The 144,179-nt window shown below is 45.6% G+C and overlaps 1 protein-coding gene across 1 annotated transcript; it reads right to left on the reverse strand.

Moving 5' to 3' along the window:
- Positions 1-12,887: 12,887 nt before the first annotated feature.
- On the reverse strand, positions 12,888-97,360 carry Clnk (cytokine dependent hematopoietic cell linker). Its single transcript, XM_040292136.2, has 18 exons — positions 97,168-97,360; positions 96,325-96,396; positions 86,254-86,282; positions 75,374-75,411; positions 70,293-70,434; positions 68,528-68,634; positions 63,635-63,680; positions 50,925-50,950; positions 50,691-50,710; positions 49,523-49,630; positions 43,714-43,741; positions 40,025-40,043; positions 37,951-38,032; positions 34,813-34,853; positions 27,146-27,279; positions 23,753-23,830; positions 20,063-20,218; positions 12,888-15,376 (listed from the first exon to the last, which is right to left on the reverse strand). Exons 1-18 carry the CDS (start codon positions 97,170-97,172, stop codon positions 15,230-15,232), a joined length of 1,278 nt encoding a protein of 425 aa, XP_040148070.2. The 5' UTR covers positions 97,173-97,360; the 3' UTR covers positions 12,888-15,229.
- Positions 97,361-144,179: the final 46,819 nt, after the last annotated feature.

A 144,179-nucleotide genomic window follows, 5' to 3' on the forward strand; every position in this document is an offset into this window, starting at 1 on the left:
ACACAGAAGTGGAGTTCAGGAAGAAAGTGCCCTCCAAGAGGCCAAGACCTTGTACCCTGAAACACAGAAGCCTGGCAGAAAGAATGTTGATCCTAGAGCTGGTGCTCCCCTCCCCTGAGAAGCATCCTCTTGAACTGCTCTCATCGGGGAGCTACTAGACTCCTATGCTGTGTCTCCTAGAGCTTAAAGAAGCAAATGGACCCCTTCTTAGACAAATACATTGAGGTGTAGAGTTCAGAGTCTCCCCCAAGAGGAGGATAGGTTAAGAAGGACATTGAGAATAACAACTATCCACTGTCTAAGAAGCTCAGCTGTCAGAAGGAGGCAAATTAGAAAAACTAGTTAGTTCTATGGATTGCAGAATCAATCAGAAGTCTTAAGATTTAGAGAAAAAAATTCCTTAACTGTTAGCCCAAATTGTCTGTCCTTGTAACTTCCATTCTGTTCTCTTTAGTCACATGGAATTGATGAAAGGTCACCTGTGGTTTCCTCCACGTTTCTCTGGAGTCAGAGCTGTTATAAAGCCCAGCTTAGGTGGTTGGAAGCTGCAAGTCTGCTCCCTAACCTGGCTGAACCTCAGTTTCTCAGTCAACAGCAGACCTTCCTATAGTAGGGTTGAACAGCTGGACCTTCCTCACACCAGGTTGCCAATGTTTAGTGAGAGAGAAGGCAGGTAAGGACTCATCACAGTCTCCTGCAGATAAGATGTGACTAGAAACTAACATATTTTTCAGAAGCCCAGATATAGTGAGATAAAATGGTTTGCAAAGGGTCTGGAAACTGGATGTTCACAGCCTGTAAACCAAGCAGGAAAGAAACCACTCCTGCAGAAACCATTAAGGTTGACGTGTCGTGCCCCAAAAGTCTTTTGATGGAAAGGCAGTTCATCCAGAAATGTGAACCTCTGCACACTGCCCTCCTTCCCCATTCTCTAGTATAGTTTGCCTAAGTTCTTTTTCAGTGTTCTCTGGTCATTTCTGACATAGATTGAATAATGTTCCCCAGAAAAATATGTTAAAGTCCTGAGCCCATGAATATGACTTGTTGTGGGGAGAGTGTTGGGGGAGAAAGAAAGAAAACAACTATATTTGCGGATGTAATCAAGTTAAGGGGCCATTAGGGTGGGGTCCTTACTCAATATAAACAGGGTCCTTATAAAAAGAGAAGAGATGGAGGAGACTGCCACATGAAGACAGAGAGGAAGGACAGCACTGAAGACAGAGGTGGACACTGGAGTTGCACAGCCACAGAGCAAGAAACACAGAGGTGATTAGAAGCTGGGCAACCAATCTGGATTCGCCCATGACTTTTGGAGGGCGTATGACCATGTTGACTCCTCAATTTCAGCTTTCTGGCCTTGGAAATGCAGGACGATAGATATCTGTTAATTATGACAAGACTAAGAATCCTCCTAGTTACAACTGCCTAAGATGCAGGAGAAAAGAGAGAAGATGTGAAAGCAACCAGTCATGTAGTGGAAGGACTGGGAGCTGCCATTCATTTTCTTGTGCATCTACACTCATTGCTTTTGAGCACCTATGCAGTCAGGCACAGGCTGCGGATTAAGGGTGGAGTGAGGAACAGGATAATGCCAGCCCTCAGGGAGCATTCATTTTATTCTAGAGTTTTTAGATCACAAACCTGTGAAGGGATATGATCGATATTCAGGAGTGCTACATGCCAGGGAGAAGATAAAATGGGGTAATGCGATGTGGAAGGGAGAGAAACATAGATGGTGGAAGGCTCCCTCAAGGAGCCTTGGAGATGAGATCACACAGATGGAAAGGAGCTTTCTGCAAGGGGTGGGGCAAGTCCACAGGCCGAGAGACCTGCAGAATTTGGCATGCTGTCAGGGGAGAAGGAAGAGCTGGATTTTAGGTCACCCTAATCACTTAAGCACTGTGTGATCCTTAGGAGTCCTTTGTTGAATTCTGCTAGAAGAAACTTGTGGCTTGGAGGAAGGTCTCCATGAATCTTCTAAGATGGTCCTTTCTCTGCACCTCCCTCCACACCACACCACCCTGTTTTGTTTTTCCTATTGGCCTCAAGCACTGACCAACATTAATTGTATTACTTGACCAGAATCCTACCGGCTCTTGGAAAAGGGTCAGGTCTCTTATACCAGGCCAGGATTCTTGCACTAGCATTGGGAGGTTCAGACTGTAATTCTCATTTTATTTATGCACAGAAGACCCCAGAAAGTGACATTTTTTTCTTTAAAAATTTTTCAGAAATTTCCAGTAACTTCCTCGAGCCTCAATTTACTCATCTGTGTAAGAGGGATTACCGCCCCTTTGCCCAGGGTCCCCAAAGTGGTATACAACGGTCTGGATACTCAAACCGCCCTCCTTGAAGTACTAGGGCGCAGGGAGTGAAGGCTGTAGAGTCCGAATTTCCTTACTCATCTTGCCCAGCTGTGTGACCTTTAGCAAGTTACTGCCTTCTCTGAGATGCTTTTCTCAAGTGTAAAACAAGAGTAACCAGAGCAGCCTTTCGGGGAGGTTGCCAGGGCGCAGGTGCATGGACCATTCCCCAGGACACACGCTCCCCGGACTGCGCGGTCTCTTTGATGGTGCCTTTCTGCGGGCGCCCTGCACCACACTGCAAAGAGCTTGGTGGGGCTGGTTCCAAGCTACAAACCATTCACTGGGCATGCGCGGCTGGTAGAGCCTCGAATGCAAGAGCGCTGCGGTGCTCCAGGCGGCCGGTGGCGTCGCTACGGGCGGGGCCTCTGCAGAGTGTGTAGATCTCTACCGGCTCCGACCACGGGGCGCCGGCTCCTGGGGCGCCTGCTCGTCTGGCCGCTGGCCGCCACTGTCGCCGCCCCTAGCCACCCGCTTTCGTTTCGCTTATGCATGGGGAGCGAAGCATCCGTCAGGGACTAGACCCTGGGCTTGCAAAATAACCTAGGACTCCTCCGCAGGGTGCTGTGCACGCCTGGTGAGCGCCCTGATGCTCTCCTGACCTAGATTGCCCTGGAGCTGAAGGGCTCCAGGCGAGATCACAATCCTCCCACCCTCCAGTTTCTCAGACACAAATAAACACTCTTTGCTGCCTCTGGGGTGCAAGCTACACCAAGGGTCTGTTTTGTTCATCTTGGAGGCCTCGGGGGTCTAGCGCAGTCCCTAGTACCGAAAGGGCCAGCTCCCAGCCCACTCTTGGGCCGCCGCAGAGCCGCCAGCATCCCTGCCTAGACCCGGGCTATGCAAAGTGTGGTGGGAACTGCAGCCATTCCTAGACTGACTCAGGAGGGGAGGGCACACAAAGGCTGAGTGCGCATTTAGAAACTCACAGTAGAGGAATTCGGCGGGGCAGAGTCCAATTCGGGGTGGCAGCTTCTGGCTAGGGTCGCACAGATGCATGTAGGGCCAAAAATGACTGGAGTTGGGGGAAAACCTGGTCCTTCCTTAGGTGGCTCTAGGATGCACCTCCGCCCCCCCCCCCCAACCTGTGGTCTTCTCTTGCTGCACTATTCTCCTCTCACCTTCTATTCTCCTCTCATCCATACAACTGAAGCCAGATTTAAAGATAGGTTGTTAGTGTAGTTAGGTAAATCGGGTCTAGTATAGAGTAAGATAAAGGAAATGGAGGCCATTATAGAGAATGGAGTCCAGGAAACCAGAGCAGCACTTGGGGAAATTGGAACGTTAATATATGCAAGGCCAGGAACCAATCCTAAGAAACTGTTATAGAAGCAGCTCCCAGCAAACTGTGACGTGCTAATCAAAAACTGCCCCAGGCCCTTCCTGCCCAGATTACCCCTCCAGCCCACCTGTCTCCCACCCTTTGGCCTTCCCACCTGTATTCTATCACTGCAAGATAAAAGGAAACAAAGGACATGAATGTGGGAAGACTAAAAGAAGACTTTAGCTATAAAAAAGGGAAGACCTCCCCTTTCCACGGATTCCTTCTTTCTGTCCTCTTCTTCCTCCTGGGAGAAGTCTTTTCTGCTGTCTTTTAATAAAGCTTCTACTTTCCACTCTTCACTTGTGCTTCTCTGATGCTATACTTCAGCATCAGGGAAGCAAGGTCTAGTCACCGGTAAACAGCAGTAACACTACAGCACCCAGGGCAGACCCTCCACAGAGCGAATGGGATGCCAATTCCCTGCTTGCCAGTCCTCTAGGATCCTCCAGTTCCACCAGCTAATATGTCACCAGCTGCCAAGGCAGAGGGGAGAAGAGCTTGGCTTTCAATTTGAAGCCATGGATAACTTCCGCTCACACTTAATTGGCCAAAGCCAGTCACATGATCATGCCAAACTGAAAGAGGCAGAGTAGCACCATCTTACCCTTTCCCTGGAGAACTGGAACTGTTTCCTAGACTATAACAGATATTGTTATTCATTTTCAGTTTCCTTTCTAGTATACTGTGAGGTCTCTCCTCCCACGAATGACAAAACTCCAGGAAGGCATAAACATTCAGCAGGATTTTTGTTCTTGCTCTTGGCTACATCCCAACACTTGCTGTACTTCCAAGGGATGCATTGGCAACTGTTCTCTTGGGGTTGACTTGTTCTCTCTTCACAAAATCTAGATGAAACTAGAAAGTGCATGGTAATGAACTAGATGTTCCTGAGAACAAAAATTGAGTTTCTCTTGCTCAACTATTGTATTCTGAGCTCCTGATACAGTGGCTGACACGTTGCTTATTGAATCATTGATGATCTGGCAAATATTTTTTTATAGTATTAGTATAGGAACAATAGCCCACAGAAACTCTTTCCTGTTTGTTCAGGAACTCTGTAAAGACAAAATTGGAAAACTCATTTATTTAATCAAGTAAGTTAAGCAAGATGGGAACATTGTTACTTTAACAATGGTCAGGAAAATTATCCCCTCCCCCCAGAGAAAAACTGTCATATTTAAGGAAAATGAAATTCCAGACTTTGACTTGGGGACCTCACTTTACATACCTAAGCAGAGAGTCAACTCCTTGTGCAGAAGAGCTGAGTTCCCCAAAATGTGAGATTTGGAAAACTTGAGAGAAAAGGTTAGAGGGAGGGGTGGAGCTTGGGGAATGCACCTTGAGGTGAAAGATGTTCTGGGATCAATTGCCAGAGGTTGAGAGTTTCAGACTTTTAACTCAGCTATTCTTAAGGAAAAAGTCACTGGGACTTAGTGTTTTATGTTAGAAGCTGCCAGGTCTCCTCCACTTCCTACTCTCCCCTTCTTCCTTAGAAGTACCCCCTCTCCCCACCCCTCTAGTAGTTGGCATTGAACCCAGGGCATCCCACATGCTAAACAAGTGCCCGAACTCTGAGCGGTGCCTCCAGCCCCACGGAATTCTCTGGTGAGTTCATCTTCTCACACAGTGCCAGAGTATGTTTTATTTGTGTGTGATCTTTTCCCTTTTTATCTATCTCAAATGTGTCCCCATACCACCTCTAACAAATATTAACACGCTAGTATGTTGTTTTTTTAAATTACATACATTTGAGGTTTACAACATGATGTTATTATATATATATATATATATGTAGTAAAATCGTCACTATAGTGAAACAGATTAGCATTTATCATTTTACAAACTTTTTTGTTATAAGAACAACTAAAATAATCTTATTCAACAAAAATTCCTAATACAATTTAACTGTGATCCTTACACTGTGTATTCAATCTCTAGATTTTTCCTTTGACCTACCTGCTACTTTGTATCCTTTGACTTATTTCTTCTACCATGATGTCCACAGTAACCATTATTTTGTTTTCTATCTCTTCTGCATATTTGACTTTTTAAAATATTTATACATATGAGTGGGATTGTGCAATTGTATAGATTTTTCTTTCTGTGTCTGGTTTATTGTACTTAGCATAATGTCCTCCAGCTCAGACATGTTCTGACTAAAGGCAAAATTTGAATAATATTCTGGTGTGTGTGTGTGTGTGTGTGTGTGTGTGTGTGTGTGTGTGTGTCCACTGATGAGCAGTTGGGGATTTCCATATTTTGGCTATTGTAAGTAATGCTGTAATGAACGTTGACGGCACACATCTTTATGAAGTTACCCCAAAGAGGGCTTTCTGGGCCATGTGGTAGTTCTATTTTTAATTTCTTTCCACATTGGTGGCCCCAGTCTGTGTTCTCATCATCCGAGTACTAGGCTTCCCTTTTCCCACCCACTCCATCACTGACATTTGCTATCTCTTATGTTTGTAATAATACCCATTCTAGGGAGTATGAGGTTATATCTCAGTGCGGTTTGAGTTTGCATTTCCCTGATGATGGGAAGTAGTGGTACCTCTTCATCATTCCTGATGGAATCTTGGATGTCTTCTTTGGAGAAATGTGTTGGGTTATTTGTTGTTGTTGTTGTTTGTTTGTTTTGTTACTGAACTGCATGAGTTCTTTATACCCTTTATTAGGTATATGTTTTTCAAATATTTTTTTCCCAGTCCATCCATTTCCTGTTTGTTTTGCTAATTGTTTCCTTTTCTATGCAGAAGCTTGATATATCCCTGATTATTTATTTTTGCTTTGGTAGCATGAGATTTTGGTATGGTATTAAATATATATATATATCGTCAAGGCCAATGTCAGGGAGCTTTTACCCTGTGTTATCTTCTAAGAGTTTTGTGACTTCAGTTCTTTTTTTTTTATTGTTGGTTGTTCAAAACATTACATAGTTCTTGATATATCATATTTCACACTTTGATTCAAGTGGGTTATGAACTCCCATTTTTACCCCATATACAGATTGCAGAATCACATCAGTTACACTTCCATTAATTTACATATTGACATACTCATGTCTGTTGTATTCTGCTGCCTTGACTTCAGTTCTTATATTTGGTTGTCTTAACCATTTTGAGTTGACTTTTTTGTGAATGCTCATCTAGTATATTCTTATGTAACTCTGCTGTAAAAAAAATTAGCCAAATGCACATTCAGCTCTTTTTATATACAGAATAATTCTACACTCATTTGTCCTAAGGTGATTTTTTTCACTGAACATAATAATCCCAGTGGGAAAATTGGTGCAGTGCTGAAGCATCGAATAATATCATAAAGCATGACATTCCACAGTAGGGACATATATGAGTAAATTTAACCATCCTTTTATTAATACATTTTCTTTTGAGTTTTTGTCTTTTCACTTGGCAGACAATGCTTCCATAAACACCCTTTACCTGTATCCTTTCTCTTTTAGTAAATAAGTTTTAAATTTTATAGGAATTCATTCTACAGGATAAATTGCAGAGCTAGAAATGATGAGTAAATGAAACATATATGCTAATGTTAACAGTTTGCCAGATTAATTTCGTAACTATCGCAGTAATTCCAGTGTCTACTGTTGTGCAAACCCTATGGGGTCACCCATCCCACCTGCCCCTCACCCTCCTCTTGCATTGGGTGTGAGGACTCTGAACTTTCCTTCGCCTGTTGGGTGAACCACGGTACCTGTGGTCACTTTAGTTGGTGCTCCCCTGGTAATCGTGAGGTGGAGCTTCTCTCATGTTCTATGAGCATCAGGATTTCCTCTCATATAAAATGACTATTTTTATCCTTTAAGGATTTCTCAACTGGACTCTTTGTTCTTATTGTATCAGTTTACAGAAATCACTTTTGTGTCCTATAAAAGAGCCGTTTATCTGACATTCAAATTTCAAATACTTTCCACAGCTCCTTTTTTATCTTCCGACTTTGCTTATTGTGTGACTTTGCTTATTGTGTTACATGTTGAATTTTCAGTGTTTACATAATCCAGTGTTCTTCACTTCCCTTGGTTTCTGAGTTTCCTGTCTGGTTCAGAAGTCTGCAGCACGCCCATCACTGCTACGAGTGCCAGAGGCATCCAACATTTTCCTGGGTTTTCTTCTGTGTTGCTCATGTTGTATTTTACCTTTAAATGTGTAATTTTTTTCATGTAAATGACTTTTGAATGGGAGAAAGGAACACTCCCTTCCTTCTCACACCTTTGATATTCAGTTGTTCTGAAAATGTTTAGTTAAATAAACTACCCTTCTCTCGTTAACTTGTATCATTATCTTTATTAGATCTTCAATTTTATATTTGTGGATTTTCTAGTATTTTTTTTAGTTACAATGGCTCCCCTGCTCACACATTTTTTAATTGGTGCAGTATAGTTGTACATTCTGATGGGATTTGTTGTTACATATTCTAACTGTGCACAATACACAATGTGACAATTTGGCCTAATCACTCCCAGCACTTCCCTTCCTCCAACCTTCTGCCCCTTGGTCTTTCTGTGTCTCCTGGCTCAGACTTCGCTTGTTTGGTCTGACACTGACAGTTTTGAGGAAGAATGATCAGGCATTTTGGGGAACATCCCTGACCCTCCCTTTGCATCTGTCTGATGTCGTTCTCATGACCAGAGGGTGGTCGTGGGTGTTTGGGGAAGGCCCCGTGGTAGGGTGTCCTGCTCACGTGTTGTATCAAGGGTGCATGCCCTCAAGATGACTTGCTGCCAGGGATCTACGCTCTATCACCTGGTTCAGGTGCTGTCTGCTAGGTGCTGTCTGGGGCATCATTGCTTCTAACCTTTCCAAATGCACAGAGCTTTGGAATGTGTGCCAACTAATGTGTATACACACTGCTGGGGTTTGGATGCTTCCTCCAAAATTCAGGGGTTGCCAATGAGAGAGTATTAAGAGGAGGGGTGATTAGGCCTCTAGGACTCCTCCATGAGAATGGGATTGTAGCTCTTATAAAAGAGGGTGCACACATCTTCAGGCCTTCTGCCACTCTGCCTTCTGCCAACTAAGTACACAGCGTTCCACCCTCCAGAGGCCACAACAGTTAAGGAGAAAAGTTGGAAGCAGAACTGACCAGACAATAAAACTGCCAGTGCCTTGATCTTGGACTTCTTAGCCTCCAGAAAGGGAGAAATAAATTGTGTCATTTTTACATGACTCTATGTCTGGTGTTTTGTTATAGCACCACAAAGGTAAACGTGAATTCATCCTGATGTTTCCAACTCTAATGCAGTGTCGTGTGGACCATTCTGGTCTCATCTCCTTGCTTGTCTATACTATCCTGTTCCAATAGCAAAAGCCAGCTCTTGCCACCAGCCATCCACCTACCCCTTTGTTCAGCCCGAGTGTACAGGTACACGGAAGCCCCCACGAAGGGTGGTTTCACCAATTGGAGTAGAATGCTTGGTTCCATTCTTTTTGTCTTTAATCTTATAGTCTATACTCAATTCCAAAGTTAGCATCTTTTCTTCCCATGAATTCACTAATATTTTGTTAAGCATTTTTGTATGTTTGTCAGTCATATTAATCTATAATTGTATTTTTTTATATTTTATCATACTTGTTTATTTATTTATAATTGGTATTAAAACCAATCTTATAAGAAGAGTTGGGAAGTGTTCCTTCTTTCTCTAGTTTCTCCCTTTGAGTTCTTTTACCTTTTTCTGGTTGTAGTTTTTATTTGATGCTGTTCATATTAGTAGTTTCCTCCAAGGTTTTGACTGTTCCTATTTAAGATTGAGGTACCAAGATGTGGGATTAAATGTGTGTGTGTGTGTGTGTGTGTGTGTGTGTGTGTGTGTGTGTGTGACTCTCCTGTGGCCTGATGAGGCGGGTCTGGCTCTTTTTAAAAAAAAAAAAATTTTTTTTTTTAGTTGTCAATGGACCTTAACTTTACTTATTTATATATGGTGCTGTGAATTGAACCCAGTGTCTCACACATGCTTGGCAAGCACTGAGCTACAACCACAGCCCTCTGAAAAAGGTTTTTACATTTAGTATGATTCTTTAAAAAAAAAAATGTTGAGAGGATCCTTCTTGGTCTAGAGCTTTCCTTTTGTAGGAAAAATTCTAATTTATTTTAAAGATAAGGGGCTATTCAGATGTTCTATTTCTTCTTGTATCTGTGAAAGTATGTTCTGACTCATTGGAATAAAGGTACTTCTGATATTCCTTCAGTATCTCATCGGTGCCTGTGGGATCTGTTGTGTTGTCCCTTCTTTTACTCTATGTTGGTAGTTTCTGTGTTGTTTGCTTATATTTTTGACTGCTGTAGCCAGTTTATTGATATTCTTAATCTTTTTCAAGTATTGGCTTTTGACTTTCTTGGTTTTCCTTATTGTTTATTTTTTATTTCTGCTCTCTTTTTATGATTTGCTTCTCAATTTTATGATTTTACTTCCTTTGAGCTTAATTTATTCTTTCTTTATGGCTGTAGAAACTAAGATACTTAATTTTAAGCCTTCCTTTCCCAATACAAGCATTTAAATCTATCAAACTATAAATGCTTACATTAAGTATTTATTATTTAATATTACTGCATTCCTCAGATTTTGGAATGTGGCATTTAATTATCCATTGGGACATTTTTAAACTTCCCTTTTGCTTTCTTGACTGAGTTGAGTCATTTAGAAATGTGTTGTTTAATTTCCAAAAATTTGAAGGTTTTTGTAGACATTTTGCTGTTTATGATTTAATTTTCTTTCTTTTTTTGTTGTTGTTCAAAAGATGTAATCTACATTTTTTTTTCAGTTCTTTAAAATTTGCTGAGAGTTGTTTTATGTCTTGGGAGGTGGTGCTTCTTAGTGAATGTACTATGTGGACTAGGAAAAAATGTTTATTTTATATTTGTTTTGAAAACTGGCCTGTAAGTGAATGAGGTCTGATAGGCTATTTGTTTTCTTCCCTTATCAGTTCCTGCCAGTTGTGTGTTAAAATTTCCAACATTCATATGGTTCTGTCCTCTTTTTCCACTGGTGTTCTCACATTTTTAAAAATTTAAATATTGATTTAAATAGCATTCTATTCCCATTTCATGGATTCCACATCCCATGTCTCGGAGGATACTAAGTACACTTCGAAGTTCTCTTCATCCTATACTTTATCTCTCCCTTTGAGTTCTTTTGCCTCTTTCTGGTTGTAGTTTTTATTTGATGCTATTCATATTAGCAGTTTCCTCCAAGGTTTTGACTGTTTCTATTTAAGATTGAGGTACCAAGATGTGGGATTAAATGTGTGTGTGTGTGGGTGGGACTCTCCTGTAGCCTGATGAGGCGGGTCTGGCTCTTGTGTTGGGGACCAGAGCAGTGTTAGCATCTGCAGCACAATTGCTCTATTCTCTTGGTTTATGGTGATCCTTCTATTGCTCTTCCTGGAAGTCTTTTCTCTCAATGGCCACAAAAGGTAGCCTGGTTGACTAAACCCCAGTTTCTGGGGGAGGGATGTGTTGATTGTAATGGATTTTTATCATGACTGTCAATAAAAGCTCCTTTTTGTACTACAGTTCCTTTACCAGTCTTCAAGGGTAAATAGTGATGCTAAATCCCAATCCTTTCCAGATTTTTGTATTGGAATTCAGCTTGTTTCTTGTCAAATTTCCTCCTACACAGCTGACATTGATAACTCCATCTGTCCAGTTTTGATAGATACATGGATACCAAGGCTGATGTCTTAACTTGAAGAGTTGGGAGTTCTCTGACTCAGTTTGTGAATTACTTGCTAATGCCTTTGTTCATAATGTTAGGTTAATTGCTTTTTGATTTGGCCAAACTTTTGTAAACGTTTACAGTTTTAATGTAATTAATCTACCTTTCCCTTTGTGATGTAGGTTTTCATCTTGTTTAAGAATTCTTTCCTTATCCCAAAGTCATAAAATTTATTAGATGAAAATACAAGACTCAATTTCAACTTTGCTTTTGGCCTTTTGATTCACACAGAACATATTTTTGTTGATGATTTAAAGTCGAGACGTGATGGTGGTTTATTCTGGATGGTGAGCCACTGACGGCATCGTCTGCCTTTCCCCTAGGATGCGGTCTACCGTCTTCACTAACCTCTTCTACAGGTGGTCACAACTTGATTCCAAGGACCTGGAACCATGCCTCTGACACAGGAGTACTCAACATTAGCCTGTCAAGGGACTTCTGAAGTCATGGTCTAGGGTACCCTCCAAGTCCCTTTGGGAACATTTCTGGGAGCCCTTCCCTGACCACATTCTCCATGAGTCATGTTCCTGCTGACCAATGCCCTGGTGGTGCAGGAGAAGAGAACAGAGCTGCCACATCTGTTATTATGTACTAGATGATTTTCGTAACACATGTGTCTTTAAAAAACAGCTTTATTGAGGTATAATTGATATAGAGAAAACTGGTATCTTTTGTATTTTGATAATGGACAACAGGTATATAAAATGATGCTCAATGTTACTAATTATCAGGGAAATACAAATCAGAGTCACAATGAGATATCATCTCACACCTGTTAAGGTGTTCCTTACGCGTGAAGCTCCTGCCTGGCTGTAACTCTCAGAGGAACTGTCTCTTTTTTCATTTTTATCCCCCAAATCCAGCATAGTGCTCATATGTCAATAATTGTTCTAGAAGTTTTTTTTTCCTAAATCTGTCTTAAATATAATTTCAAAAGGGCTCTAGGGGTAATGAGAAATGAAACAAAGAAAATTAAAGTCCCTTTTTCCATACTCAGTTCCAGAGAATAATAGAATATTTAATTACATATTTGCTTTCACTTAAGTTAGCTCAGCTATATATCACAGCTGCTCAAAAGAAGTAAATATGCTTAGCTAGAACAAATATTACCAAGGATAAAAAGAGATAAACAAATATAATGCTAATCATATACAACCTAGGCTATCATAAAATGTGCACTGCATGATACACATATGTATGATATGGGCTCTATTTGCCACTGAGGAAATTTGATTATTCTATAGTAATTAGCCCAGATTTAATTAATTACAACTATGATGCAGTTATTCTCTCCTTTATACCCACACCAAGTAGGGAAGTTTTCTATGAAATAAATTGAGGGAAATTTATAAATTTATAAAATTTTTCAAAGCCGTTGGGAGATTCATTAAAATATTTAATGTTGGCCTTACCACACAAACTCTCAGTGGTAATTGTTACAATGGAAACACACAGAGTCATAGGAAACCGGTTTAGATTTGACTTATTTATTTACACACTTGTTGCCTGGGATCACTTATTCACACCTTTGTTTCCAGCTCCACAGTAGTGCCTCCCAAAGAACACACATGTGGTATGCAAATCAGTGCTGTGACAGTTCTTCACCAAGGTGACAGAGAGAAAGGTTCAGAATGGGGATTATTTAGTCTGAAAGAAACAGCAACTGCACCGATGCTATACTAAGACACAGCCTCAATCCTACTGCTTTCCTGAGGCTGAGTATCAAGTGGCTCTTCACACTGAAAATGAGTCAGGGTTGAAGAGGGTTAAATACTGGAATGTGGACATGCCAAGCCCATATATTGAATTTCCAATAACCAATAAAGCAGGCAAAATGAACAGAATCACCTATGAGAACCTTGGCTCCAGTCACAACTATATCACTGTTAAGATTTTGGCCAAGGAAGGACAATTTCCTCAATTATAAAACGTGTTAGGAATATCTGCCCCGTCTTCCTTAGAGAACTGTCTGTTGTCAGAATTAAATACAGTTACAACTCGACAGCCTCCCTGAGTGGCCCCTCTGGGTCTGCCACAGGACCTGGAGGTATGTTTTCTTCCAGGGAACTGGGCAAAGACGGCATGCATGGGGAGGCACCGAGCCCCGGCCACTTCTGCCCATGTGATGCTCTGCCTTATAGGCAGCCTTTGGCATGGGTCGCGCCATGGCTGGCCAAGAGTCCCTGAGCGGCTGCTCAGTCTTGCTCTGCTTCTCCTGCTCTGGCTCTCTCCCTCTCTGCCTCCTCAGCAGCAGCCACAGGGGTCTCCCTGTCTCTCTGTTCTGCGCTTCACGGACCTCCCCAGGGAGCTTCCTCATTGCAGGTTCCTGATGGAGCTTGGACACATCACTTCCAGGCCCTCATAAGGGTGAGCACCTGAGGTGGTGTCTGGGTGGATGCCGAGCTCTTCCCAGAGAGCTCTTTGCCTACTGTTTAGGGAAGGGCCTTCCCTGGACATTTCTTTCACAAGATTCTATGGCCTTTGAGTCCCATTTGGTTTTACTTCTGCATTAGAGCTCCCGTCACATAAACACCCCATGAAGTTTACATTTACACTTTGAGGTCATGGTGTTCCCTTGATTTCAAAGTACCTTTTTAAAAACTTACTTCACTTCAAGAATTTATTTGTTTTAAGGTAACTCTGTATTTAAAATTTTTTCCCTTTTATGGACTAATTTTATTTATTTATTTATTTTTTTGTACCAGGGATTGAGCCCTGAGCTACATCCCCAGGGTCTTTTTAAATTTTTGAGACAGGGTCTCACTAAGTTGCTTAGGACTTTGCTAAATTGCTAAGGCTGGTTTTTGAACTTGTGATCCACCTGCCTCAGCCTCTGGAGCCACTGGGATTACAGGTGTGCTCCACTACACTCCACTGGCTCATTCTTATATTGAGGAAGATCAATAACTTCTTTGAACCTTCACTCCCTCATCTGTATTGCAAAACAGGAATCACTTTAAATCCTGTTTGTCTTGAGAGGAGACAATGTCTTGATATGCAGTGTCACTGCAAGAATCAGCACTAATTTGAGGACAGTAATTCCGTATCTTTGAACCATTATTGGATTTGTTTAAAAACTTTCTTTTTTTTTTTTTTTTACTCAGATATATGCTCACCTTAAGGTTGGAATGGGATGTGGTCTGAACTCCTTACTATGAATTTACTAGTTCTGTTTGTCTCAGAGTTACGGTAAACAGGGCCTGCTAGGCACTGGCCCTGTGGACATTTCACACCATAGTCAAAATGTTTGCAGTTTCTGTCCTTCAGCTGATCACAAGTGCTCTTGTTTCTCATAGCACATTTTATCCCTATAAAAGAATTTCTGGATTAATAATAAAGTAGAACTCACATTCCCCAACGTTTTTAGCATAAAGAATTGTCCAAACATTGTAAATGTGCAAACCCCAAACAATTCTGAGACAAAAGCCAGCTCAGCGCCTTGTGGAGAGGCAGGTTTGGGAACCTCATTTCATCTAGTCATGCTCCGGCCAACTGCAAGTCTTTAAGGAATACCTTCTTGCAGCCTTTGCTGCAACATGAGCATAATACCCTGTTGATAGTTTTTTATTGTTGTTTAGAAAATACTTGTAAGAGCCTGGTTTTTATCCTTGCATGTTATACATATTTCTGTTTCAACTTTCAAAATCATGTTTGATCTTTCCAATTTCCATCCATCACAGAACATTTACTTTTTTTTTTTTTACAAAGTCAAAAAAGTCATCTCTAAATACACAAAAAAATAATCTTTTGAGATAAATGCAAAACGACACACACACATTGACTTCAATGAACAAGAAAGAAGCAAGGACCAGGCTAGCCAGGCGGGAAGTGTCCAGGGAGGGTTAGTGGCTGGGTGAGGTAGCATTGCTCCCTGTGGACTCCGGTTTTATCTTTGCCATCGATGAGTGTAATAGGAAAATACTGGTAGTATTCAATGATGTCTTCCACGGAATCGAACTTCTGCAACACACAAAGGAGAGGTAATGGTTTTTAACATTTTTGTGTCTGGTTACACTGTAGCTAAGGTGCTCTCTTTTATTCAGGGACAAGGGTACCTCGTCTCACAATTTTCATATCTAAAGAGAGGTTGGAGTGATTTTTTTTTTTTTTTAAGGATTTGGCAAAGAAGGTCTTGAAGGGTGATTGGTAAGGATGAGCAGGTTAGAGGAGGTGACAAAGGTGTTCGCAGGGACCCCAGTGAGCCCAAACAGCTCTTCATATCTCCTCCCACAGAGCCTTTCCTGGACTCAGACCCGCCGACCAAGAACCACCCTCCTGTCCCAGCCTTCCCAGGCGGAAGGACTCAGGTGGGCTGATGATGTAGCAAGTATCGTGGCGCCTCTGCTGCCTCCTAGCCTGGCCCCTACCTGGGCCCAGCCAGAGGGAGGACATGGCTGGAGCCCAGGAAAGGATGGGAAGTGCTTCTGGTGCTTTCCTTCCTGCCAGCCCTCTTGTCCTCGGGAGTTGTAGTTAGCACAGATGAGTGGTGACAACTACGGGGCCACTGGTCCTTGGCCAGTCTGGCTGTCCTCCCTGGGCTTCTTATGAAACAGGGAGGTGACTGCAGAGTCCAGTTTCCAGAGATACAACGCGCTGTAGCAGTGCAATGGGAAGTAAGGTTATTTCACGTTTTGGGGAACCAGGAGGTGTTCTGTTCAGAGTACAGACTTGAAAGGGGCTTTGTGTGATCAGTGATCCTAAATAAGTCACAGCGAAGGTATTGAGACATGAAAAACAGGCATCAGAGCCCAGTCAAGGCCGGGTGCTGGGAAGACTTGTGCAGAACTATGCAGACATTCTGACAGGTGGGTTTGGACGAGTTCCTGAGGGCAACATTTGAAGGTAGTGGGGAAGACTTGTTCTCTCTGCCTCCACCCAATCGTCCTCTGCAAGCCCCTGAGGTGAGCAGAGCAGGTGGAATGATCTTTCCTGAAGAGCTAAGGGGATTACAGCTCGGAGAATACACTGACTTCCTTATACAGAATATATTGACTTATATACAGAATATATTGACTTCCTCAGAGTCACACAGCTGGGGGGCCAGGGCAGGAATGGAGCTTCATTCTTCTGGGAACAGGACAGAACTCATATGTTGAAATCCTCACCCCCAACGTCATGGTATTAAGAAGTGAGGCTTTGGGGAAGTGATTAGGTCATGAGTATGGCACCCTCATGAATGGGGTTCATGTCCTTACTATAGAGATCCCAGAGAGACCTTTCCATCATGTGAGATCAGAGTGAAAAGGCACCATCTATGAACTAGGAAGTAAGTCCTCGGCAGACACTGAATCTACCTTGATCTTAGACTTCCCAGACTCTGGAACGGGGAGAAAGAAGTTTCTGTTGTTTGTAAGTTACCAGTTCTATAGGATTTTATTATAGCATCCCAAACAGACTGAGACAAGCTGAGACATAGGTTGCCTGGTTGAAAACCCTGCCTCAGACACTGTCAAAGGCTGAGAGGGTGCAAGACACTTAGACTTAATTTCTGTTTTCTCTTTTCCTTAGGCTTGCCCTCAAATAATGAACTCAGTAATAATCATTTTAATGATCTACTAAATGGATAATATTTTATATGGCTTCATAATTATAATAAGTAGCAGGAAGCAAGGCAGGTACAGTTAATCAGGTTGTCATTTATTATTGACTTCTAGTGACATGCCCACAACTGAAACGTTGCCCTCAAAGAGATTTTTAGAAAATGTTATAATTATTACTTTTATATGAAATCATTATTTTTTTCAGTGGGACAGTAAATGACATCTTAATATTAGATATTGTTTCTTTTTTTTTTTTACTAGTTGAGGATCAGGGTGATTTACCACTGAGCAACATCCCCAGCACTTTTTAGATTTTAAATATTTTTTTTTAATATTTGTGTTTTAGTTTTAGGTGGACACAATATCTTCCTTCTATTTTTATGTGGTGCTGAGACTGACCTCAATCTTGTGATCCTCCTGCCTCTGCCTCCTGATTTGTTGGGATCACAGGCACATGCCTGTAATATTTATTCAGCCAAGCATGGTTTAATATTGGACCTTAAAGTTTAGCTCTGTTGTGTTTATCTTTTGTATTGTGTTTATCATACATGATTCATTGTTTTCTTGCTAAAAAAGTCAGGTACTTACATGGAAGTAAAAGGAGGAGGGTGTCAGTGGTGGGGGAAAGGCCAAGAGAGATGAGGTGAAATAAAATGATAGGAGTAGTGAGAAATAAACCCATGGTTCATTGTTCATCTTAGTCTTTAAAATTTGATTTATCAAGTAAACATTGAATTTTCAGAAACTTGTAATCACTTGCCGAGGGACCAGTAATTGAAATCGCTGTCTTCTTCATCTTTCCCAGAATGCTGACTAACAGGACTTTTAAAGCTTAGATAAGGGTTGGCATTCAGCAGCAGGTAAAGCTCCACAGGTTGCTTAGGGCAGGTGCCTCCCTGGCTGGCCGGGACAGGTACTGAGCCAGTCTCACTGTTGCTTAGGTGCCTGCATAGGTAGGCACAGGTGAACACGGTGTCCCCGGGTGGCAGGGACTCTACCTTTCTCTAGTCTGTTCCCAGGATGGAGCACTGAGTCTAGCAAGGTGCAGGCATAAAATTAATGTTTGGCCAATAGATAAGAAAATGGGCAGAGTGGGCCAAGTGGCGCCACCCTTCCCGTGTCCATGTCCTTGTCCCAGAATCGGTGGCGATCACCTTTCATGTTCACAGGGCTAATCTAATTTTATTGGATAACACCAGTATTAAATTAAGAATCTTTTGAAGAGGAGCTCATCCTAGGTTGTCTGGGACCCCGGATGCAAACCTGTGTTTCCTGAAGTGGTGGGAGACTTTAGCGGGAGCAGAGCCGTCAGTGTGAACACAGGCAGAGACTGGGAGGGCGGGGCCACAAGCCACGGAAGCCGACGATGGCACAGTAGCCAGCAGTTGCAGGGCTGAGGAAGGAGCCCACTGGAGCCTCTGGAGGGATCACCTCCCCATTGATGCCTTGATTTTCTCTAGCCTCCAGAATGGAGAGAGATTTCTCTTGTTTCAAGCCACCCGGATTGTGATAATTTACAGTAGTACCCTTGGAAAACCAATACCACAGATGATCACGAAATCTGAATTCAGGAATGAATTTATAGGCATCCGGGTAATTACATGACCCATGTTTCTTAATACATAACAAAGTGGAGTGGCTCAGGAGTTTGAATTGGGTACCTATGGGATTTGCACGCCCTTCGTGCTGTTGAGGGGTGCCGACGGACAGAGCCTTTCTGGGGCCTGATCAGACTTCTCCTGCAGCCCTTATGGTCCTTGCCTACACCCAGGGCACACAGCCCTAAGGAAATGCTTTCAGGGATCACACAAGGTGGACTGGATGATGCTTATTATACACCTGCCTCTACATGCCTGACATGAGTTTGGTTCTGCTGGAGCTTGGGGACAGTTACAAAGCATGTGAACTAGTAACTGTCTTGAATACCCTTTTCTCGTTATGCATTTCCTGCAGAAGTGGTGACAGTGCCATCTGAACACAGATGCAGGAACCTGCAGATGTCTTGCACTTAGCAGAGCCTTGCTACACCACCTTCCTCCATCTATCTTTCCTTGAAGATGTGAGCTTCTTCTCTAGCAAGGCCAAGGCTCAGATTGAAAGGGCCAGGGGACAGCTTCTCTCAAGGGGATAATTGCAGTTCTCACCCAACGTCCAGCACACGGTGAGCGCCAGGTAAGTGTTAACTATCGTTAACTTACTTGTTCTGGGCTGTTTTCAAATGGTTAGGTCTTGATGTCATCTGTGACCTTATGAGGAAGCCATTTTTTTTTCCCAATTATATTGACTCCCATTGTTACTGTTTATTAGCCATGACCTTGAACCAGTTACTTAACATTTCTGTGCTTTGGTTTCACCATCTGTTAAATGGAGCACCTGGATCGAAGGGTGCTCTAAAGACTCTGTGGATCAAGTTAGTTAATGGTTATTCACTGCTCAGAGTGGTGCCAATGCAGAGCAAATGCAAGGAGGAGGTCAGCAAATACATGAAAAGGAAACCCATGTTTAGAGGACACAAAGGAGAGAAAATTATGGGTTCATCAAAAAGGGTTTTTTTAAAATAGGCATTGGGTTCCTAAGGGTCCTTGGTGGCCATAATTGGAGTAGCTCCATGGCATCCACATGACATCCACATCCTGTATTCTCTAAGGAAGAGGAGCCTTTTAGCCCAAGCATTTATAAATCATAGAATGCTTTTCTTAAAAAGGAGAAATTTCTATGGGCTGGAAGAGATGTAGAAGGATAAAGAGAATCGGAGCTGGCAAGTCCATGCACAATCAGTGTTCATCAGAGAGGGGTGATATTCTAGTTATTAAAAGAACTCATTAAAAATAATGAACATATAGTAACTAACATTCGTGGTGAGTCCCTGCACTGTTGGGTGTTTGGCCTTCATCCACTGGCCAGTCCTCACCACACGGTGAGAACCAGCCTCTCGTCTCCTGGTTTTGAAGCAGGCGTTCTCACCCTGGCTGGGTGTGGCGGGCAGTGCACTGGTCTGCTCACTCACCATGCGCTCACTCAGGGCGCCGGGATGCAGCATCCTCCAGACTCTACCTGTATTTGCTGCTGCCAGCCTGGGCAAGGGCCCCAGGTCGGTTGCACGCACCTCATCTCCTCGGAGCCCGGTCCCCAGTGCGAACTGCTGACTCTTCTCCAGGAAGCGGATTTTCACATTGTAGACTTTGTTCCCATAAAACACCACCAGAACATAGGGCTCTGCCTTGGATTTTGTGGAATGGTCTCGGACCAAGAAAGTACCATCCTGAAGCAAAAGGAATAATGGTCATCTCTCCAGGTACACCAGTGTCCTGCCCGTGTAATGACAACAAGGAATGTTCCTGAGGGTTAGATTCCCATATGGGTTTAGTTTGGGGCAAAACCGTTGTTTATGGAGTTTAATGCAGTAAGTTTTTGTTGAGCAGACAGCCCTCCCGGCCCTCCCACATGCTGTCCTTGCCCCTGTCACCAACCTCCTGTTTCCGGTTCTGCCTGCTGCTTGGGGCTGAGAGGGGAAGATTTTAACCTAAGTAATCAGCCTTGGAGATGGCAATGAGGACCAGGGCCCCCCATAGAAGCAGGGGGCTTTGAGCAGCTGAATACAAAATGAGTGGAGAGACCTGTGAGAGGATGGGATCCACCTGGGGTGAGGCGGAGGCAAAGTCAGGGCAAGGAAGGAAATCTGCCCAGAGAAGAAGGAAAACCAGGAGCTTTGGGGTCCCCCAAGCGTGGTAGAAAGAGAGGGTTTCCAGAAGGTGAACAGGATCAAGGGGTCCAAGGGCTGAGACCCGGCCACGGGTCACAGTGGTCAGGCACACTCCAGGGACGAGCTCAGGAAGATGGCCCGGGGGTGAAAGGCTGAGGAAGGGAGCTGTGGTCCTGAACCAGGCCCCCTTGACGGTCATCTTGCATCATTTACGTGGTGGGAAGGCTGCAGCTGATTGTATGGATGACTGTGTGGAGGGGTATAAATGACTGAAGATAAATATTGTAGATATAGGTTTTTATATACAATAATTACTTTATGTGTCTCTCTATAAGATATATAGACAGGGGTTATATATAGTATTGTGTCTTCCTATAGGTTATATATAATATCTCTATAGGTATGGATTGTACGTAGTATTTTGTCTATATAGGCTGCATATGATATCTGTAACAGCTATATAATATCTCTTCATAGGCCTGTGTTGTATATAGTATTTATATATGATTATCTCTAATTGAAATTCATAGTTACAGATGTTAATATATGTAATAATGGTAAAAGTACTGTACAGTGCTCTACATGCCACAAATACATTAAATTTATAGAGGCCTATTACGCTACACGGCAGGCAGCTAAAGTTTACTGAGTAGCTCTTGAGGTGCCCAGCCCTTCACATACACTTCTTCATCTTTACATGAACTTTGAGGGACAGGTATTTTAACGTCACTTTAGAAGGTAAAGGGAATTGAGGCCTAAGAGCTTAAGTGAACTTCCTAAAGCATCAGTCAGTCAATAGAAAACCTAAAAGTCTAACCCAGATTCTTGCTCTTTACGTACTCCAGGCTCCAAGCACATAAAGTGTGATTGAGGAATTTTTCTGGAACTTGTTCTGCATAAAGCACTCATCCATAATTGAAACCTTAATACTCCAGCACAGAGCATTGCCAAAGATCAGACAGGGAGAGGGGGCCAAGGCTCCCGGCCAAGTTATGGGCTTATCATCTTAAACTCTACATTGAATTTGTCAAAAGAAATCTGGGCAATCCCTCAGCTTAAATTAAATTATCTTCCATAAATCGGAAACACATTTTGACACGACTGAAACAAACAGAAAAGGAGCTATGCTAAGGAAATCATGCAGTCATTCATCTCAGATTGTTTCTTCCCTCCATGCTTCTTGGGATGAAGCAGAGGCAGGTGCAAAGGGGACGGGTGGCTGTTTATTGCGCGTCCAAGTGAAACATTGTCAGAGGGGCATCTGGTGACGTGCACGTTGCTTTTCTAGCATGGTCCACACCTGGGCTCCACGTGCAGGTCCTCCAAGGGCATTTGGCACTGACCAGCCAAGGAGGGAGTCCATGCTGGAGTCTACCTTCCTGGACCTTGCCACTCTACCCAGCAGAGGCCAGCACAGCCTGTTTAGTGGAAGGGGAGGTCCTTGAGGTGGGCGTCACCCGGGCACTGTGGCTCCCCATCCAGCTGTGAAGACTGCAGTGCCTCCCAGAGGCATGGGAGGATTAGTGAGAAGGACACTGATCTTGAAAACAGGTTCTGCCACTTCTTCCTTTGTGACACAGCCCTGGGCTTAGCCTCTGTCTACTCATCCAGGAAACGGGATAGTTCCATTTAATCCTGATATGCTCAGAATACTTTACTGGCACCTGTGTTAAAACACAAGTATGTTCTCTAACAGCTCTGGAAGTCTGGAGTCTAACGTGGATCTCTGTGGCTTGAAGCAATAGGGAAAATCCTATTCCACGACCTTTTCAGTTTCTAAAGGCAGCTAGGATTCCCAGCTCACGTCTCCCCATCAGTGCGACCTAGACTTCTATCACCAGATCTCCTCTCTGACACTGACACCCTGCTCCCTCTTATAAAGACCCTGGTGATGATTCTGGGCCCAGTTAGTTAGCCCAGGATGACCACTTCACATCAAGATCCCCAACTTAATCTCATCTGCAAAATCCTGTTTTCCATATAAAGTGACATTCACAGGTTCTAGAGATTAGGAGGTGAACATCTTGGGGTGGGCCATGACTGTGTTTATCATAGAAATATATATAACTTATTGATTGATTTACCAATTCTGAGAATGGTGTTTTATTAAAATTTATTGGAGACCCGTCATATTTATTCAGTGATTAACTGACTCATATTTTTTTTTCTTACTCAATAATGACCACTGAACCGGTTAGTTGAGGATAGGTTTTGATGTTGAATTAGTCTTGATAAACTTTATATCACTTTTAAGCCACCTACTATGTTCTCTGCACATAGTAGTTGCATGATAACTATTTGCTTTGTGAGGGTGGTTATGGTAGTCATTTGATCTGATTGCAGATATTCTAGTTCTTTTCTTTTTGCCTCATGGTAGGTTTGTACTTCCCCATCCTCTTTGAGGTTAGGTTTGATCATGTGAATTTGGTCAATGATATGTGAGCAGAGGTAAAGTCATTACTTCGGAGAGGAAGTGCAAAGATCTAGAATGTAAAGGTGGAGGCACACTATGGAGTCAGCACGGCCAGTAGCCGGATCTACCTGAACAGACCTGTCTTAAATGTGGAGTGCAAAGGAGAAATGATATTTGGTTATGTTAAATGACTGAGACCCCGGGAAAGTGTGTTACTGCAGCCTAACCTGTCACGGGCTGACATGCAGCATTCATGGTCCCTGTTCCTTTCCGGAAGAAGTGAAACATAAAGACCTGATGTGCCTTAGGCAGACCTTGAGCAAGGAAATGGGACTTGAGGAATCCAGGAGGAAGCTTCCAGTGTTTCCACATTTGATCTCCAAACTTCCTTGGGGTTGATTTTTTTATTTTTCAGTTTATGAATTAAAAAAAAAAAAAACACCCAAATCTACAGGTAAGGCTATTTAGGGACTCAAGAAAGTCACATAGCTGGAAAGTGGCAAAACCGAATTGTAGATCAGAAACTGTCCCCTTTTAAATCCCCTTTCCAATGGCCACCTCCCAACACTGAGACGTGCAGGGTGATGCAGGAACGGTGCTGCTTGTCACAGCCTGTGACCTAGAGCAGAAAAGCATAAGGCCACTGTGTCACCAGTGACGGCCCCTGCAGAACGTGTTACCTTGTTCTCCTTCATTAACGCCTCTTCTACGGCCTGGCGACTGTACCGTCCAACGTACCACTCGTAGTGCCGGACTTCCTATAGGACAGGTTCCAGGAAGGACATGTTAGGGAGCACCAAAGGGGGGTTCTACCTACCAGTGAGTTCACTCTAATTGTATTTTGTTCTACCAGTGCCCAGTTACAGGTGATTGTGTAGTAGAAATCCAGCACATGAAATCCTGTCCTTGAACCTGGAGATGCCTACAGCTGCTTGGAGAAAAAAGACGCAGAAAAAAATAACCTCAGCTGGGGATTCTGAGGTTGACAGGAGGCAGAGATGCTTGTCTTTGGGAGTCAGTGGAAAGAGTCTCTGGCTCTGCCCTCAGTGTGGATAATAGACCCTCCGTCTCTCAGGCTTCGAGACCCTGCTGAAGCTGATTGAGGGGGGACGGATATGGTTTGAGGAGCCCAGCTCTCCTGGCCATCACGAAGGCAGCAAGGCGGGAGAGGGGTGTGGATGGAGTGTCTTACGCCACTTGCCTGCAGCCATAGGGTGGGGCTGAGATTTTCTCCCTATCCCACACTGCTTAATTTACATCACTGATAAGTGGTTTTAGATTCTTTTGATGATGAAATCCCCCCACAACAAGGTGAAGGAAGGACAATTGGAAAGACAAACCAGGGACCTGCAATTCTGTCAGAGAATGCCAAGGATCAAAAAATTGGGTGACCCCTCTACAAGGCCCTTCTTATTTAGGGTCCCAGGCCATCCCCACACTATTCCTGTTGGCGTTAGTAGAGGGCCGGTGGAGGCTCAGGAAGTCAAAACCTGCCACGTGGCTGGTAAGACTTAAGGACACAACCCTGGGTCTTTGGTGACTTGGTTGGAGTCTGGCCCTCCCAGTAAACCCAATCCAGCGACGGTGAGCACACCTGGAGGGCATCAGCAGGCCTGCGCAAGCGCCCACCTGCCGCTTCCTTTCCTGCCACCATCTCAGGATGTGTGTCTGGCAGCCAGATGAGCTTACTGCTCCTAGAAACCCAGCTTTAGACCTGTGCCCAGAACCTCTCCTGTTCTCACTTGCTGTTACCCAGCTTGTCCGTTCTCTTCCATCAAGATTGGGACCCACAGTCACCTCTTATTTGAGGCCTCCTTTGTATTACATAACTTCACCTTGTCCACAGCCCCAGGGAGAGTAGGTGCTGGGAGAGTCCAGAAGAGAACCCAGTCTGCTCTCTCTCTCAAAACCATGTGATAGGATCCCGGCACGAGGCGGCTTGGGACCCTACCTCCTGCTGCAGTGTGAGCTGTCTGAAGTCTGGGGTGCTCTTGGCCAGCCTGGGGCTTGGCAGGGCTCCTTCATGGTGCACTTTTATTTGTGCTGATTTATTTGTTCAAGTTGGAGGATGTGTAGAATTTTCTAGGCCTGTGTGCCTCCAGGTGTGGTCGGGAGGGGCCTGAGGTGCGGGCATTGCTCCACTTGGCATTAGGTGGCTCTGAGCCGCCTGGGGTAGCAGCAGTGTTGCCCTTCAGTTCTCTTTCTAGACTTCTTAGTAATTCAAGAGCAATATTTCATTTTTGTGCATTTCTTTAATATCTGCAACATTTTTAATCTCTCCTTTAACACAAGAGAAACTCTTTTGCTGATAGCCACTGGCAGGCTGAGAGACCCTGCTATGAGTTCATTGCCCGCTTTTGTTTCTGTTGCAATGAATTTTTAAAATAAGTTGTGGTAAAATAATGTAAGAATTTGCCATTTAAGTGACAATTCAAAGGCATTAACTACACTTGCTTCCAAACCATTGTCACGTTATGCATCTCCAAGACTCTTTCATTCTCTGCAAGTGAAACTGCACCCATTAACAACAACTATGACCCTTACTTCTCCAGTCCTTTGGCCTCTATGAGTTTGATTTCTCTAGGTCCCTCGTATAGAGGAAGCACACTTTGTCCTTCTGTGTCTGTCGAATTTCACTCACACACTGTTTTCAGAGTTGATTCACGTTGTACCATGTGTCAGAACTTCATTCCTTATTGGAGGTGAATAATTTGCGTGTGTGTATGTGTGTGTGTGTGTGTGTGTTTGTGTATGTGCACACAACATTTTGCTTATCCATTCATCTGTCAATGGACATTTAGGTTCTTTACATCTGCTAGCTATTATCAATAGTTTCATTATGAACATGAGTGTACGCATATCTATATGACTGCTTTCAATCCTTTTGGGGGAAATACTGGGGAGTAGAATTAGTTTTAAGATTGCTTTCTATCCATGGCATGGAATACAATTTTTTAAAAAAATTTGCTTAGAGTAGTGATTCCAAAGGAAAACAGTCCACTTAAAGTAGATTATTAAGTAAATACCATGGTTGGCAGTAAATAATTGAAAGCAGGGAACATCCTGTTCTAGTCTGAGCCTCTCTTCTGCCCATAAGGAACCCCGATGGGCTTGCCCTTGGGTGAGATCCAGTTAGAACCCAGGATCCCATGCTTACAGGGATGGCAGAGTGAAAGGCGTCCAGGTACAGGGGAAGGATCAATAGAAGATGTGAGGGCAGTGATTTCCCTGAGTCTAAATTAAGAGTAAAAGACAACTTTTAGAGTCAGGTTGGAATTAATGTTAAGTATAAGGACAACAAAGGCCTTTGAGATGGTGCAGGGATTATGAGGAGTGAACCAGAGGTGCCTGCATGCTCTGCTTCTGCCTACCATCCTTGGCAAATTGGTGAATGATACAGAGGCATGGGATGCACACCAGACAAAGTGCATCCGTCCATGCTGCATGGACAGCCTGTGATGAGTGACATCACAGGTGAGGAGGGAAGGGCACATGGCTATAAAGCAAGCTCTTCCTCCACACAGCTGAGTGCAGAGTGGTCCCAGAGGGAGTAGATCGAATGAGTGGAGCTGGTTTTACAGCCAGAACAGGAAAGAGATGAAAGACAGAACTTTGCCATCTCTCCCCTCTGTAGGTCTCTTCTGGGACAGGGACCATAGCCTCCAGCACACTGCTTGGCACATAAGTGCCCAGGAAATGTTCATTGGACTGGTCAGTGAAGTGAGTGTGTGATATGTGAATATTTTGTTGGAGAAAGAATTGCCATATGCAAATCCTAGTTAAATCCCCACAAGATTATTTAACCTTCACGAGTCCAATCATCTCTATTTTATGGATTAATGAAAAAAAATAGTTGAGAATCTGGAAACACACAGCTTGAAGAAACTTGAAGAAACTGATGAAACAACAGTACAAGAAATACTTTTGTAAATGTTATTGAACCAACAATATGTAGCCATAAAGGAAACAAATCAACACTAATCACAATAACCCCCTCGTGGCCTTTGCCCGCTGAAGCTCTCTTCAGATGCAACTGACACCCAGAGGACAAGGTGAAGAAGTGTCTGGCTTACCTTTTCATCAGATGGGGCTGGAAAAGATTCTCTCCAGCTTGTGTCTGGATGGGGCAGTGTGTTTCCAGGAGGGCCGTGGCTGGCAGGGGACTGGCACCTCTGGGCAGAGCAGGCCTGCATGCTGCCCTCACCATCTGGGAAGAGAGAAGTCACCGTTGAGTGTGATGGCATCACCAGCTCAGCCTGCCTCCCCTGCACGAGGCAAGGACCCTCCCGCTGCCCATCTGTGGCCACAGTCCTGGCTGCACCCACCTCCTCTCCTCGAGGGCTGCCCCCTCTGCACTTTCTCTTGCTTCAGCTTTTACCTCTTTCCCTCTCTCCACAGGGCACCCGGAGTAATCTTTTAAAAATGTCATTCTGACTTTGCCACTTCCTGTCTCAAAATCCTCCCATGATTCCCTTCCTCCCTGGAACCACAGCAAAACTTCTTCCTTGTGTTCTAAAGCTCTCTCCATCCTCACCCTCGTCCACATCGCCCGCTCTGTTCTGGCTGTAATGAACTCTGTTCAGTTTCTTAAACATGCCAAGCTCATTCCCAACTCAGGAAATACCATTTAAAAAAATTAAAATAATAACTTTTCAAAAAAAATGAAACACCACTTTTTAAACTCGAACGAATGACTGATAGGCACACCTTGGCTATCCAAACTTAAGTAGTTGGCAAGTACGTTTTTAAAAATGAAGAAAGTGAACTTATCACTTCATGGGAAGAAGGGGCAGCATTTGTTGCAAATCATAAAGTTAGACTTTGCAAGTGCAGATTGGAATCAGGGAAAGCTTGCTTCTGCCTCTGTGACGTAAGAGCATCCCAACAGACTTTTCTGGTGAGATGGGTAATGTCACTTGCAAAAGTGTAACTTTGAAAGTATTATCACATGTTGTTATGGTTTGGGTCTTAAATGTCTTCCAAAGCCCAGGTGTTGGAGGCTTGGTCCCTCAGGCATGAGGCAATTGGGAGGTAGTTGAAACTTGGGGAGCTGCAGCCTAATTGGAGGAAGTTGGGTCATTGGGGGTGCCTTGAAGGGAGTGCTGGGACCCAGATCCTTCCTCTCTCTCAGCTCCCTGACCACTGTGAGCTGAGAAGCCTGCTCTACCACACACACTCCTCATGACATTCTGCCTGACCACAGGCCCAAAGTGTTGGGGCCAAGTGACTGTGGACTGAGATCTCTGAAACCATAAATCAAAACAAATCTTTTCCATGTATGAAGTGGTTTATCTTGGGTATTTGTCACAGTCACAGAAATGAAACACACATACTGCTAACACTGGAAGATTTCTTGTTATCTGCGATCTATTATTTTTCAAGTACCAATGTATGGATGCTGTGAAATCACTCCTAGGTGAAGGTTAATTCAAACGCTCAATAGACAAGTACATTTTAAAGTAGTCAATAGAAAAAAAGATCATTGATATAGTAGGCTATCCCCTGGAACTTAAATTTAAGATACTACCACTCTTGCCAAGTTTTGATATGCCATTTTCTCTATATACTTCAACCAAAATAATATTTCCATTGTATGTCCTTCCAGTAAACACAAATTAAAGACGAAATTCCTTGAATTGAGATCACAAGGATGGTGTGAGGTACAAGGAGGAATAACCAGACATTTGTAACTGCTAGTAATTCTAAGTGAGGAATATCTGTTCAGAAATCACGAGACTTTGAAAGTTTTAAAAATATGTGAATAAAATATGTATGTAAAATACTGGACCAAATAACATACAATTGAAGAAAGGCAATCAATGCAAGAACAATTACAAGCATTACAGTCTTAATATGGTCTAAAAATATAACCAAAATTACAGTCCTGGTTAATAGATTAATAAGAACTTTGAAAGAATGGGCTACTTTCAACCCAATTAATTTTTGAGATGAAATACTAAATAAAACATCAGCAAATGTTTATAAGCCAGTTACCATAACATTTAGGATGTATCTGTATTAACTCTGCTTCTTGAACCAACTGAGCATGTATTTGGCTACAAGTAAGCCAACTTTCCTTCCAAGATGTCTAAGAAGAGCAAATACTACTCCTGATATCTGGACAGTTCCATCTTGGGGGTACCATTGACTGTGGCTTTTAATGTTGAGGCTAGGAGTGTTAGTTATATGGAATTATATTATCAAAATATTTGTAATAGACAACTAATCTAAATTTAATTCAATTAAATTTATAGAAAATTATTTTCACCTACCAATTTATGACCTTAAAAACAGGAATACGGCTAAAGAAACCCTCTCCTTCTAAATTTTTATAAGGAGTAAAGCTTTTATAAATAATAAAGCTTTGAAATGATGCAGAATCCATATTCTTAAATGCTTTCAGTTATTCGTATTATTTGAGAAGAGAATACCAGCTTCAGTTTTTAAAAACTCAAACATACTTTAACTTAAAATGTTAAAGGTAACCAATGGAAGAATAATTTGGAATATACAACTTTAAAAAAAGAGAAAGAAAAGGAGGGTATAAAGAAGAGATGGGTCCAATATATCATAGGGAAAAAAAAACAAACTAAAAAGTCAATAAAAATAGGCTAAATAGGCACAAAATGCTATAAAATAGATCCAGAATATTCACAATCAAAATAAATACCAGAGATGGAAATTTAGCCTTTAAAAATCAGATGCGATTTGGTTTAAAAATTCCATGATGTGCTAACTGCACATGGAGTGCAACGAAACAGAGAAATCCTAAGTAAAATCACGGAGAACTAGACACCAGGCAAATCCCGACCAAGAGAATGCTAACAGCTGTGCTGGCGTAGAGTAGATCAGCTCCAAACTTTATTTTAGATTGTAGTGCAGCAGTATGCAGAGACTCGCTATTTAAATGACCATAACTGCTTTTTCAGCATGGGTTGAAGCAGTAAGAACATTCTTGAAGGTAAAATAGTCATTAACAGCATTTCCTGCCACATAGTTTGTGTTTCATTCATAACAGTTTCAGTGATTTTGAATATTTCATGATTTTGTGGCAACTGATTTATTATTTTTCAACCCTGCAAGCCTTGCTTGAATATTTAAAGAGTCTTGCTTAACAAAGAGTGTTTGGAAACAGTTATGCACTTGTAGTCTGTTCAGAGAATGAGTTCAACAAAACAACTTTGCTGCAGAATTTTCTCCAGAAGCTCTGCTTGAGTCTTTGTTGAATGAATGAAATTCTGAGCATGTATTCAGCTACAAGTAAGGAGTCAATTTTGTTATAAAATCAGGGAAGCAGTTAAGCTTTGGAAGGTTCTTCTCACATACAGGGAACACTGCATTTGCATTTTACAACCCTATGACATAGGACTCTTAGAAAAGGAGGGTCACAGTAATGAAGAGATTGACACAATGTAAATGCAAGAATGACCTCGCAGGTGGTCAGTAACAGGCAAGGCAGGGTAGCCTATTGCAAAATCATACTGATATCAGTAATCACTAATGCATTCTTTCCTTCCTTTTTTTTTTTGTTTCTTTTCTTTCATTCCTTTCTTCCTTCCCTCCCTCCCTCCCTCCCTCTTTCCTTTCTTTCTATTGGAGATAGAACCCAGGGGCGCTTAACTACTGAGCTACATCCCCAGCCTTGTTTTATATTTTATTTAGAGACAGGGTCTTGCTGAGTTGCTTAGGGCTTGCTAAGTTGCTGGGGTTGGCTTTGAACCTATGATCCTCATGCCTCAGCCTCAGATCCTTCCAAGCCACTGGGATTACAGGCATGCGCCACTGTGCCTGGCTTATTTTAAAATTCTTATGCCACTTAGTCTGTCAAAACTTATAAATCATTTTAATCAAGTACTTCACTGCCATTTACTAGAAGACTTTTAAATTTTTTTTAAAGAGAGAGTGAGAGAGGAGAGAGAGAGAGAATTTTCTTTTTTTTAATATTTATTTTTTAGTTCTCGGCAGACACAACATCTTTGTTGGTATGTGGTGCTGAGGATCGAACCCGGGCCGCACGCATACCAGGCGAGTGCGCTACCGCTTGAGCCACATTCCCAGCCCAAGACTTTTTAATTTAATGTTGCGCTTTAAATTGATTTTATAACCCTATATATTTTTTAAAATTTTTAATTTGTTTTAATTAGTTATACATGACAGTAGAATGCATTTATGCACTTTGATATATATAGATGGAATATAATTTCTCATTTTTCTGAGTGTACATGCTGCAGAATCATATTGGTCATGCAGTCACATATATACATACAGTAATAATGTCTGTTCCATTGTACTATCTTTCCTATTCCGAAATCTCTTCCCTTCCCCTCCCATCACTTCCCTCTACCTAATCTAAGGTAAAGCTATTCTTCCATAGTGCCGCCCCCAACACCTTATTGTGAATTAGCTTTGGCATATTAGAGAAAACATTTGGCATTTAGTTTTGTGGGATTGGCTTATTTCACTTAGCATGACAGTCTCCAACTCCATCCATTTACTGGCAAATGCCATAATTTTACTCTTCTTTAAAGCTGAATAATATTCCATTGAGTATAGACTCCTAAAGCTCAAGAAGTAAAATCAAACATTAATAAATGGGATGGATTCAAATTAAAAAGATTTTTCTCAGCAAAGAAAACAATAAAGTGAGGAGAGAGCCTACAGATTGGGAGAAAACCTTTACCACATCCACCTCTGATAAAGCATTAATCTCTAGGATATATAAAGAACTGAAAAACTTAACACCACAAAAACAAATAAACCAACCAATAAATAGGTGAAGAAACTAAATAGACACTTCATGGAAGAAGAGATACAATTGATCAACAAATATATGAAAAAGTGTTCAACATCTCTAGCAATTAGAGAAATGTAAATCAAAACTACTCTAAGGTTTCATCTCACTCCTGTAGAATGGCAATTATCAAGAATACAGGCAACAATAAATATTGGTGAGGATGTGTTGAAAAGGCACACTCATACATTGTTGGTGGAACTACAAATTGGTACAACCACTATGGAAAGCAGTATGGAGATTCCTCATAAAATTAGGAATGAAACCAGCGTTTGACCCAGTTATCCCACTCCTCAGTTATACCTAAAGGACTTAAAATCAGCATACTACAGTGATGCAGCCACATTAATGTTTATAGCAACTTAATTCACAATAGCGAGACTAAGGAACCATCCTAGGTGTCCCTCAATAGATGAATGGATAAAGAAAATGTGGTATTTATACTCAATGGAATATTAATCAGCTTTAAAGAAGAGTAAAATAATATTTTTTAAAAATTAGTAAACGAAAGTGATAAACAAGCTGGGTGCGGTGGCACATGCCTGTATTCCCAGCGTCTTGAAAGGCTGAGGCAGGAGGATTGTGAGTTCAAAGCCATCCTCAGCAATAGTGAGGCGCTAAGCAACTCAGTGAGAGTTGTGTCTCTGTGTCTAAATAAAAAAAAAAAAGGCCTGGGAATGTGGTTCAGTGGTCGAGTGGCCCTGAGTTCAATCCATGATACCCCCACTCCCCACAAAGTGATAAACAAAAGGGAAAACAAATCTTCCACAATTCCATCTTCAGAGAATAATACTGATACTATTTGGGGGTATACACAGGCATTCCTAGACCCTCATCCAACATGTCAAATCATGTTTTTTTTTTTTTATTCTGCACACTGTTGGATGGTGGGTGGATCACTCTCTATGAAGTTTGGCTTGAACTCATTGATGAGAACAAGCATGTTTACCAGTGACTGAACTAAACTTTCCCAAATTCTTGTCCCAGGTGTAAGACAAGGATGACAACCTCATGTCCACAGAGATGTAGATTTCACTGGTGTCTGTGAATGTCCACCCTTGAGATGTGTAAGCTGAAGCCGCGTGCTTGAGAGGCCCTGCTAGGCGGGGTGGGGAGTGTTTTCTGCACATCCAACCTTGCCAAGGACTGGTGACCCAGATGGGGTTTTTCCTCAGCAGAATGAACACACAGCGAGTTGGTGGAGGAGTTTCACATGCACTCACAGGTCAGCAGGTGGGCCTCTATTCTGCCTCCCTAGGACCTACCCCAAAATTGGATATGAATCCAGGTCTGTTGACTGAAAGAGGAAACAGTGGAGGCTAAAGCATTTCCCCTGCTCAGCCCAGACTTCTTTAAAGAACCTTGCTTCCTCTGAGATGAGATGAGAACTAGCTACAAGATCCCAGTCCAATGATCTACCCACAGCTGGAGAAGGCCAGTCCCCTCTCTAAAACTACCTTTTCATTCTTGTATTGGTTTTTACTTTGTATTATGCATGATTTTATTTTATTAATTAAATTATTATTTTGGTGCTGGGGATGAACTCAGGGGTGCTCTATCACTGAGACACATCTTCAGTCCTTTCTGTTTTCTTTTGAGACAGCTAGGTTGCTGAGGCTGGCTTTGAAATTGCAATCCTCCTGCCTCAGCATCCCAAGTTGTTGGGATCATGGGCATGTGCCACCAAACCTGGCATGGTTTTTCAAGCTAAGACTCTGGATTCCTCTCTAAGTCGTGGTTCTGCTTCATATCACTGCAACCCCCGTTAGGGATGCCCTTCCTGGGCCTGCTCAGTCCCTGGACTTTCCCCCGAGACGTGCCAATATATTCATCTTATGCTGTTCCTGACAGTCAATCCCTGAGATTCCCAGGGACGACTCCATTGTGTGAATCACAGTTTTCTGTAGAGTAGGGGAAATGAGTTCATCTTGATCTTAGAATGGGAAAACGGAAGCCCAGATGGCGTAGAGCAGAAGTGAAAGGAGGAGACCAGAGAGGAAGCGGGAAGTCTACTGAGGTCAGTGGTAGAGAGAAAGAAGGGAATGCAGAAAAGCAGGCAGGGTCTAGAGAGGGCTGAGGGCTGTGTGTGTGTGTGTGTGTGTGTGTGTGTGTGAGTGTGTGTGTGTGTGTACATCACATCCACAGGAATACAAATTACTTGAACTTTATGGAGGGGGAGGGTGAACTTGCTCAAAGGTGGCCCACTATAGGGAGAGAGGCAGAACTGGACCAAGGTCAGCAGTGCCCCTCAGCTCCCCACTGTACCCTTGGGGTGAGCTTCCTGCAGCATAACGCTGTTGTTGGAAGCGAAGAAAGAAAGGCAGAGGCACATGGAAGTTCTAGTTTGGGAAAAAGAATACTCATAATGTCAAAGCCCACCTCCAACTGTCACGGCTGCTGTGTCTGCGTGCTGTTCTGAACTTGTGCACAGGCCCTTGTGAGTTTTCTCTATACAGTTGATCTGTCAGAGGGGTCAGTTGCATTTTTTCCATTTTCTAATTGCTTTTAGGTAAATGACTATCACACCCAAAGGACTGGGACAATTATTCATCAAAATCAACTGTTGGAGAGGATGGGGGACTGTTGCTTTGATCCATCTGCCATGGACAATAATACATTGGAGGAAATTAAAGAGACACATGTTTGAAGGACCAGCAAGTTCTCTTTAAAAAAAGAGAAATGATTCATCAATGAAGACATTTACAATAATGTTCATAACATAATGTTCATAAAAGGAAAACACTGGAAATGACTTCAGTGATTATACTTAATTATGAATTTAAATAGTTGTATTCACCCAATGGAATATTATCAGTCACTGAAAAGGAGCTGATCACATCTGTGCACATGAGTTCAGTGGCTGTGAGGTTCACAAAAGTTAATTCATGTGCAGGAATATCATAGTGTGATGCCTTACCTGCTTATTTCACAATCTTAAAGTGCGCTTACCTCTGTCTTGCAGATTGTCGTGGCTTCGCACAAATGAAGAGCTGGAGAAAATGATAGCATGTTAGACTTTCCTGTGGTATTCACACTCCATCCAGGGGCAAGGTCAATGGTAATGGCTGAAACTGCATTGAAGCACTTCATATTTTACTTAATAGGCTAGAAGAATTGTTGGTTTTCTATGGCAACCAGAGGCTGGCTCTTCCCCTCCTCGTCCAAGGCCAGCAAATATTAGATATGAAATGCAAACACTGACCTGCAGAAGTTCTTCCCAGGTCACTGCAGTGAGCACACATCAGAATTTTTTTACTTTTTGAAGTCGTGAGTTTGACTTGCCTTGTACTTAGTCATAGAAATTAATACTTGACTGGTTGGGGCTCCTATTCTATAGAAACTGCTCACCCACTGAGACTCAGCTCTAGCCGGGAAGAAGAGTACAGAGGTCTCATTCCATCTTGAAATGTGAGCCGGGTGAGAAAACGATATTGACTATTATTGGGAGTTCCATAAAGAAAAAGGGATTAGAAGGCTGTGAGACCATCACAATAGCAATATGCATTTCTAAACACAAGACGGAGGCTCTAAGGCAGCAGTTAACGGTTTCCTTAGCACCTTGCTCGAATTTTCTGGTTCATTTTGTATTGTGGTCAGCATCTGTGGACAGGAGCTCCAGGTGCTAAGACAGTTAAATCTGATTTCATGGTTTGCGCTCTGTTCCAGGGAGTGTGCTATTGACTGAAAGAGCCTCTGGGTTAATTATCTGGAACTTGACCCTTTCCTAGCACTGACTGAAATCACCTGGGTATGGATCTGGGTTTTGTTACCCCCAGGGAAGCCCGCGGGGCCTCCCAGCTTGCTTTGTACAAGAAAATGCCAGCAGACCCTTCGGCCACCACAGTGTGCTGTACCAAGGGTCAGACTTCTGCCATCCAGGCTCTCCACTGTTGAAACCAGGGTCCCTCTCTGGGGAGCCAGTGGACACTTCCGTTAAATGTCTGGGGAAATAACAAGCAGCCAGATGGTTCTAATTTTCCAGAATTTTTAGGAAATATTGAAAGAGGAGGAATATCCTCTGAGGATACTCTGGGTCTTAAGTACAGACTTTATAAGGACAGAAGAAAAAAAATCCCAAAATAACACAACTAAAACTAAGATAAAAGTCGCGATTCTTTCATTTAGCAAATACACGTTGAGCACTTTCTAGAGGTGGGATGTGTTTGGCGACAGTAACACGAATGGACATGCTCTCTGCCCTGGAGGAGCTTACCTCTTGCAGGGGAGACACACTTGCATCGCAATCAGAGCACACCTGGTGCACACTGTGGAGAAGGTGTGCCCAGCACACGTCCCTGAGCAGTGAAAGGTCACTAACGGACAGCATTGCCCTGGAAGAGGGCCTGGGGATTCTCGGAGCCATCAGAAGCCTATCACAACAATGCAGAGGGGAGCTGGTGGCCCTGGTCTGCCTTCGAGAGCTGGGGAGGAAGGGGAGACATAGGGAGACTCAAGACACATGGTGGAGTAGGATTTTGGGAGTTAGGAATGGATTGGATGGGAAAAGAGACAATGGGAAGAAAGTTCACCAGGACTGAGGCGAGAAAGTCTGCAGGAAGACCTTGTTGGTTGGGACTGGGAGTAGAAATGAAGAGCTAATTCCCAACAGAATCAGCTGTGATGCTTGCGAACTATGTGCAGGTCTGAAGCCAGGAGAGGAGGTGTGGTCAGAAGCTGGAGGGAGGGGGATTATCAACATGGCTTGACATTGGGCACTGAGACGTCCTCTAGGGACAGAAAAGGGAGCCTCAGATAAACTGAGTAACACCAACATTTAGAGTCAGTTTGGGAAATAACTCTAAGAAAGGCAATTATGCCAGAATCAGGAGACTTTGTGAAATAAATTAAATAAGCAAATAAAGTAAGCCAAAACCTATCAACCAACTACAACAGGTGTAAGTCTGAATGCAAGCTCATTATCCTTTCACCATAATGATACATTTTTCTCTTAGAAAGTTATGTGAAGGGAAGGTGTTCTGTTTGATGTTGTGTCACATCAGGGGGTCGAACAGCAAATGCCCTGGGAAGGGGGATAGAGCAACAGTCCCAGCACCCACGAGCTAAGGGGCGAGAACATGTTGGTAAAGGCACAAAGTTGGACAAGGCGAGGACGTGGCAGGGAGAAGGGAAGGGGCGTGTGGCGTCATGGCGTGTGGTGCCATGTGCAGGCCTGTCCACAGAACTGAGAGCTGGTGTTGACCAGGCTCTTGATTCATGCCTGGCTCTGCTCGGAGCTTCCCAAGTGGAAAAGATGCTGGCCAAGTCACGCCGCTCACTGGTATGGCGGCACGGGTCTCACTCCTGTAGGTCCTGCTCAACAGAGTTCTACTTGGCCCTGCTGAATGAAGATAGCAAAAGGCTAGCCCCAGGGAGCTCCCGATTCAGTCTGGTTCTAAGCTGGGGTGTGATGGGTGAAAGAGAGCTCCCATGTGGGAGAGGGTGGAGGGGGGCAGTGTGGGCAGCAAGCAGGTGGCTTCCAGGCATCCCGGAGCTGTGAGCAGCGTGTGCAGGGAGTGGCGGGAACCGAGGTCGGTCCCTGGCCAGGGTGGGATGGGGAAGTGGGCTCCCAGCAGCGACTTTGTGGAAGTCTTGGTTTTTGAACAAGCCACTATTAAGTTAAAGTGACTTGGTAATGAGTCATTCGCCAGAGGCTGTGTGTCTTCAGCTCTTCAGTGGAATTGACAGCTGCCACAATAACCTGATCAGGTGATTATCTAATTGGAAATGCATTTTTAACACTATGAAGTTCTGTTCCAAAGAGACTATTATTAGCTCTGATGTGAACGCCAATTGAGAATAACTAGAAATGACCAACTTTTCCTCCAAGAGTGATTAGCATCCATTCCAGGTAATCTGATCTAGTTAATATTCAATTCTTTCCCCTGCCCTTCACTAACACATGGGTCAGTCAAAAATTAGAGAAAGAACAACATCATTAGATTCAATGATAGTTGGAGTTCACAGGTTCCCCTCATGCCTCAACACTGCCGTCAAAATCAAAAGCCAAGGAGCCTTGGTAGTCATTGTCCAAGAGAGCACCTTGCTACTCCCAAGCTGCAACCTGAGGGGGACTTTGTGACTCCTCACCTGGTCAGGGCAAGAGGAATCTTCCGCGTGATTCGGCTTTGCGATGGCTGGGATGATGCTGGCCTCATCTTGTCATGGGAAACTGTAAAGTTGTGACATAATTTGGTCAGATTGCATGTTGAAAGTGATCAAGGACTGTTAGAAGCCAACTCGAACGTCCATAATTTCATGCAAATAATTTCTGATTCTTATTACTGGGATGTAGATGTCACTGGAAACTCTACAACCCTCCCAGATCCTGGGGGTATCTTTTCTCTGAGACTATAAAAATTACATTGAGCATTTACAATTGGGAACACACATTACCAAGCTTCCTGGAAACACAGAGTACTGCCTTGGGAGATATTACAGGGATTATGTTACACCAGTTAGTTTAGAAGACTTCTAACTTGATTCTCATTCATTCACATCACTCTGCAAATATTTACTGAACAGCTTCTATAAGATAGGTCTTCTTCCAGAATCTGGGGTCACAGTGAGAAGGGAGAAGTGGTTATTACATTCTAAGGAAAGGAGACAGGAACCAGGCATGCAATGCCTCAATGCTCGCATTTCACACAGTGTGAGTGACAGGAAGTAAGTAGAGCTCTACTTTGGATCCAGAGTGATGGTGGGGCCCAAGCAGACCTTCTGAGAGATGAGCTCTGAGCTGAGCTCTTAGTGAGAAGAAAGTTAAACCAGAGGACTGCTCTGGGTGATGCAGGGGACAGGCAGCCCAGTGCCAGCACAAGACACCTGTGTTCTCAGACCCTTCCTGCAAAAGGGAGGGGAGCTTCCAGGACTCTGGTGTCGACTGGCAGTTCCCAGGTGGTCACCACCAGGGCTATATTTTCTCATTAATCATCAACTTTTGAAAAGCTCTACATACTCATTGGAGTTAGTTAGTAATTACATATGCCATTGGTGTGGCTGCTAATGATTTCCTTTTTATCATGGATGGAGTTAACTGGCCATCCAGAATTACCAAGAGCACAGACTCCTCCTGAATATGAAATTCCGTGAACCCTCTCCCAGTTGTGACCGTAGGTAATAAAGCCAGGGAAGCCTGCAGACACTGGTGGCACTGTTTTAGGATGTTACTCTGTTCTGTGTCCAAGGTTGGTCACAAACTTGATTGAATGACTGTGATTACTTGAAATGTGATTGGAGCTACTGACTGGTCCTTTAATAACACATCCCAGAAATTCATTCTGTGCCATCAACAGCCACCCAGAGCTTCTGGCCCTCTTGAGCTGAACCATGTCACGTTTTGTGCGGATGACCACTGGAGCCTGGTGCAACGACACCTGAGTTTGCATGTTGAAATTTACTGTGGGGAAGGACATGTTTTCATTAAGTTTTAAAATTATTTGAAATTGTCCATGAAACCCCCATTGCTCCATCGGGGATCTGTGGGATGTCACAAAATCAGGTAGGCCCCTCTTTGGGTTTAACTTCCTCATTATATACTGAAGAGCAGACTTGAGACCCCCAGAGGATAGGCACTTGTCTCTGGTTCCCTCTTTGGGCCAGAACATATTTTGCCTCTGAACATATTTTATCATTCAAAATGGATGGCATTTCAAACAAAGGTGGACATCAGGCACTGCCTGCTGCATATCCTGCCACTTAGTGGGTGTCAGACTGCATGCTTCTCTGAAAATGTTGAAAGTGATCAAGGACTGTTAGAAGCTAACTCAAATGACCATATTTTCATGCAAATAATTTATGATTATTATTACTGGGATGTAGATGTCATTGGAAACTCTAATGTGTGTGTGTGAGTGTGTGTGTGTGTGTGTTGTGGCAGGGACACCAAGGTCTCTTTGGCCAGTGGCAGGGGTGGCAGTGTGACTCCTTTTGGTAATACCTGGGCTGAAGAAAGACCTCTGATTTAACCCAGATATAAATTTCCTTGCTTAGACCAGAGGACGCTGAGTGGACTGTGAGGTCCTACACCCCTCTGATCCCTTCACCACGTGCACGTATCTTACATCCTGGGCTTCGGTTACAATGCTTGTAAATTATGACTAGAGATCTAGAAACAGCACATCCTAATGGCAGTAGGGAAAGAAAGTTAAGGTAAAGAATTTACCTTCTTCTGCTTCAAGGACCTGTATTAAAAAAAAAAAAAAAACAACCATTGAGTGACTTTCTGTGTTACAGAATTTAATAGAATACTATATGTGCTTTTGAAAAATTTGGTTATAGTAGAATTTCAGGAAGAATTTTGTTAGCATAGATTTTTTAAAAAATAGTAGAATTTTGAAAAAGATTTTGTTAGTATAGAGTTTTAAAAAATCCATAATTCTCCAAAAGACTGAACAAAAACCAATTGGAAAGTAATTTAACTGAACAAAAACCAATTTAATTTCAAGGGTCTTAGACATGCTTTATTCCTATTGCAACAATTGCCTCAATGAGACTATTTCCAAGAAACAACCTGAACTCTGGACCAAGCTCAGGTACAAGGTGTTCAGCCTCATGACTCACAGTGTCATACAGCTGGTGTGTTCCTTGCTTATTGAACTCTGATGAAGGCATTTGTAGTAGTGATGTAGGCTGGACTCGGGGGGGCACTGGGAGCAGGCCTCGGCGGAGCACTGGAGTCCAGGATAAAAGCTAGGCCCCTCATGCATTTACATGCTAGTATGTCTTCATCGTACATGTGTGTGTAGGCAAAAAACAGTTCAAAGAGATATAAAATACCAACAGAGATTGTGTTTCGGTGATAAGGCTATGACTAATCTTTTCTGTATACTTCTGTTCTGAAATGTTTTTTTAAAAAAATAAGCAGAAGATACTTGCATTATTCTTTTTAAACACAGCCATTTATCTTCCCAAACATTTCTTTTCTCTTTCTTTCCTTAAAAGTGGCAGAGTTCCTGACTGTCCTTTGTTATGAAAATGTCCACATTTATTGGACTGGTATCCCTCACCACAGTGAGCTCTTGAAGAGGCAAGAATCTTTACAGTAGAATCTGTGTGATATTTGCTGAAGGGCATGTTTGATCACGAATAATTATGTGAAGTTTGATTCGTGCATTGAGTCACCTGGAGACGACCTCAGGTGTCCGTTTCATAGGAACTTGTTTAACCTATGGGATGAGAAGGCCATTGGTGCTCTAATGAGGTTTGTGAAACTTTTGAAATAAAAGTGGTTTTTCTCTATAAATATGTGCATACATTTTTGGTGGAATGAGGAAGGTATATAACTCAGCATCAAATTATTAAAGGAATAATTTAATATCCTTGAATTAGAAAACATGTAAAATGTCCTTGGCTTAACAGAGGAGATCCAAAGAGGTGATGCCATCTGCCCATGTTCCCACAGCCATCCTGCAGCTAAGCTGGCCCGAGCCCAGCTCTGCCAACTCACATTTGCTCCACAGATAGATAAGAAACCTGCAGCAACAGTTTGCTCACAGGGGCATCCTGTGTCTTGTCTGAAGCCAGCAAACAGAACTTTTGTTTTAAAGACCATGGTACCCCTAGGGTTCTGGAAGGAGGACAAACTGTTCATTAGGAGAGCAAATCAAAGCAAATCCATGGCCAAGAACAAAGGGCCACGAAGGCATGCTAACCAGTGGTTTTAGAAGGCTCCCTGGTGAGGCCTCCCCAGGACTTTGAACCTGGCAGTTCCCAGTGCTCACTCAGAGGCAGGAGCTCTCCGCTGTCAGAGGAGAGGGAGGCAGAAGGTAAGAGCAGAGGAGGAGCTTCCTCTGGGGGAGCAGTTGTTTTATCTCACTGAGACCCAGCCAACTTTTTGCTTGAGGGCTCTGAATTTAAAATCAATGCAGTTAGACAAGTGCAGTATCTCTTGTTTTTCTACTTTAACTTTTTTTGTTGTTAGAAAATCAACATATTCAAGTGAGAGAGAAATGTCACCTCCTGCTGTCCGTCCTCCTTCCCTCTAGCTCCCTCCTCTCCTTTCCCTCCCTCCCTCCCTCCCTCCCTCCCTCCCTCCCTCCCTTCCTTCCTTCCTCCCTTCCTTCCTTCTTTTCTTTCTTCCTTCCTTAGTATCTCCTTCCTCTCTTTTCTTTTTTACTTTAGCTCAGGCTGTCCCTCTAATTTTTAAGGCAGAGAGTCAGGACTCTGGGGAGCAGACCTGGGCTTGGCGATTTCAGGGACTGGCCTGTCTTCTGCCAGCTGTGGACATTGGCAGTTTGTCACCCCTCTGTCTTCATGTTTTCTTTCAGGGCTTTGTAGGGATGAGGTGAGACTCTGATTCTCTATTCACTTTGAAAACTACAGAGGGCTGTGTGCATCTGAGTCAGCACATCATTTCTGCTGAAATATATTTTACTTTGCAAGACATAATTAAGCAATCACTCCATGTGCACACACACATGGCATTTGCCTCCTGGATGGGCTTTTGCAATGGAGAAATGACCTTGAATCTCAGCCTAGACAAACAATGCAGAAGCAGGTTGGCAAAACTTATGCAAGAATGAGTATTTCTATTAGATCCTGTTCTTCAGAGGACACTGTCTTCCAACAGAAGCCAGCCAAAGAGGCAAGGAGGACCAACAGCTCTGCACGATTCCTGCTGCCTCCCCATTTCCTTCTTGCTCGCTGGTGATTGGAGGGGGGCACATGTCCTGTCAGACTGATCTTTGTGTTGTAGACTTGAAGTCATCTCGAGTGGCAGCCAGCCTCTACTTGAGGCACAGAAACCCAATCTAGAGGCAGAGTTCTGGGTTCAGGAACCTTAGATGTGCAGGGTCCCCCAGCAAGAGCACAGTGACCTACTGCTCCTTCTCAGGGGTGCTGAGGAACTCCTGTGACTCCCAGAAGGGCATGGAGAAGTCCTCTATGGTACCAGGGCGCTCATCTCATCCAGCACTGATACATGTGATCCTTCTTGACATGGTTCCTTTGTGGATTTTAGGGACTAAAGGTACTAAATGTCTTGTTTGAGTGACAAACTGGACGTGTGACTAATGATGTTTGCATTCTCAAAAAAGCAACAAATACAAAGAAAAGAAGGAAGTAAACGGACCTCTATGGTCTAGCGGAGGTATAGGGCAAATACCAGGCAAGAACTCAGCCCCTTAGGAGTCCAATGTGAGCAAGCTAAGGCCATTCCTGCCGGGGGATGGAAGTTTTTCATCAGTCCCAGGGCCCATCGCCTTCTTAAGGAACTTCTTCTTTGGGAACTTAAGGACGTGAGCCTTGGAGGGCTCTGTGATTGTGCTATCCTGCCTCATGTCCTTGCTACTTGTTGAGCCTCTACTGGCCCCTTGGCCATTTGTGTATTTACTTTGACTTTATCACAACTTTGCACAGAAATGTGTCCCTCTCTTCCTGGTGTGTGGGGCGTTTGCCAAATTTCATAAACCCTCGTAGAGGGCAGAGCAGGGTTCACACCTAGATTGGTAAGGCTCTGAATCTCATCTGTCTGCCACTCTGCAGTCCTGTTTTCCCTGTGAAGATCAAGCAGCGTAGAGCCTACAGCTGCCAACACCTCATTTCTGTGCGGTGGAGGTTGGAATCCAGGAGGGAGGTTTAGTGTTTTTCCTGTGTGAAGCGGGCATGTTCCCACTGCATCCGTCAACACTGAATGACCATGGGGTGGAGGAGGGTCTGCGTCTACCCTCTGGATCATAACCTGTTTGACTTAGGTTTCTCATCTTTAAAGCAGGGGCCAGGGGATCATTCATTCTGAGCATGGCTACCACAAGAACCAAGTATGATAAGGTACCCAGAGAGAATCTTGCTCATTGTGGACACCTCATGCACACAAATTCCCTTTTTGTTTCCGAGGACAAAATTGCTACTTACCCCACGTAAGTCCTTTAAGCTTATCTGTCTGTATGAAGAAGAAAAATGGTGTTAATAAAAAAGCAATTCATAATGGCCAAGATAGAGTCATCCTGAGCCCTTATAAAACTCTGTCATTGCCAAATTAACAGCCCGTAGTCCAGTGTGATATTTATCACTCTTCTATAAATCTAAAGCAGGTTATTTTTTTCTCATAATTTTCTGAGGAATAAAAAGAAGCCAATATAAAAGGCGGTGACTGCAAGGACACAAATATACTTGCTTCTCATTTTAGGAGAATTTAAATAACGTTGTCATTTCTCCTGACATTTGATTCCCATGTCAGATTTCATGAGCACAGTCAGACCTATTGTTAGGTAGATTTTTAAAGCTCTCACTTTTTTTCTCCTCTGAGAAAATGTAAAAGGTTTAAATATGAAGCTGTCAGGTAGAGTGGCAGCCCAGGAAGGTGTGTGTAAAGAAAGATTACTGACAATGAAAGGGAGCCTGATACAGGAAAAGAATCATGAGACTGAGAGGAAAAGGGAAAGGATCCAACAAAGAATTCTACTCTGTGGACACTGGCCGAGTCTCAGCATCATCTCCCAGATGTTCATTACATTGGAAAGTCAACTTCTCCAAACCTCATTTTCTCGTGTGCAAAATGTCAACAAGTGTCCTCATCTTGGAGGGTTATTGTGAGAACTGCTAGAGATAATAAGAAAAATGGGGCATTCAGTGGGCAAGGTGTTCAAATGTGGCCAAACTCCCCATGGGAACTAAGGATGTGGGCTGCGGGTGCCCGTCCCAGCTACCATGTCCATCAGTGAAAGGCCAGGAACTGAAGGATGCTGGGGGTTAAAGACTGCCACGCCAACCTCACGGGCGCTGTGGATCCAAAGCTTTCCGGGTCTCTCTGTCTTGGGCAAAATGGCCCCAGAGCACATGGATCTCAGATACTTTCTGGTCTTGAATTTCCAAGCTAGGGCAACTGTCCTTGGGTTCCACAGCTTTTAACGATCATCTCAGCCCATCGGAGACAGATAGCACCTCTGCACCTCCCTTGCCTTTTAGTTAGCAGGTAAGAAGTAAGAGATATAGTCAGAAGCAACCAAGTAGAACAAACACCTGTACTATTAATTATTTTGCAGTTAAATTGAGACTAATCTCAGTATTCTTAATGTTTAAGAGACTCTGGCATAGTAGGGGTGTTGATGGACTGACTATGTGGCTTCAATTTAAACATGTGTAATTGATTTTGGACTTTCAATTTTAAGTTACAATAGTCAAGACACATTTTGACTCCATTTGAAAAGCATTTGAATCAACTGCATTTGTAAAGCATTTAAACTGTGCACGAGAAATTGATTTTTTTCTGTATTTATCTCTCTCTATACATTTACTTTATGTGATTTACAAAAATTGTTAAAGTTTCTTTGCTAGAATTTAAAACTACCCTGTCAGTAATAGAAGTACTTAAAAATCAGGTATGCTCAATTTATAAAGACATTTCAAATATTTAAGTAGATTTAACTGAGTTTGTAAGTACTTACTATCTAAGATGCCTTAAACTATCTTGGTTGAGTTAGTTCACATTTGTAGAACAAGCAGAGTGACTGTGTTTCTCTTCCCATAAAATAACTCAATTTATAAATAGAGCAATGAGTTTTACAGATTGAAACTTGAGGCTTCAGGAAAGGTAGGTTTTGGAATGTGTCATTTTAACAAGCTGAATTTTAAGACAATGTGGGGACTCTAAGAAGCCTCTTCTTTGCATAGCAGGGTGAGGCCCTCTGGCCTCTGCACATTTGATCCTTCCCAGGCCCACGTGGAGCCAGAGGGAGCCTCTCTGACCTCCTTGGTTTGTCCATGGAGATGGCCAAGAACACATGGCCATTGACTACTTGGAAAAAGAGTTCTCACATTATTTCCTTTGCATAATGTGTGCTTAGTATAAACTTAAGGATATTATCATTTACTACAATTGTGGACCGTCTTGAACATCTTTCAGTTTAAAATGAATTGGATTTGAATCCTTTCTTTGTCATCTATGGGCTCTGTCACCCCTGATAAGTTCAGTTCCCTCTCTGAAACTTAGTTTTCCCATCTACGAAATGGACAAATCCAGCCAGCCATGGAGCAGCCGGGCTAATACAGACAAAAGACTCCTGATGGGCAGGTAGATGCTGGAAATGTTGTTGGTTGATCTCATTATCACTCCAGATGAGTTTATGCAGTGCATGGCCATGGTGTTAAAATTGCGGTGGATCCATAGTTGTGAAGTCCCTCCCTTTTTAATTCCCTTTCAGAGGACTTCAGGGAATTCTGAAATTCCCTTTCAGAAGGACTTCTCTTTCCAGGAGTGGAGTTCCACTGGAATCTTACCCAGTGGAAAGATTTCCTAAGCACCAATCTAACATTTGCGTCTCATTTCTTGTAATAGAAATTTCCCCAGGCTGGGCCGCAATTATGTATGGTCAAAAGTCTCTGTTTGAATTAAATTTACTTAAGTGAAGAAAAAATGAACTAGGGAAAGAAATATTAAATAGGTAGATATTGTAACAATGATAATCGTGGTGCAGAAGTGGTTGAGGACATCCCACCCGTGTTCTCCAAACTTCAAAGACCTCAAGTTAGTTGCCAATGAATGATCTAAATGACATTTCTGTGAACTGAAGTGCTTCCATTCAGCTATTGTTTAGTGAAGCTAAGACTTAGCTTTAAAAAAGAGAATGGCAGAGCTGGTGGGGACAAACAGGGGCTGAAAGACAATAGCTGGAACCACAGCCGCCATTCAGGGCAGCGTGGCAATCATGGGCTGCAGCTGCCACAGCCAGGCTGTCCACAATCCATGCCGCTGAGGGCCAGCTGCACATCACAGTCCCTGCCTGGGGGGGCGACACATCCCCAGTGCCTGACAGAGCAGCTGCTGGGAAGGGGAGGGGTGCATTTTCCCAGCCTCACTGGGTTGTTTACAAGTGACCTGGGTCACCACTAAGGCTGCCTGACCACCCATGTGGACCCTGCTGGAGTGCAGTGGAAATCCCAGCTCTCCTCCTCAGCACATGCTCCTCTGCCGGTGGCAGACGCTGCATGCCTCTGTCCCTCAGAAGCCACTTGCCATCCTGTGGCTTTGACTGAGTTACCTCACCTCTCTGACACCTGGTGACATGATGGGCACCATTACTGAGCACCTACGTACCATCGTAGCCTTGGGATACCGTACTTTACAGGGCGGCTGGAGGAGGTGACAGGACAAAATGCCATCCCTCCCTGGAGCCGTTTGTAGCAGAGAGATCCAGCCCAGTTCTCAACACACCTAAAAATGATCGGATGCATGCGAACTGCAACTACCCAGAGACACAAGTGCCAACCTCCCGAGAGACCAACACCACTTCAATGGTGGCATTGTTGTGTGGTTGCAGGGGGACACTTCAGTGAGGGAGGGAGCCTGATGTCAGATATTGGAAACCTGAGCATAGACAAGCCTCAGAGGTCTTAAAGAACGTTCTGGATTTATGCAGCCAGAAGTGGCTCAGGTGAAATCCAAACTCGGTTCTTCTGGGGCCCAAGATCCTGTTCTTTCCAGCACAAAGAAGCAGAAAAAAAGATCAAAGCCCCTTCTTCACATCAAATAACCTCAGCACATAGGGTATTTATCAGTCGCATTTCCTGTGTCCTGACTTCTCTGTGGTCTGACCAGTCCTTAACATTTTGACCAAGAGTTTTTGGACGGTTCATTTTGTATTTCCAATTCTGATGACACCATGCATAGGTCTGAGGGTCTACTGCCTCTCTGTCGCTGCCTCTCTGCCTCTCACTCTGAAAGTGAAAATCCAAATGGAGCAACTTTGTCAATTCCTGTTCTGGTTAGGTGCCCTTGGAAGCTGCAGCAGGAGATACATGTTTGTCAGACACTCAAGGCAATGTGTCAGTCACTGCCAGGAAGCGTGAATACCTAAATGAGCTAGCCTTTCCCTTTGGAGTGGAGGGCTAGGTTAGAATCTCTGGGCATTACAAGGGGTGAGAAGGGCATGCACAGAAAGGGGCTCAAGGTCCTAAGCGTGCAGTAACTGTCACAGATATGTGCTGTCGATGGGGTGTAGTTAGGTAAATCGGGTCTAATACCGAGTGATATCTAAAATGGAGGCCATGCTGACAATGATTCTGGGAAACACAGGACAACTCATGGAATGGAAAGGCCCTAGGCCAAAGTCCACCCTAGAGAAATGTTAATGGAACCCAGGAAACAGCCCCCAACAGACTGGGAGATAGCCCATCCCAAAGAAGTGTTAATGAAGTCCTTCCTGCCCAGATTACTTGTACATTCCATCACCAAAACTATAAAAAGGGGAGACAACCGCACTTCATGGATTCCACCTTCTTCCTCCGGGAGAAGTCTTTTCTGCTGTCCTTTAATAAACTTCTAATTTCTACTCTGACCTTGCCTCGGTGTGCTCTCTGGTGTTACTCTTCAACACTGGGGAAGCAAGGACTCGTCACCAGTCAACAGCGGTAACACCACTGGATCCTCACGTTAGCTCACAAGGCAGGAGGTGGACATTGATACCTTTCTTTCTTCCTGAGAAAAGCCTTGGCTTAAAAAAGTCTATACCTTATTTTTCAGGTTTTCAGGGTGTCCTGAGGCAGGGTCTCTTCGGCAGTGCACAGAACTTCCCTAGCTTCATGCTCCTGTTCAGGGCTCCCCGGCACACAGTGGGGTGCTCAGCAGTCACTCTGCTCTTCTCATTGCATGCCAGCACCATCCCTCCACCCACCCACCCACCAGCCAACCAACCATCCAGACAACCAAACAACCAACCAACCAAGTCTTCACAGCCCCACATTCTCCAGACTGTCCCCAGGGGGGAGGAGGGACAAAGCTGCCTCCAGCTGAGAACTGCTCCCCACAGGCGCCAGTGCATAAACAGCACAACCTCAATGTCAACGCCGCAGTTTGACTGCAGATGTGAACCCCCATGCCATTTCCCACAGACCAGAAGGACATGCCTTGGAACAGAGAGTGTTTCTTGGAAGAAGTCTGTTACGTGGGACTGTAAAGGATGCAAAGACGAGACCTTCACCAGACAGCTGGGGGGCAATGGCATTGGCCATTTGTGTCCCCATCAGAACCCGTGCTGCATGGGATCCCCACAGAAGCTCAGAATGGGCCTGGTGTCCTCAATTCCCGGGACTATTCCTGAGATACGTTTCCTGGGGAAGTCATCTAGAGAAGTCATGCCCTGGGCCTCAACCTGCTACTGTAGTCTGCAGTCACAAAGCAGAGAGAAGGGAGGGAGGGGCGCAGCCTCAGCGCTAACTTCCCAAGGAAGGCAATTTTGGCCTTCTCTGTTTGTTGGTTTAGCCACATTTTATGATCAGCATCAGCTGCCAAGTGCCCCGCATGTTTGGGACTGTAGATCATCATTGCCCTTAATTCCAGAGATTTGGCTTTTATATATTTGTCAAAAATGGCAGGAGTGTTTTTGACAGGAGGGGTTTAAATCATGGTGCTATTTCCCCAGCCTGAGTCTTTGGTCCTGGATAGTCAGAACCCCCTTTTGGTTTTTACATACAGTGCCCTGAATTCCTCCTGGCATTGTAACATTTTCTTTAGCAAATTCAGGCCTCAAGGGAGCAATTCTTTCAATAGCTGATTTGATTACAGAGAGGCTGTGCTTTCTGTGAACAATCAAACCACAGGCTTCTATGACCCTTCCCTCTGGGTGTCCTTGGCCCCCTCACCCTGGGACAATGCCTTTAGAGCAGACCCCTACCCTCCCACCACTCTTCCGGGTCACTCCACCTGCAGCAAGAATAAGGCTCTCACCTGGGCCCTCCCTGGGCTTCTGGAGAGGTGTGTCTCTGAGGGAGAGGTGCACTGCTCTCTGGTGCCGGGGGCAGAGGCTGGTGCTGCTTCGGGAGAGTGGTGGGAGGCCTGGGTGAAGATCACAGGGTGAAGACCACAGTGGGCCTGAGCTGCCTGCAGCTCCGGACGCTCCTCACCCTGCCTCCTGCATCCTGAGCTCTCCACAGCAGCCCGACCCATTCCACATTCCACGTTGCTCCAAATGTCAGGGCAATCATTCTTCTAAAGAGTCTAAATCTACTTCCCGGAACCTGCCCTTTGATCGGTTGCTGTTTCCTACAGCATGTGATGTGATTTTCTCCAGGGCATCATGTACTTCTCAAAATGAAATGCTGCCTGTTTAGTGTGAGGAATCCTGGGGAAAGAAGAACAGAGGCCTCCATCCCTCCCAGACTGGAAGACCTGAGTTAACAGGGTCTTAAGGTCGATGAATGCCCCCTCACCCAGTTTATGTACTCATTGATTCATAGTGTGTCGAGCCCTTTGGTAGATGCTGGAAATGCAGAGAGGAAAAGACACAGCGTTGACTGCAAGATGCTTCCCTCTGGGAGGGAGGAGAGGGAGGTAGAGAAACCATGGCCAGAGCCGGCCACCAATGCTGCAGAGCCGCACAGGCCCAGGGAGGCAACGCGAGGGGCCGACATCCTCGGCGCCTCAGCAGCCAGGGCTTCAGCTCTTGCCTCTGTGTACATGGAGAAATAGCCTAGCGCCTGTGTTTCTCTGGAGAATGCTCTTCCTTAAACATATGTTTCCATATTGTAAGCCCTTCACCCAAATTCCAAGTCCATCCACCTATCGACTTATGATTGAGGTGTGTGGAGTGGGCGTGGGCTGCTGCCTGTGCACTTGGGCATGAGAGGCATACGCTGATTTGATCTGGTGATTTCTGTACTAAGAGAACGGAGGGAAAGAGGAAGGGATAGGCAGAAAGACACTCATGGAGAAACAGTAAGGGAAGGGACACTGGGCAGGTAACTGTGAATGAAGGCAGGACTGAATGGACCACTGGAGACTGGGTCAGCCCTGTCCATTGTGTCAGGTTTCTGGGGTCAATTGTCTCTCCCTTCAGGCACCAGCACAAACCATTTAAGTATTAAAGCAAAACAAAAAACGATTTTCAATGTCTTACCGAGGAGGCGGCAAAGGAGTCTGTGAAATGAAGGAGAATTGGAAATTACATTTGTTGTTCTTTGTGAAGCTCCAAGGGGTGAATTTATTTTTTGTGTTTATGATTAGAAATTACAAATAATGACCAAACTCCTAGAACATATTTTTCAAGTAATATCTTAAGCTTCTATATGGTCCATATTTCTATACTTAAAAAAAAAAAAAGAAACGAATATATTTTAATGACTTGACTTACCATGTTTCCCTTTATGGATCTGTTCTCTAAAACACAAGAAGAAAATGCAGTGAATTTATACAAAACATTGTCAAGTGCTATTCTTACATAGGCTTAAGCGGAAATCATTCCTGTTTTAAATACTGTTGATGATAACGTTGATTAATAGTTGCTGAGATCTTAGTAGGTACCTGGCATGATGCTAAGTGCTATACTTCTGTGGTCTTATTAAATCTCACCTTCACTGAAGAAAATGAGATGTTGGGAAGTTAACCATCCCATCCACAGTCACCCACTCACCCAGCTAATATATGGCAGAATGATCGTGGGGTGACTCAGAACCTCCTATTCCTGGTTGGAGTTACCATTCCTTACATTTACATCTATACTGTGTGTGTGTGAGTGTGTGTGTGAGTGTGTGTGTGTGTGTGTGTGTGTGTGTGTGTGTGTGTGTGTGTGTGTGTAGTTTTACACATGTGTGTATAATTAATTTGAGTTTCTTTCTTGTAACTTCATGGAGCTTTTTCCAAGCAGAAGAAAAATAGAAGGGTTTTGAAGTCCCCCAGAATCTAGCTCCCGTATTTAATGGATAACAAAAGTAGGAACCAATTAGGCAGGAAAATTTCTCAAGATCAACTAACTACAGAAACAGCCTGACCGGGGCCTGGAACAGATTTTTCTGACTTCTCTGCAGTTTTATTTCCACGATTCAATTGAATTCAAAGGAAATTATTGAGCTGCTATTCTGAGCTAAACCTAGCATCAGGCACGAGTGGGGGGGGGGACAGAAGCAATCTTTAGAAACCTCCAGGAGCTGGGGCTGGGGACAGGTTTGAACTCCCCACCCCATGTCACTGGGGGCTTCACTTCACTTTGCTTTCTATCAACTTTGTCTTCACATTTTTTTTTCTAATTTTGTAAAAGGTCCAGCTGGCCCTAAACAACCCAATACAAACTGGTCTGGAAGATTTTAATACATCTTCCAGGTCAAAAGTAATTACTTCATTGAATAAATTGTCCTTCTCCCTATTTCATTTCCATTTTTGGAAGACATTTTTAAAATGAGTGGAATCGACCTCTTCATCTAATTCCAAATGCTCACCGAGTACAAACAAGTAAGAGGATCCTGGCGTCGTAAAAATGCAAACCATGACCTGGGATACACCTCGCCAGCAGCCGCTGTCCAGGTGGTGCCACATCTTTGACTATTAAAGAAAAATCAGGCCACACAACAATTGCTCCAGCCACCAAATTATCAAACCTGAACTTAATTTCCCTTCACGTCATTTCTTATTGGTGTCCCTGAGGAGCTTCGTGGGCCGCTGCGGGGCTTGCACTAACTTGCCCTGTGGAAGCAGGAGTCGGCTCTGCAACAGGAATGATTCCAGAGCCACCACTGCTTCTGTTGGGGACCAATTCAATTCACTGGAAAGAAAATTCAATGAGATTCAGGTTCTAATGCAGCAGGAACAGTCCACTCATCCTTTTAGAGATGCCTATTCATTTTGCTTCAGTGTCCGAGAGTTTAGAAAAGGACGGGAGTGTTTCTTTTGTTCATTAACTTATTGATCACCTAGATCGGGTGTGGATTTCTTTTTAATGTATTTATTGATGTAGGTGTGAGGGAATATAATACCCAAAAAACCAGAGTTACCATTGCCTTGCTACTTACATTCCCATGGCAGGGCCTGGAAATTCATATAAAAAGTATAAACAGGTAATGACAGGCAAAGACAAAGAAGCAGGTCACGGGACAGCAGGGACGTGGAGAGAAGACGAGGGAGGTGCTGGGGCTGTTTTTCAGACAGGTCTGAGGAGGCATCTCTGCGTAGGTGAGGAACCAGAGGCCTGAAGAGGGTGACGGAGCATGTCCTGTAGGTGTCTGGGGAAGAAGATTCCAGGCAGAGGGGACAGTGAGTGCAAAGGATTCAAGGTGGGAAAGAGCAGGTAGAGAGGTCGGAGAGGAGATGGTGGCGCTGGAGGAACTCGGGGATCACACAGGGTCTTGCACACTGTGGTAAGAAGGTTGCCTTGACCACAGTCAATCTTTTTACCACTTTGCTGACGTCCAAGGACATCTCAGTGAGTTTGGTGAGGTCACTGCCACCACCAGCAGGATAAACACATCCATCACCTCCCGAGGGTTCCTCCTGCTCTATTTATTACTGTTCTTTGAATTGGCATTTTTGGTTGAGAACATTTAATAAAAGATTTACCCTTTTGGCAAATTTAAAGCAGTTTTGTTAGTAACAGGCATTATGCTACACAGGTCTGCAGAACTTTTTCATTTTGTGTCACTCAGACTTGGTACCAGTTAAGCCTCACCTCATCACCTGCTCCTCGTTGCTCCTGGCGACCACCATTCTGCTCGTAGTTTTTATGAGTTTGACCATTTTAGATTCCACAGAAGTGACATCAGACAGTATTTCATCAATGTCTGGCTTGTTTCTCCTAACAGAACACTGCCCTCCAGGTCCGACCACACTGTTGCAAATGGATTGAGAGGATCGGCTTCCTTTTAAGGTGGAAAAACACTCCATTCTTTATCCATTCATCGTCTGTGACACCCAGGTTGCTTCCACATCTTTGCTATGGTGAATTATGCTGCAAGGGACATGGGTGGACCTGTCTTCAAAATCCCAATTTCAGTTCTTCTGATGCAAATCAGAAGTGGAATTCCTGAATTACATGCTGATTCTACTTTTAATTGTTGGAGGAACCCCCACACTGATTTCCATGATGACAAACCGATGCACACTCTCATCCACGGGGTGCAAGGGCTCCCCTTTCTCCACATCATGGTGGACACTTGCCATCTTGTTGTTTTAAATGATAGTTATCTTAACAGGTGTGAGGTGCACTGTGGCTCTGGTTTGCATTTCACTAATGCCCAGAGATTCTGAGCTTTCCCTTGTATATGCCTATTGGCTAACCCTCTGTTATCCTGGGAGAAGAAAAGTCCACCCTTGCCCATCTTTAATCGGGTCACTCTTCCTTCCCCCTGCTATTGAATTCTTGTGTATTTTGGATATTAACCCTTTATCAGATGCATGTTTTGCAAATATTTGCTCCCATTTTATAGTTTGCTTTTCATTCATTGATTGTTTGCAGGACAGAAGCATTTTCATTGGATGAAATCTTGCTTATTTTTGCTTTTGTTGCCTGTGCTTTTGGTTTCATATCCAAAAGTTATTGTCTTGGCCAATGTCATGAGGCATTTCCCTGGTTTTTCTTATAGGAATTCCATGGTTTTGGATCCTGAAGTTTAACCTTTATTCCATCCCAAGTTGGATTCCTTGCATGATGTGTCACGAAGATCCAACTCTTTACTCTTTTGCATAATGTGGATATCAGTCCGCCCAACAGCTTTTATTGAAGAGGCCAAATCTTCCCACCCCAAATAATTGTGTATTCTTGATGCTTTCATAGAAAATCAGGACTGTGCATCTGTAGGTTTATCTCTGGGCTACTCATTCTGCTCCATTGGTCTACAAGTGCATTTTATCCTACGCTGCCCTGACCACTACACCCAGTAAGAAAACTTGAAATCAGGTAGCACCATGCCTCCAGCCTTGTTCCTCTTACTCAAGGTTGCTGCTCAGTCTTTCCAGGTGAACATGGTGAATCTTTCTGGTGCCCTGTCCATGTGTCCTCTGTCTTCACTATGTTGTTTTTCTAGCCAGCTGGTATTTCTCTGTCACTTTTTAAATTTTGTACAAATACTATCAACAACAGCACCAAGGCCTCGAGGAGGATTGAAGCCACATCAGATATGCCCACTGCTGAGCACTGAGGCTGGGAGCTTCACTTACTCCTTGCTTAGATCATCAGTATTCTATAAAGTGGAAGGGCCAGGTGACCTTGAGGGGGTTCACAGGTGAGAAAACTAGATCAGACATGAAAGTAGCTTGCAAATAGCTGTCCTACAGCTTTGGTAGCAATTCAGAAAAATTTGACAAATTTTTTAAACTTGGAGGTCTTGTTTAATAAAGTAATAGCAAATTAGGCATTTTCAATAATGAAAAGGTAAGATTTGGAGTTGAATTTCTTGAGATTGAATCTTGATTTTGCTACTAACTTGGGCAGGATGGTGGCAAGTACTTGATAAATGTTTATGAAACAAATGCATTGAGGAATGAGTGAGCATCCTCATCCAGGAAAGTGGAGGGTGATACTTGTACTTCATGGGAATTTATATGTGAAATAAATGAGTTAATGTTCTTCAAGCTATTGTTCTTATTGTATGCCTGTGTTACTATTATAATCATGTAATGGAAAATTAGAGGGGAGATGGGAATTTGTTTCTTGGATAAGTACACAGATATTCTCAAATGCTAAGTTTCTTGTCAAATAAAAGGAGCCAACTGGTTGTTCTTCAAGGTCCTTCCTGTCTCAAAACGTGAACAGTTTTCACTTGAAGAAGGCTGTCACCCAGGACGCCATCTGGTGGCCAGTGGTGTTACTAGCATCGTCTGCCCAGAGTGCTTTTCATTCTTGAAAGAGGTCAGCCGCCCCAGGTTCCTCTGGGGAGTAAGGCAGGACGTTGGTCTATTTCCTCTGCAACCCACTAGGGAGAAACCATGAAGAAGTGAATTGCACGGTGTTCCTGGAGGTGAAAGCCAGGCTTCCTGGCGAGGGAAGAAGTCCTAAGAGACCTGTTCATGATGTGTTGTTGTTAAAGTTTCAAGACTTTTGTCACCTGGTGTTAAATACTGCCATTATTAAAAGATTGATCAAAACAAAGGTAATCGCTGTGGCAGTGCACCCCTGCTGGTGGACCAACAAAGCAGCTTATGAGCCAAGCGGCTAGTCAGGTCATTGACCTCCATTGCAGCTATGGTTGGAAGCCAGAATCTCATCTCTTCTGCGCCCTCCCCCACTCCAGGTTCACAGTCACATCTGCAGCCTGAAACCTGGCCTGCGGGAGAATTCACACCAGGAGAACCAAGGTACAGATCAGGGTCTGACTTCCTGTTTGGTTCCTTGTCAAGATTTAAGAAAGCGATAGAGAAGAGGTTAATGAGGCAGACTCATTTCAAAAGTGTCCTGTCTGCAGCTGTTACTTAGTGAAGAGTGAAAACTGAAGAAATACAACTTGACTCTTTCACCAAGAGATTCAGGTTAGAAAGTGTCCAAGTCCTTATATGAATTGCAGCCTCGGTTTGGCTGCAGATACAATAGCTTGGAAAATCTTCAAAAGTCTACTGTAAGGACCGACTGACTATGGAATTGTGATAAAAGTGCTGTGCCATTTACTGTTATTTCAAAATAGTGTATAATACACATCCTTTTATCAGTAAAATGTAAAGTGACTTCAAATACATATGCACTTTTCTTTTTTCCCTCTAGAGATCTAGTGTGGGTGAATGATTTAATACAAATTACTTGGCCTGAGTTTTATATCCTTATTTGTGATTTTAAAGGGCTGGCAAAGAAGATATGGAGGAGCCAAGATTCTGCCTCTTGGTGCAAGAGACAATGATGCAATCGAGTGGTCACAAATGACATCTGTGAAGCCTTCAAGCTAGGTTCAAAGCCCACTTTAGTCACTTACTGACCTTGGACAAGTTATTTCAATGTTCTGGGTTTCAATGCCCATGTTTTTACTGTAGAATGCAGATAATGACATCTAGTTCCTTAGATTGTGATGATTAAATATAATAATATTTGGCTTTCACTAAGCTTTTCATCCAGTTTGTGTTGAATACATGCAGTTCCCTTCCTTTATCTACAGAATGCAATTGTACAAACCCACACTTTCAGAAATAGACCATCAGTGTGATATTCTGTAGTTAGAGAAATGGACTTGGGGGAAAATTGCATAGATCTTGGCCTCACTCAGAACATTTAATATGTCTAAAAGTCTTATGAGGAAGTGAACTGTCAGGATACTGTCCTGGGCATTAACTTTGTGAGCGTCCAAAAAAAGCAGCTTATGAGCCAAGTGGCTAGTCATGTACGTTTGGCAAGGCCTGTTTGAGAAGCATCTCCAAGGCTATCCACACTTTCTCAAGTTAATGGCAGCAATAAATGACTGAACCTGGTCTTTGGGCTGCGGTGGGGAGTGGTCAAGTTAGGCAAAGCCAAGGATGTCTAAAGGCCCTTCACACAAGGTCAGCTGGTGCCAGTTTTAGGCACAGGTGCTTGGACAGTCTTTAAGCTGGGCTTGGTGAGGGTGATTTACCTCCACTGTACCTGTGTCGAGAACATTAGGAAAGGCACCTAGATCGAGCCTGGGGAGGTCTTTGTTCTGCTGACCCAGGAGGGCCAGGGAGCGGAAAGGGCACAGGTGGGAGAAGTGATGGTTTGAGGCTGGAGGAGCAAGGACCAGAGGAGTGCAGTGGATGCATTTGTCCATATGAACCCTACGCGTGGATTCACAAAACGCTGGTGACCACGGAGTTCTGCTGTTCCCACAGATGGGCTAGTAAGGCCCAGGGAAGGAAAATGGCTAATTTAGAAGGTTGAAATGCAGATGGAGCCAGAAGCAACCCAGGCCTCTTCTCGCACCCCGCCAGAAGCCCCACCTAGAAGGAATGTGGGACTGAGGCCCCGGGTGCATTCCTAGGTGCCCTGTGACAGGGGGCAGAGGTGCAGTGATCCCCTGATGCACTGTTCAAATGGGCTCCATTATGGAAGTAATGTACCCGCCATTTATCAATTGAGTCTGCTGTGGGGGAATGAAGGTTCCCAAACGTGGCCTCTGAGATTGCGGCAATCTAGATGATTTTTAAAATAAATTTGTCTATAACAGATTTATTTTCTAGGCTACACTGCAAACTAGGTAGAGCGTGAGACGCATCAGCCTGCAGAGAGGGTGAGGAGGATGTCATGGTGCTGGAGAAGGGAAGGAGGTGAACCAGGGGGTCTTTAGTTCAGTGCTACACGCCTCAGTTGAGGCCCCTCCTTTGTGGTGGGTTTTGTGCCTTGAAAGCAGAGAAATGCCTTATGAGGTGCTGCTCTCTCCTCCAGCTGATAGAGGTGCCTCTCAACTGGGAGAGGTTCACCGTGTGGTAGGTCACACTAAAGCTGGGATTGAACCAGGTGACTAGTCCCTGAGCCTGGCACTCAACCACATTGTAACTGCAAAAGTGCAGTAGGACATCCCCTGAGGTCCTTGCCTCAACTCTTGGGTTCAATGTCCCTGGCTGGATGAGGCCCTCTGGGGAGACACAGGCCTCCCAGCTGTCATTCTGCATGCACTTGATGGAGTCCCCCGTACTTAGTGGAGAACTCCGCACACTGATCTCCAACTTGCCCGAGGTCACCTGTGACCACACGTGGCTCAGGATGCTGGGGCAAAGCAACTGTAGACCAGGGGACCTGCAGTGAGGCAAGCGTGCCGTGCCCCCGCCTTCCAGGAGCCCACTCCCTGGTAGGGGATGGACACAGAAGCAGTGCCTGCCATGGGGCCTGGAACAGGCAAGAAGCTGGCCTGCTGTGGAGCATACAGATGGTGTCAAATACTACTGTCTGCATTATGACGAAATCAGATATATTTCACCTTTTGAGCTTCCTATATTTCTCTGGCTTTAAAATCCTCTTCCCCACCGTTCCTTAGAATCCTTGGATCCGATATCTGAGGATGCACAAGTCCCTTCGGTTAAATGGCACAGGAGTTTCAGATAACTGCTGCACACTCTCCTATAGACTCTAAGTCATCTCTAGATTCCTCTTAGTGCCTAAGCCAACTGAGCCCTGTGGATAGTGGCTACACTGGATTGTTTAGGTAATAATGATAATGAAAAATATTTGCTACATATTCAGTATGGACACAAATTTTTGGAATATTTTCAATCATTGGCTGGTTGGCTCCTAGCGTGGAACCCACAGCTCTGGAGGCTGACGGTTTGAAGAATTTTTCCTTTGCCAATTTAATGTTTACCTTTCATGGTCTTTTCTTCAAGTTGTGATGGACAATATGGAATTAGGAAATAATACTAGGAAGGAGAGAGGGTGAGCTTGCCATTCTCCACCAATTCCTGGGGGCTGCCAGGGAGAGCAGGAAGGATGGAGAGGGTTGTGTCCACAAGGCCTCTGTGCATGGGGCTTTCGTGGGTCAAGGAATGACTGTGTCGTGACATCATTCCCAGAGCCAAGGTGCAGAACCACCCTAGGGGCCCATCTGTGGAGGAATAAAGAAAAATACGGTATGTCCGCATAGTGAATATTATTTAGCCACAAAAGAAGAATGGAATTCTATGACACATAGCGAAATGGGTGGAGCTGGGGGACCTGATGTTAACTGAAATGAGCAGATCCAGAAAGACAGCTACTGCATGTTCTCTCTCATGTGTGGAAACTAAAAAAGGGAGAGAGGGAGAGAGAGAGAGAGGAAAAAAAGTTGACCTGCTGTTGAATACTGATTAGAGTTTGAGAAGCAGGTGGATAAAGGGAGGTTGATTTGCTCAATGCACACTGGATACATGTACCATAAATCACACTGAGCCCCACATTAATAAAAAATGTATGTAACCCCCAAGGAATCATTCCGAATGGGGGATGTACAGGGAACCTCAGCAGGAAGGAACATCGGGCTCAGTGTCAGCCTGATTGAAGTGCCTCCTAAGGAGCCTGTGCTCAGGAATCTGACCCGGGGAACAAGCCCACGAATGCTGAAGTTGGCGGCTCTCCATGCCGAATCCCCTCCTGGAGACCCACAGTGCTCTGAGAGCGGGGCTGTAGAGAGCTCTGCTGTTCCTGCTTCTTCCAGTGGTTGCCAGGACAATGCATGCAGAGGCCCTTATATAACGTGACTCTTAGCCTCTCATGACTTCTAGCATCTGTGTGGAACGGGCTCCAACAGGAGGAGGCTGTAGGAAGACACAGCTGTCCCTTATGCTGGGCTGAAAGTAAACAGTTGGTGCTGTTAATGGAGGAGTCTCCTGGGAAGGTGGAGGCCCTCTTTTTTGTTCAGGAGTCTGTGACGGATGCTGCACCCCACTTCCGAGAGGGGCTGGGTGATGGAGGTTCTGCCATTAGAAACCCAATGGCCCTTCCTTACACTGGAGCTGACTCGTCAGACAAGCAGATTTAGAGGTCACACCCGGGGTGAGCGGCTGGGCCCAGGTGGCCTGGGACTCCTCTGTTTAGTCCTGAAGTCCTGCTTCTCAGGATCCCCTCAGCCCGGAGCAGACAGGTCTTCTCCCAAATTTGCAAAGAAAAAAAGAGTGTTTTTCATTCTTCATAAATATTAAGTGATGTTGAAATGGTTTTGAGTGGAAGAGCATATTTCAAGTTTGTAAAGATAGTTATTGAACATTCAAATTCTACTAGGAAATAGAGTTTTCATCAGGGAATTGTTACTGGGAGATACAGATTTTCTTGAGCTTCTTTTATGGAGAAGCTTGTTTTCCAGTTCTGTTCATGATGGCTTGTCTACTGGGAAATGCATTTGCTGCATCAAGCAGTTATTGGATGCCTTTCCTTTAGTCTAAACCTCATTATTTTCCCTGTGTGGTGATGAGACAAGATACTGCTCTGTATTCCTATTAATGAGCGACCTCACAAAGTTTGTAACATTAACTTTGATCCAAGTATTTGTAACAGTGCCTGCGTTGCTTTTGAGCTGTGGCTTGTGGCTGAAATAAACTTAAACTTAAAATGATAGGGGAATAATCTTAAATTTATTTCTGATCAACTCTGCAACTTAAGCCTTGTTATTTCAGTAAAAGTGAGGTGTACAGGATACTAAACTCCACTCTTACTGTGTGTGTGTGTGTGTGTGTGTGTGTGTGTGTGAGAGAGAGAGAGAGAACACGTCCTGCCACTAGGGGGCAGTATCCCCGAGACCAGTGCACGTCTTCACAGCTGTGTGGTTAGGATGGGTGGGACTTGGAGATCCAGGAGTTTGCAAAGTATTATGCCCTGAAGGTTTGGAAGCGTCCCTGCAGGGAGTGAGCCTGCCTCTGGACTGCTTGTCAGCCTTAAGGGAGTCTCTTTCCTGGCTAAGCCTCTTCATGTGAAACCAGGGAGTTGAACAAGATTAACTCCAAACTCATTTCTGATTCTAATTTCTGCAGAACCCAACCTTGTCTAAAAGCAGCTTGGGATAAAGGTCTTTTGAGGGCGTGGGGTAGAATCCCATTTTGCTTCTTTCCAGCCAAGCTCATGTTTCAGTTGCCTCAGCATAATTCTCTTTCCTTGCTTGGGTGGTTGATTGTGTTTCCTACAAACTCATTCCTGAGTTAGAAGCTTGTTACTTCCGAGGGCATGGTCTAGAGTCCTGCCTGGTTCACACCTAGGGCCCAGGGGAATGCCTGGCAGCTGCTTTCATTCTCTGCTGTTGGTTTTTCTAAGAAGCTCAGCTGTGTCACATTTAAAAATCACAGCTGTCCTCCTCTGGAAGGGAAGGGCTTTTCTCTGGGTGCTGGCAGTTCATCACCACAACTCATACTCTAAGCACTCTGTCTCTGAATAAACTTTCACCCATTTTTAGGAATGAAAAAAAAAAAGTCAAGCGTCAGAGAAGATAAGTTCTTGAAAACTGATGGCTTCCAGATAATGTCAGATGTGATTGCAAGAAAAATGGTATAAAATGTAGATTAACATAAATCTATAACTGCTCAACTTGATGAAAATTATCACCACAAGATCCTTCCATTACTGAACCAACTGATATGGCTTTTCCCCCCTATGACATTTTGTGAGAATGAATAAATTATCTGAGAATGTGTTTGCATCAGAAATATAGAATTTTTTTAATAAACACATAAATCATCCAAACATTTTTCCAGTAAGATGCCAGATCCTAAAAATGGGAAGTATCCTGTTAACTTCTCCCCCTCCAGCTTCCTCCTTGTGTAGCAGCTTAGAGCTCCAGGCAGGAGTGCAGAACCATCCACTACATAAAGACTAGGATTCCCCCTGAAGGAGGCTGCTGGTGGCCTCCTCTCAGGCCCAGCAAGCCTCGGCTGCCTGAGCCTGGTTTGTGCTGAGGTCCTCTCTGTAGTTATGACCTCATGTTACACAGGGGTTTACTTTAATAAACAATTTTTTTTTTGTAGCTGTGATCTACACCAGCACGCTGTACACAGTAGGCAGCATTAATATAATCCTGAGAGATACGTCCTGTTGCTTTCCCTAAGGAACTGGTTTGCTTTTTGTTACAGGAAATTAATAACACATAAAGGAGCTTGATTTCCTTTTTGCTCATGCTACCAGGAAGCTTACAAGCCAACTAGCAATTTGATTTTCATGGAATTTAGCAGTGGGTATCTAACAATCCTACGTTTTATGTTAATCATATCATCTAAGTAGATTTCCCCTAAGATTCTAATGCTCCTCTCTCTTATTGTTCAAGTTTTTATTAACTACTCCAATACTTTTGTGAACTCAAGTGAAGTGTAGATAAGCACCTAGATGGAGAAATAAGGAGTCATGTGGATATGTGAATAATGGCTGAATAAACTTTTGAGCTGAAGAAGCAAGGACATCGTCCTCAGAGAATTATAAGAAGATAGCACAATCATGCAGTCCTTTCTCATTGGTTTCTCCCAAGACCCTTTTCTCATTGAAAGCCTACAAGCATACCGTTACGACCCTGGACATTATTGTGACCCTCTGGGCTCCTGGTCCCTTTCTCTGACAAGAGGAGTGAAAATACCTTTTCTGAGAAGGAAAATGCATCAGTCAATGGAGCTGAGTCCTAACTCTGTGTGCATGGAAGCTAAAGCTGTGTGCATGGAAGTCCTTTTAAGGACTAGAGACGTACAGGGGGATCCCACCTCCTCAGGGAGGTCCCTGCAGCGGGCTGTCAGCAGGCCCTGCCCAAGGCACAGATGGAGAGGAGGAAAGCCTGGCTCAGAGAGGCTGGTGTCTAATTAGGGCCCCACAGTGGGGAGCAGCAGAGCCTGGGTTCTTTCCTTGCTTGTGCACCCTGCTCCCTGCTGTGAGCATCCCCCACTTCCCCTTGCAGGACCCCTCTGCCTCCACCCTGCTCTCTGCCCGGACACTGACCATCAGGGACACACAGGCTGTGCCACCCTCTCATTCTGGTTGAGTTCAGCCATTGGGAAGCTCCCACAGGACCGTCCCTTCATTCCTTTGGGTCTGGGTGGTGACAGGAAGTAGCTCCTTTGTACTCTGACCTGACTGAGTGTGCGTCTCCTGCTGGGACCCTAACTGTGACATGGTCTCATTAAAGAAAAGGTGGCACCAGCAAGACACCACAGAACACAGGATCAGACACAAGAGGAGAGGGATAGGTTTCAGTACTGGGGAGTGCGCGGGAGGGTGAGAGAGGCTCTGTGATGGCCCCGTCCCAGCAGCCCTGCCCAGCCAGACTTCACTGGTGCTTCCTGCACGGGTGAAATGGATCATGTCCTTTCAGGCTGGGACCTGCATTTTCATCTTCAAATTGAACTGTTTGTCCTGAATATTTAAAATCTGCTTCATGTTAATTTATCAACATTTTACATAGATTTCTATTTTGTGATTTTGCTGGGTATGTGGCTATAGAAACCACAGAGTTATGTATTTAAATGTAATCCATGTGTTTGAAAACAATCCGTCTCTCATTAGGCAGCAAAATATGGATTTTGTCAATTTCTCTGTCCATAGGCAACACAATGAAGAGGCACAAGCCTGCCTGACTCTACACGAGGTATTTCCTGAAGGGTAATTCGGTAGATCACCTTGTGAAAGGTTCCCCACTGCCACCACCAACAACAAAAGATCTTAGAAATAAAGTAGACGTTCTCACACTTGGATCTTCTGTGCCATGACTTTACCTCTGGTGTGGAGTCTTCTCATGTCCTTGGAAACGGCTCTGTCTACCTGTAGAAGACAATATGACACCATTATCACTCCGATGTCACCTAGCATCCCCTGCTCTCTGTGAGTGGAACCCAGAGACAAATGCGCAAGTCCCAATGCACTGGGTGCAGGATGCCTGTGGCAGCCAGGGAGGGACATGCAGAATGTGCACTGCCACGGGGAAGGGCGCAGTGGCTCCAATGGTACTTGTCATTAACTCTTGGGTTTGGATTCCTTGGAAAATTGGGAATGGAACCACCATTTGACCCAGCTATCCCACTCCTTGGTCTATACCCAAAGGGCTTAAAAAGAGGTTAGAAGTGGTGGTGGAATGTGATGAACATTACTATCCAAAGTACATGTGTGAAGAGACGAATTGGTGTGAATATACTATGTATACAACTGGAGATATGAAAAATTGTGCTCTGTATGTGTAAAAAGAATTGTAATGCATTCCGCTGTCATATATAAATAAAAATAAAAGGAAAAAAAAGACTCTGAGGCCGGTTTGCACCATGGCATTAATATGAAGATCCGGCCACCTATCAGCACGGGGAAGCCATGGAGCAGGGGATGAAACCGTGGCCCGTAAGCTCTGGCTGGTCTCGGATGCTGCCTCCACCAGTGCTGACTGTGACAACACAGGTCACTCCCCCTGCGGAGCCTGTTTCCTCATCTGTGAAATGGAGGTAACAGGAGGATAGCGTCCTTGTGAGGACCGGAGGGGATGTGGCACCATGTGCAATGTGCCTGGAGGGTAAGGTGTCGCCGTCACACTGCACTCCACCAGCGTCCTTAGTCCTTATTGACGTCACAGACTGTTGCGCAGGAGCCCTGGCCGCAGGGAGTGGCAGGTGAGGATGCTGTCCTTAGGCGCCAGCTCTCTGCCTGCCTTGGCCCAGACCAGCAGTGCACCGGGTTGAGGTGGTCACAGTGGATGCTGTGCTGCTGGTCAGTCTGACCCGGCTGAGCGCTGGCTGGAAGTTCTTGTGACTCGGCCTCCTATGCCGGCCAGCAGCCTCGGCTCCGCTGGAGTCACCCGTGGGGACCCGCGTGCTGGAGGGTCAGTAGTGTTCTTGGTGCACCTCACTCCTGGGTGCCTGCCCCACGGGGAGGGTCTGCCCAGTGTCCTCAGCCCACCCCTTCCTGGCCTGCTGTGGACGCAGGGAGGTGCTCTGATGTCCCATTGCAGACCGGGCTCAGGATGCCAGGGGCTCAGCAGGGGCTTCCTCAGGCCCCCCAGGGCTCCTGCTCTTTGGCCTCAGAGCTAAATTCTGCTTGGTGTCTTCGGTGGACCTTCTGTAGGAGTTTCTCGTGTCTCCCCCAGGACAGGTGCCTCTGGTGGTATCAGCACCCAGGAAAGCTTCCCATTGGACTTCTGGCATTTTCCATCAACTCCGGGTTTCCTGGTGCCTCCTGTGTGCCCGCAACAGTGCTGGGTCTTGAGGGCACACGTCCCCACGGGTTTACAGGTTCCTCAGCCTCAGCTCTGTTGAGATGTGGGGCTTGGTAACTCTTTGCGCTCTCTCTCTCTCTCTCTCTGTGTGTGTGTGTGTGTGTGTGTGTGTCTCCTGTGTCCTGGCCAAGGCTTAGCAGCCCCTCATCCTCACCCACTAGACGTCAGAACAACACTGGAACAACCCAGAAGTCTGCTCTTTGCCAAAGACCCTAGAAGGCAGCGCCTCCAGCCAGAGGCACTGATGACCTTGCCTTAGAGGGTGTGGGACTGCTCTGCTCGGCCAGGGCCTATGTAGAGGCCACTGCCAGCAGCTCAGCCAGGCAGCTGGGTGCTCTCTGCCTCCGGTGCTGGCCTCGATCCTAGCCCTTCCCATGGCATGGAGACTGCCCACGGGGCTGGCTGCCTCCTTTGCTAGATGGAGGGCACTAGCTCATCTTGATCCTCCCACCACCAAGCACAGTGCTTGGTTCACAGTAAGTGCCCCCCAGACAGCAGCAGTCTGGGACAAGACTGTCGCAGCCACCCCAGGAGTGGAGACAAGAACTGGCCTCTGTAGGAGCTATCGATGATGATCCGTTTCACAGATAGTTTAATCTCAACATGAAAGTACAAAAGAAGACTCAGCCCCTGGAAATGAGGTGGTAATGAAAAGATAATCTGCTTATCATGAGAACTTTGATGAGTCAAACAGTAATTATAGAAGTAAAACTCTCTCTTTATCTGAATGGAGGTTGAGACCTTGTTTAACTTAGAAGACAGCCTCCCTCCTGGCCTCGTTTTCCCCCCTTCCTCTCCAGCCCTTTTCTCCTTCTCCCACCATCTCCCTTGACTTCATGGAGTGAGACTGTGGCTCCACCTGCAAAGTGACCTTGCTAGAGGAAGAGGTTTGTTGGAATTGGAAGCTACGAAGATGACAGGAAGGAACGTAAAGTATTGAGAACAGAGTCTTAAATTTTGACAGTTGTTTTAGAAAGTCAAGTGAGGATTATTCTTCCTAAGCAGCAACAACAAAAATTCCACCCGCCGAGGGCTCACCTTTGTGTACACGGGATGGTCAAGGGCTTAGGTAAGGAAACTGAGCGCGTCCACTCCTGCACAGCGGGGCCAGGACTGTGGTCAGCCACGGGTCCCACCACTGTGGAGCTCTTTCTTCCCCAGACATGGGCTGTGCTTTACCAGAGTGTCCTGACGCCCTCCTGCCTGTCAACCTCCCCCCTCCCCCCCGTGGACCTGCCCCAGGTTCAGATCCTGCTGATGGTTGAGAACAGGGGTAGAAAAGTGGGGAACCTTGAAGACCAGACTGAGAAAATGCTCTTGGGAACAGACAGCAATATGGGCAGAGACTGGACTCTTCCTCCCGTGGAACAGCCTCCATTCTCCAAGATTCGGTTCAGATGAGGACTGCTCATTTTCATCCACTTAGCCAGGATCTATGGAGAACCACTCACAGTGTGGCAACCTGCCAGGGGCTGGGCCAAAAGTGGCCCTGACCGTGATACCTCAGAGAAGGTGAGCAGCTGTCCAGAAGGCATGCAGCTTGTAAGATCGCCACTGTTCAATGATAATGTTCGTTTGCAAGGTTATTTTAAGGATTATGCATCATTCATTCATGTAATCTGATCTCTATTGAGGAAGGCTTTCCTTGAGGTCCTTTATCCTGCCTCAGTGATGTTTTCAAAGCATGCTGCCCTTGCCACAGAGCCTATCCATCACTCATTTCTTATGACGCCCCCTCCCCCTGGCATGTAAGTTTCATGAGCGCAGGATCCGGTGTTCACTGTCCCTGGTCTGTGATCACAGGTGCCCCCAGCAGGCTGAAGAGCTCTGGAGTGGACATGTCCAGGGAAGGCGTGTCTTTGCTGCTGCTGTGCAGAACCGGGAGCAGGCCCCTCATGTCTCTTGCTGTCTCATTGGATAGGTTCTGAGAAGTGGCATGGTTTGGCACAATGTGTACCTTCCTTTTCTTCTCTGTCGAGATTTGAATGTTTGTCCCTCTGAAGCTTGGGGTGGAATTGAATTGCCATAAGAGTAGTCTTTAAGAGATCATTAGGAGGTGATTGAGCTGTGTGGGCTCCGCCCTCCTGGGTGGACTCAGGCCTTGTCTTGGGAGTGGGTTTGTCATCATGGGGTGAGGTCATTACAGAAAGGGGACTGTGGCCCCCTTCTCTTTCTCCCTCCACTGCACCCCCCTTTTGCCCTTCCGCCATGGCATGATACAGAATGAAAGCCCCTGCCAGATGCTAGCACCTTGACCTCCACTTCCCAGCTCCCAGATGGTGAGAAACAAGAAATATCCAGTCTCAGATATTTTGCTACAGGTAAACAGATGGAGACATTGTTGGTATTAACAGAAGTCCTCAAGTCATAAACAATGTAAACATACAGTACACAAACTAAGAAAAAGTTATCAGTGAAATCCTTTCTATTATTAAAAAAAGATGATTAAAAAAGTAATATCCCATTTTGGTGTGAGGTCAGGAAATTGGACATTCCTGTACAGGGCTTCTAGGGAGGTAAACTGAAACAAATTTTCAGGAAGGAAATTTAAAAAATTATGTCACAGAAACTGTTAAAATATTTTCACTCAATGGTTAAGAAGAAAAATTAAAAATTTTATAATGGGTATGATAGATCTATACTACTTCTGAGCCCTTGTTTATCAAATGGAAAATTTTCTCAATGTGAAAGGAAGAGAAAACCAGGTATATATCATATACAACAAGCATTCTTTTGCATGAAATATAGCTGCATAGAAAATACTGACATGATATGCATCAAAATATTGTGGTCAATAACGCTGCAGCCCCAGGGATGTAGGCGATGAGTAATCTATTTTATGCATTTCTTCATTAAGAAAATTAAATGTTAGCAAGCTTCTTATTAAAAATAAAAATCCATTTACAAATACTTTCCATTTACAAAATACTTCCATAAAGTTATCTGTTGTAGTTTTCCAAACGGCCCTTGGAAGCAAGCTTGGCAGGGATGTTCATTCCTGCTTTGCACATGAGGTCAGAGAGGCTTGGAGAGGAGGTTGGACCACCCAGTGAGCAGTTCAGGATACTGGGTGGAGACTCTGGGAAAAATGATGCGATGATTGGAAAGTTCTGATTGTTAAGTCCTGGCTCCAAAGAAAGCAGGAGGATCAGATGAGATGTACGGGTAAGTCGTGGCCTGATGCCTGGCTCATGGCAAACCTTCAACAAAAGCTAGTTCTTCCTTCCAGATGCTTCCATAGCACCAGGACCCTACCAGTCATGTGTCAGCTCCTTAACCCCTTGAACCTGTCCTGCTTGTTACCTAGAGAGATGCCTTGGGGACTTGGCTGGGGCCACTCTTCCCCTGGGGTCCCACCAGTTAGGAAGTTCCCTGCTTAGGTTGGGGGTCCCATGGTCCAGCCTTTACTCACTTCTTCCAGCCTCGTCCACATGTTCCAGGATGGCCCCAGAGAGGGCAAAGAGGCCTTGGAGTGAAGCGGAGGAGAAGTGTCCATCACACGCTTGAAGCAGCGCTTATCTGTGCAAAGAGGAAAAACAGCAAAGTCAGACCCTCCAGCTTACAGAATCTGAACACCTCTACAAACTCAGAATCATCACAACACAGGGATGAAGCGTCCACCCGCCTTGACTTATCCCTTGAGGAGAGAGGTGCCAACAGGAGAAATTGCTCCTGGGGTTCACACAAATCCATGCTGTAGTCTGGGCTGGCTGTCCTTCATATTCTCATCCACCTGAGCCAGGCTGCTGATCCTTCAATGGAACCGCCATTTGACCCAGCTATCTCATTCCTCAGCATGTAAGCAAAGGACTTAAAATGAGCATACCACAGTGACGTGGCCACATCGAAGTTTATAGCAGCCAAATTCACAATAGCTAAGCTATGGAACCAATCTAGGTGCCCTTCAACAGATGAGTAGATAAAGAAAATGTGGCACATATTCACAATGAAATATTACTCAGCCTTAAAGAAGAATGAAATTATGGCATTTGCCAGTAAATGAATGGACCTGAAACTATCATGCTATCCCCCCAAAACCCAAAGTCTGAATGTTCTCTCTGATATCCAGATGCTGACACACAAGAGGTGGGAGCAGGGAAGAACAGAGATTCACTGGATTAGACAAAGGGGAATGAAGGGAAGGAAGGGGGGATGGGAATAAGACGGTAGAATGCATCGGACATAACTTGCCTACGAGCATATTTGAATACATGACCAGCGAAACTCCACAAGATGTACAACCACAAAACAGGGAGTTGTACCCCATAAATGTATAATATGTCAAAATGCATTCTACTGTCATGTATTTAAAAAAACAAAACAAAAAACAAAAACCTGTGCTCTGCCGCCCCCTCCCTAGGTCCTCCCCCCAGCCCAGGCCCTCAGGGTGTCCCATATTCCTCTGTTCATCGTTTCTGCCACTAGATGGAGACCTTCAGGAGGGGATGGCTACCCTTTCTTTGCCCCTGTGACCAGATCAGATCTAAAATGGTAGCTGGAGCAATGCGGTTACTCAGTGAATGCCTTTTCAGTAAGTGAACAAAAGGTCATCATCATTATTTGCAAGATGATTCTTTCCTAAAAACGGCCATAGATTCATTTCTGGGAGCCAGGCCCTCAGGAACCCATGGGCCCCCTTTCCTTTCCCAGGTGCGTTTTGCTAAGGTTGGAGAACCCTGGATGCTGCCCTGCGTGCCCCAGGGGGAGGAGGCCAAGGCAAGGGAAGCTGGTCTTCCTCCTGGCGGGTGTGCCTTCTCGGCCGTGCCCTGGAGGTCCTCCGAGGCTGCTCAGCCAAGCTAAAATCCCAGCTTTGACTCCTCCCCTTCGCCATGCCACCCCCATCTCCCCTGCGTGGCCCACGCCCTGCCTGTCCACCTTCTGCCGTGCTCCCAGGGCTCAGGAAGGGCCTCATCGTGAGAGTGACAGCAGACAGTTGGGGGCGTTGTCTCGGCGCCAGGTCCTCTAGTGCAAGCTCAATGTCTCATTCATGAGATCTTCTACAAAACTGTCCTATTATTACAAAACCCGTGTTTGACAGAGAAAGGGACTTCCAGGTACGTGCTCAAGGTCACACAGCCGGGAAGCCAGGGAGGCAGGATCTTAACTGAGGGTTGTTTACTTCAGAACCTGCCCCCTTATCCCTGCGGGGTACAGCAGCGCAGACAGCCCCGCGTTACCTGCGTACTCGGACTCCTTGATAGGCCTGGCGGGCAGAATTTTCAACGATGGCCACACGTCCACCATCTGGAGCTCGGGGTCCTCATACTCATCCTCGCTGTGGTATTCTGTCACATCCGGGGCTGCAGCGAATTTCCTTTCCTAGGTGGGCAGCAACATTCCAGGGAGTCAAAGGAAGGGACAAGGCTGGAAGGGGGCAGAGGCTGCAGAGCTGGCTGGGAGGGACAGGGATCCTTAGCTGCAACTTCACTGATACAAAGGCCTGGGGTCTTAGGTAGGAATTTAATTCTTGTGACAGGCAGAATTCTAAAGACGTCCCTCAAATATTCTTATCTCTGACTATTCAATCAAATACCTACCTGGGTACTTTCGTGAAGGGACAGAACAGATTAGTTAGCTGACTTTAAAACCAGGAGTTGATCCTGGGTTACTTGGGTGAGCCCCACGTCATTATGTGAGCACTTAAACGCAATGAGGACTCCGAATCCCTGATGTGATGATTTTCTATATATTAAAAAAATCCAAAAGGATTTACTAAAAATTATTGGAACTAATAAAGCATTCAGAAAGTTATCAGACTAAATGACCAATTGGATATAAAATCCCATGTATGTGTATAAATTAGCAATGACAATTTTTATCTCTATGAACTAGCAATAATGATTTAAAAATCAGAATTAATAAAAATGACCTTAACGATACCATCAAAAAGAATAAAATGCTTAAGAATAAATTTAGCAAAAGAAGTATAAAGCGTGTGCACTAAAATTTGCAAAAATGTTGTTGGAAGTTGGAAAGACACAGGACTTAATATTGCTAAGATAGGAAGACTGACATACAGATTCATCAAAGTCCCCACCAAAACCTCAGTGGCTTTCTCATGCACCAAGGGAGGGGCACGTGAGTCCACAGCAAGAGGGCAGCCATCTTCGACTCAATGGGAGAGCACACCAGTCCTTTGGCGCTTTGATTTTGGACTTCTGTTTTCCAGGACTGTGTGAAAATAACTTGTTCAAGCCACCAGTCTGTGGGATTTTGTTATGGAGGTCCAAGCAGACTAACATAGGCACATATCAAGGGCTCTGGGGCTGACAGCTGGCAATGGCAGGAATGGGTACCAGTCCTCAGTAGATGTCCTCACATGTAACGGTCATCATAGTAGCTATGCACTGGGGTCTGGAGCCAGCATGGTACCCTGTGTGAGCAGGGTCATGAATAAATTCTTGATTTCTTCCACCACCACAGAGTGACCCAGGGATCATTCATCCTCCCTGGATCTCAGAATGATCAACATTTCCCTAAAACCAGTTTTAGTCTTTATTTGTGCCTGAGAGAAGTTCAAGTGCCAAAGATGGGATTGAGCCCATCAATGCTGAAGTTTTGAAAGATCTAAACAGCATCAAACAAAGTCAAAAACACAGGAAGACAGAAACATCTAGTTTCATGCACATCCCCCAATTTGGTCCTCAGAATAAAGAAATTTTATCTTTCTTTTAAAACTATGGAACCTGGCGTTGGGGACTTGCTAAAGCTGCACAGGTCATAGGTGCCATTGCCGGGTAGAAACAGAACTTTTTTTTTTTTTTACCATATCCATACTGGAACCCAGCACCAGAAATTTAAAATTGTTCTCTACCCCAAAAATGAAGAGCAGAGCATCCAGGACATTCCTTGGGTGGACTGCTACCCAGTTAGGGCAGTGGGGACAGTGTAAGCCCAGGATGAGACTGATGGTTCTGCAGGGAGAGTCATTTCTTCCCAGTCCCAGCCTCGCACCTCCACGTGGGCCTCTGATGTCTCTGGACTCGGTGTTTTTACTCTCAAGGGCTGAACATGTAAAGCTAAGTCGTTGCTTTATAGACTTAACTGTATTTGGGTTCCCCCCCTTTTTTTCTTTTACACACAGTAGATTCTTTATATAAGATTGTTAAATAAGTGCCTAAAGTAATAGATTTTAACAAGGCTTAGAGTATAATTATTCCTATGTGTGTGATTTCAAAATTTTATTTATGCCTTAATGTGTCTAGTTATAAAGGTATTTTTACTGGGATCCACTTCAAACCTATTTTTGAATCAGATGGCCACACACACACACACACACACACACACACACACACACACACACATACTCACACGCAATTCAGTCACACAACATTGTAGAATAACTTTGCAATCAGAAGTGCCTTAAGAACCCTTGAGACTGACAATAGATAAAAATGGATAGATAGGACTCATCCCCAATAAATCTCTCCTCTCTCTCTCTCTCTCTCTTTCTACAAACAGACCAAAATATTATATCCATCACTGGGGACAGAAGTCTGGAGAGTCTGGTACATACTCTCTCAGTTGTGGTTCTTGATGGCTTCCTGCCACCTCCTGCCCCATGGAGTCTAGCCAAAGGGTCGGATGAAAAGCAGGTTCTTCTAATAGGCCCCAGATTTCCCCAAAGAGGCCACACCCACGGTCCTAACAGTGCACCTAGTGTCCTTCCAACAAAGTCCATCTGTGGGCTCCCGAAGGGGTCCCCTGCGTGCTCCAGTGCAGAACTCAGTTCTATGTGCAGTTCCAGAACCAAGGCAAAGTCGCGATGGTGGATGCCCAGTGGGGTCCCCAGGCCCCTGTGCTGTGAGAGCAGGGAGGAGCCAGCCTGCCAACCACCTCCCTCTCTCCTCTTGGAGCCTTCAGCCCTTGCTAACTACTATGTGCTTGGGTTTCGTGTGCCTTCTAACACGGGGAGTTTACTGCAGGGAAGGACCTGGGATGAGACAGACTAGTGGAAGTTCCAGCTCTGCCTCCCTCCAGGGAGTTCCCCAAGCTCCTCAGGTGGGTTACTAAAGAGTCTCAGGGCTCAACGTCTATGCCTTTCCTGTCATCCCCATCACAGAGTTTGGTAAAGATGAGTTACGGATGAGTCCTGTCTCCAGGTGAGCCGGGCTGCAGGAGGGGCTCCCCAGGTCCCCAGGTGGGAGGCCCCCCGGGCTGCCTTGGCTCCGAGCATTTTTGAGGTAAGGATGCAGAGGGCAGCCTGAGCTCATGCTCTCCATGGGACACCATAAGAAGTGGGCTGAGGCGTCTGTGGACCACCATCTTGACTTCCAGTTGCTGGCTCTTGTCTCCCACCACCTGCTCCCAGCGGAAGGCCGGCCTCGAGTCTTCCCTGAAGAGAGGACTCGGTCAACTTGTCAAGTTTAACAGAACAAAGCACCCAGTGACAAGGGGCCCTGCAGTGACCCCCCAGCAGGAACGGGGTAGAAGAGAAGAGTCTGGCACCTGAAGGACGGGGGTAAGCCACGGGACACAGAGATGGAGCAGGACCATTTTCACGGCAGCCTTGGGGCTGTGTCTCAGAGACTGGGCGTTGTCCCGCCTCAGTCTGTCTCCTCGCCTGGCGTCGGAGGGAAGGAGGGCTAGGAGTAGGAAGTTCTTGGATGTGAAACCAGGTAAGAAGCTGGGTGACAGCATGGCTCAGTGGTCGCTCTGTCGTAGATCTAAACTGTGGTTTGCTTTCTGACTGTGGAGGCTACTTGACCTCCTCACTCAGATGCCCAGTCGGTAAACTGGAGATGACTTAGCCTACTTTACTTGGTCCTTGGTTGTCAAAGGTTAACTGAGGAGATGCCTATGAAGGCTCCACTTGGCATCTGCCCTGTAAGGTGAGCTCAGTATATATTAGGAGGCTTCCCTCTCACTGATGTCTGGACTGGGCAGAGCCAGGGCCCAGGGCTGGGCAAGGCTTCTGGAAAGTGAAATTCTACAGACATGGCAGAGGGACACGGAGCTGGGCTCTGGAACTGCATGGAAACTGAGTTCTTTGCTGGAAGACAGCAGGGGACCCCTTCGGGAGCCCACAGATGGACTTTGTTGGAAGGACAACAGGTGCACTCTTAGGGCCATGGGTATGGCCTCTTTGGGGGAAATCTGGGGCCTGTTAGAAGAACCTGCTTTTCACCTAACCCTTTGGCTAGACTCCATGGGGGCAGGTGGTGGCCGGAAGCCACCAAGAACTACAACTTTGTAGGTGTCAAAGGCTGACCAGACTTTCTTCCCCAGCAGTGGACATAAATATTTTGATCTATTTCTTTCTAGAAAGAGAGAGACACAGAAAGAGTGAAAGAGTGAAAGATTAGTTTGGGATGAGTCATATCTATCATTTTTTTATCTATTATCTATAAGTCTCAAGGGTTCTTAGTAGCATGTTCAATATTCACTGTCCATGAGCCTCCTTATTTAAAAGAATATTGTGTGCTTGTGTGCTTGTGTGTGTGTGTGTGTGTGTGTGTGTGTGTGTGTGTCCTGGGTAGGGGTCCATAGCCTGAATAAAAATTCTAAACAAGTACTTCAGAGTAACAAGTCAATGATTTTAGATGTAGATTTCACCTATATCTAAACATGTGTGAATATATAAGCTATTTAAATTATATGCATATATAATTTAACAATACAGTTACTTGTAATAGTAGATATTTGAGTAGTGTTCTAAATTTTAATCTTTTTTTAGTTTTTAAAATTATTTGTAAATATTTCAAATGGCTTCATAAGTGGATATAAGACATTCCACTATTTCTGTATTACTGAATAATTAGCTTCGTTCCAATGTGTTACCGTTTAGAATATATTATTACAAAATATTAGTGAATGTGTTTAAATGTGTAATCTGAAATTTAGGTTAGATTCCTTAGTTTTATACCGTTAATCACAGAATTATTGGGTCAAAAATTGTGTATTTTATATCATTTAGTTAATATTGTGAAATTGCTTTCTAGAAAGTTTCTTTCAATTTAAAATTTCACAATGAACAAAGCGCCTTTTCCACAACACACTCACCAGGACAGTGTGTTGGTATCTTCATCTTTTTCAACCTTCACAATGATGTGAATTAATTTTTAATCTTTATGTTATGACTGGGGAATTAGAACATAGTTTTAAACCCAAGGATTGAAGCGCACTTTTCCTTGCCAGGGAAGTAAGCCATTTGGAAAGTCTTCTTTCTCTTGTAAATACATCAAATGACTTGAAATCAGCCCCTGGCTTTGTAGGCGTCAAAGGCTCACCCAACAGTTAGGGCCAGCAGTGGACTTACCCTGCGCGGAAGAGGCTGGCGGATAGCCTGGTCCTGGGCTGCGAGAAAACACAGCAGACGTTAGTCACGGCCACCCTGGAGGGAGCTCAGAACACGCACAGGACGGGACCCTGTTCCCCAGAAACCTCCTGTTCCTCTCAGTTCACCTTGCTTTACGACATGCCCACATTTCCCTCGCTTCCTGCTGCTCTTGGAACAGGGGCATGGACAAGGGGAAAGACGGAAACTCAGAGGGGACTGTGGAGCAGGAAGGCCCGCTCGGCTCTTTCCACAGCAGGTGGAAACGCTCCCTGAAAGAGGCGGGATGCCAGAGGAACCCCACCCCACTGCCCCAGCCCTGACTGAGAAGGTAAGGATGAGGTCAGCTCCTCTCCCCTCTCCTCTGTGGGGCAGCATGTTGTATTAACCAGGCTGCCCTCCTCCTCCGTCTCCTCCAGTGCACGAGAGTATTTCGAGGGCAGGGCTCATATTTATCCATTCATCTATCCCTAGGTCCGAGCACAAGTCCCCAGAGAAGCCTTGTGTTTTTGATAGATGTTTGTTGAATAAATATTATTCCGTTGAGGTTTCTCAAATCTCACCTCCCTAATTTGGGCTCCTGTTATAAAAGATTGCCCGAGGTCCTGCAGCCCACTCAATATTCGGTTTTAAACTTGACCTTCAGATTATGTAAACCTCCAAGGAACTGCTCATGTGAATGCAGATTCTTTTGGTTCCTCGTAGACCTATTTTTCCTCAATTGCATTGTAGTTTCGTACTGTATTAGTCTGTGATGAGCATGAAAGCCAGAGACGCTCTTAATCACATTCTCTTCATTAGCACACACATGAGATGTTTCTTGCAGGCCTCAGGACCAGAAACTATGAGGTTTGTAGCAACTGGCTTGCTTTGATTTAATGGAAAACATTATTTCTGTAAGAAATTACTTTTCCCTCCTTCCTTTGGCTGCAAAGATCTTCAGGGCAAACTCCTGCCCTTCATTGGGTGTTGCAGAAGACCATGGTGTGGCCCCTGTGACATCTTGCTTCCGCTTCATGATTTTCTTAAACTCTTGTCCTTTTACCCCGAATGCCCTTACCATGCCAAAACGTGGAGCACACAGCTGTGAGTTGTGTCGGAATGCCCACATCTCTTGTAGCCTCACTCATGAGAGTGTGCTCAGTGGAAGCACTGTTCCTTGGTATCTGCCCAGGACTCATGCATGGGGAAAGTGCTAACCAGCCCAGGACAGTCTCCCTGGGATAAAGAGCCAAGAGGAGCAGGGTCCTGTCTGCACCTGACCTCTGTCCTAGCCTATGGGGGTGGTAAGAAGAGCAGCTGAGACTACCCTGGGCCATGACTGACAGCTTCCTGACCCAGCACAATTACGTCCCCACTGAGATCCCTGGCAGGGAAGTCACAAGTTTCCCAGCTCTTCAGAGTAGCAATTTGTACTTTCTCGTGAATTGAATTAAATTAATCAGGACAGTCATTAAGGGCCAGCTGGCCCGGAAGGAGCAAATGAGCAGAGAATTACTAGGGATCTGCTCTGGCCCTCCTCATCCAGGAAAGCAGCTCCTCGGTCTAATTCAGGGTTCAGTCTGATTTCATGTTGGGACATTGGCCTTGAAGAGTGCGGTCATTTGCTGACATCCCCAGGGGGCTCTGTGGGGTCTCTTTTCTCACCCAAGGCCAGCATTCCAGTCTGAGACTCTGTTGGATTCCCCAAATGTGCTTCATACCCCTTGGGTCATCCTGTGCCCACCCACCTGGTGTCCTCAACCCTCCCCCCTCCCCGTTGCTTCCCAAACGCTGTGTCCTTTGAGATCTGCTGTCCCTGACTCCCGGCATCCCTCAGGCCACCTTAACCTCACTGAATTGTTAAAGCCCTTATTTTCTGTCCCTCTCACCAGGACACTTAAATAAAAATAGGCAGCCTTTGAAGACTTGTTCGGTGCATGTGTACACTTTCTTTAGAGAAGGGCTTGTCTTTTATCTTTCTCTCCCAGAATACATCTCTATGTTCCCCATCAGTACAGAGTTTTGATATACGATTCTAAGCGGCGTTCCAGAACTTTGCATTCATTCATCTCACCCATCACCACGGCATACAGTCCAGATTGTGGTCCAAGAGCCTTGGTCTCCCCATGATACCTGCCGGTCTCTTTGACAAAGCTTCTCTGCTGAACCAAGCTCCAGGCTAGCTCCTCTAGTCTCAGCTGGGTCCTGGCCCCTGGACCTCTGTGTTTGCTTTAGCATTGTTTAATTTCAGCAAAATCTTCCGAAGTCAGTGTAGCCAGGATCCACCCGCTCCATGTCTGCTCACCTTCCATATCTCACTGGGCTCCCCATCCTCCACCACTGCCCTCTGGGGATGCCTGCTCCCCCTGGCCTGCCTCCAGCACGATCCTGTGGGGTCAGGTTAGCCCAAAGTCTCCTCATCTCTGATGTTTCCTTTCAGTAATTTTGCATCCTGTGACTCCACCCTGCTCCTGGGCTATATATCCCCACTTTTCCTGTATTCCGAGTTGAGCCCATCTTTTTCCTCCACTGCAGTAGACCCTGTGCCCTTCCCCATCATCTGGAATAAGCCCAGTCTCACTCTTCTTTAAGGACATTGTGAAACTGTTTCTTCAATGCTTTCTCCCCTTTGAACTCTAGTGAGCGCACTAGTGTGCTCACCAGACCCATTTCCTTTCCCGTGGGCACCAGGCTCCTGAGTACTTCCCAGTGCCCTCTGTGTTGGGTGGGCATGGCAACCAGGTTGTGCTGGGTATGACTGGCTCCATCCAGGTTGGCCCTCTGGACCTGCATGCTCTTGCTTTGCCTTAGCCAGTGGCTGCCCATGGCCCCTGGGGATAATAGAAGCCATTGAGTAAAAGCGAGTGAATGTTTGGAAAAAGACTCTCTTCAGTCCATCCTCCCTGGATTGTGATGTGAGAAGTAAACCTCTGTTCGATTTCACCACTAAAAATTTTATGGTTTATTCATTATAGATATTAGTCCTGCCCAATTAAAACCTCCTTTTTAGTTTCTCTATACCATCTAGGAACAAAGCCAATCAACAAATTATAAGCTAGACTGGTTCCTGCTTCCCCCAAGGCTGAGGCAAGATTTTAGTCTCTTGATTAGTCCTGTCAACCAGCATCTTGCAGAGATCAGCATATGGTATGTGCTCGGTGGGTGAACAGCTGTATCAGAGCCAGCACAGGTACAGGGGAAGCCCAGGACCAGAACCCATGGCAGGATCTTAAGTAGATGCTGGTATTAGCTTTTAGTTGCTGTGATAAAATATCAGAGGAGAACAAAGGAGTAAAGATGTCTTTTGGCTCACATCTCAGAGGTTTCAGTTCATGGTTGGTTAGCTCCATTGTTTCTGGGCCTAGACTTAGGTGGAACATCATGGTGGAAGGTATGGAGGACCAAAGCTGCCTCCTTGCAGCTGGGAACCAGAGAGAGAGAGAGAGAGAGAGAGAGAGAGAGAGAGAGAGAGAGAGAGAGAGAGAGAGAGAGAGAGAGGCCAGGGAGAAGATATATCCTGATATACCCTTCCAGGGCACATGGCACATACCCAGTGACTTACTTCCTCCAACTGGCCCTACATCCTACAGTTTCCATTGCCTTCCAATAATGCCATCAAATTATAAATCTATCAGTAGATTAATTCATTGATGGGGTCAGAGCTCTCATGGTCCAACCACTTTTCAGAAGTCCTACCTCCGAACACGGCTACACTGGGAACCAAGCTTTTAATATAGCCAACGTTTCAGATCCAAACCATAACAACCTTCATTGCTAGGTGAACTTGAACCTGACCCTTCCTTTTGCTGGACCTCAGATTCCCACCAAAGTGGCCCACTCCAAACTCATTCGGGTCTTTGCATCTTCCTGCACCTGAAGGATAAGTTGGTGCTATAGTTTGGATCTTGACTGTCCCTCAAAGGCCCATCTCCTAAAGGCTTGTTCACCAAACTGTGGTACTGTTGGAGGTGGTGGAATCTTTAAGAAGTGGGGCCTAGTGGGAGGAAGTTGTGTCATTCGGGGTGCACCCTTGAAGGGGACATTGGGACCCTGGACCCTTCCTGTCCCTGATGAGGTGGGCAGCTTTACTCCACTGAGGGCTCCCGCCATGAGGTGCTGCCTCACTGTGGGCTGGGAAGCAATGAGCCATCTGACTATGGACTGAGACCTCTGAAACCATAAGCCTAAGTAAACCTTTCCTCCCTGTAAGTTGGTTATCTCAGGTATTTTAATCACGGTGATGGCAGGCTGACTAATACAGTTGGCTTCTTAATGAGAGTCACTTTCTAAAAAGCAAAAGGAAACTGCTCAGGAGCTTTTAACATCAGCCCGGGAAGAGTTATGGTTCTGTCGTGTGGGTCTGTGGAGAGCCATCCATCACCCACAGGCACCAAACAGCTCCGCAGAACAACTGACTGCTGCGCGCCCCTCAAGGAAACATCTTTCTACAAATAACAACATTCCTTTGAAAGTTATTTCCCAGAGGGAAGTGAAGATGAATATGTGTGGTCTAAAGCCCAGGGGTACGCAGACAGGCAGAAGGCAATCACCCCAGCCCAGTAGCCATCCACCTGGACACGGTTCCCATGCCTACAGGAGCAGAGCCCCATGACCAAGGCACATGGCCAATGCCCCTTGAACTGCACTCCCCCACCATGGGCCTGGACTCTCACTGGTAAAGAAGAAAGCCAGAAAACCTTGATCCAGGCCAAACCCGGGGAAGCAGAGCCAGGTTTTACACAAGCTCCCACAATGCCGTTCCTTCACCCCAAAGTCAGAACCAGTGACTCAGAGTGCCACCCTTTTTCAGAGACACTTTGGCCACCTAAGTTAGAAATGGAGCCTTAAGACTGGAGCGGCAAGGCTGGTGCCATGGCCCACACCTTGCTTGGTGGCTTCACAGGGACACCTGTCCAGCTGAGCCCCAGGTGCAGCTGCATGGGCCACTCCCATTCCAAGGATACTAGAGGCTGCGAATTCCCAGCAGGCCCAGGATGAGAGCAGGCTCCCTGTGTGAGAAGAGAAGTCAGGGCAGGACGTTCAGGGTTCTGACCATCCTGTCCCTTTAGAAGGTGAACTTGGCAGATTTCTCCGATCTTTTCTAGCTGGACAGGTTTCCCAAGCAAAACCGGCTTCTGCTTTCATTTCAGTTATGGGAGAGAGCTCGGGGGAGCAGAGAGGAGGGACAGGGACGGGGCCACTGAGAGCTGGCTCCAACTCCAAGGCATCCAGCAGGACATACTCCCAAATGTGTGGTCAGCAAACCTTGTCCACCCATCTCTCAGTCCATGCAGGACAGCTGTCTCTCCCTGTGTCTCTGCGCCTTGCCTTCTCAGGTGCTGGGCAGCTGGCCATGCCAAGTCTGTATGGCGTGTCTGCCATATAGCTCCATGAGGCCCTGAATCCGGACATGGAATCTAGGCACAGAATCAACTCACAATTTCCAAGAAACTTTCTAAAGTTGCTATGCACTTTCTGTTTCTTCTTGCTCTTTTCTTCCTCCACCCTGCTCCAGGGAGCATAGAACTTACTATTTTAGTCTGCAGGGTTGAGGCCAATACAGAGGGAAGAGGAAGATGGGAGGAGCCCAGTCTCTGAAGACATCCCGAGGCAGAGCTGCCCACTGGCCTTGGACTGCTAACTTGGAATACAATAAACACCTCCTGAGGTTAAGCCCTGAGGACATTTTTTCTATGTCTTTTAGTCTTTCACGCTTTATCTCCTCATGGGGGCCAGCTTTGGAGTTCCCCAGTAGTGGAGTGGAGTCTTGGATCAAAGGCAAGAGGAAGGCAAGGTGTGTTTCATGACAGTGGAATGACAAGTTCTAGCTTCAAACCCTGGCGGCCATGTTCTGACCAAGTGGCCCCAGGCACACCCCACCCCTGGTGAGCCTTGTTAACTACTGTCACCCTGTGGAATGGGTATAATAGTGTCTACCCCAAAGAGCTGCTGGAAAGTTTCGGCCCATGGCAAGGAGGTAGGAAATCGGCTCACAGTTTCTGGAGGGTATCCTCCCGGCTCAGTGCCCACAAACAAGATGCTGTGTTCTGGGTTTGTCTTTTCAAGTTCAACTTCGTGACCACATTTTTCTCACTCAGTTTAAGTTGTTAACACTGGTTTCTATTGTAGGAACTTGTGCACTACCTTTTGCTCGTTTTTAAGTAAAACGTGACTTTTTCAGCATTGGGCTCTGCTGACATCCACCTGGCCCTCCTTCACAAGGGTTCTTCAAGCCTTGCTCCCTTCTGGCTGTGGGGCTCAGGTCAATGAGAGGCGAAAGCCCGATTTCTCTAACAACACCCCAGGTGCGTCCCGATGGCTCAAAGTTCTCCTTCACTGATTTCTTTCCAACCTATCTGACATTTCTGGGGCTCAGTTTACCTTATCCATACAGTGGGAATGAATGTACCTCACTGGTAAGTGAGGCAAGGTCACAAAATGCCTGGCGAGTACCAGGGACTGGGTGTGTTAATGGCTTTCATTTCCCTCACCCTGGGTCTTAGGACTTGCTGGTGGTATGAGAGAACCAGCGTTCAAGTTTTGGGCTGTGGTCTTACCACTGCCAGTTTGCTTTTGTCTTGGAGAAGCTGGCAGGTACTTCAGATGCTATAAGACAGAGGGCGGCAAGGTGGCTTCTTGTGTGGCAGAAATGGGAGCGTCCACAACCCTTCCCTGGCAGGAACTGAGAGAATCCTCAGGTCAGCCTCTATCCATGTTTGATGGAGAGGCAGGAACAGCCTTCTTTACATTCCTTTCCATTACCTCTGAGTAAAGGGTTAGGAGGTGAGTGGGCTTGACTCCGTGGCTCATGCTGGCCAAGAAGGGAGAAAAGAAGGGAGGGTAGAAGAAAGGGAAGAGAGAGAAACAGAGACAAAATAGATGTAAGTTATGCATTACTTGATGGTAGCTATGTTCTGAGACATGCATCATTAGGCGACTTTGTTATTTGAATGTCACCAAGAATGACATGGCCAAGACCTGAATGGCCGAGGTGAATCACTCCACGGGGTACTTGATGCCAGCAAGAGCCCCAGTGAGCATGAGATGTGAGACTGCTGCCAGCAAACACGCATCCTGTTTTACAGCCCGCCTTTTTATAAGCAGGAGTACTCCAGAATGTTGATGCAAAGTATGGTATGATAAACACATAAAGAAGCAACATAGTTTATCATCACTATCAAGTATTATGTGCTGTACGTAATTGTATGTGCTGTGTTTGCAAGACTGGCAGTGGGGGTAGGTTTGTTCAAACCAGCTTCAGCACAAATATGTAACACTTGATGCACAACATCACAGTGGCACCAGGTGACAGGAATTTCTCAGCCCTGTTGAAGTCTTTTGGGGTGACCATCACGTTTGTGGTCTTTATGTGGTGCATGACTGTATATGAGAGTCTGTATGTTTCCTGTCTCTCTGAAGACAGAAACTCAGTCATTTAGCTTTCTGGGCATTTCCATTTTATTCTCTGAACCACAGTTCCCTGATCTGAGATTGTGAGTTGATGATTCCAAGTCACAGATAGCTACAGTAGAAACAGTCACTGGGAGTTTGAAGAAGAGGCCTATCGTTCTCATTGGGTGGCCCTTGGAAGTTCACCTGTCTTTTCTAGAGCTTGATTTCCTCATTTTTTGCAAAGCACTTACTACAACCCAAGCCCAGCTGAGTCCTTGGGGTCTTACCTTTTCAGTTTTATTAAACAAAAAATCTGCCCAACGCTGGCTTTTGTGTCTGTCACATTGTGGACCTACTGCCACCTGGCTGAATGGAGGGTTGAGAGTGAACGGGAGAAGACAAATCTTACATGCTCTTACTCAGCTTTAATAAACGGGAGGAGCCTCCCTACCACTCCATGGTGCCTTCAGAAACCCAGATGTGACGTGAGACGGTCCTTGGCTAGCTAATTGACAGCAGCTTTCTGGTGGGGACAGTCTTGATATCTTTCTGGTCCCACACCCTGCCTCTTATTCCTTCTGGGGCCTCAGACAGTGATTTTCAATAGAACATCCTGGAACTACCTGAACTGGCGTCATCTTGGTGACACGAGGCTGCCCTGGCCTCACTCTAGGCCGGGACTGACATTAGGCATTTTAATTCTGTGACTCCAACATTCACTGGCTTTGGAGGTGATCGCAGCCCTTGGGTTTGCCAGTCTTGGGCTGATTTGAAACTCTGGCTTGTGCTGAAAAGACGCCTTGGCCCAGCAATTCGGCTGTCCACTTCTGGATTTGTTTCTGTCCACCCACGGTCCGCACGTCCTGGACAGGACCAGGCGAACTGTCCTCTGCTCCCTCACTCCAGATGCTGAAGGATCTGCGAGGCGCCAGCAGGGGGCACTGGACGCTCACTATTCTGTACCTGCCTTTCCTCCTCCAATCCCAAAATCCTTATTAATTTTTCTTTTAAAAGTGGGAAAAAATCAGCCTTGAAGACTTCTTTCCTTAGAAAACTAGAAAAAAAAATCAAATGTTCCCGGACAAAATGAAATTTCTTGTCTTTTTAATCAAATCAGCCAAAGTCTATCTTTTTCAGGGTTTTTATTGCATAGGGTGACCCACGACGGAAGGACCCACTTTCTAAATGAGGCTATCTTCTCCAATTTTATTCTTCACTCAGTGGGAGGAGAAAAACTCATGAGTTTATTTTATGGAAAAATATAGCTCTTTTCTCTCTGTATAAGCCTCTGAGAAGGTATTGACATTGACGGATTGCCCAAGTCTGAATATGTGTCTGTCTTTTACAGGCCTGGAGAATTTTTTTTCCTAAGAATTTATATCTTGATAGATTGTTTCTAGTATACAAAATATATGTGACTGTAGAAAAATTTAAGGCACATATATGCAAAAAAGGAGAGAATAAAAATCACTACCGTGTCCATACCAAGACAGCCACTATAAATATTTGATTGTAGCCATGTCTGTCCCCCAGCTCTGGTGTGTGCATACATGATCACATGGTTTATGTTGTTTTCTACAAAATAACATGCTACCAACATCAACATATCCATGCCAATGGGCATGCTTCAACATCATCATCATTTTTTTTTTTTTTTTCAGTGCTGGGGATTAAGTCCAGGGCCTGGTGAATGCTAGGCAAGCTCTCTACCACTGAGCAACACCCTGCAGCCCAACATCATCATTTTAAATGACTACAAAGCAATTTCTTGTATGGATGCCCAGCCATATTTTTAACTAATCCTATGATTAAAAAATTGAAAACAACTTTAAGTATCTGAGATTGTTATAAATGTCCCTGAGATGGACAGCCTCTTCTTTAACTTTTTGAGGCTTTGGTTTGTTCTTTTCCTTGCTTGTGTTTCTAGATTATTGTTAGTGAATTGCAGCCTCCACCTGGCAGTGTTTCTCTACCTGGAGGGGGGTGGGGAGCCAGCTGGAGCTTGAGAGGTAGGTAGGTACAGCTGGCTGCTCTACTCTACCTGCCTGGGCTCTGAGATGCCTGCCAGTGTATCAGAAAAGCAGCTGAATTCACTGGGCTCCTTAGGATTTTCTCCAGTTCCCTCTAGGTCTCGAGTGGATGGTGGAAAGGATGAGAGGTGGCAAGAAGGTGGTATATTTGAGACCAAAAGGCCTCTGGTACAACTTGGAAGTACCTACCTAAGAGGGCACACTCCTCCTCAGTCCTGAGTGGGAAGTTTATTAGGAACATTTTCTATAGGGGTGGGGGTTAGGGCGGGGTGCTCATGCCCTAAGTAAACCCACACTCTGATTTAGCTCTTGTTTTTGCCAGATTCTCCTGAACGCATGTTGAGGGCCGGATTCAGACCTCAACGTGTTCCATAAGGAAATGTTCCAGTATGCCTGCCCTGGTCCCATCACCTCTCTGCACGCTCCCTCTAGACCCTCACTGACTCCTTCTGTCTCCTTCTGGTCACCATGTCTAGCCACCTGCTCTCTAGAGAAGTTCAATGGGACTTTCCCTGAAAAATCACCCTCCAAGACCAACCTTACATGCTGTTACTCACACTTTAATGGCTTCCACTAAGGGCCTAATGCCAGGAAATTGGCTCTGAAGAGAGATCTAGGAGAAACATAAAATGTGGTTTCTGAATCACTTCAACCCTCGTTTCTGGGGAAACCCACGATATAGTGCTTAGTTGAATGAACACCACTGAGCACCCACAATCCTGGTTGCTTAGGCAGATTTAGACCCACTTCACAGATGAAGGAGTTCAGTCTCAGAGAGATACGCACGCCATCCAAGGCTGGCAGCTAATTAGTGGAGAGCCAGGATCCGGCACCACCCCCCATCTGCCAGCTTCCAGGGCTTGTACCAGCTGTACCCTGGAGGGAAAGACTTCAAGCAGCTCAGAGCATGTAAAACAGGCCGATGGTTTTATTGAAATAAAAACAGCTATCAAGAGGCAGGGTCCAGCTTCCTTCCTGGAATGCGGCTGACTTTGACGACTTGCTTGTAATCAACAGAGTGTGTTGGAAATGGTGCTATGTGACTTTTGAGGCCAGGTCAGAAGCTACTTGCAGCTTCAGCCTTGTCACTTGGGATGTTTGCTGTCTGGCTTTTCGTCTTGGGATACTCCCTCTCAACACTGCTCACTGTTCTGTGATAAGGTCCACCCAAGCCCAAGGTGCAGCCTTCGTCATCCAGGCCCACCCACCAGCCCACTGAAGAAGCCCCAGCTGACTGACTCTTCCCACTGAAGGCGCAAACGAAAGGAGTCTGCAGAGAGAGCCTTTGCCCCTGTTCACTGTCCAGAGTCCTGAACTGCAAAGCCCATGAGCACAATAAAGGGTTGTGGGTTTCTCTGCCACAGAAAGAATGGAAAACAGAGAGGGGTGGAAAAGCAGCCTGACAGACAGACCCAGGCTGACCTTCCCAGAGCTTAGGAGGAAGAGGCCCTGACTCACCTGTGGTCCTGTGGAGGTGAGGCCATGACCTAGGGCAGAAAAGAGAACCAATGTCAGTGTCGGGCCCCAAGCTCCCTGGCCTCTCCCAAAGGGCTGTCATCAGAGGCCATCTGACAAGTCATCCCATGAAAAGGCTTTATGTTGGTGTGACAATAGGCTGGAAGAGACACTAGGGAAAATGTGGAAAATAGAAAAAGGCAGGTAGGAAAAAAACCACATTTTCGTTGATTCTCATGTACATATGTGTATGTGTATGTGTACATATGTGTACATATGTGTATGTGTAGGTGAAGATGCTTGCACACATCTAAACATAAACATATATATGTGTATAAAATAATATAAAAGAATCTACAGGACCTCAGCCAGGTGCAGTGGCACACACCTGTAATCTCAGTATCTTGGGAAGCTGAGGCAGGAGGATCCAAAGTTTGAGGCCAGCTTCGGTAACTTAGACCATGACTCAAAAAAACAGAAAGAAGTGGAGATGTGGCTCAGTGGTAAGGTGCGCTTGAGTTCAACCCAGGTCCATGTTTTTTTTTTTTTTTTTTTTTTTTTAAGAATGCAGGGTCTTGATGTTACGGATATATTCTCTTTCAATGTTATTCAAAACCATGATATTTATCAGTTCTATGATATTTTGGAAGAGGATTTAGTTCTCGCTGTTTTTGACTATTGTAAATACCATCACCATGTATGCTCATTCTTGCATTTTTAATCTCATCTCTGAATATTCAATCTAGCGCAGGGAATGGGCCACGTAGCATGGACATTTGAGGCTCCTTGTTGCAAGATACTCGTCTGCTTCCGAGTGGGTTTTGTCAGTTCCTGTTCTTATCCACAGAATATTAAATGACCATTTCACTATGTCTCACCACCATTAAGTCCATATTTTAAAATCATTTTCTTCCTTGGCCCTTGGGTCCTTATTTTAATTCCTTGCATACTAGTGAGATTGAATTACTTTTTCAAATGTTTTGGGCCACATGGGTGTCCTCCTTGGTAAGTTCTCTGTCAGGCCTTGGACTTTCCAGCTCCCCCCTGGACAGTGTGCCTTTGGAAGCAGCCGCATCCTAGATTTCACGGATTCGAAAAGCCCAGAGGCACTGGAAAGCTCTGGAGGACATGGCTTCCGTGGTCCAACTTGTTTGTGCCTTTGGTAATCCCTGGTCCTTGCAGTGCACATTTCCTCTGAGGCTCACCAAGTGCGTCACAGGAACAATTAATTGAGCATCGCAACACACGTTGAGTGTAAATATTTATGAGGCCTGTTTGGTGGTTAGGATGTTGGGCACAGAGTAGTTAAGTGGTGAGGTGCTCGTCCTCAGGCCATGGTCCATGAATCCAGCTCACAGTCTACCCTGATGCTTTCTCTTCAGTTTCATCCAAAATAACCTTGTGGGGTACCTGTGACTGCTCTACTTTACAGAATGGGAAATAGGACATTCATAGGGCTTCACATTGCCTCATCCAGGGAGCCCTAAGAGCCAGGGGTTGGCCACCAGCCTGTCTGTTCTCCTGCCTCGCTGTCCCCTCACCCCCAGCCTGTGGGAAGTGGCGAGTCATGCTCTGGAGGCCCCGTGCATCTGCGTCCTCAGAGCCCTTGTGGTTAGCAGCTGGCACCCTTTCAAGTTGCGTGAGATCCTGCAGAAATTAACAGTAAATCAGCCAGGGAGGAGTAAATCATTTACTTGGGGCCTGTGAGCTCTCTCTCGACACCTCAGACATATGGCCTCTTCTCTGACATCTTGGTCTTTGATTAAGGCCTCAAAAAGGCTCTTAGACTTGAAACTCAGGACACGCGGATCAGAAAGGACATGCTTTTGTGATGTGTACTGTGAGCTCACTGTAAGTGTGGCTTGACATTCCATTGATGGAAAGCAGTGATTCCAGCTCAGGCTGCTGGTGAGGCTGAGCCCAGGGACTTGGAATATAAGGCAAACTCCTCCAGAGAGTCTAGAATGAACTTGGGCTTTGACATTGACTTTCTTCTGACCTGGCTTACCTGGGTTTCAGAAGCAAAAGCATGTTGGAGATAATGCGACCTAATCTGTTGGTTTTACAGGGGGGAGAACTGGGCCCAGTACTGCTGGCAGGCTCCCCCCACCAGAGTCTGGGAGGTGGAGCTGAGGTCCTCTGACATCCAAACACAGAAGAACAGAGGGAACAGAAAAGAACATGGCTACAACATGGTCCTCTGCACTTCTGTCTGGACATGGATCTAGGCTCATCTAGGCTCAACTCCAGCTAGTAGGCTTTTTTTTTTTTTTAAATAAGGCAGTTTGACCTATTTATATTGATTTTCACAACCCCCTCCAATTCGATATTCTTTAAAAAATTTTTTGACGTATGAAAATCTGTAATTAGTTAATATGTACAATTTGATGAGTTTGGAGATATAACCGTGAGTGGATAAATACTATAGAATATCATTTTTTAAAAAAATCTAAAATCAACTCACAGAAGCAGAGGGGGAGGGTTGTGGCCTAGGGAGAGGGCAAGAGTCAAAGGCACCAGATTTTGATTATAAGAGACCAACAGGTCGTGGGCAGCGTTCTGGGCAGCACAGTGCATAGCTGACAAGAGTGTGCTATATATTTAAAATTTTGCTCCTAAAGTAGATTATGTGCAATAATAATAATAATAATAATAATAATAATAATAATAAGTTGAGAGGGAAAGAAAGTTTCAGAGGTTATAGATAGGTTTATGGCACAGATTTCACCTGACAGACACTTCTAGTTCTACTTTGGCAGATGCAACCAGACTTTACAGATTTGAGTAATAGGTAAAAAGGTTCAGTGAACAGTTTGGCCCCCTCCATGATACTTAGTGTTTACAAGCCTATAGCAGCAGCTTAGACTGCAGAGTGGATGTCTGGAGCTTCCTCCCATTTGCTGAAGCCATCTGAAAGTGGCTTATCTGCTCTGCTCTGCCTCTCTGCGGGGCCCCCAAAGTGGTGGTGCTCATTCATATGTCATATCCTCTGGGATTATGCACCCCGGGGCTCTCTGTGCGTCAGTACAAGCCAAGTGAATTAGCAGAGGAAGCATCAGCAAAACAGGGAACAGGGTTGTTGTTCCAGCTGAGCCCGCTGCTGTGAGCCAGAGAGCTGGAGAAACAAGGGGGGAGGGAGAGGAGCAAGACTGGAACCATAGCCTGGGGCCTGGGGAAGAGGGCGTCCGGATGTCGTGGTGCTGTCTGGCTGGTGAGTGGACATCATCTTGACACTGCAGCTGACAAGCTATCTGTAAAGGCTCTTTGCAGCTTGACAGCCCAGAGTGATGAATGAACGGTGCTGCTGGCGAACTTCATGGGGATTTGATGGGTCCTCTCCATGCTCCAGCAAGGCCATCGTGGTAGCAAGCTGCCTCTTGCAGGGAATTATAAGATGTGCCCCAGCTCCCTTTTGTCAACAACACCAATAACAGCCATGTGCAAATGGGCCACAGCTGGATGGTGTCCTAGCACCCTGCTTCCTTTGGCACCTGGGTCAGAGTGAGCAGGTCTTCCTTCCTCTGCATTTCTGGTGTGTACAGACAGGTGTCAATGTCGTGCCAGGGGAGTTCAGTGCATATGAAATGAACAAAGCTGACCTCTCTGCCCAGGTCTGTGGTTTTCCATTTTTAAGTCTCATTACAAAGACAGATTTTAAATTCTGAATTATTTTAAAATTTTAATACTTTTAAATAATTTAATACATTTAATGATTTTTAATTTTTAAAGACTAGTAAAGTAAACATGGCTCTCCCCCTATCTCTCTCGCCTTGGCCAGGAAGAATTGCATCGGATGACGCAGGCAGGGTGTACTTGCCTTCTCCTTATCCATGGGAACAGAGTTTGGGTGGCGTGTTATTCCTGTCCCATAGAGACAGCACTTGGTCCCGTCTCCAGGGTCAAGGTCCTGGCATGGAGACTAATAACTCATTGCCCCCTCGAGTACGGTGTGTAGAGTCCCCTCTGGATCTCTCCAGGCACCAACTACTGGTCCAGAATTCAGCAGCAAACCCTTGGGAATGATCCAGGTGATTCACCCTGCCAGGCTTCCCGGCTCCCAACCCTCCAAGATGAACTGCTTAGTTCCACATCTCGTTTTAAGCTCTACCTCTGAAATTAAAAGGCTACTCCAGAAGAAAGACAATTGATATTTCTCAGAGTCATTTTAAATACAGAGGGAAATGAAGAAGGATCTAAAATTTCCCTCTTCCCTTTGTTTGAATGTCCTCACTGCATCAGGAACTGAGTGCTCTCTAAAAGGCCTTTCTCACAAGCCTCAAGGCAGTTCTTGGTGGGCAGCATCTTTATCTCCATTTTAGGGCTCTTATAGAGTTCTGGTGCCAAATGGAGCATTGAAGACATCAACTCACCCTTCTGTTTTGCAGATGGACTGAGTGTGGTCAGCCCCCTGAGGAGCCACGGGTGCTTTGTGGTCACAGCCCTCCTGCCTGATGATAGGACCCACTGGCCATAGTCTCCATGCTCAGAGGGGGAAATTCACAGGGGAAACTCAGGACTCGGGTCTGGACATGCAGTGTGCCCTAAGAACAGGGCACCTGGAGGGCCGCGTTAGCAGGCCAGTGTCATCAGGGGCCATGTGAAGCTTTGCAAGGCATGTGAATAAAGGGTGCTCAAGCTAAAGCTCAGAAAGGTCACATGGGATCACACAGGATTGATTGGAGAGGGAAGAACGGGGCTTATGGTAGTCCAGAGAAAAGGGCAAGGTGGAAGGCTTTCCTTGCTTCCCACGTGGCACCATAGCCACCTCTCGCCCCTGGGCAGGTTCCTGGCACCTGTCAGATGGAACTCACACTCTACAGCTATAAGAGCACAGCTTGAATTCTGACTTCCTACACTGGTTTTCCTGCTCCTAACAGGGAGACCAGAGGCGTGCATGCCTGGGACGTGGCCCGTGTGCACAAGCATGTTGCCGAATGAGCATGGGTGAGCTGGTGCTGGGTGAGGGGTGAAAACCACAAGCACGTGCCCAGGGAAGCATGGACCAGCCATCCGAGTGCAAGATGGCCTAGAGAAGCACTGCTGGCCTAGTCTGGGTCTGCACTCGGACCTGTCCTATCCCAACAAGCCACTGAGCATGCACGTGTGGTAGGACTCCTCATGAATGCACAATTACTCTGCAATTCCCCTGGAGCAGCTTCTACATGTTTGTTCCATGTTGGAGACTGAATAGCATCTCCGACCCCACGTTACTTTGGGGCAGATGAAACTCACCCCCAGGTGGAATAGAGCCAAGTCTCATATTTAATAAGTGGGTAAATGGGTCCATTCCTTCTTAAGGGCATCCCTGATTAGTTTCAAGAATTTTTTAAATAGACACATAAAAATTGTACACACTATGGATGTTTTGATAAATGTGTACATTGTACAGTGTTCAAGTCAAGAATTCTTTTCTCTATATTTATAAAAATATTTAGGGCAGGCAAACACCTGTAGGGGCTGTGGAGAGAACACTGAAAGTATCTGGTGTCCCTCATGGCTGTGGGGGCTCACACCCTGGGTCCTCTTGGCTGGCGGAGGCCCAGCCTGTTCCCATCTCCTGGGAACCTGCCCCTCCAGAGCTATACGGACTCCTCCCTCTTATGAGCTCCTGTAGAATTTCTTGCTCTAGTAATATACTCAGTAAAGCTAGAAAGTCACATATGATTTAATTTATTATTGATCTCATATGCATATATTTTCGTTTTTTTCTTTTCTGAGTTGTATTTTAAGTTGAGGATAGCAAGTTTTTATGAGCTATAATCTTTTTCAGATAAGCTATCAATGTCCCTGACAGATACTTAAAAATGAAAGCAAAATTCATCATTTTGATGGGTTCTGCTGCAGACAAATAAGAGTAGCAGGATCATTCGCCATGCATAGCTTGACGGGCAGATTCCTGTAGCGGGCCGTCCAAACCTGAGTTCTCTACCCCTACTTGGTCTTTGTCTAGTCTCTTTGTCCCTCCAACCCTCTCCTGTTAAAGTGCCTTTTGTTACCTGTTTAGGTGTCTGGTATACAGCAGGCACAGTAGGAGGCTCTGGGTATAGTAGGCAGTGGGCACCTTAAAGTGTGGGTCCTGATTTTATTCTCCTTCCCCCACCTCCCGAAAATGTTTATTGAGCATTTACAACATAGGATCCCCATGTGCAGAGTCTGAAGAAAGTTGGTGGCCGCTCCTTTGGATCGGGCATCCTCTGTAAAGGCACACTGGACCCTAGGGGAGCTCTTGTGGGCCGGTCTTTCAGGAGGACACCCTGCCTTCCACCAGTGGTGGGGGAAGAGCTAGAAGTTGTTGTTGTGGATGACTCCCTGTTAGAGAGGCCCAGAGCAGCCGCACAGGAGGAGCATGGAAGAGCAGTGGCAGCTGTGCCCTCAGGCTCCTGGGTGTGCTGACTGGAGGGGCCCAGGAGGGGCCTCCAAGTGCACAGAATGGAAGAGAGCACCCGTCTCCTCAGTGAGAGGACTGGCCCCCGGGGACCCTGAGAAATTACAGCCACCTGCACCTTCTTGCCCTGGAATGAACTACCTGAGCTCGTGGCAGAGGGGAAATTGATCATGAATGAGGCAATGCATTGGGAAGGTCTGAGGGGACAGCACACAGTTAGTACTGAGCTGTCCAGAGGGGGCAGCAGGGCACAGGCATGTGGCAAATGGAGGAAGTGGTTGGAACCCTGGCTCTGGAGACAGGACTTGGTCAACCTTCACCTTCTGATCCCGCTGTGTCCCTCGGCTCCATGGGGCTTGTGTTCTGCTGTGCACACGATGCCCTGCCTTACAATGTGTCTTGGTCTACTGTCCCTTTACATTTCCACACCCCCCCACCCCACAGATGAACATCCTGATGGCAGGGGGGTGTCTTGTTCACCTTTGCTTTTCCCAAGGCTCCCACAGTGGCCTCCAGGAGGTTCCTCTAAGGGGAGAGGCACTCGGACACTCACGGTTCTCTCCCCCGCCCCCTCCTGAAGATCTTCACTCTGTCCTGCTTTCATCCAGTGGGAAGGGACAGAGCAGGAGTCAGGCCCAGAGAAATTTATACCTTCTCTTCCAGCTGTGCTCTTGGGAGTGATGCTTCCTGCCAAGGTTTCTGAACAGGCTTCCGTATTGCAGGGCAGCCGATTTAGACACAGCTGCCTGACGTTGTGGCAGTAGACGGGAGTCTGAGAATCTGTGTTTCTAAGTTCCCAGGTGATGCTGATGGTGCTGGTCCTTGCTCCACACTCTGAGAACCACTCCTGAGAGGCAGCACCTTTATGCAGCTGTTGACAGATGTGCTTCTCAGGAAGGGGAAGCACATGGCTCTCCTTCAAATGGGGAGTCTCAGCAGGGGCAGACTACTGACCCTTAGGAATGGGAAACTAAACCCATGCATAAACAGATGCCCTTTGGTGTGTGCAGGATGTTGGTTCCAGCTCCACCATACCAAAATCCATAGGTGCTCACATCTCCTGTATAAGATGGTGTCGGATTTGCATATAACTTACACACATCCCCTGTCTACTTTAAATCATTTTTGATTTACTTAGAATAACAAATACAATGCAAATGCTATGTGAACAGTTGTTATACCATATTGTTTAAAAATAATGACAAGTCAAATGTTTGCACATGCTCAGTACAGACCTAAGTTTTTCAACGTTTTTGATCTGTGGTTGGTTGAATCCAGGGGTGCAGAGCCCACGGCTGTGGGGGCCAACTGTGCACTGATGGATAAGAAGGTTTTGATCATTAAAATGCAGAAGTGGCACTGGATTTGAAGTCAGCTCAGTAGCTCTGTGACCACGGCCATAACATGCAACCTCTTTCAGGCTACTTTTCCCTAGCACTGAATGGGAATAAAAATACCTATGGAGTGTAATTGTGAGGGTTCATTGCCGAAGTTCCTTTGGACATCTGGTGCCTATTAGGTATTCACCTGCTGAGCGTGGACTCAAATTGGCAACACCAATTGGAATGTTTCTGTCACTATATAATGGAGACATAGCACAAAGTAAAAGAGAGTACTGGGATTCAGTCAGGCAAACACCATGAGCTGTTGGGACATACTCCTCTTGCTATCAGAGATGGGTCATGGTTCTGGATATGGGGATAATCTGTATTGTTCTTGGAATGTCTCTTGGGCTGTATCTTCTGAGTAGACCTAACACTCAGCTTAGTGTTTTACTGTGTAAGTTGCTGGGAGGCTACGTGTGCATGTTTGAGCCCTCTGCCTAGGTCTGGAGAGTCAGCACCCACACCTAACAGCATGAGGGCAATGGTGTGAGATGACCAGAGACAGATTCCATATTAGTAATGATCATGATGTCTACCACTTACCGCTCTGCAACTCGTTATCCTCTGTGTTTTCTTTCCTGTGGAAGGGAGACTAGTGAGGTGTGACTGCTAGGATCCTGCGAGAGCTGCCCTAAGCTCTTAGTTAATGTCTAGCACAGGGTGGGCACTCAGAGACTGTTAGCCTTCATTATGCATCAAGAACCTGCTACCTTTCAGGTATGCCACAGTGGCCATTGATTTATTCCCCAGACACAGGCACTTCTAGGTTCAGGTATTTGATGAAGAACAAGAGACACTGCTTTTTCAAATGCCATTTTAAAAGTACATGAGGTGCTGTCCCAGGCCACACAGTAAGCAAGTCAGCTGAGATTTCAGTTGGGTTCCATGGGCTGGTTCTGTACTGTAAGCTGCCCACCTCTAGCTCCCCTTCTCCTGCATTATCCAGTGATGGTCACTGTTGCCTCTATGGGGAATGGATAGTAGACCTCACATGCAGCTTCTGGGCACTTTGATTTGATTTATATATTTCAAATGCTAATTTATATTCATATAATACTTCCATTATAAAATATGCAGTGGTACAGAAATTTGTATGTATATGGGATTTGTTTTTTTAAATTTGGGTTTATAAATGGTTTGGAACAGGTTGCAGAAACATCATCTGTTGCTCTTTTTAATATATCTTGAGCATGCTATGACACATTCTGAAATAATTTGCTTTGGAAAAAAAGCATTGCTCTCCTCTCTGTCTTATTTTTTCCCCCTCAAATGTAACTGTAAATATTACTTTGATGTATGTAATTGCTTCAACTCTCTCCATTCGAAGGAAGGCTTCTAACCCTTCCATTCCCCATCTCTTGCTTTTGTCAGAAAATAAGAAAAATGAACTTAAAATGCATTATTCAAATGTTTTCAATGTAAACATTAAAGAAGTCTGAGAACAGCCACAAATTTTCCTTTGCTTAAAGTGGTTTTGAAAAACAATGCCAGTATTTTGTCTTACGGGCATTCATTTACTCTGCTTAGGGAAAATATTTATTCTAGCAGGACTTACGATCTCAAGTCTGCTTGCAGCCTGTGCACACAGTAGGCCCTGCAGAGGCTTTGCTGGACAGGCTTGAGTTGAACTGAGCTGGGTTCGGAGGATGGTCATACTCATGCAGACCCCTGGACCACGCTGGGAAGACTGACCACCCCAGGAGGGCGTGGTGAGGGAGTGCTGGCTGCGAGCAGGGCCCTCATATGTGCTGAGCCTCAGGATGTTGCCAGGGCGTCTGCAGGTCAGTGCAGAACTGGACTGGACTGGGTTTGGTCTCTTCTCAGTAATTTAATTGACACTTGAAGCTGGACTATCTGTGGGCTCTTGTGAGCAGGACTGGGTCTTTTGTCTCTGCTTTTTCAATGGTCTGTGAAAATCCTGATGGCATAACTGCTCAGTACACATTTTTCTCAGTTGAGGGACAAAGAAACTTGATGATACAGGCAGGCGGCTCTCTGTTGCCTGCTGGCTTGTGAGACCCTGAGGTGAACTTGTGGTCGGATGCATGCTCCGTCATCTAATCACTCACTACAGAGGGACAGATGTCCCCCTCAGTGGCTCTCTCTCGGGCTCCAGCCCTGCTGGCTGTGCAGGCCAGTCAAACTCCTTCTTTTGGTCTCTGGGTAGCCTCTGAGCTCATTACCAGAGCTGTACCTCGGTCACATGGACATTTTCCATGTGAATGGGTGCATACGATGGCCAGTTTATTTGCCACAGAATAAAAATTTTCATTTCTCTTTCAATAAACGAGTAAAGATTCTGACCTGTTTTTCAGCAGAGTGGAGTTCTGGAATTTCAAATCACTGGATTTTTCTTTTGTTGTCCTTTTATTGCCCCTGGGATGAAAGAAAATAGATTACAGCCTGAAGATAGCAAGAAGCTAAGGGAAAAATTAATTAAGTGCATTCATTCATAGAAAAAAAACCCCCACCAGTCAGATGTAAGTAATTAACGCCTCACACACAATTCTGAATCCCTCTTTGCATTTCCACTGGGGTTAAAAAAGTTCATGTTTAAAGTAATTTAATTACTTAAAAACACTTTTATAAAAGTGTAAGAGCATCATCATACAGGGGTAGTATTATGGGGCAGGGACCTGTGGCCTCTCCCACATCAGCAGAGCCACCTTGGAATTGTTCCAAGCTCCAAGACCCTCCAACAGACTCATTCCCCAAACACCAATCGCATTGTTTCTGCCACATGGTTCACCAGAGGCCTGTGAGCCAGTGGCCAGCACATTCTAGATGGTTCCCTATATTTGTTGAATTGGACAAAACAATAGTAAACATCATCTCACAGGAAGGCAGACTCAAAGCAAGAGCAGCTCTGATCTTTACGAAACTCCCATATAATTTAGGCACTTTGCTAAGGCACTTTCCATGAAGAAATTAAATCATTTCAAATTGAAGCAATTTGTTAAAATTCATTAAATACATTCACTATCATAAACCCTCATTGTTATGCATCCCTAGTTCATTTAATTAGGCCAGTTCAACCAACTTTCTTTCTCTTTGCACGCATTTCATCAGCTTTATCAAACACTTACTGGTGACTTTTTCCTCCATAAACAGAATTTCCTTGAACATCAGCCCATAAGGTGGCCTTACCTCATCTCTCCTGCTCTCCTTCATTTGGGCTAGCCTTGCCTCTTGGGCCCTGGACTGTCCCTGGCTTCATCCCTCAGGGCTCTCTCAGGCCCAGTGTCCCCTTTCTGGGACACCCATTGTCTTCCTTTTTCTGTACCTCGGCTCAGGGGTACTTCCCCAGAGAAACTTCCTGGCTTGCAGACGGGCTCCTCTGCAGTCCATGGCTGAGTTTTAATTTCACTTTTGTTTTAGCTCGCAGTTTGCCTTTGCATCTGACTGCTAGCCAAGGGAGCCTCCGGGGTGCCTGGAAGTGTGCCCGGTTACAGGGAGCCTCCAGGGACACACAGAATGCACTTGGGGACTGTGGGACAAATCTCATGATAACTTGAGGGCCCCTCTCCAACTGGGTTTCATGTGTGGCCCATGGAATATAACATGGTAATTAAAAAATACAGTGAGTTGTCTCTCTGCAAATTGACCTTTTAGCAAATAATGGCATTATTTTGTGATTTCATTATTGCTTTTCATTGTTTTTGTTTTTTAATTGTTCAAAACGGTTTCATTGTTCTATCATTTCCGTATTTCTTTTTTTTTTTTTTTTTTTACTGTTCTTTTTCCATCTGGGCAAATTGATTCATCGGTCTATATTCGCACCTTGACTTCATGTCTGTCTTCGGACGTGAACATCCAACTGCTGTCTGGGTCTTTCTTACTGATATCCTGCAGGCCTGACTGTCTCCCTGGGGCGAAGCTCCACTGCTCACTGTTTCATTTCCAAATCAGCAGGCTGGGCCTTAAGCTAGGGCCTCCCCTTTCCTCCTCCTCCATCTTTGCCGTCTTGCAGACCCTAACACTTGGATCTGTAAATGCCTCTTGACAGCATCCGGTCCTCTTCACCCCATAAGCCAGCCTCAGTCTTTCTTCTGCTTTCAGCGTCTCCCTCCTGGCCTCGAGCTCACCCCTCTCCCCCGCCGCCCCACCCGCTTTCCTGGACTGCTAGGCTCCAGTTCACCCAACAAACTGCTGCAAGAACAACTTTTCTAAGTAGCAGGATACCAACAATGTCCCTCCCTGCTTGAAAGTTCTGCCTGGTTCTCCATTCCTGCAGCATAAAATCCAATTTTTATTTATTTATTTATTTATTTATTTATTTATTTATTTATTTATTTATTACCATAATAGCCAAAATTGCTATCTCTATGACCTTGAATTCTATTTCCATTACCACGTTCTCATTTCTGGCTGCCCTTCCTGCCAGGCCCCCATACTGTAACTTCTGAGCCATATTTTTTTTTATGTGTATTTTTTTGATGCTCCTATATCATCCATCAGATTATTCTTTATGCCTCCTCTGGATCTGTCAAAATACTTTCCATTCTTCAGGGTCAAGTTCAAGGGTGTCTTCCCTACGACTTCTCCCCTCCTGCTGCTTCTTCTGTGAGTGCCTGTAGTACTTTTGCAAGCTACTGCCTTCCTTTCATCCATTTGTTCAAGAATCCATTTGTTCATTGACTCAACCAATAGCAACTGGTCCCATTCTGTCCCAGGCAGGTTGCTTAGCAATGGGATACGGTAATTATAATTATGGAAGACAGAGGAAGCCTGCTGCATGAGGCCGATGTTATACATGGCGAGGACAGGCAGTAAATGAACAATCTCATTTTATCATATTGCCCTGTATGTGCCTGTGTGTTCCTCTCCCTTCATGTTGGTCCTCTTGCCAGGTGGCATATCTTGGGCATCCTTTTCTTTCCCAGAACACTGGCTAACCCACCCAACATGCTGTTGGGACACTTTGTAAGATAATTAATAGTTACATAGATAAGTAGATAACTGACCTGCCAGGCTGGGTTCATGTGCAATAATGAACCATGTACTTACTTAAGTGTGTAAAGTCCTTGCATAGAGAACTCTGCACACTCCAGGAGAGCTGGAATTGCCACAGGCTTGTTGGGAAACTGAGGCCCAGAGTCCCTGGCTCAGCCAATGGATCATCCTGCACTCCCTCCACATTCTGTTAAAACAGAGCACATGGCCAGCGAGGTCCAGCTTCTCCTCCTGACTGCCCTCACAGCACTGAGGGTCCATGCTTTTCAGCCACCTCTGACTCCTTTTGTACTTTACTTCTTCATGGTCAGTCAATAAGATCCACCTAGTCCTCCTTCACCCCTCTTCCTGTTTCCTCGCTTCCCTGCATTCCTTCTGGAACTGACCTCTGCAGACCTGCATCACCTGCCAGATGGACCCAACAGAAGCCGGTTCTGGGTCGTAGAATCAAAATATATCTACTGTGGGGGGCTGAGTGGTGGGCACCACAGTATGTGTCCACCTGGAGCCTGTGCCTGTGACCTCACTTGGAAAAAGAGTCTTTGAAGACATAGTTAAGCAAATAATATTGAGATGAGGCCATCCTGGTACAAAGTGGGTCTAAATTCCTGGCATGTCTAAATTCCTTGGAGAAGAAAGGAGGAGGAAACCTGAGGAAGAAGGTCGTGTGAGGATCCATGTGAAGAAGGAGGCAGAGACCGGGGCAATGCTTCCACCAGCCAGGGGACCCTGGGAGCCACCCAAAGCTGGAGGAGGCAAGGGAAGATCCATCCCTAGAGCTTTTGGAGGGAGCACGGCTGAGCTGATTCTTTCCTTGCAGACTTCTGGTCTCTGGAAGGTGTTTGAAGCCACCCAGTTTGTGGCGGCATTTTAGGGCAGAACTGGGGAAATAATATGCTGACCACCCACCCTGTCCCGGGGAAGAGAATGAGTCAGAGTCCCATGGAAGCCTGAGCTGGGCAATGCACGCCATGGTGAACACACACACGCTCGACCAAGAAAGGGAGAAGATGGTCAGATCATTAGGTGGAGGGAGTGGTCAAGGAGGGCCTCTGGGTGGTGACGCTGGTCTGGAATTGAAGGACACGTACATATTTGCAGACAGATGACTTGGTGAGATGGGGGTGACCCATAAGGAGGGGAGTGTATCCAGCAAATGAGAGATACCGTCTCCAGTCCAGCCTGGCCATTTCTCTCATGTCTCACCTGTGTTGTGGGATGCCCTCAGCTATAGCCTTGGCAGATGCACAGGAATGAAAACCAGTGAGAAATTGCCTCGTTGCCCTGAAGGTGTGATTCTCTTTCAAGGACTAGTCCAGATAGATTTTTTTCTTAAACTCTTAAGATCATGAATAATAATGACATATGACATTCTAATTGGAGTGCTAATCAGAACAGCCAAACACTTCTGTAGGACTTAGGGCTCCCTGGTCACTGTTGGCTCTCACACGTGTTGACCCATCTCATGCTCCCAGCAGCCTGGTGGGGCCGGTTCCCCACCCTCTAGAGCTTTCTCTCCTATTCAGCTCCTGCTCTGTCTCTTCAGAAACTGTCTCAGGTTGGGCTCCCGAGAAACGGGCGCTGAGGCAGAGATGGTGCAGCACGTGTATCAGGGGGGCTTCCCAGGATCAACCCTGTGCAGGGAAGAGCAGGGGCAGCGCTGGGCAGGGGCAGCGCTGGGCTTCTGGTTGATAGTCTCAACCATAGACATCTCAGTGATTGAAATGATGGCCTTGGAGAGCTCTCCTGAGCTGGGGTGGGAGGACTGGGCTGTGGACCGTGGTGGGCCAGTCAGTGGCTGCGAGTGCTCCAGGTGGGGCAACTCCATTCAAGGCTGAGGACAAGACCTGGGCAGCATCTAGGACAAGACCAGGTTGGATTCTGACCCTGTATTTAGTGAGCCTGAGGACCCTCCAGAGAAGAGGAGCTGGGCTCTAATTTTTAGTAAAAGAGAAGAAGAAAGAACCCAAAGAAGAAGGAAGAATATGGCCAAGGGCGGGAGTTATCCTGAGAGCAGATGACCCCTGGCAAGGAGTGGACAAGCAGGTGACGTGGGATGGGCACACGGGGGGTGTGCACTCTGGTGCCTGCTTTCCATTTGAACGCAGTCCTGACAGCTGAGCAAGTCACTCTATTTATCTTGTTCCCAGGGCACACACAGGGAAGGGTGGATTATTGCACTTTCCTCACATGTCCATCGCTTATTAGTGATCACATGTATTATCTAGGGCCCAATTCTTTCCACCAGTTCCTAATTAACATCACAGGTAGGCAACCAGCTGCATCAAGGACAGTTGACATTGTATTTCTACCAGGTCAAAGTGCACGTTACTCAATTTCAGGGAAGCCAATCTACGTCTTGGAGCTATTACCTAACTTGACCACAAAGTTGTTCCTTAATTTTGGGGGGGTGCAGTTGGTGCATAGCATGCCCTTATTATTCCATACAGCAGGGGATACCAACACAAAGTGCCTTTCAATTTGAGACCAAGCAACATCCAAGAAGCTCAAGACTTACTGCCAATGTAGACTTCCTACTTCCAATGCAGATCATTCCAATCTTCCTTCCACCTTCCTTCCTCTGGGGCCCTTGGGTGCTCTGGATGGTCATTCTATGTGGAATTGACTTTCTCCAAATGCATTGGCTGTATCATTGTTAGCCAGTGCGTGGCTCAATATTTTCTTAGAATATTGCATTCTAGCATGTCCTTTACAGCAGGAACTCCAGCCTAATCTAATCTCATTCTACAAAACTTCAAAAGCTGTATCATTGCATAACCTTAGAATTCCTTCCAGTCCTTGCCAAAGGCTTTGAGTGTTCCAGCCAGCTTCTGCACAGCATATGGCCTAGAGCAGGGCACATCTTTCCACGTAATGAGATCCCTTTGGCCAGGTCAAGTTTTGTCCCTTCATTTCCTGGTATAGGAAGCTCATCCCTAGTGACATCTTTGAAACATTGACACTGTCTTTGTTCCGCTGTCTCCTCTAAGTCATCATCAGGCCACTGTGAAGCCCTAAAGTCCTTCTGTACTAGTTGTGCCTCCTCCTTCTCATGCTCACAGCATCTGCTCTACCCTTGGAGAGAGGGAAGCCAGGACAATGGCCCACGTTGTCAAGCACAGAGGATCTTTCTTCTCAGCCGGCAGCAGTGCCAGCTCTTACAGACCTGTGATCCCAGCGTGACCCAGCTGTGCCAGCAGGACACGGTGTGCTTTTGCATGGTGTTCCAGGAGCCACAGCCTCCCCGTGGCCACCTGTGGCCCTTCCTTTGTTCTAGCTCACCTTGGACTCACCTTGGGCCTCTGTGAGATTTACTTCTCCTTCATACAGTGATGAAAATTTCTACTGCCTTGTGAAGTCTGTGTGATTGGGTTTGTTCTTTCTCCCTTACACAATTCACCAATTCTCCCTTGGTGGAAATCACCAGGTCTGGATACCGGTGGTCATAAATCCTTAAACAACAGAGTGCTTAGTTGCCTTTCAAAAGATGCCTCCAGAAACCACTCAAGGACAGTTTGAAATTGTCTTTTTGAGAATGAACATGTGTAGAAGCCAGCTCATGTAGCCAATGAACTTTTGATGTCACAAGCTCAAAATTCCCCTCTCAGAACACGAAAACCATTTCCTCCCACCTTGCCAAAGGAAATATGTTGTCCTTGAAGGGGCATGATGACCAGTTAGGGAACCCTAGGGTTCCCCTTCTCACCATCCAATCAGCAAGCAGCTTCTCCTCTTTCCCTTCCTATAAATCCCCATCCTTCCCCAACCCTCCAGGCTGGTGGATTTTGCAATAAAGCTTTTCCTTTTTGCAAAACCCTGGTGCTGTAGCACTGCCTTTTACATGTGTCAGGGAGTCAGCCCTTGTGTCACTGTTATCAATTCTTTTCCCTTACTTTTTTTTTTCAATTAAAAATAATTTTTTAAAGTTGTTGGTAGACCTTTATTTTACTTATTTATATGTGGTGCTGAGAACTGAACCCAGTATGTCACACATGCCAGGCAAGTGTGTTACCACTGAGCCCAGCCCCAGCCCCAGCCCGGTGTCCCCTTACTTTCTGTATTATGTCTTCAGAAGGAAGGAATACAGGCTTGATTAGCATCTTACAGATGTTACAGTATCTTTTATCTCATTCTTAGACACTGTGCATACTGTATCAGTCATTGCTACCTAACAATGTTACCCAAAATGTAGAGCTTAAAAAACCTGCAGTTTTGATCTTGTTTTTTTTTTTTTTTTTTCTGGTCGGTTGGGGACTCCAGCTCAGCTTGATGGGCTTCTCTGCTTCAGGTCTCCTGAGAGGCTGCCATCAGGGTGACTGCTAGTTTTGGATTCTCATCTCAGAGCTCCAGTGGGAGGGTTCTGCCTCTGAGTGTGGCACTTGATGACAGGATAGACTCTCTTTTGGCCAGTTGGGCTGGAGGGCTCATTTCCTCGCTGGACGCCCATTGGAGTCTGCCCTCAGTTCCTTATGGCCTCTGAAGTGAGCCCTCAACCCGTGGTGTCTGATGCCAACTGCATGCAGACAAGGTCAAAATAAGGACAGGTGAGCCTCCCTGACATAGTGGCTTCCCCTATCAACTCCTGTCAACCAAGAAGACAAGAAAAAAAAAGCCAGTCTTATGTGTTGTAGTCATGGAAGTGACTTCCCATCAATGTCCTATTATTTGGGACCCTGTGAAGTACATATTTGGTTTTGTCCACAGTTTTCAGCTCAGAGCTATGCTCCTTTGTAATTTCCTGAGAGACTGGAGCAATACAAGGATCTTTTGTGAAAGTATTTGGCTTTTTGTCCTCTGGTTTCTGACACAGTTAAGAGCAGCTCTGAGTGATAAAGGTAGAAGGCAAGGTGTCCTTTGTTATTCATAATGAACCCCTTTGGAATGTGGGTCAATGAATCGGGTGTTTGAAAAGTTCCTAGATAACCACTGGTGGGTGGGGCTGGTTGCCAAGGAAACCAACCACATGATCAGGGGGTTGGAACTCACAGCCTCAACCCCCATCTGAGGAGAATAGGGACTGAAAGTTGAGTTGACTACCAATGGCCAATGATTCAGTCAATCCTGCCTATGGGAGGAAGCTTCAATAAAGCCCCAAAGAACTGAGTTCAGGAGTTTCCTGTTGGTGAACAAGAACGCATCCCAGTGCTTTGAGGGTGGCCAACCCCAGCTCCTAGGGGACCCTAGCTCCTGAGCTCTCAGCCCTTCCAGACCCCTCCCTGTGTGTCTCCTCATCTGGCTGATCTTTCCTACCTTTAAAGAGATCCCTTGTAGCAGAGGGTAACTATAAGTAAGATGTTCCCCTGAGTCCTGTGAGCTGCTCTAGCAAATCCCTGGAACCCAGGCAGGGGTCATGGAAACCCTGATGTGCAGACTGTAAGTCACAAGCACAGAGCTTATGGCCTCTGAAGCCCTCAACCTGTGGGGTCTGATGCCAACTGCATGTAGACAAGGTCAAAATAAGGACAAGCAGCTGGAGTCCGCTGGAGCCTCTGCAGAAATGACTGCATGGCGTGCGGAGGCAGCCCCGCACATGAGTGCCAGGTGTGCTGCGGGGAGCACGGTGTGTGAGCAGAGAGAACAGCCGCAGGAGCCCCTCACACTTAGGGGCATTGCCCAGGGAGGGCGATGGATACCAGAGCGTGGGGGGTGCAGGCTTTACAGTCCATCCTCCACACACGCGGCTTCCTCTGCAGGGGTGTATGAATGGGGATGATGCTTTAGCAACTCCTGGAGGGTTTCTTGTAAGCCTCCAGGCCAAAGCGGCTAGGATCTTTCTGCTGCCTGCTGTGTAGCCATCTATGTCCTCTGAAACTATCAAGTCAGTCCTTAGGAGCTTTTCAGCAAGCTCCACAGGCTCTAGCAAATACCAGAACAGACCGGTCTTCCTCCCCCAACACCTGTCTCCTCCTGTGAGAGGCCAGTGCAATCACTGTGGCAGGATGCGATGCTCCCGACTCTCTCTGAATGGTCACCAAGTCAGTGTCATGCCTTTGTGGTGACACTTGGTGACACTTCCCCAGGTGATTGGTACCCTTTGGGTCCCTGAGTGAGTTTGGCAGAGGTGGTATGTGTAAGCTTCCTTCAAGTCACATTCCAGTACACGGCTTCTGCTAAACCCAGAGGATGGCCAGTGCTCTCCTTGTGCATCCAAGTCAGTCCCAGGCTCTTGGGCGTGTGATGTACCCAGACTGGAGCCTGGCTCCACCTAGGTGCTGGCACCACTCCACTCTGAAAAAGTGAAGGGCCCCCAGAGCCTTCCAGCTACAGTGATGTATAGAGTGTGGATTAAAATCTATTTACACAGAACCTGTTCTCTCAAGTTCATGAAGCCCACCTCCATTTCCTATTCTCTCATATTTTTAAATTAACTATCTGGCCCCTGACAGTTTGAGCTGGTGACCCTTCCCAGGGAGCTGGAGAGGAGAGTCCACTCAGTACTGAACTGACCACAGGGAGAGCCTGCCCTTCCTGCCCCCGCCTACTTGGCACCTTTCCAGTTCCGCGTCCTGCTGGTGAATCTTATGTGTCAACTTGGCTAGCTCGTGCTGTCCAGGTGCCACTCTACATGTTGCTGTGAAGGTATTTCTTAAATGTGATTAATATTTATGTTCGCCAGGCTTTGAGTAAAGTGGATGGCCCTTCATGATGTTGATTGAAGGCCGTGAGAGTAAAGGTAGAGGTTTCCTGAAGAGGAAATTCTGCTTCAAGATGGCAACATAGAGGACAGCCTGAGTTTCTAGACTGTTGCCCTGAGGAATTGGGATTCTGGGATGAAATCATCTCTTACATGCATCTTCAGGCTTCTGGCCTCCCCTACAGATTTCAGACCCACTAAGCTCCACAGTCCAGGAGCCAACTCCTTATAGACTCTCTCTTCTCAAATGCCATCATACATCTCTATCTATCAATCTGTCTGTCTGTCTGCCTATCTATCTATCTATGTACCTACCTACCTACCTACCTACCTACCTGGATGATTTGGTTTTTTTTCCTCTAAGGAGCTCTGACTAATAGATGTGGTAAAGATTCAGTTATTGGAAATTACCTTCCAATAGAGAAGAGTTGGGAAACATCATTAACAGGTAGTAAATGCCCGCAATATTGTAGGCGTGGCCCTAGGTGAGCTGAAGGAATCCTCACAATTCCTCAAATAAAAGACTCACATGGTCCTCATTTTACAGATGAAGAAACCAAGATTCAGGGATCCAGTCACTGAAGGTCTATAGTTCCATGTATCCCAGTTTAAAACCTGTTACTTCACAGAACAGATCCCAGAGTTCATAGGCAGTCCACCCTGCACTGGCTGAAGAATAGCTGGGGGACTCTCAGCACTGTGTCTGTGCCCAAGGATCCTCTGAGAGCCAAGCAGGACTTTCAGGAGGCTGAGAAGAACAGTGACATGTAAACTGGTCCTATCCCATTACCATGGCCTCAATTTGGGATATCCCCCTACCATCCCCCCCTGCCAGAGTCAGGCTAGAGTTTGAGCTATGGTGAGGTCACAGCGGTGCCGTTAGTTATAGCATGTGGTCCAATATCCTGATGCGGATCACCCTGTGAACCCTTGCCTCACTATCTCGTGTGGATCTGCAGAGAGGCAGATGGCGATGGACATCATACCCCCTCAGAGACTGCAAAGCAGAGAGGTACTGGGATCTCACTGTGTCTCTGCTCTCTATGACTCACTATCCACAAAATGCGGAGGCCATGCCTGCCCTGCCTGGTGACACATTTATAGCAGAAAGTAAGGAAAATGATTTGGGGGAAAAAAAAAAAAAAGAAGGCAGACTTTGAAGCAGCTTCAAGTTTTGAGGCATTGCTCCCAGGGCCTGCCTGTCTTGCCCAGTGTCTCTGCTTGTTGCATTCATAGTCACGAGCCTGGATCACAGTTCCAGGGACAGCTTACTGGGGGAGAATGGCAGCTTGGTTGGGCCACTCAGGTTGGAGCCTGAACTGTTCTCCTGACTCATTGTATTGGCCCAACTAAATTGCTTCACCATTCCAGGTCCTGGCCACTTCACTTGTGAGACCAGAGGGTGGGACTCCTTGTGCTGACCATGATGGACAGTGACCACCCAGGTCCTGGGTGATTTGTGGTTTCTGCCTTAAAAGGAGAGCCATGAGAGTCCTGATTCCTAAGCAGCTGCACATGGAGCGGAAAAGCCCTAAAACCCATGCCCCAAGAGGGCTGTAACATGCTGCCTGGCTCAAGGGTCTGTGCTTAGTGAAGCTCCTTGATCTTTCACCTGGACCCCAAAAAGGGTCTTTTGATGACCTCCTGGACACCACCCCTTTCCACTTGAGGACCCCTGCAATTTTGCCTCAGTTGTCCTTTCAGGCCTTGCGCTTGTTTGGCCACCTGCAGGCAGGCCATCTGCTCTTCTTGTGGGATGAAACCCTGCAAGCTGATCACTCCATGGGACATCCCCTCTGCATGTGATCCCATTTCTCTCTCTCCTCCTCCCTCTCCATCTCTTCATCCCCAAACTCTCCTTGGTCTTCTAGCCCCTGCTCAGACATCATCTTTCTGAATGATCTTTCTCGAATGTGCGTAGGAGATGGACCCTGTGCCCCTGTGGGCAGGAAGCAGTGGCTCTCCTCCATGAATGACAACCCTATCTCCCACGTCCCTACCTGGACCTGGCCCCGCTCCCCCTGCTTCCTCTTTGCTCCTGAAAGACTGTCTCAGGAGCATGGGAACAGAGTCCTCTCAGACTCAGGTCCTTCCCCAGGCTGAACTGGAGTTGGCCGGCACACCCTGGCGCTGTCTTTGATCAGGTATTTACCCAGTAGCCAGTGGCTGAGTGTTGTATTAGGCTCTGTCTGAGTCTGTGCAGGCTGCTGGAACAAATACTGTAGTCTGGGGGCTTAAGCAACCAATTTTTATTTCTCACAGTTCTGTAGACCGGGAAGGGCAAGATCAAGATGCAGGCAGAACGAGCACCTGCTGAGGGCCTGTCTCCTGGTTTGTAGGTGGCCATCTTCTTATTGTACCCTCATGTGGCCAAGAAAAATACTGAGGCATCTTTCTGTGTTTCTTCTTATAAAGGCACTAATGTCATCCACAAATGCTCTACCTTCACAACCTGATTACCTCCCCAAAGTCCCAAATACCATTATTAGGGGTTAGGATTTCAACCTGTGCATTCCAGAGGATGCAAATGTTAATCGGACTGGGATACAGATGGACAAGGCAGGACAGGGTCTGTCTTCAGGAAACCAATGGCCACACCAGCAAATGGGGGGCTCTCATCCCCTCTGCCTTTGTCCCTTCTACAGTTTCCTAATCTGAATGGTCACCTGGTGTCTCCTAATTTACTCCTCCTGACTCATCGGCTGCTTGGTTCCCGGATGGCCTCTCTGGTTCTGATCTGGTTTCCCGTGTCCACAGGGCCACTCTGCCTGTTGGATTCTACCTGCTCAGATGGCAGCCCCTCCCACATGGGACCTCCTTCAGGCTCCTGGGGTCCCCGGGGTGTCACTCACCCCTACCTTCCCCTGGCTCAGCAGAAGCCCCAGGTTCTCTGTTGAAGCGGATCAGGACTCACTTCTCAGGGGTCACCACCAGCATAGCCATCCTCTGTCAGGTACCACTTCCACGGAGACCCTGAGCTTCCTGACACCAGGGCCACCTTTGCGTACCTCCCACAGAGCAACAGCAGGGGACAAGGCTTACAGGGAGGCAAGGATCTCTCAAGTGAATGACCAACTCTGGTTTCCTAAGGCAGAAACTGTGTCCAGAATGTTTTAGACTAGCTCTGCCTGTGGGTTACAGGTGCAGAGTGGAAGGTGGCATCTGATTTTAGCTCTTCCTTTTCCCGGAGCTATGACCTTAAAGAATCTCAGAGCGTGGAGCTGGGAGAAAAAAACGGAATCATCTGTTTGAATCTGTTAATTTAAAGATGAGGAAAATTAGGTCTCGAGAAATGAAAGAAGCTGTCCCAGCTGCCAGATGCTGACCGAGAACAGTCCTTCCACACCCCAGGCCAGGAGCGCTGTTCATGGTCCCTGTCATCAGCTCTGAGCTCCTTAGAACTCGTCTTCTCATTAAGCCTCCTTGTGTGCCTTTGAAATTTAGGCTCCTCTTTTTCTTTGTAATTTTCTTGAGGAGAGCAAGAAAGACTGAAAAAGAAAATCTAATTTAGAAAACAAGTAATCCTGAATCCTTATGTCCAGGTTTCAAGAAACCCTAGAAAACCTTTCTCTCCTTTATTTTTTTTCTTGCTTAAATTTGGACTCAGCAGAAGGAAATAAATGAACCAAGACAAAGAGCAGCCTTACAGCTCATCTTCTCAAATGCTTTCTCCTTTCTTTTCCCTCCCTCGACTGGCAGGGAATGCAGCTTCTAATACACCGTCAATGTTCACGATGAGCAAATACAATAACAACAGCGAATTACCCTTTCTGCAGGTCTATGGATGTGTTCATAGTGGAATTTAATTTATAGATGGTCATGGCTGAAAGATTCTGGATGCGTGATAGAGAACAACATGAAAAACCAATAAGTGCATTTTTAAAAAACTCTCAGAAAATTTGATTTGTGCCTGGTCAGTGCACACCAGTAAAACCCCCAAGGAACAGAAGCCTAAGTGACCTTTGCCTGTGGTCTGTGGAAATGCCAGACGGGGCTTGTGCTTTGAGTGCAGGAGGGACTGCTAGAGAGGGGGGACCCTCCAGGAGAACAGTCTTCCCTCCATCCCTTCCTTCAACATTGTCTGACTCCAGAGAGTCCAAGAAAAGAAGAGAAATCAAGGCCGAGAGGAAATGAGAAGGCCCAAGGCCAGCTGCTGGGTGTGGCTTCTGCCTCCTCTCCTCTGGGGGTCCCCAGGGCCTTTCATGGTCTCCGCTTCTGTCCATACCTCTTATCACTTCTGGCCACCCACCAGCATGCTGCAGAGACTGGCTAAGATCTGGAGCTTCCACTACCCACTGTTACAGCCCACCCATCTCCTGAGCATGGCTCATGGGCCTTCCTCCGTCTGGTCCGGGGAGACTCTCCATGTTCTCTCCCTTCAGCGCCAGCTTTGCAGCTGAAGGCAGTGCCGTGAGACTTGCCTCCCTGAGTGGGTCTGACCCTGCAGTATAAATTCACCCATTCTTTCTCCAGTTTCTAGGGTGAAAGGCCCACAGACTAACGGTCAAGGCCAGCTTTGTGGTCCTAGGCCACCTGGGTTTGTCCTGCAGCCAACCGAGTGCTGAGACCCATTAAGAGACTTGCCTTCATCTCTCAGTGCAAAGATGACATTGGTGCATTTGCACATCCCCAGTCCTCAGAGTGGGGTTCTGCCCACAGGAAGTGTTCAACACGATTGGCCCAAAGTTACAGACAAGCTCTAACACAAGATCTGTCCATCATTACAGACCTCAGGAGGAAGCGGAAGTTTGAAATAAGTCCCTAAAACACAAGGGAATGGATCAATTGCCTTGTGAAAGACTTAAGTGTGTGTCAACCATGTTCCTCTAGTCCTATTGATAGCTTATGGGTGAAGCTTCATTCCTATTTTACAGACAGAGAAGAAGATGCACAGAGAGGCAAAGCAGATTGCCTGCAGCTGTTCAGCTCTAAGTGCTGGAGTGGGATGCAGTACAAGGCCTGTCTTTCTCCAAGACCATTTCTTTCTACTGCATCATACTTGGGTTCATGGAAATGGAGAGTGGCCAGGATCCCAAAGTTATCCCAGGATTTGTATGCTGTTGTCCAACCTAGTTCCTTTCCCCCACTGCTGAGCTCTGAGCTGCAGCAGGTCTAGCTTATCATATGGGTTGGCAACACCAGTTTTCACAGCCCCCTATCAAAAGATAGCCAAACCTGGAAAAGCAGGATTGGAGCTAATCATTGTAATACATCCTCTCTTCTGTGCTGCCCAGGGACTCTTTAAGAGCATCATTTGGCACTGGGGGTATTTAATTTTGCTCTATTTTGAGAATATTATAAGAATTAAATGAGATAGTACATGCAAAATATTTAGAACAGTGTTTGGAATAGAGTAAGTCCTCAGTAAACATGTAGGCTGGAAATCTTTTCCAAATTAATTCAATAACACATTTTTTCCCCCTTAGTGTGCAATATGAGCTCAGAGTGAACCATTGAACCAAGCAGAGCTTCTGCCTCCCATGGAATAAAGACCAAAGGATCCTGCTCTTGGAATAGAGGAGACTGACCATAACAATCAACAGAAGGAATCAGGAATGGATGTGGCACGTGGCAGGTGGAAGGTGCTCTGGGGGGACGGGAGTGCCAGGTGGCTGGGGTGGGCAGGCAGGCGGGGTATTCCACGGGCTGGTCAAGGTGAGAAGGAGAGAACGAGAGAAGGCACTGTGGCTTCAGCTATGAGTCTCTGAAAGGAGAACCTCAGGTCTAGGGAATGAATGGAGCAAAGGCCCCAGGGCAGGAGTGCAGCTTTTGGTGGGGTCACAGGAAGGAGGTTGTGTGGCTGACCTGGGTGAGTGCAGGGTGGGTGACAGAGACAGTGCCAGAGATCTGGGGACTCAGGGCAGGGGCAGTGAGGCCCTGTAGTCATTGGGAGGCCTTAGACCCAGGCTCCAAATATACGAGAAGCCAATGTAGGGTCCAGAAGAGGAGCATGGTGCTCCCAGTGATGCGTCCAAGCATCTCCCTGCCTGCGGCCTGCAGAGTACATGGACTGGTGGGGGATGCTATGGTTGAAATGTGTCCTGCAGAAGTTCAAGTGTAGGAAACAAACATAATCCCCGAATTTGTATGTTAATGGCATTTGGAGGTGGGGTCTTTGGGAGATAATTAGGATTCACTGAGGGCATGAGGGTGGGGCCCCACCATGGCTTCATTAGGAGAGGAAGCGACCCAGTCGATCACACTGGCTCTGACTTGTCACACAATGCCCTGTGCCACGTTACGGTTCAGCAAATAGGCCTTCACCAGATGTGGTGCCACACTCTGGACTGCACAGCCTTCAGAAGGTGAGCTAATCAGACTTTTTTTCTTTATAAATTACCTGGTTTCAGGTATTTTGTTATGGGAACTAAGACAGAGATAACATAGAAGGAGAGAGACGGTTTTGGAAGCTGTTGCAATAACCCAAGCAAGAGATGGTGTGCTAGGACTAGGGTCAAGGTGTGGAGGCATTTATTCTGCTATTAACAAAGACTCTGTGGCAGTCTCTTGTCACCTCTCCCAACTCGACTTGAAGAATTAATCTCCTCTTCATAACTGTTTCCCTAGAAACCACTACACAACCAAGTTTCCCAGTGTCTCATATTTTCCTCTGTTCTGTATAGTTTTTCTAGCTTCTTGGCTTTGTCTTCGGCAGCCTGCTGGAGATGTTCTGTCCCACCTGGAGTACTGATCACACTGTGCTTAGGATTCCAGAGGAAGCAGAGAGCCGGGTTGGCCTTGTGCCCTGAAAGCTCAAGTCACCTGCCGTGGTGACGCCAGGCCAGCTGGAGATGGGTGAGCAGCCCTTGATATCTGGGCTTGCCTCTCCAGATCCTGCTTTCTCCAGCCAGGAGATAAGATTTCAGACCTCATGAGCACTGATATTGCTGGCTCCAACTTCAGAGCAGTAAACGGCAGTATTCAGGTAAAGCCCCAAGTCTGTCATCAGGAAGTTGGTAATAAAGGAAGCACTCAACATGGGACCCGCACGGTGGGCAGAAGATGAGCAGGGCCCCTGTGTGGTCCCGAGTGTGTGTGGGAGTTGCTCACATCGGCACTGCAGGGCTGAGTTCTGCAATAACATTTTAAGAGGTTTCTATGCTAGATGTTAAAAACAGCCATTATTAAAACTTAAATTATGTAAAATTACAAGTGAATAAGTTATATTAAAGAAAACATAATAAAAACACCAAGTACACCACTTTCTAGTTATTTTGCTGAATTTTTCTATTGTTTGTGGTCTTAGTTTTATGTACATCTGTTACCTCTGTATGCGGGAAGTGGGCTGTATGCTCTCTTCCCCACTCTGCAGTAGTGACTTCACACAGACAGCCTGACATTGGCCATGGGGGGGGATATTTACACCACAGAAATTGGCACAGGTGACAAATCAGGGGTTGGTTCTTATTAAGAAAAGGATTTGAGAAATTTAATTTAAAAGTGTACCATGTCTATAGTTGTAGCACTGTGCATATTATAAAAATTGAAGAGGTTATCTTGCGATATTTGAAATTATTATTTGATTCAGCAAAGAATTTGCTTCTATCTCTGATGAACAAGTTCTGATGCATGTCCCTGTTGTTTTGCTTATTAACATAAGGAAAAAATATCCTTTTCCTTTACATTAGTGAGGAAATATTGCTGTCAGAACTGCCTCATCTGTCAACTGCAACACAGATTTGCCAAGGATATAAGAGTTCAGCAAAAAAAAAAAAAAAAATCAATGAAACCATTCTGTGAGAATTGACCGACTATGTGGAATTGATGATAAAGAGTACTGTGTATTTCACTATTATTTGTAAATGGCATGCTACAAATCTCTTATTTCAGTAAAACGTATAATAAGCTTGTGCATGTATATATGTATATCGCTGCCATGAGTGTTGTTTGCCACTGCTAACGCACCTTGAACCTCTGCCTCATGGTGTCCTATGGTAAAGTGGGCTGCCGTGGTTTAGATATGAGGTGCCCCTCTGATTCTCATGCAAGAGAGTTGAGAAGTGAAATCACTGGGCTATGAGAGCCTTCACCTGAGCAGTGCATTAATCGGCTGATATGGATTAAATGGGTGATAACCTTAGGCACATGGGGAGTGGCTGGAGGAGGTGGTCCCACGGGTGGTGTGCCTTTGGGGTTTATATTTTGTCCTTGGAGAGTGGAGAGTTCCCTCTCTCATTCTCTTTTTCTGCTTCCTATTTCCATGTCCTGAGCAGTTATGCTCTAAGTGCCTTTCCGCCATGAGTTTCTGCTCACCTTGGGTCCAGAGCTCTCAAGTTGGCCATCTGTGGGCCTCTGAAACTATGAGTGTCAAGTAAACTTTTCCTCCATATGTTCTTGTCACATCTTTGGTCACAGTGACAAAAAATATGACCAAAACATGAGTTTACCTTGGCGGCCAGTTACAGCTGGCACAGGGCGCATCTGGCATTAGAGCCCCGGTTTCTGGCCTGATGCAATAACTCCTCCGCTCTCAGCCACACGCTCTTCATCTAGAGCGAGATCAACAACAACGTCCTAGTGGATGCACGATGGGGCTGGGAGCACAGTGAAAGTTAATTCTATTCCCCTTTCAAGTACAGGAACAAGGAGAACAAATCCCTTAGAATTTCATCCCTTTTGTCCCAAAGTGAGTGTAAATTAGGGACCTCCTCCTCCCTGCCCTAATGTGCTAACTCCTCAATATTCGTTTTGCTATTCTCCGGGTTCAAGTCCCCTGCGCCTGCAGTTGTAACTGGAGGAGCTCTGAACCCAGGGCAGAGCCAAGTCCAAATATCCTATTTCCTCCTATAAAAATCTTGGTCGATAGCACTAATGTGAAAAAAGGGGAAGAAAAGATCCAGAATTCTTCTGAGAACTGCAGGGTGACCTGTAGCTGGGAGGTGCAGGCTTCTCATCAAGGGGACCAACGCTGGTCATTGAATTGCTTTCTTGCTTCTGTCTTTTTCTGTGCTAGGCACTTAGTAGGTGCCTACCCTGTCTGCTGTAGTAAACTGTAATGAGATGACATTCACCTTTGCTCAGAGCACTGAAATAAAGGCTGTCATAGGTGATTCATGACCCGAGGCAACCTTCTGAAGCTCGTGGCTTAACTTCTGAGGAACTTTCACTATTATTCTGTTCTCCCTGAACCATGAACTGAAAAGAAGGAGAGAGAGGAGGTGAAAATACTATTATTATTATTATTTCTGGCAGGTTCACTCTGTAGCTCAAGCCCTTGTCTTCTGTCCAGGATGAGCGGGCGTGGGTGAGAAGGAACAGCTTTTGTGTTTGTTTTTCATCCAGGGCTGGAGGGAGAGGTGAGCAGGGCGTGTGTCTCCTGTCGGAATCACTAGCGTGTACATTGAGAAGCAAAGAGGAAATGGGCTTCTAGCAAAGTGTCAAGATCTGGGGACAGTTTCTTAAAAAAGGTAAACACGAATTCACCTTACAACCCTGAAATTCACTTCTAGGTCCACGTCAGAGAAATACAAACATGTTTCTATCCACAGACCAGTGCCCAGGTGCTTGCAGCAGTATGATTCATGATGTTCCCCAAAGGAAAACAACCTAACTATCCACTGACGGGTGAGAGACCAAATGGACAGGCCTGTGCAGCAGAACAATCTAAAGGAATGAATAGCACACACGCTACACCATCCTTAACCGTAATGCCGAGAGAAAGAAGCAGGAGACCCAAGAGTTAGACTGTAGGGTCCACTTATCTGACCGTCCAGAGAAAGCCAGTCTATGGAGATGGAAAGTAGGTTAGCAGTTGGTTGCCTGGGGCAGGGCGGCGGTTGAAAGACTGGAATTAACCTTCAGTGGGTGTGAGGCACCTTCTGGGGTGAGGCAAAGGTTCTAAACAGATTTATGGTGATGGTCACACAATTTGGCAAATTTACTAAAAAATCATGAGTTGTAATATTTGAAACCGGAGAGTCAGCTGACATGTACAGTGTCCCTAAGTCAGTTCATGTTGAACAGGGGTGTCTCTTTTTAGCTCTGATCAGTTGTGGAAGCACATCTCAGTTCTCCTCTCCCATGGAACCCCATGGTTACCTGGACGCTCTACCCCACAGGCCGCCCACCTCAGTGACACGGGGTCACATGAGTCCTCCTTAGCTGTGCCTGCTGGCAGGGGAACACCTGGGCCCACACTAGTCAGAGCTGCGCATGCTAATCACCCTGAAGGAAAATAAACCCACTCTGGCTTCAGGGCTTTGTGCCTTAAGCCCCTCAGACCCCTTGCGCTGCTGCCGAGGAATCAGAACAGACACCCACGGAGGCAGGTGGGACCCGGGGACTGTGCCGCCTGAGGTCGATTCCTTGTTGGAAATAAAATCAAACGTCCCTCGTCCCTCTCACCGCATCTTGGCTGCTCTCGGAGTGACAATGACCTCACAGCTGGGTTATTAGAAGGAGCTTCATCTGTGCAGGAAACACTGCTGTGTGTGTGTGTGTGTGTGTGTGTGTGTGTGTGTGGGTGTGTGTGTGTAGGGGTTGTAGGTGGAAAAAGAAAAAAACAGAAAATCAAAGAAAAGAAAGGGAAGGTGCAGGAGTGTGAGCGGGTGGGAGTAGATCTCTATGATTCTCAAAACACAAAACACCAACTGAAGGGCAGCTAGATGGTGCCGCGGCCCCCACCACCTGGAGCTGGCTTTCTCACTTCCATTTTGCAGATGAGGAAACTGAGTCCAAGGGAGGTGACATGCTCCCCCCGCCCCTGACACACACTCCCTGGGGAGTCTCAGGGGACAGAGGAGGGAGCCACAGCTGGCCCAGTTTTCTTTCCTCGGAAGAGTGTTGAGAACCCTGTAGCCTGCACTTCCCTGCCTTGCCAGGGTCTTCACGGCCAAGTGAGAAACCCCTGTGTGGGGAAAGGAGAGGAGCCCGACACTGTCCCTCTCCTTGTGTCTGCCCCTGTCCTCAGACCCTCCAGGACTCAAGGTGAAAGCAGGAAACTGAAGTCCAGACAGGGCCCCCCCTGCTCCCCCATTGGGCAGCAGCCCTTCCTCTTCCTTTCCTGCGCCGTCCCTTCACCTGGGGCCACCTGCTTCATCCTTTCAGTGGAGTGTTGGCACCCAGAGTCTCCACACCAAAAGCAAGGCCCCAAACCTTCCTATCACTTGGATTGTCCCCTCCCTCGGGGATTGACTTGGCTGCCCCAGGACTGTCACCCGGTGATGCCGGGTGGGGCTGTCTCCAGCCTTGCTGTCCTCCCTTGCATTTCCGTGACAACATCATTTATTCCATCCCTGGCACATGGTGTCTTGTGCTCGTGAGGCTTCTCTACCCGGGCTGTGCCCCCCTAGTGCCTCCTCAGGAGGTTTGTTCTCCTTGTGGTCCTGCTCTGTTTGCCCTGACCACACCCTTGTTCTCTGGATTTTCTGCGCTGACTTCTCTGGTGCTGTTTGCTGTGTCATTCTGTAACTGCTCTTTTGCTTGCCCCTCTGTGCCTTGAAGCAAAACAAAAGCAGCCTCCCAAAGAGGGCAGACAAGCTGCAGTACATCTGGAGGCCAGGAGACTCTTGAGGCTGGGGGTCTGTACCTTGCCTGGCTTCTAATTCCCAGCCCCAAGCACAGCTCTTGGAAAGTTGATATTATTAAACGTTTATAGGGATAGATGAGCGACTCAACTCAAGAAAGCTAAGTGTCAGTGAGGCCTTTGCATTCCGGGGTTCAGTGGATTCCTTTGTGACAAGAGCATCATCTTTGACAGAGCTCTTGCTAGAAATGTGGCCTCTGCCTGACTCCAGGGGGATCCAGTTGAGACTCCCAGATGTTAGCCATTGGAATCTCCAGCCCTTGATCTCATGCTATCCTTAGATTCCCTAAGCCAATGCCAGCTTTACTGCTATTCTTCTGTCCTCCACAGGAAGAGGTTAAGGAAAAAAACTCAAGAAAAAGGATGATGCACGTTCTGAAAAGTGAGGGGCAGCGACTTTCCACGAGGGCTCTGGACTCAGCGCTTCTCAGTGAACTTTCTTTGTATGCAGCCCCCAAATTTCCCACCGCTAGCCTATTGTCCCATGATTAGATGCTGGGGCTCCACAGGTAAGAGATGAACAATTCTAAGGGTAATTGAACACTCCACAAATTTTCACAGTGGATCAGCACTGAACCATTTAGCCCAGGTATTTCTGTGATTGCGATGCTGAGAAAATGTATGCCGTTAAATGGTTCTCAAATCACTCTTTCCTCTGAGCAAAACAGGACTTGGTATTTGCAGTGCAGGTTATAAAAGCAAGTGGCTTGGGAACAATGACTGCTTAGAGATTAGGGGAAAAGAAGCTTTTTGTTGGAAATTTGAGTCCTTGAAATCTAGGCATCAAAGATTTAAAGAATAGAAAATACTTAAATGTCTTTGAGGTCTTTACCCTGTTATTTGATAAATGTGATGCAGATTGTCAGGGGCTCAGCCAGGCTGTCATGAAGATTATTCCCATTACACAGATGCAGAGATGGAATTCTGTGGTCACACAGCTTAACAGGGGTGATTCTGGGGGATAAATTTGGATCACAGGTTTCTCCAGATAAGATTTTTTTTTTTTTTATCATTCTTGTGACCATTTAAAGACGTAAAAGAAATGTTATCCTTCTCTGATGGTTTGGCTGGTTGTTACAGAACAGCTCTTGGCTAACTGTAACATAGAAAGAGGGTCTTGGTTCCACCTTCTTTGAAATGGTGCAGGGCAGAGAGGGGTCTTCACAGCACAGCAGGGATGGCTCCCCCCAGGGGCTGCAGCTTCCCTCGGGTGCTTTATTGACAAGGTCGTGGCTCTGGTATCTAACCTGGTGCCATGGTGGCAGAGGGAATGCAATACACATCACCCCAAGTCTACTCTATGGAGTTCTCCCCATTTGAGCGTACAATCCAGTGATTTTTATTATGCAAAAGTTTTAGTTGGCTTGGGCTGCTGCCCAGCATACCAGACACTGGGTGACTGAAGCAACATGAATTTACTGCAGCTTTGGAGCCAGTTAGTTCGAGATTAGGGGGCCAGGAGGGTCAGTTCATGGTCAGGGGCTCCTTTCTGGCTTATAGAGAGCTGCTTTCTTGTTTGGTACACATGGTGGAGAGAGAGGGAGCTCTGGTCCCTTCATGTCTCCTTAGAAGGGGACCAGTCCCACCATGGGGGCTCCATCCCATCACCCCAGGCAAAAGTAGTTACCCCCTGAGGCCTCAGTTTCTAGTGCAATTGCACTGGGGATTAGGGCCCACGGTGGTTAGAATGTTTGTGACCCCTCCAAAATTCAAATTGAGACTTGATCCCCAAGGAAACCACATAAAAAGGTGGGGGCCTGGGGGTGGTGACTTCATCATGAGGGCTTTGCTCTCAGGCATGGATTAGCTCTCCTGTAGAAGGACTAGAGGGACCTAGTGGGCCCCTTCTGTCCTTTTCAGCTTGTGAGGACTCCGTGTTTGAGGTGCCATCTTGGAGACTGTGCCCTCTCTGGGCACGAAAGCTAAAGCATCTTGATCATGAGCTTCCTGGACTCCAGAACTGTGGAAATAACTTTCTGTGTACAGACTCCCAGTGCCAGGTACTTTGTTATAGCAGTAGAAATGAATAAAGACACTGCTACAACATACGGATTCTGGGGGAGATGCAAACATTCAGTCCATAGCAGTAAACATTCAGTCCATAGTGATACCTCAATAAAGCTTTGAGAATATGAACAAAATTTTATATTATCAGAGAAAGGGGAACCCTTTATTCAATTAATTCACTGTTTGGCTTCAAGAGCTCCTGCCAAGAAGTTCTTCTATGGGTTTTTAGATATAGATCCCAGGACTGAAAGGGTTAACAGATCATTAGCTCCAGGATTTTAGGGTATGAAGAATCAGGGAGGCAGTTCTCTTGCAGAATGTTTCTTAAATAAAATTTTGCTCATTTCTCTTTCAACAACTATTTGCTGGGCATCTCTTCAGTGCCTTTGTTAATATGATGTCATCAAAGTAAGCATTCTGGTGTCTTCTGGCCTGGGATCAAATGTCGGCCCTCACCTGTAGATATACGGACTTAGGCAATGTCAGTACCCACTTCTACGCCCGCCCCAGGGTCCTTCTCTATAAATCAGGTATAGGGCTAGTGTTTATTGGATTCTTGAAAAGACTAAATGGCTGGTGCCTGACACATTATAATATTCAAATGAATTAGAATAATAATGACGAAAATGCAGGCACACAAGTGATACAACTCTGTGACCTGATTTCTAAAGACTCCCTGTTCAGAGGGGGGAAAAAGGGGGGGGGGCAAATGAATAAGCAGTTTTGATTTAGTACTTTGAAAACTACTAAAATGGTAAAAATACTATCCCTGCAGAAGGGAGACTCAACTTTAGGAAACCGTCTGTGGAACCCCAGCCAGGCCAGATGACAAGTCTCAAAGGAAAGAACAGGCCAGAGGAGAAGGGAGGGACCCGTGAGACCTTACCAGGCAGCGACTCAGCTTCACCTTGGAAGGCTGACACTTGCTAGGATGTGAATCCCTGGGAGATGAGAACCTCCCAGGACTGCAGCACCCACGGCTTTGGAGCATTTTCTGTTTTCCCAGCCCTTAGGTGTTCTGTTAGCATCATTTAGACAAGTCAGGGTACTAGAGCTGGAGGGACATCAGCACATGCTAAGCAGGGCAGCACCAGTGTTACGCCGGACCCTGATCTTAAGATGTGCTGGCCAAATCCATTCCACGAGGAGCGGCAGACTCCTGTGAAGTCATCTGTGCAGGACTTCTCAGGACCTTTAATATGCTAACAAACATCATGAAACTCCAGAGAGAGAGAAAGAGTCTGTCCTGCTTCCCAACCTGATTGAAACGAGCCATGTTTTTCTTCTGCAGAGGTGTGGAATGCTTGTGGCTTCTGTTTGGAGAAATGGTGAATGTACCCAAACTCCTTGTGCTATGGTTGTGAGGACAGAGAATGACAGAGGGCGTGTGACCAGTCCAGCATCTGCAAACTAGCTGGTGGGAACCCAGGTTGGACTTGAGTTCCCTTGATTCTGTGTCACTGATTGCAGGGCTCCAACTTGTCTTTTCTGCAGTTTCCAAAAATGAACTACAGAGGTTTAGGAACAGTGGAATAAGAGACATCATGATATTGTGAGTGTCCTTTCCACTCTGCAGTGACCAGTCATCTAGGGCCAGCTCTGCATCCTTCCCTATGGCCTCGGGGACCTCACCTCAGAGCCCTGGGTCTCCGTCTCTGTCTGTGTCAAAAGAGAATTTCCATGAGGGTGACGGACTTATCATTTCTTCTGGAAGATGGGCCCTGCCCCCACCCCTCCGGGTTTACTCATTCTCTCCTCCCCACTCCTGCGATTTCATGGGCCTGAACCAGTCTGTCTTTATTCCCACTGATTCTCTCGATTGCCCTCTGATTAATTCACACAGAGCTCCTTCTTTCCTCCTGAGGAAATGGGAAAAATCAGGCCCTCTCTTCCTGTCTTCCTTCTTTCAATTCTTTTTTTTAATTAAATTTGTTTTCAGGTTTATATTTATGGAATGTTTTTATTATAAAATCAATTCTTGGACATTGTAGAAAATTGAGAAAATAGGTACAAGAAAAAAGAGGAAAATAACGATCAGGTAATACAAATGTTGACATGTTCTTGTTTATAACACGATCACTCATAAATCATTATATCTTTGGTAAAAACATGTGCATTAAGATCTGTACCTCCACGAAATCACATTCGGTGGTCACACTCTCACAATACGACTCTGTACACATTTTAACAATTTCCCAAGTGCACAGTTGCAGGTGCATGCTCTAATGCTGATGTGTCGTGCAACGCCACCTCTGGGCTCTACTCTTGGTCCTGTCACTCTAGACCACCTATTCCTCCAGCAGCAGCTTAACTGCTGCTTGATTAAATTTCCTGCTAGACAGGGAGGGCTTCTGTGCCTCCTTTCCTCCTAGAATCAGACCAGACCTGGCTCTCACGTTTCGCTGCCCCCTGCTCTGCAGACTTCACCCACCTGCTGTCCAGGAGCCACAGGCATGTTGAGGGCAGGGTTTCCCTCCCGTCTGAAGGACTTATGCTTTTGCAGAAAGGTGGATGAACACAGAGAATGGGTTTGTCTTACTGACGAAAACTGTGAGTCCTCCAGAGACCTCCCCCTAGGGGTGGGACCTGCGGCAGGACCTTGGGGCTGCACAGTGTCCAAGGTGTTGGAGGCGAGTGTTTCCTTTGTGCAGAAGAGGAAGCACATGGTACAGCTCAAAGCCCAGCCTGCCAGGCCCCAAGAGTGCCCCTGCTCCAGGGATGTTAGTCTGGCAAATGAGAATCCTTCCCTCCTAACCCTGCCCCTTTCTCCCTCTGTTCTAGATTTTGAAGGGAATTTTCAAACATCACTAACCACATAAGCTTCTGAGTAGTTGCCTATTCAATAGTTTCAACATCATTTTCTGTTTCATAACAGAGTATAGGGTTGACTCATCCATCCAGACAATACTGCCACTTGGGGCTATGATCAGAGTGACATACTGTTGACACCTTTACTCAGCCAGCAAATTCCCCGCTGTGTGGGAGATGGCTTCTACTTCATCCTTTTCAGAAGGACTGTCTTTGAATGGCAGGGGCCACCTGCCCCGAGCCTGACCTCTCGGACCCCACTCTTATCTGCAGGGGCATCCTGAGCCCCTAGCCTCTGGGTTGCACAACCTCTGATATGTCTCATGCTCGGGCCAGACCTTCTCTATCTCCCTCTTCCCTTCCTCCCTCCCCTTCGGGTTCTGCTAGAGATCCCTCCATAAGTCACATGCACAAGAATACAGGCCTCAGGCTTTGCTGCTAGAGGGACTAGCATGTGGCACAAGGACTATGAGACCCTGAGAGGGACTTCAGCAGATTGAACTCTCTCCACTGGCAAGACCACGTCCCCTCTTCGCTCCCTCCAGTCTATGTCCAGAAAGTAGCCCGCAGGGCCTGTTCAAACCATGCATCTGTCTATGTTGATCACATGCCTGAAACTTGTCCTGTCCTGTCCTTGGGCTTGGGACCAAGACCACATGGACGTGCATGCTCTGGCCTTTGTTGACCTTGGAGGGCTCCCCTGACCTCCCTGCTGACTTGGCCACACTGCCCTTCCCTTTCCTCACAAGGGCCACTCTCTTTTCTGCCTCAAAGTCTTTCTCTGTGTGGTTCATGCAGACAAGATGTCTGTTTTTCCTTTGCTTGGTTTCCCAATTGTCCTTCAGGTTTCGATTCAAGGTCACATTCTTACTGAGGAGATCAACACTCCCTTCCAGAAGTCATCCTGAACGTAGAGTCGTGTGCAGATATTTATTTGTGAGATTATTCACTTTTCTTCTTTTGGAAGGAATGCAAAGTGTCTGCCAGGCAGGATCTGTCTCCTCTCACTCACCAGGACAGGACAACACCCAGAACAACTCGTGGCCCGTTGCAATTGGAGCAGAGGGTGAAACCTTGAGGGGCCCGGGCCTGGGAGGCAGAGCTCCTTGGGCCAAGCCATGTGGTCCTGGTCTCTGTCTTCATCCCTCAGTGAGGGCAGCTGTGCTGGCCTCCCTCACGGTGATTTTCACAGGAGCTGACCGAGGGTGGGAAGGAGGGGGGCAGTCGACCTTCCCAAGGCTTCCCGGCCATCTGGGTCAAGGTGATGGAGTGCCCGCTTAGGAGGCTGCCTGATGTCTACACTCACAGGGATGGACCTGGAAAGGGGGCACTGACACCTGCCAGGGCCGTGAGAGGGACGCCCACACCTGGCACAACTCAGGACAAGGTCCAGCACTTCGGGAAACCTCAGGGAGTCTGCACATTTACCCAGGAAGGCTCTGCCCAGGCCAGAGACACCCAAGCCCACTTCATTTTCAAGGTGATCTTCAAAACTGTGGAGCTCATGGGGATGGGTAGGACTGTGGTAGGGACTGGGCAGTGGTCACTGCCCTGGCTGCTCCTTGGGAAAGGCTTTCAGACAGAGTCACGGGCTCTCTCAAGACCTGGAGAATTGAGCCCCCATGAGGGAGGCCCAGGAACTCATTTATTTCCAACCTTCAGAAATGAAAATAGTCTACTACCTTCCTCTAGTCCGCACCCAGGGCTCCCGCCGCTGCCAGCCAATCCCTGCTCTCATGTGGGCCTGGCGAGTCCCTGATGGTCATCATGGGAAGTCCCTGGTGGACGAGTTCCCATGGGCTGCACTGGGACTCAGATGGCTCTGTGAGACAAGTGAGAGAGCTCCCCCTTCCCCATTACACCGAGGACAAAGTGGGGACCCAGCAGTGCAAAGCAGGGCCTGGCCCAGACTCTCACAGAGGGCAGAGCGGGGTCCCCTGCGTCTGCTTGCCCAGAGGTCCTGGCTCCTTCACCCTTTCTTCTCACTGTACACCAAGCCCCGCTCTGTGTGCCGGGGGTTCAGAAACCGTGGACTCACTGTCTCCAAATAGGCGTGAACCCCAGGAACGGGGGAGCCCATAGATCAGGTAGGGTGGAGGAGGAAAGTCTCACCGCGGCTCCCTCCGCCCCACCTCACCCCCATCTCCTGCCCACGGTCTGAGCGTCCTTCTTTCCCACCCCTTCATTCGGCCATCTGTTTGCTAGGACTCGGAAGACACGGCAGCGATTACAGAAAGCATAGACGAGGAGCAAGGAGACTCCGTCCCCGCATCCACCGCCCCACGACAGCAGTGCTTCAAGTGCCAGCGCTCTTGAAGGAATCGGCCTTTTCCGATTCACTCTGCAGCTTAATGAGAACCTTCTCTGTGCCTTCCATTTCCCCTGCTCCTGCCTAGCGGTCTCTGGGTCAACGTGATGAGGTCAGTCCCTGAAGAGCTCTACAGGATAGAGGCAGAGTCGGGGTGACCCCTGCCCACAGCATATTGATTGAAGAGCATTTCCAGGCTGCCTAAGGTACCTGTGCCCCCTCACAAGGGCGAGCACCTTCGCAGGAAGTCATTTAATTGCATTCTGTTCCAGGTTGAAAACCAGAGAAGAGTGGGAGCCGAGATATTGCCTCTGCCCCAGGGGCTCAGATGAGGGAAATGGAAATGAAATGGGGGGGAGGAAGGGTCCCGATCAGAGGGAGCTAGACTTGTTGTGTATTATTGTATGGTCTGAAAATAAGTCAACACTTAGTGGGCAGGTAAAGACACAGGTAGGCAGATATTGAAACAGACACGGGCCCTGGGGTAGAGTGGAGACGTTTCTCACCTGCCACCGCAGCTTCAGTGAGATCACTGTAATAGTGTGTCTACCCCATCACCAAGCAACCAAAAGACAGGAGAGAAAGGAAACGGAACGAAGGGGAAATAGTTCAATTGCAGTGTCAGGCGGTTAGAAAGTTTCCTATCTCCTGTTTCATTCTCAAAGCAACTCTGCAACATAGGACTTCTTACTACCTTTTAGGGGAGCTCAAACAGGCAAAGGGATTTTCCCAGTTGTCTTCCAAATGTCACCCAGCGAGTGGATAACAGAGCAAGGACTCAAACGTGTCATCTTCTAAGGTCCCTCTTTTTATTTGAACCCTAAGCCTCTTCTTTTGAACTGAAGGCTCAGTATGCATGTTACCTGGACCACATATGTTACAATATTAAATGATGGCTGAAGACAGGGACAGCTTTTGTACAGAGCAGCCACCTACTATTTCTAATATTAAATATCCAAAATGTAATTCTCTTATTCCAAAGCTACATTCCTCCAGATGCCCTTGGCTTGAGAGTGGCACCTCCTTTCACCCATTTGTATGGTATAGAAGCCCAGGAGTCCTGCTTGAGCATCAGAAGACCCTGGACCTATCTATGACCAATCTTGGAGAGGTTTCCTCCTGCCTCAGTCTACTTTGTATTGTTATGAAAGAGTACCTGAGGTTGGGTAATGTATTAATAAAGAGAGACTTATTTGGTTTATAATTCTGGTGGCTGAAAAATGCAAGCAGCATTGTGCTTATGCCTGATGTCTCATCCACTCTGAGACCAGCATTGATCTCTGCCAAGGGTGGTGACCTGTGGCTTAACCACCTTTCACTAGCCCTGCCTCTTAAAGATCCATCTCTCAAGATTGACACGCAGGGGACCCCACTTCCAGCACAAGAGCCCTCATGGGCAAACCATGACCTCATGTCCGAACCACAGCCCCTTCCCAGGCCTCCTGTCTGTCCACTCGTCTCCGCCTGGTCTCTGCCCAGCGCTGCCATCTTTGCCTGTCTCCCAGGCCTTGGAGGGTGGTGTTGACTCTCTTAGGAGAGCCAGCAAGGTCAAAACTGAAGCTTCCATTTCACAGGCAAGGACAAGGAGACCCACAGAAGTTCAGAACCACCCGTCCAAGGTCACACAGGGAGAGTGGGGTCTGATGGACTCCCTGAGCTTTGTGCTTTGTCATCATTGTGACTTCATCATCTTGGTCATGCTGTTTCTGAAAGGTACCAGGGCTCAGGAAAGAGTGACAGACCACTAGTTAGTCAGGGAAAGCCTTGAGAAGGGACACTGAGGACAGGCTAATAGAGGAAGACTGGATACTTTCCCTGAAAAACAAAGACATCCCACAGGAAGCTCAGGTGTTAAAGGAAACTCCTGGGTGGTCCCTGTGGGAGCTGTCCTGGGCCTTAGCCCTGGGTCAGGAGTCAGGCCCCCAGCTCTTGGACAGCCTGCTGTGCACCCTTCATGTGGGGAAGAGGCTGAAGTCCTAAGTTCTCCTACTGCATTTCCCCGTGACTCTCCTCCGCGGTTTCTGCTTTTCCACATCTGAAGAAAAGAGAAAGTAACCCCGCAGCCCGACTCCTGCCCACTGGGCGTGCGCTGCTGCTTTCTGGAGGACCCTGGGCTTCCAGTGCTAGTCACCGCGAGCACCCCAGCTGCCTGCGGCTCCTCGGTGCCACCTCCACCTCCCCAGCCTTCCCGGTCACACCTTGGTCTTTCCATACTTCAGCCACTGAAGGTTTTATGCTTCCCCTGGACAGACCCCCTGAAGAACAGCTGGCCTTTCCCTTCAGTCATTCAGATGAGTGACAATCACCAAGACGAGGAAGGATCTGAGGTGTCACCTCTGGAAGGGACTTTGGTCTCTGTGCAGTTGGACTGCGTAGTCTCCAGGGGAGAAACTGAAGCCCAGTGAAGGCAGGCCCTGCCCCACTGCGCAGCAGGTGGACAGCAGATGGGAAACCTGGGTCACCCAGCCCCACATCAGGAGCTCTCCCTGCTGTGATGGCCTTTGGGTTACTTCCAAGAGAGGTGACAATCCTAGGAGACTTCACCCCACCTGGTTTCTAGATTGGTGGTACTTTTCCCTAAGTGGGGAGGTGTCGTATTAAGAACTTTAAAAAGAGCGTTATTGTTTTGACAAAGATTTAGTGAGAGAAGCTGAGTGCTAGGATGGTTTTAGGAGTTCTTCTAGGCTCTTGACACTAGGTAGTGGACACACGCTGCTCATTTTGACTGCCCCTGGGGGCCTAGTCACCAGATCCACCTCTATTGGCAGGAGTGGTCCGGTGATCCCGTTTGACCCATCGGATTTCTCCATTTTCTAGGGCAATTTCTCTATTGATTGGGCCTGTCCTGCCCTAGCTCTGGTCTCTTGGTAGGATGTGGGTGGACTCCAGCCAAGAGAAAGCAGGCCTGCTCTCTCAGCTCTGGGATGATGTGTTCCCTAGATGGTGTGATCTTAGTACTGTTGGCCATTTTTGCTTTATGTGGAAAGAAGCTGAAAATAAAGACAAAACTGAGGAGAGTAGAGCGAGACACCCAATGGCACCTGAACCCAGCTGAGTTCAAGACTCTCCCAGGTTTGTAAGCCAGTGAATTACTCCTGGGGCCTAAGTGGGTTTGAGTGAATTGTTAGTCCATCTAAGGATAGAGACTTTCGAAAGTCTTACAGGTTCAATACCTCACCCACAGTCCCTGGCTAGGAAACGGTGAGTGTGGGGTTGAAAGTGGTTCCTGTCGCCAAATTCCTTTTTCTTCTAGATTAGGCTCCCGTTTCCAACATCAAGTATCTGGATACACAAGGGGATTCAGGCATGCAAATCTGGACTTCCACATTGAAACAAATGCTAGCCCCACACGTGGCATATGGTATATGATCCAGGAGAACATAGATGCGAGAAATTCTGCTCAAGGGCTGCTGGGGAGACATCTCAAGCACTGTCCCAGGCTGAATTGTGTCCTCTAAAGGCACATGTTGGGCATGTTGAGTCTGCACATCTGGTTCCTGTGGATGTGAGCTTCTTTGGAAATACTGTCTTGGCAGCTGTAGTGAAGACTTGAGTCAAGCTCATCCTGGAGTGGCACCGGGCCTTTAATCCAGCACAGCTGGCTTGTTTGTAAGAGGACAGACCCCACACCAGGCCACACAGGGAGGAGACAGAGGCGCAGAGAGGGCAGATGGTCACTGAGGCCCAGACCAGAGGGCTGTGGCTGCAAGTCAAGGAAAGCTGAGAAGTGTCAGCAGCCTCCCGAAGCAGGGGAGAGGCCGTGGCCCCACTGGAAACCTTGATGTTGGACATTTGGTCTTCGGCACTGTGAGAGAATAAACTTCTGTTGCTTTAGACACCCAGTTCGCGGCAGTTTGTCGTGGCAGCCCTAGGGACGTGACACAAGCAGATGACACCTAGATGAAGATGTGTGGTGGGGCCCATGTGGGCACGGCAGAGGGATGGCAGCCGACTGAGCACGGAGTCAGCTGTGCCCCTGCCTCTGGGGCCTGGCACTCAGGTGGGTCACTGCAGCTGTAGCAGAGAAGCCCTCAACTGAGTTTGGTTCAAGCCAAGGCTGCTCTGCTCCTGGGAGGATCCACAGCCTCCTGGGGAGAACTTTCACTATGAAATGTAGTTGATGTGATGACGGCATGGTGATTTGTAAAAATCCATGTTCCCGAGAATGAAAGGGAGCGCTATCGGTACTTACTCTGGGGAGACAGTGAGAACTAGAACTGTGTGTGTCAAGCTGGTCACCCCAATCAGAGGTGGCTTGGTGGAAAGCAGATAAGAGGGCACAATGATGACGTGAAATGTGCCCAGGATCAAGGAGTCTGGGAACCTGTTTGTGACCTGGCTTTGTTAGTGATAGTCTTGGTGAACTTGAACAAACCATGACTCTGCTTCTTGAGGTTTCTTTGAAATGGGAACGATGATTAACCTCGTGACACTGTGTAAACGTCTGTGTAAGAGGCATGTTCATTGCAGACAGCTGGGTTGCTTTCATTTATTGTTCTTTTTGCTGCTCTTGGCAGTGCTAGATTGTCATTCCTGGGTGAATTAAAGCTGGGTTCCCACCTCTGCCTGCTAGACTCAGCTGGGAAGATCTATTGAACACATGTTATACCAGTTTGCTTGGCTTTCTGTAGCAAAGAACCACAGACTGTGTGTCTTAAACAACTGAAATGTATCATCTCACAATTTTGGAGACTGGAAGTCTGAGATCAAAGTTCCTCAAGGGCCTTTCTCCTTGGCTTGTAGCTGTTTGGCTTACATCTGTCTTTACGTGGTATTCCCACTGTATGGCAGTGTCCAAGTTTCTTCTTTCCATAAGGACACTAGTCACATTGGTTTAGGGACCACCCTACAAACCTCACTTTAAGTTAATGATCTCTTTACCAGGCCCTAACTACACACCGACACGTTCTGAGTTGCAGGATTGAGGACTTCCACAGATGAATTTGGGAGGCTGATCAGCCCATGACAGGCCATCCCTTATCTCTGAAAATGCACTATCTTTCAAGGCCAAGTTCATTGTGTTGAAGGGATTTCAAGAACACACTTGCTCTGGTGACCTGGAGACACTTGCGGCCCATAGAAAGCTGAGTGTAGCATCCAGTTCCAGGTCACTCCTGGCACTGGTGAACGAGGCTGCGTGACACATGGCTCAGACACGATATACTGCTTTGTTAGTGGCTTTGGCTCATTGTCCAAAACATATTCTCAGCTCAGACCATGAGTGAGGGCCTCAGGGTCTGGGGGTGCCGTGATGGGCTGGTGGAGGGTGCGATTGTTCACCAGCTAATATCAGGGCATGATACTGAGAGGTCACAGAGATGCCCTCTGAGCCTCAGTGTCCCATCACTAGAACAAGAAAAGCTCTCTGTATCACATAACTCTCAGAGCCATTGTGACAAAGCTTATCGTTTCCAGATCTCCCCTGACCAATAGAGTGGCCTCATGTGCTCCCACGGCTACTTACCTTTAAACTGGAATGAATGAAAAGCCAGTTCCTCGCTCTTACTAGTCACATTTTAAGTTTTCAGCGTTCACAAGTGTCCAATGACCACTCTCTAGGACAGTGTGGACTAAGAGCACGTTCCTGTCATCACAGAAAGGTCTTGGTGCTGCTGATGTGAATGCCTCACACACTGCCCCCAGCCCCTGAAAGGAGATACTACTACGCTGACCAAAGCCTGGAGGCACCACGAGGTTCCTTCTTCTGTGTCCCTCACAGAGTGGAATAACTGGGACTCCGCCGGAGAACTGTCCAATTTCTAGAGCCTGGGGCCGTTTCAGTGTACACATTATATTTTCAACTTAATGATGCATAATTTTTTTCTGTCATTAGAGACCACAAAACCATTATCCAACCTGCAAAGCAGTAAGCACACGTCTGACTTTGTGGAGCTCTGCCAAGGAGGTCAGCTAGGGTTCCTCTGCACTGGGCAGGAGGCTGGGCTGAGCTCTGTGAGGGGGATGCAAGGTCTGTCTTCCTTGCTCTTTCTCCGTCCCCCACACACATGCTCAACATGCACATCCAGCCTCCTATATTATCTTTCTCCCCCCACGGCCAATGCTGTGCCATGTCAGGGAAGCTACGTAAATGTTTTTCGCCTCCTGCCCCTTGGCACGGTAGAACTCCTATGGCCAGGCGACTCGTTCCCATCACCAGGCTTAGATACAGACTCCGAGAGCTGTTTCCACCCTGCGCACTCCTCCATCATCCTGCTTCTGCTTTCTCCCCAGCACTGCAGGCGGCTGCTTCCCCACCCAAGAAGGGTCCTTGTAGCAAGAACTATAAATAGCACCATGAAACCTACTCAGAGGCAGATGAAAGGCGGCTGCTGGAAGCCAGCACGGAGCGAGCTCACCTGGGAGGCTGCACTCCAAGCTGCAGAGACAGCCTTCGCAGCAGCTGGAAGGGGGCCACGGCTCAGGGGGCGCACGGAGGCTGCCTCTGGAAGCTCATTCACCCCGGTTTTCACGTGAAAGAAAGAATCAAGTATGAGACCAGAACATGTGATTTTGCTTTGAGTATCCAGAAGCTACAGACAGTCCTCAACAAGATGACAGTTGGCTTACAAGTATTTGACCCTGTGGTTAAAAAATGATGACAGTGACATGCATTCTTATGTAGAAGCCATACTTGGAGTCCTGAATGTGGATCTTTTCCTGGGCTAGCAATGGGTGGTACAGTCCTTTTCTCCCAGTGGGGGAGTGCAGTGAGCTGCAGTTCCCCATCCGCCATGAGCATTTTTGACTTAATGCATTTTCTGGTAGGTTTATACAGATGGGACCACGCTGTGAAAATGAAGGAGTGCTTGTATAAGAGGATAATCTGGGTCTGCACTCAGGACTCAGCATGACTGCAGCAGGTGAACTGCTGCTCACTGCAGTGGGGCCCAGCGCTCTTGGGAAGGAGGCCAAACATGGAGCCAGGGCTTCAGAGGAACAGGTGATGGGCCACCCAGAGTCCCTTTTGAGGCTGAAGGACTGTTTCCCCAGCTATTAGGAAGCTGCTCATAGACAGATTCCAGCTGCAAGAGCTTTTCATCCAAATGAAGGAATGAATGAGAGACACCGCCCAGCTTTCAAGTACCTCATCCACTAATTTGGCATTGTCAAGCATACTACCACAATCACTAAGATGGAAGAAACACATTTTGTGAGTCAATTTTAGAAAAAAAAGGTCAAGTTACAAACAAGAGTATAAATAAAGACATCTGCCGTATAACAGCCCTTTACTATTTTCAGCTTATAATGCCATACATATTCTGACTTCATGTTCAGGTCCTCCTGCCTTGTACCTGACACCTGCCCCAGAATAGCTCTGTGACATACAGAGAGGGCCAAGGAACTGCACTTGGCCTTGGGTGGCTTCTGATTGGGATGCAGAGGTGCTGGGACAAAGGCAAAGTGAGAGGGAGCAGCTGCAGAGAGGAGGTTCCATGAGGAACAAGAGTAAGTGGCACGTCCTGAAAGTGGTGCAGCAGAACAGAAAAGGAAAAAAAATAATAATAAAGTAAAGCAAAAAGCAGTGACCCACCTCATTTCAATGGGACACATTGTCATTTAATTTTGGGTTGCCAAGAGAGTTATCTAATTTCTTCAATCCTCAGTTGACTCAATTTCAAGATGTGAATGATTACATTTGCCCCTGAGAAGGATAGCTAAAATAGCAGACACTGGGCACATTGAAAATGTCTGATGCTGGAAAACTGTACGTCACCATTTTCAATGCTTATTTCAGCAGGTATCTGGTAAATCTATGTTAATGGATAACAGATGAATTCATCCCATGCAAATCAGACTCTATACATACACATGGACAGATACACAGACATGGTGCTTAATGAACAGTGCAAATTTTCTGGTTCCTAGCTATTGTGTGATCCTGACCTTCTGGTTTTCTTTGCTCCCCATAACCCAATCAATAAAATGCCTGTTGAATGCCTGCTCTGTTCCTGGAAGGCTGGATTCCTTCCTTGATTCTTGAGGTGAGGTAGAACATCTTGGCAGAAGAGTGTGGCAGAGGGAAATGGCTCAGGACATCATACCAGGAAGGGGGTGGGGAGGAAGGGAGAGAGGGAGGGGTGAGGGGAGAGACCTGGCTTAACAAGGACAAAATATATGCTCCAAAGGCACATCCCCAAGGTTTCACCTCCTCTAGCCACATCCTACCTGTCTACAGTTACCAAACTGTTACCAGTCAGTTAATCCCTATCAGGATTAATTCACTGATAAGGTCAAGGCTCTCATAACTCAATCATTTCACTTATAAACTTTCTTGCATTTTCTCACACATAAGCTTCTGGGGCCACCTAATATCTAAACCACAATGACAGAGAAGTGTCACAGTAGGAGGAGCCACACCAGTATCTCCACATCCTCACAACTCCTCTGCTTTATCATGTGTCCCCAACTCATGCTTCAGAAGTAGGTCATAACATTTCAAAGTAGCAAAACAATTGTAAACTCTCAGTATCCCTAAGGAATGTCCAAATGTCCCAAAGGGAAATTCCACTGTGACATCTCTGGGCATCAACAGCACCAAATATTTTACATTCCTCAATTCTTTCTGCTCTGGCCTGGTCTATCACCATAGTTCCCTCGATCACATTACATGGAAATCCCTTTTCTCTGTTGTGAACCTCAGTGAGCTTGGCTTTGTGTTGCAGAACTAAAGCTGGGTTGGCAAGAAGGGACTGGAGAAGGTCCAAGTAGGCTTTATAAAATGGAGATGAACTTGGGTGATACAGGAGCAAGAGGTAAGGACACCCAGTGGAGGGAAGAGAGGCGGCCAGTGGAATGTAAGGAAGGAGAACGGTTGGCAGAAAGTTGTCATGGTGAAGGGATGCATCTATGGTGATTTAAGTTGTTTCTGGATCACAGTATGATGTTTTCCATTCTGTTCAGAATTTTTTTTTAGTGCATTACAGTTCTAAACAATATTGGGGTTAATTTTGACATATGCATATAAGCATGGGATATAAGTTGTTTCAACTCAGATTCAAGTACTTACTTCTCCTTTCTCTCGCCTTCTCTTTCCCTTGTTCCCCTTCTTCTATTCTGATCTTCCTTCAAATTATTTGTAGGTCTTTATTAAAATTAGTGCTTTATGGATATGCATGAAGGTAAAATTCGCCAAGGCATATTCATACATTAATATGGCATAAATTTAGTCAATTTCATTTCACCTTCCTCTTCTCATGTCCTCCCCCATCCTCTTTCATTACTGCAATGATCTCCCCACTATTCTCAGAGGAATCCCCCTCCCTCACTCTGCCTTTTTCTCCCTTATTTTGCTCTAGTTTCTGCGTATGAGAGAAAACATTCTACCCTTGACTTTGAGTCTGGCTTATTTTACTTAGCATGATGTCCTCAAGTTCCATCCATTTACCAGAAAAGCCATATTTTCCATACTTTCATTCTTTATGATGGAGTAAAACTCTATTTTGTGTGTGTGTGTATGTGTGTGTGTGTGTGTGTGTGTGTGTGTGTATGTCACATTTATGTAATCCATTCATATACTGAAAGGCATCTGGACTGGTTCCATAACTTAGTGATTGTGAGTTGTTCTGCTATAAACACTGATGCATCTATATCACTATAGTATGCTAATTTAGATCTTTTGGATAAATATCAAGGAATGGGATGGTTGTGTCATATGGAGATTCCATTCCTAATTTTTTGAGGAATCTCTATACCGCTTTCCATCTTGATTTTACTAATTCATAGTCTCATCAGTAATGTATGAGTATACCTTGTTTCCCACAAACTCACCAGCATTTACCATTATTTGTGTTCTTGACAATTGCCATTCTGGCTGGAGTGATGTATAATCTCAGTCTAGTTTTGGTTTGCATTTCCCAGATTGCTTGGGAAGTTGAACATTTTTTCATATGTATTTATGTACCTTCACAATAACTCAATACTGTGCCTTCTAGATGTTTGGCCTGTCTGTGCTTACAGTCCATGTAGTAACTCAGTTAAACCTCACAGCTCAATGACACCATCTTACAGGTGAGAAAACTGAGGCTCAGTGAGGCTTTATTATATATAGAAGTTCTTCCTGCCAGAAGGGACATGTCCAGGTGGACCTCAGACTGTCTGTCCTATAGATAGAATGTAGTGGAGACTTGGGAAGGAGATCAAGGGGAAGCAGGTAGAGACCTCACCTTGGAAGCAAAATGTAAAAGGTCACCAGAAATCTTAACAGTCAGGATGAATATTGTTTGAGTGCAGTATTTTTTAAAATTAAAACTAATACAATAATCCATAATGAAAAACTCCAATTTAAAAATAAAGACGTATTAGTGTGTCTGATTTTCTTTTCCCACTGACTCCAGTATGGCTCAGCAAAGAATGGGATAGCTGGGTATTGAAGGGTATAGGACTTTCTCCTCCTCCTCCTCCTCCTCCTCCTCCTCCTCCTCCTCTTTCTTCCCTTATTTTTTCAGGTGCCAGGGATCAAACCCCAGGCCTCACACATGTTCAGTGTGTGCTGTACTGCTGAGCTGCACCACCAGCCCCATCCCACCACTTCTTAATCCTTATCCTCTACCCTGACCAGAGATGGCCATGAGGAGGGACTTCTGCTGTGGACATGAAAAAAGAGGAAGCTGAAATGAAATTGACTAAACTATGCTACATACATGTATGAATACACCTTGTTGAATTTTACCTTTATGCGTATCTATAAAGCACTAGTCCTTGATAGGGCTTTACGTTTCCAATCTTAGTCAAGGTTTAGGGCAGGTGTCATGCCTCCCTGTTCTTGTGCCTGAGTTATCTTGAAACACCTTTAGGGTTTGACCCTGGGGCCATAGAGGGTGTGGGCTAAAGGAGGAAACACACTTCTTCCAAAATACCTTCCGACTCCCTCCTCTCCAGGCTTTCACTCCAGCCTCAGGCAGGTGCTTCTCTGCAGTGCCAAGCACCCTGTGCCTCCCTCTGTCACAGCACTTGTTGCCACTAGTGGCTGATGATGTGGTGGAAAGACACAGAGAAGGGATGACTGACAGAGCCAGACATTCAGGTCACTCTCCCAGTGCCAGTCATGGTCCCATCCGTAACAGAGCTCACGTGATACCTGAGAAGCCAATAAACATGGTTCAAGGGGACTTTTTAACTCTGTTGTTCTAGGACTCTGTGTGCCTCTTGAGATATCACTTCCTCTCCTTTCTCAAGGTAAAACCTTATAATTCTTCCTGGTTAAGTAGGGATGACACAAGTGCTTTACTCAGACAGACTTGAATTTACATACTTAACTGCCTAATCTTTCACTTTGGAGATAATAATACATTTAATTCTCATTCATTCTTTAGGAGGATCCTATGGCATAATATATATGCTGGTATGTAGCGAGTATTTAAAAAATGGCACACTTACACAAACAGATGCATACACACACACACACACACACACACACATTATAGCTATTTATATAGATAACTGTTTTAAAAAGATCAGATATGTGTAGCAGTTAGTTTGAATGCCTTTTTGTTTTTAAACAAAACACAACCAAATGTGAATTAGAGTCTGCACCTTGCAAAGTTATGGTTCATTTTTAAATCCAGACAGCTTTGGCATTTGAAAGGACAGTCTATGCCACTTGTGTGTCAGCTCAGGAAATAGGCCCAAGACTTGAAGTGCAAAGTGAAATGACTCGATGATGGGTATCCAGGACATGTTATCAGCTTTGGAGCAGATGTGTCCAAGCAAATCCATTTTGTCAAGAAGAAATTCTCGCCTGCCCGTGAACCTCTGAAAAGAACAGAGCGAAGGCAGAAGTGGGCCCACAATCTGTGTGCTTCCCAGCTCCCTTGCAATCAAGGAAGAGGAGTGCTGCCTTCCCTGAGCCAGGCCAGGCCCCTCACCTCTCTTTCCTTTTCATGGCACAATACACTTTGAAGCTGCATTTCATTATTACATTTCTATAAATGAAACTGTCTGTGACTCTCAGGAGCCAAAGCATCAACATTCAAATCATTATTCCTAACTATTGATAAACTCTAGGACTGACTTTGAGCAGACGGCCACTGGCTCAACCCCAGGACTATTTTTAAGACATTGGTGTGGCAACATTAAAAGCATTTGCTGAAAAAAGTCTTGTTGTCAACACTACCCTGAGGAAACTTGTCCCCAAAGCAGTCTGTCCTTGGGTAGATTTTTTTCCTCTCTTTTTGTTGCCATCACTGAACATTGTATGCCCCTCCAACCCCATGCTGTCTGGGGGGTATTTTCACTTGTGTGTCTCCCAGGCTTATATACTATGAGCTGCTCAGGGGCTGCTCACATCACCAGCACCTGTTGGGTGGGTACGGGCTGGGTGTGACACACAGGAGTCACAGCTCATCCTAGGCTGGCCCTGGGGTTACCACCCCAAACACATTGTCCCTCAAGAAATCCTTTTCTCAATTATTTTTCTATGTGACCCTTTGGTTAAAAATGGGGATTGTGAAATTTCAGTTATGGTCTCAGGCGGAGATCCTTAAACTCTTCCATCCTTTTATCCTTCCTGATTACTTTTATGAGGTCTGAGCTGGTAGATTAAGAATGTGAAGTCCTTTAGGGATTGGATATAGCTAGGCATCTGTCCCCTTTGGATGTTGAATTTTGTTAGCAGGAAATATTTAGATTCTTTGTTAGTAGTTAATTCCAGTGAAGAAAAAGAAGACAACTTACTTGGGACAGAGGAGTCAGAGGAGCCCTTATTTATGGACATGTGTATGAACTTTGTGATAGGACTTGTGGGTTAACTCCTCTTAGGTTATGGATATGACTGCTTATCAGCAGTTGCAGGGAGAGAAGTACTCCATACCAAGTACCCACTGTGTGAGGCTTTTCCTTCATATCCCAGTACTTTCCAGAGGGCGGAGTTATAATCATCACTTCACAGAGAAGAAACTAACTGTAAGAGCAATTGCTTCATCTGTTCATTCAGCCCACCCACCCAAGACATTATTCCAGGTGATGGATATGTAAGAATGATGAACTTGGAAGCTACTCTGAAGCCCCGAAATGTTCCTCCAATCCTTCAACGGCTAGCATAGATTATATTCTGATTATATTCCAAGTTTACAGATTCTAAGTCAGTGCTCATTCCACTGCATGAAACTGTGTCAAATGTAGTCATTCCTTTATGACAGCTCAGGATACTAGTGGGTACCAGAAAATTCATCTTCTACATAGTTTGCAAACTGTAAAGAAATGCCGTAATGTTTTCCATTTCACTTGTACCTCATTCTTTAAGACAGGTTCACAATCTTTACACTAATATTCTCAGTTAGCTAACTTTCTATATAAAATATTATGCAATGTGATATCAGATCCTTATGATCCCTTTAAACTGATTAAAATCTTTTCCATGCATGAACTCAGGTGACATCTTGTGAGATATACTTTTATCTGTGCTCTGTAGTTGAGGAAAATGACCAATTTATCTGACTCCCAGTTGCTGCTAGATGCTGAGCTATTATTACCTGATGACTCCAATAAAAAAAAAAACAACAACGAACAATTAACAGACACGTGCTGATAGTAATTTCCCATGTACTTTACAAACATTTCTTGTAAGTCTCATCTGGCAGATGATGGAGGGAGGATTGGCACTGTGGGCCAGCTGATTTCAAGGCTTAATCTCTTTTCATGTAATCTCTTTTCATAGTGGCTGTAGTCATCTATATTCAGGATCAAACATTCTGCCATTTCAAGCAGTAGCATTTGAAATATGCTGGAGAAAATGGGTAGAGGTTATTGTATCTTTTCTTTATAAGGGGGCACAAAGCTTATAGAAGAAAGGTCGTGTCTGGGGTCACAGAGCTTGTGAGTGTTCCGGAGAGAACCATAGCTCAGGCTTCCTGATTCTGAGTCAATGGCTCCCCACTCTGCTCCATTTTTTTGGACCTTCATACCCAAAGCTTGAGAGAACAAAGCATTTCAGCAGTAACACAAATTTCTCTCAAAGACTTCTCAAACATCGCATGCCTCTTTTCTATTTCAGGACTTCAACATCTACTATCCTAGGGATGTGTTTCCCTGAGAATGAGAACCTAATGGTGATATGTCCACTAGCCCTGGGTAATGCCCCCTCTCTCATCTGGCAAGCCAGAGAGATCCATCTCTCCCACCTTAATGGATGGGCTAGTTCCTGAATCCTTTCTCTCTCAAGAGTAAATATAATGAGATAATGTCTTCAAATAGGAGTAGCACAAAATTTCGCATATAGAGGAGTTTAGTCCTTGCGCATTAGATGAGCATTTGCAAACCTTTGTGAATCACATTAAGAACACACCAGTCCCACAGATGTATTACTTTTCTTAACATGAAAATATCAGCACCATCAGTAAAGCTGAAAAACAATATCTTTTTTCCTCTATTTTAACTGAAAAACAAATTTTAAAAAATTGAATTCCAATTTATTTATTTTATCTTACTTTTCTGAAGCATAATAGACACTTGACTGAACATTCCTTTGAAAACATTTTTAATAACTTAGTTTTCAATCAATATCTGGCAAGAGTAAAGACTACTACTTAAAGTGAGCCCAAAACTCAAGGAAAGCCCGTGAAGGAGGGAACCCTGAGGGGCAGCGGAGCACTGGAGTCAGCTCTCCTCAGTGGCTTCGCTAATACGGGAGAGTGGCCTTTGGTTTCCGTGGCCTGACAGAGCATGGGGGACTTGAAACGCAGCCCAGGTGTGGAACAGTTTGGAAGGAGTGCACAGAGGGAGTGTGGTAGGAGGAGTCTAGTGGGAGACTCCAGCCCCATGGTTCACTGGACCCAGAAGAGCTGACACTCAGTGCAAGGGTGGACTACAGCCTGTCTTCTGCATGCTCAAGCACTGGTACCTCACGGACGCCTTCCCCCTGAAATTTTGTAAACACACATGGATTTCCAGCCTAGATTTGTCCAGTGCCTTCAGCCTGTGTTGTGTAAGGAGGTCCTGTCTTGGTTGTTCCTTCTCATACCTGACAAAAGGCAAACCCAGATCCTGTGAGCACACCTTCAGCATGAGCTTCAGAGGATTCCCACCGATTAATTGCTAAGAAATATGAGTCATACTGACAAAAATCAAAGACCTAAGGTAAGGAAGCACTGGCAAGAGCTAGAAGAAACTATGCACAACAGAATTGGCAGCTCAGGCTTTATGTGTTGAAATTATCAGAGCATATAAATTAAACGTATGTACTATGTGTAAGGACAAAATGAGAGGATTTAAACAACATAACAAAACTCCTGTGGATATTTCTAAAACATTGCATTCAGCTATGGCAGAAAAGGCACATAGGAAAAGGGGTCCATGTTTACACATAAAGCATTTTCTAAAAAACTCCCATGAAATAGCAGCATGAGGACTATGACCACTACGTGGTCAGGTTAGAATACATTATGAAAAATCTGAATTTATTTTTCAATCAGTAAGCCATGAGTCAAATAATAAATGGTAAACGGGAATAAAAATACTTAAAGTTGAAGAGTAATATAACATGTGGAACTGAGATATTTATTTTAGAAAAGAAAAAATTTAATTAAAATTTAATTGTAAAAGCACCTGACTTTATAGATCGATAAAATAACAAAGCAAAATACCAAGAGCATACAGAAAGTGAACTAGTAATGATAAGAGCAGAATGTGGGAGATAAAATTATAATGCAGAGGACTCATAGAAATATGAGCCTTTCGCAAACTTGATCAGGAATAAAAGGGAACACATTGGCAGACTAAATCAGACTTGCTGAAGAGGAAATAACTGGGCTCACAGAGATTAAAAAGATAAAAGAGTATCAGTGAATAAACAGATATCTAAAAAAAATACAACAAAAATTACTTATGAAGAAATAGTAAAATTATTTTTCTTTAACCAACAATGATATTGCATTAATAACTAAAAATCTTCCCCCAAGAAAGTCCAAGATAGTTTTATAGACTTGGAAATATATTCTTCCTCATCATACAATCTCTTGTCCTGAATAGGAAATTGGGAAATGCTCTGCTTTATTTGCTGCAGCTAGCACAGACCTGGTACCAATAACCATCAAGGAGAGTAGAGAAAAAGAACACAATAGGCCAATATCACTAATACTAGTAATCCACTGCACCAGTATATTTAAAAAATATGCATTACAACCAAATTCAATGTATCTCAGGAATTCAACTTTTGCTTAAAATTAGGAAAGTCATTAATGTAAATGCTTACATTAACAGAAAGGAAAGGGAAAATACACATTCATTTTAACCAATACAGAAAAATATTAAGTAAATTTAATTCATTTTTTAAACGTAAAAAAACTAAGGTGACAACTAAGCCTCAACCTGACATTCAAAGAGTACCCATATCTGAAACAAACCTGAGTTTTGTGGTGAAGCAATGAGTTCCCTTCCCAGACGATGAACCAGGATGCCCACTTTAACACTTTAGTTTAGCGTTGTTCTGGGGATTCTCACCAAAGAAGTCAGGCAAGGAGAAAAGGACAAGAAATGGGGAGGAAGGAATCTAATGAAGTGACTTACAGATGACACTCTTATCTACCTAACACATACAACAGATTCAACAGCCAGATCAGCTGAATTGACAAAACAACATTTAGGGAGCTTGCTGTACGCATGAATTTATGAATTTAAAAGATATACATATGTATATCTTTTTAAATGATAAATTAATATTATACACACACATATGTATATATGTATGGCAGTGGAACATACCAAACACTTTATGATTCATTCCTTCATTCTTTAATATATGTGTGTGTGTGTGTGTGTGTGTATATATATATATATATATATATATATATATATATTTATATATATATATATATCAACAAAAAACTTGAGAAAAAAAAGATTTTGCTATCTTAGCATTCCAAGTATCAGTAAAATACGTAAAGTGCCTGGAAATTAATCTCTTACACGAATCCAAGGTCCAGTTCCTTCAAAAGAGAACTGCAAATTCTCATTGAATTATGTTGAATAAATTCTTTTTCTCTGGAGATATATAAAGTGTTCATTAGATTCAAGTGGGTTATGAACTCCCATTTTTACCCCAAATACAGATTGCAGAATCACGTCAGTTACACATCCACAATTTTACATAATGCCCTATTAGTAACTGTTGTATTCTGCTGCCTTTCCTATCCTCTACTATCCCCCCTCCCCTCCCCTCCCATCTTCTCTCTACCCCATCTACTGTAATTCATTTCTCTCCTTGTTTATTTTCCCATTCCCCTCACTACCTCTTTTTTTTTTATTGGTTGTTCACAACATTACAAAGCTCTTGAAATATCATATTTCATACATTAGATTGCAGTGGGTTATGAACTCCCAATTTTACCCCAAATGCAGATTACAGAATCACGTCGGTTATACATCCACAATTTTACATAATGCCCAATTAGTAATTGTTGTATTCTGCTACATTTCCTATCCCCTACTGTCCCCCCTCCCCTCCCCTCCCCTCCCTTCTTCTCTCTCTACCCCATCTACTGTAATTCATTACTCTCCTTGTTTATTTTCCCATTCCCCTCACAACCTCTTATATGTAATTTTGTATAGCAATGAGGGTCTCCCTTCATTTCCATGCAATTTCCCTTTTCTCTCCCTTTCCCTCCCATCTCATGACTCTGTTAAATGTTAGTCTTTTCTTCCTGCTCTTCCTCCTTGCTCTGTTCATAGTTGCTCTCATTATATCAAAGAAGACATTTGGTATTTGTTTTTTAGGGATTGACTAGCTTCACTAAGCATAATCTGCTCTAGTGCCATCCATTTAACTGCAAATTCTATGATTTTGTCATTTTTTATTGCTGCATAGTACTCCATTGTGTATAGATGCCACATTTTTTTTATCCATTCATCTATTGAAGGGCATCTGGGTTGGTTCCACAGTCTAGCTATTGTGAATTGTGCTGCTATGAACATCGATATGGCAGCATCCCTGTAGCATGCTCTTTTAAGGTCTTCAGGGAATAGTCCGAGAAGGGCAATAGCAGGGTCAAATGGTGGTTCCATTCCCAGCTTTCCCAGGAATCTCCAAACTGCTTTCCAAATTGGCCGCACCAATTTGCAGTCCCACCAGCAATGTACAAGAGTACCCTTTTCTCCACATCCTCGCCAGCACTTGTTGTTGTTTGACTTCATAGTGGCTGCCAATCTTACTGGAGTGAGATGGTATCTTAGGGTGGTTTTGATTTGCATTTCTCTGACTGCTAGAGATGGTGAGCATTTTTTCATGTATTTGTTGATTGATTGTATATCCTCCTCTGAGAAGTGTCTGTTCAGGTCCTTGGCCCATTTGTTGATTGGGTTATTTGTTATCTTATTGTCTAATTTTTTGAGTTCTTTGTATACTCTGGATATTAGGGCTCTATCTGAAGTGTGAGGAGTAAAAATTTGTTCCCAGGATGTAGGCTCCCTATTTACCTCTCTTATTGTTTCTCTTGCTGAGAAAAAACTTTTTAGTTTAAGTAAGTCCCATTTGTTGATTCTTGTTATTAACTCTTGTGCTATGGGTGTCCTATTAAGGAATTTGGAGCCCGACCCCACAATATGTAGATTGGAGCCAACTTTTTCTTCTATCAGACGCAGAGTCTCTGATTTGATATCAAGCTCCTTGATCCATTTAGAGTTAACTTTTGTGCATGGCGAGAGGAAGGGATTCAGTTTCATTTTTTTGCATATGGATTTCCAATTTTCCCAACACCATTTGTTGAAGATGCTATCCTTCCTCCATTGCATGCTTTTAGCCCCTTTATCAAATATAAGATAGTTGTAACTTTGTGGATTAGTCTCTGTGTCCTCTATTCTATACCATTGGTCCACTTGCCTGTTTTGGTACCAGTACCATGCTGTTTTTGTCACTATTGCTCTGTAATATAGTTTGAAATCTGGTATCGCTATACTGCCTGATTCACACTTCCTGCTTAAAATTGCTTTTGCTATTCTGGGTCTTTTATTTTTCCATATGAATTTCATGATTGCTTTATCTATTTCTTCAAGAAATGCCATTGGGATTTTGATTGGCATTGCATTAAACCTATAGAGAACTTTTGGTAATATCGCCATTTTGATAATGTTAGTTCTGCCTATCCATGAACAGGGTATATTTTTCCATCTTCTAAGATCTTCTTCTACTTCTCTTTTTAGGGTTCTGTTTTTCATTGTATAAATCTTTCACCTCTTTTGTTAGGTTGATTCCCAAGTATTTTATTTTTTTGGAGGATATTGTGAATGGAGTGTTTTTCCTCATTTCCGTTTCAGAAGTTTTGTCACTGATATACAGAAATGCTTTTGATTTATGCGTGTTGATTTTATATCCTGCCACTTTGCTGAATTCATTTATTAGTTCTAGTAGCTTCTTTGTAGACCCTTTTGTGTCTTCTAAGTATAGAATCATGTCATCTGCAAATAGTGATAATTTAAGTTCTTCTTTTCCTATTTTTATGCCTTTAATTTCTTTCGTCTGTCTAATTGCTCTGGCCAGTGTTTCGAGAACTATATTGAATAGAAGTGGTGATAGAGGGCATCCCTGTCTTGTTCCAGATTTGAGAGGGAATGCCTTCAACTTTTGTCCATTCAGAATGATGCTAGCCTGAGGCTTAGCATAGATAGCTTTTACAATGTCAAGGTATGTTCCTGTTATCCCTAGTTTTTCAAGTGTTTTGAACATAAAGGGATGCTGTACTTTGTCGAATGCTTTCTCTGCGTCTATTGAGATGATCATATGGTTCTTATCTTTAAGTCTATTGATGTGGTGAATAACATTTATTGATTTCCGGATATTGAACCAGCCTTGCATACCAGGGATGAATCCTACTTGATCATGGTGCACAATTTTTTTGATGTGTTTTTGTATTCGATTCGCCAGAATTTTATTGAGGATTTTTGCATCTAGGTTCATTAGAGATATTGGTCTGTAGTTTTCTTTCTTTGAGGTGTCTTTG

The sequence above is a fragment of the Ictidomys tridecemlineatus genome, chromosome 9, assembly GCF_052094955.1.
Source record: "Ictidomys tridecemlineatus isolate mIctTri1 chromosome 9, mIctTri1.hap1, whole genome shotgun sequence".
Classification (NCBI taxonomy): Eukaryota; Metazoa; Chordata; class Mammalia; order Rodentia; family Sciuridae; genus Ictidomys; species Ictidomys tridecemlineatus.

Coding starts and splice junctions, on each gene's coding strand:
- Clnk (XM_040292136.2), bottom strand. Junction 63,681..68,527: donor TGTGGACGAGGCTGGAAGAA/GTGAGTAAAGGC, acceptor TGTCTTCTACAG/GTAGACAGAGCCGTTTCCAA. Junction 49,631..50,690: donor ACTCCTTTGCCGCCTCCTCG/GTAAGACATTGA, acceptor ATCTTCACCCAG/GCCTCCCACCACTCTCCCGA.